At 42.9% G+C, this 144,179-nt stretch overlaps 1 protein-coding gene across 6 annotated transcripts; it reads right to left on the bottom strand.

Moving 5' to 3' along the window:
* Nucleotides 1-8,655: 8,655 nt before the first annotated feature.
* FGFR3 (fibroblast growth factor receptor 3) lies at nt 8,656-102,586 on the bottom strand. Of its 6 annotated transcripts, none has more exons than XM_073649099.1 (18): nt 102,458-102,586; nt 100,593-100,832; nt 67,895-68,158; nt 60,553-60,606; nt 45,367-45,536; nt 37,216-37,339; nt 36,397-36,587; nt 33,091-33,235; nt 31,253-31,440; nt 28,744-28,889; nt 28,534-28,655; nt 28,329-28,439; nt 26,579-26,769; nt 23,567-23,689; nt 16,989-17,059; nt 15,358-15,495; nt 14,141-14,246; nt 8,656-12,609 (listed from the first exon to the last, which is right to left on the bottom strand). In XM_073649099.1, exons 2-18 carry the CDS (start codon nt 100,762-100,764, stop codon nt 12,445-12,447), a joined length of 2,481 nt encoding a protein of 826 aa, XP_073505200.1. In that variant the 5' UTR covers nt 100,765-100,832; nt 102,458-102,586; the 3' UTR covers nt 8,656-12,444. The 6 variants fall into 6 exon arrangements, with proteins under 6 accessions (XP_073505200.1, XP_073505199.1, XP_073505198.1 ...); XM_073649098.1 differs by having other exon boundaries at nt 28,744-28,892; XM_073649097.1 differs by having other exon boundaries at nt 28,744-28,888; nt 31,246-31,440.
* Between the last annotated feature and the right edge of the window lie 41,593 nt (nt 102,587-144,179).

The raw sequence follows: 144,179 nt of genomic DNA on the forward strand, positions 1-144,179 counted from the left end.
ACAAGTTCCTTCAAAAACGGTGTGCAAGTGACGAGTACCGAGAAGAACTAATGAAGGCAAAGGGGGGGGAGGGGGAGGTCACCAAATATTGATGTGATTTAAATTTCTATTTCAATCATTCGCATTGCATTTTTCTAATTGATATACTAACTTCTATTTTGGAAGCATTCTTAGTTTTCGGAATTTTTTTTCCCCACACCTGCCTAAAACTTTCATACAGTACTGTACACTGAATCCTCTGATGGAAATTGCGTCATATTAATGGGGAAAAATTGGACCCCATGTTACGTTAATTTTCTTGTCAACACAATGGACACTGCTCTGGAATAAACCCAATACAATGCCAGATTTACATATCTGTGAAAACATGAACCGTGCTCAGATCAGAATACCTGGCCAGATCGCTCGATCTTCTAAGTTGAGCTGACTGATTTACATATGTCTATGATCTCTGGTCAGAAAACTTGGCTGTCAGGCCAGATATTCTGACCCGAGCATGGTGCTTGTTTCACGTCAGTGTTAAACCAGCCTTAGTCAATGGGGTAAATTATAGTAGCAGTATTGTACACAGGATATCGAAGACTGGACTTTTTTTTTTATAAGAAAAAAGTCCTTACAGAACATGACTATGGCCTTCAAGAAAATGGCAACCTTTCTACAGGAACAGCTTATTTTTCAATTGACTTTGGACTGTGTGGTAAATGTGGTTAGCTTTAAAACGACCTCAAGTCATATTATCAAAGGGTGCACGTACTTATGCAACAAGAAGGTTTTTTTTTTTTCTTTTTTTACTGCTCGAAAACTAATCAGTGGTGGTTGGTCTCCTAAGCAAGGCTCACAATGCTTATTAGCTCTCTCCAATCGAGCTTGCAAGTGTTTTAGCGCTCATTTAGCACCATTGGAGAATGCACAGTTCAGCAGCGTGACGAAGCCGCCGGTCCGACCTGTCAATCGGGAAGTGCACCGCTTCCTCAGTAAGGGTAGGTGCACAAACATCTTTTTCAGGCAGATCCCAGTAGACAAAAGATCAATAAGATGCACAGGGTTCGGAAATTGTAAAGTGGGCAACAGCAGTACCACGTTCATTCTTTGGGTGGGTTTGATTGGAAGCCGCACCGCTTTTTGTAGCGGAAAACACGCGAGCCGATAAGCCGCCTCAAAAGGCAACAGCAAAACCACTAACAAAACCACTTCAGGAAAAAAAGACAGAAGAGACTTAGTAACATAGTAACATAGTTTGTAAAGCCGAATAAAGACTTGCGTCCATCAAGTTCGACTTGTTAATTTTGTAATTCCTAAAGTTGATCCAGAGGAGGGCAAAAAACCCCAAATGATTTAGCCAATCTTCACCTGAGGAAAAATTCCCTCCCGACTCTGAAACCAGCAGTCAGAATAAATCCCTGTATCAACCTACTATTTTATTTTATTTTTAAGTATATGCTGAAATCTGCCTGGTATCTAGAAATGCATCCAGTCCCCGCTTGTACTGGTGGAGTGAATCCGACATTACCGTCTCCTCACTCAGTGAATTCCATATTCTCACTGCTCTTACCGTAAAGAACCCCTTCCTATGCTGGTGCTGAAACCTTTTCTCTTCCAGTCTTAGTGAGTGCCCTCTTGTTACCGTAATATCCCTCCTTTTGAACAAATCCCTGGCAAGATCTCTATACTGTCCCCTAACATATTTGTACACATTTATTATGTCCCCCCTCAACCTTCTCTTTTCCAGGCTGAATAGTCCTAGTTTTGCCAATCTCTCTGGGTATTGCAGTCCCTCCATTCCCTTTATTAATTTTGTTGCCCTCCTTTGTACCTTTTCAAGCTCATTTATATCCTTACTATATATTGGGGCCCATAACTGAGCACAGTATTCCAAGTGTGGTCTGACCAGTGCTTTGTACAGTGGAAGAACAATGTTCTCATCCTTTGCGGCTATACCTCTTCTGATACATCCCATTACCCTGTTTGCCCTTACAGCAGCGGCCTGACTTTGGGCACTCCAATTTAGTTTGCTATCAATCAAGATGCCCAAGTCCTTCTCCATCTCTGAATTCCCCAATGATTTCCCATTCAATGAGTACTGGTGACTTCCATTTTTCCTTCCCATATGTATGACCTTACATTTCTCCTCGTTAAACCTCATTTGCCATTTAATGCTCCACCTACCCAGCTTATCCAAATCCCTCTGTAGGTCTGCACTGTCCTCTTTTGTATTAATTGTTTTACATAACTTTGTGTCATCTGCAAATATTGATATTTTACTCTTTATCCCGTTGACTATGTCGTTAATAAAGATATTAAATAACATTGGGCCTAGTACAGACCCCTGTGGTACCCCACTAGTGACGCTTACCCAATCTGAGAATATTCCATTTATAACCACCCTCTGCCTTCTATCCTTTAGCCAGTTAGCTACCCACTTGCAGACATTTTCCCCCAGCCCCATCATTCTCATTTTGTATACCAACCTATTATGTGGCACGCTATCGAACGCTTTTGAGAAGTCGAGATACACGACATCCACTGGTTCCCCCTGATCTACTCGAGAGCTAACCTCCTCGTAGAAGTCAATCAGGTTTGTTTGGCAGGAGCGATTCCTCATGAATCCATGTTGGTTCGAGATTAAAAGATTATTAGCATCAAGATGCTCCGTAATTGCCTCTTTAATGAAGCTTTCAAAAATTTTGCCCACAACGGACGTCACTCACCGGCCGATAGTTTCCGGCGTCACTTTTCGCTCCCTTTTTGAATATTGGCACTACATTCGCCTGTCGCCAATCAAGTGGTACAGACCCAGTCTCAACAGAGTCCTTAAATATAAGATATAACGGTCTGTCTATCACATTACTTAGTTCCCTTAGTACCCGTGGGTGTATGCCATCAGGTCCTGGTGATTTGTTTATTTTAATGTTACTGAGGCGTTTCTGTACCCCAGCTTGGGTTAGATTTGTCATACTTAGTGGAGGATTAAGCTTGTCACTTCTCATTTCTCCTGTTAGTTCTATTTCCTTTGTGAAAGTTGTCGAAAAAAAATTATTTAATAGATTAGCTTTATCCTCATCTTTCTCTATGATTTTGCCTTCCTCACTTTTTATCGGTCCAATATTATCCGATTTAATCCTTTTACTATTTATATACGTAAAGAACAGTTTGGGATTTGATCTACTTTCCCTAGCAATACGTCTCTCTGTTTCCTCCTTCGCTATTTTTATTTGTTTTTTGCAGGTTCTCGTTTTTTCCTTGTAACATATTAGTGCCTCCTTATTGTTTTCCTGTTTTAATCTCTTGAATGCCTCTTTTTTGCTATTTAACGCCCCTTTTACGTTCTTGTTCAACCATATTGGTTTCCTCTTATTTCTGGCCCTTTTATTCCCATACGGTATATATCTCTCGCACTGAGTATTCAGAATTCTTTTGAAGGTTTCCCATTTACTATTCGTATTCCTTTAAGAACTTTGTCCCAGTCAATAAATTGAAGGTTTTCTATCAGCTGATCAAACTTCGCCCTCCTAAAGTTTAATGTTTTTGTTGTTCCCTTATTGATAACCCTACTGAAGGGCATTTTGAAGTCGATAATATTATGATCGCTATTACCTAGGTGCCCCCCTATCTGTACCTCAGTTATTCTATCAGGCCTATTAGTCAATATTAAGTCCAACACGGCCTTCCCTCTCGTTGGTTCCTGCACTAGTTGGGAGAGATAATTATCCTTAATATTTGTCAAGAACCTTTTTCCTTTCTGAGATCTACAGGTTTCTGTTTCCCAGTCAATATCCGGGTAGTTGAAATCCCCCATTACAATCACTTCATTATGTTTTGCTACTTTGTCTATTTGTCCTAATAGCAGATTCTCATTCTCCTCTGTTATATTTGGTGGCTTATAGCAGACCCCCAGTAATATTTTATTATTATTTTTTGCCCCCTCTATCTCTACCCACATGGACTCGACCCCCTCTTCTTCCTCTCCTATATCTTCCCTTAGTCTGGGTTTTAGACAAGACTTTACATATAAGCAGACTCCTCCGCCTTTCCCATTTCCGGTCCCTTCTAAATAAACTATAATCTAATAAATTTACCGCCCAGTCGTAGCTATCGTCTAGCCAAGTCTCTGTTATACCTACGATGTCATACCTCTCCTCCGATATAAGCGCCCGCAGCTCATCCGCCTTATTGGTCAGGCTTCTTGCGTTGGTCAGCATGCAAGATAAAACTTTGGGGCTATTTAGCATCCTATTCTTCTCTAACGATCTAACTGTACTATCCCCACCCCCCTCTCCACCCTCATTATATTCACTTCTCCCCTTCCCCCTTGCTTGCCTCACATCCCACCTATTTCCTTGGTTTCCCCCCCCCCGTCTATAGTTTAAAAACTCCTCCAACCTATTAGCCATCTTCTTCCCCAGCACCGCTGCACCCTCCCCATTGAGGTGCAGCCCGTCCCTACGGTAGAGCCTGTAGCTGACCGCGAAGTCGGTCCAGTTCTCCATGAACCCAAACCCTTCTGCCTTGCACCAACTCTTTAGCCACTTATTCACCTCCCTAACTTCCCGTTGGCGCTCCTGTGTGGCTCGCGGGATTGGTAGTATTTCTGAGAAAACTACCTTGGAGGTCCTTGCCCTAAGCTTCCTACCTAGGTCCCTGAAATCATTTTTAAGGACCCTCCATCTACCACTCACTTTGTCATTGGTGCCGATGTGGACCATGACCGCTGGGTCTTCGCCAGCCCCACCCAGTAACCTGTCAACTCGATCCACGATGTGCCGGACTCGAGCGCCAGGGATGCAGCACACCATTCGGCGATCCCGGTCTTTGTGACAGATTGCCCTGTCTGTCCCCCTAATAATAGAGTCACGCACTACCAGAACCTGTCTTGCCTGCCCTACACTTCCCCCCTCCCCCTCATTAGTGGAGCATACACTCCCCCAGCGGTCAGAGGATCTGTCGTGCTCCAATAATGCCGGTTCTGAACCAGCCTTCCTATACTTCTTCCCTCTATCCCTCCTAACTGTTATCCAGCTCCCTGCCTGTTCAGCCTGCACTTCCCCTCTATGCTCCACCCCCAGTATTGACCCATTGAGTGTCTGCTCGGTGAGCAGCAAACTCCGTTCCATGTTGTCGATGCTCCTCAGTATCGCTATCTGAGCACTTAGATCCAGAATTTGGGCTTCCAAGTGCACGATATGCTCACATCTCTCGCAGCAGTATGGATCCTCGAGCGGTTGCTCACGGAATGCATACATTGCGCAAGATGTACACTGCACGGCTCCGGCCAACATGGACGTCATTCTAAATATGGGGATACAGTCAGTATATATATACAAGTACAAAACACAATTATTTATATATAGGTGTATGGACGGGGATCAATTAGGGATGTGCACGTGTATCAATTAGATATTGGCGGGGGATCAGTTAAGTATGGACGGGGGATAAATTAAGTATCAAGTATGGACGGGGGAATCAGCTAAATAGGTCAGGTGGATTAATTAAGTAAAAAGTAAAGTAAAGAAAGAATGAAATACAGTCAGCAATTCAGTCCTAAGTCCTCCCTTCCAAACTCCCTGAATCCAAAGTCACTGAAAAACAAGTCACACACTAACTTTCGTTCGCACTTACGCTCCGGACACATGCAGCTCGTTCACACTCGCAAACTAAGAGATTTAAAGAGTTTTTTTTTTGTTTTTTTTTCCTTTTCCAGCAATGTACCCTTCACCTCAATGCACTTCCAAAGGAAAACCTCAGCTGGTCCGCCGGTGTATTAAAGACGTTGTGTGCACCTCAGTAGGAAGCAGAGGAGAGGTTCAATAAGATGTGGCGACTCCTTTACTGATGGGAGAATGAAAGGGTGATGCCATTTACCCATTGTAGTACTTAAAATATAGCCCAGTGGATTCAAACTATTCTGCCTTTTCTGGATTGTCGAAATCAGATCAAGAAGCAGAGATCAGTGGGGGAGGGAATCGATGAAGGTGGGTAACGTTTTTTTGTTTACCAGTCTCGCCCATTTAATAATATATGAAAAGGTATGACCATACTTGCAGTCAATTTTGTTAATTATAAACCAATAAATCATGATTAAAACTATCCTACGGTTTTGTGTATACAGCTCCTATGCAGAAGTATGTATCTCTATGGTAACAGACTACAAACATACTCTAATGTAGCAGTTTTCTAACTTATTCTTTCTCCTTTTCTCACTTCCTTACAGGTGACAAAAAAAAAAAAAAAAAAAAGCGACAGAGTAACTCAGAAACTAAGAGACTCAGAAAGAGAATAGGAGGGATCCAATGGCTGGATGTCCTTAAGGACAAAAATGTCCAGGAAGGATGGGAAATTTTTAAAAATGAGATTCTCAAAGCACAATCGTTAACAATCCCGAAAAGTAGGAAGAATGGGAAGCATTTAAGGAAACCAGGATGGATGAACACAGAACTTAAACACATGCTAAAAAGAAAGAAAGAAATGTTTATTAAATGGAAAGAGGGAGGCATATCTAAAGAAGATTATAATGCAGTCTGCAGATCCTGTAGGGCACGTATCAGGTTAGCTAAAGCTGACAATGAATTAAGGCTTGCAAGAGATGTCAAAAGCAATAAAAAAGGATTTTGGGGGTATGTCAAAAGTAAAAGAAAAGTCAAAGATGCTATAGGATTTTTACAGGATGAAAATGGAGAAATGGTAAGAGAGGATGTTGAGAAGGCCGAACTTTTTAATTCCTATTTTGCATCTGTTTTCTCTCAGAAAGAAAATGTAACATCAACTGATCTTCACTGTCCTTTTAAAGGAATAGAGGAATCCAAGTTATCAGTAAACAGAAAGATTGTGAGGGAATATTTAGCTAACATAAATGAGTTCAAGTCTCCAGGTCCAGATGAATTACACCCCAGAGTACTGAAGGAGATTGTAGAAGAAATTTTAGAACCACTCTCCATAATCTTTGAAAATTCTTGGAGAACAGGAGAAGTCCCAGAAGACTGGAGAAGAGCAAATGTTGTTCCTATCTTCAAAAAGGGGAAGAAGGTGGACCCAGGGAACTATAGGCCGGTGAGTCTGACTTCTATACCAGGAAAGATCTTTGAACAAATTATTAAACAACATGTATGTAAGTACATGGATAAGAATGAAGTGATTAACCAGAGTCAGCATGGGTTTGTAACTAACAAGTCATGTCAGACTAACTTAATTTCCTTCTATGACAGAATCACTGACTGGGTGGATCAGGGAAATGCTGTAGATATAGTATATCTTGACTTCAGCAAAGCATTTGACAAAGTATCTCACATCATCCTTATTGAAAAAATGACCAAGTATGCAATGGACCAGGCAACTGTTAGGTGGATTCATAACTGGCTTAGTGATCGGACTCAAAGGGTGGTTGTAAATGGCTTCACATCCAGCTGGATGAATGTCTCAAGTGGGGTACCACAGGGCTCCGTCCTGGGACCTGTATTGTTCAACATCTTTATCAATGATTTAGATGAAGGAATTGAGGGTAAACTGATTAAATTTGCTGATGACACAAAGCTAGGAGGGATAGCTAATACTAGAGAAGAGAGAGAGAGGATTCAAAAAGACCTAAATAAACTGGAGCAGTGGGCAGCAACCAACAGAATGGTTTTTAACAGGGAAAAATGCAAAGTACTACATCTGGGCAATAAAAATGAAAAAAGCATATACAGAATGGGAGGAATAGAGCTAAGCAACAGTACATGTGAAAAAGACTTAGGTATACTAATAGATCATAGACTGAACATGAGTCAACAGTGTGATGCAGCAGCAAAAAAGGCAAATACAATTCTGGGATGTATTAACAGAAGCATACAGTCTAGATCACGTGAAGTCATTATCGGTCTTTACTCCTCTTTGGTCAGACCTCATCTGGAATACTGTGTACAGTTTTGGGCACCACATTTTAAAAAAGACATCGACAAACTGGAGCAAGTTCAGAGAAGAGCGACCAGAATGGTGACTGGTCTGCAAACCATGTCCTATGAGGAACGGTTGCAGGATTTGGGAATGTTTAGCTTGCAAAAAAGAAGACTGAGAGGAGACTTAATAGCTGTCTACAAATATGTCAAGGGCTGTCACATTGTAGAAGGATCATCTTTATTCTCACTTGCACAAGGAAAGACTAGAAGCAATGGGATGAAACTAAATGGGAGGAGACACAGATTAGATATTAGAAAAAACTTTATGACAGTTAGGGTGATTAATGAGTGGAACAGGCTGCCACGAGAGGTGGTGAGTTCCCCTTCAATGGACGTCTTCAAACAGAGGCTGGACAGACATCTGTCTGAGATGATCTAGTGAATCCTGCTTTGAGCAGGGGGTTGGACCAGATGACCCAGGAGGTCCCTTCCAACTCTACCATTCTATGATTCTATGATTCTATGATTCTATGATTCTCATAACAGCAGAATCTGACTACACTTATGGATTTGTTTGTAGTGTGTAACCATAGAGACACACAGTTCTGCATTGGGAGTTGTATACACAAAACGGGAGAGGACTTTTATTGCTGTACGTAAAACACTTTTACATAAGAACTGCATGGGGCGTGATAACCATTTATAAATGAATCCTAAATAATAAAAAAAAAAAAAAAAATACTAAAGTAAAACATGCATAACGTAAATGTAAGAATGTCCAGGCATCAACAAGTCAGATTTAGCTTTATTGTTTTGGTAAAAGTTATGTTCGCCAGGTTAACAAAAGCAGAATGATAATTGATTTGGTGTCTATCCCACAAATTCTCACACCAGCAGCACAGGTCAAATCAAACCAAACCAAACCATTCCTCTAACATAAATCCAGCTACCCAATGAAAAAGAGAAAAAAATAAAATCCATGGAATGCAAATTCAGCAGTATAAAAATGTAAGAAAAGTCAGCTTCACTTAGATTTCAAAGATAGTTCTCGCTATAAAACTATATATAATGTTCAATAAGAAAATTGTTAATTCAAAGTCTACAACAGATACATGTCATAAAAACCTCAATAAATTATATATATATATTTATAACTCTTAGTGACAGATCGATCCATGCACAGCCTTGCATATTCTTATTAAGTTATCGGGAAGAGGAGAAAAAAGAAAAGAAACAAACAAAAAAAAAGGGTATTTGAAAAGTACACACAGCAGATGGATATAAAAGATTTTCCTTAAAAAATAAAAATAAATAAAATCGGAATCACGTCTCTTATTAGTTGCCTGCTACGAAGGTAGAATCCATAATGAATTCATACAGCTCTTCTGTGCATTATAACTAATTTGGCACCCTGGAAATGTCTATGTGTTGTAGTAAAAAAAAAAATAGATCCTGGAATTATAGACAGACTATGGAAAAGTACACTGCTTTAGTTTTTTTTTTTTTATAAATATGCAAATTGTCTCTTCAGAGAATAAGAGGACTAGAACTCTAGTACCACCTATTAGTAGGTGGTACTAGAGTTCTAGTCCTCTTCCTCTCTGAAGAGGCAATTTGCACATGACGAGCATTGCAAGGCTTAAAAGTCTCCTCACCTTGGCACGCCAGGCTCGGCTTGTCACGCTCCACAAGGAGAAACATTACCCCTTGTTTTTAATAAAGTAATTTCTAGAAAATTAAAGGGGGTTTATCTAATGTTCTATCTTCAGGAGCGCACTCCTCCTCTACCTTCCAGCTTCCTCCTTGCAGGCAGGGCGGGGGTCTCCTGAAAATTGACAGTTCAGGCCAGCGGCATGGTTGTGCTCTTCCATGCTGCAAGCAGAGGCAGCTTTGCTTTTGCAACATCGGGGGACATCGCAAAGCACTGAAGCTGGAAAGATTCAGAGATCAACTTCAAAGCAGCGCTTACAAGCTGTATGTCAGACCTAGGAAACCGGCCACTGCTGAAAAACTGCAAAGGTGGCGGGTAATCTAGGCAACGAGGCGTAAACTTGAACATTAAAAATTCCTACATTCTTAAGAACAGAGAGGATTTTTAATAAGGGGTAATTTACAAAGTTGCTCGTTTTTACAAGCACTTTGCAATTTTACTCATAAGAAATTGAAAGATTTTTTTTAAGTACTTTTGGTTCAACAAGAAAGTTTCTAAAAAAAACAAAGAAAAACTAAAAAAATAACAAATAATTTAAAAAAGCAAAAACAAAAGTATAGATTTTAGGGGAGAATATAATAAAACATTCACATTCAGGGTAGAGAAGGAGGGACGGGCGTCCTTAAGCAGAACACATTTTAAACAGATTATTTTAGTACTTAAATTTATAAAATTAGTTTACTGCAAAATTCATGTTTTGCTTTTTTTTTTTTTTTTGTTTTAAATGCTTTTCAATGCAGTCCAAGAAATAAACAAAAATAAATACTTAATCCACAAGTTTGATGCAAGCAGATCGTGTTCATGACCCGGTGAGGTGTATTCTCAAGGTCAATGATGAACACTCAGATACCAGTTGTAAATCGCATGAATATCCCACGCAATGTGACAATCGCTTCATATTAGAACTTTTTTATTGACCAGCAATCGCTCCCACTTTGCGACAATTAAAAAAAAAAAAAAAAAAAAAAATCATTAAAAATAAACGTGAGCATGGTTCACACATTAACCGAAGACAAAAAAAAAATAAAAAATTAGATAAATATAAATTAGAGTATTTTTTTTTTTCTTGAAAGCCGTTGTAAATAATTTCTCTCTGCTGCGCTGTCTTTTTCTATCAAACAGCAAATATATACATATACATACAATCATATAATGCAGCTAACAGGACTATACATTTTGTACATTTTTTTTCAGATATTTTTGGATAAACAAAAAAAAAAAACAAAACAAAACAATACAAAAAAATAAAAAATTAAAAAAAATAGAAGCTTTTTTTTTCTGGACTGTTAATAAGTTAAATGTAAGATTTATGGAGGCATGGCATTAAGTAAAGCTAGGCCTAAGGGCAAGAATAAAGGATTCATTAGATTAATAATATCTATAAATAACTTTACAAATATACAATGTTAACAAAATAACAATTTTTAGAACAAAACCCAACAGTATAAAAATTAGATTATCGATGAGATCAGTGTCATTCTAGATTGCAATGTTCTTAAACCAGGTCCAATAACACTTTTTCTTTCTTTCTTTTTTTATATATACATTAACTGTGCATGGAAATTTACATTATATTTTGATACAAGACATTTTGAAGTAGACTGAACACTCCCCGCTTTCAGGTATCTGAGGTTTAATTAAAATGCAAAAATCACAAGAAGGGCTCAATAATTAAATAAAAAAAAAAAAAGTGAAACATTTTAAATTTGTAATTTAAAAATTAAACTTTACAGTGAATTACGCGAGTTGTATTTTTTTTTCTTTTCACTATGTTTTGTGTCTTAATCTGAAATGGCAATGACACACTGGTATAAAACCACTTATATAGGTAAGGTTTAAACATGTTTCACTGCATTTACTGCTCATTATCTATGACAACTTCTTACAAGAGCATATTTAATGGATTAACAGGGGGCCTATCACTTACCATAAATATGTATTTTTTAAAAAAAATCTGGTGTAAATGCCGCTGTTCTCCTGAATCCGGCGTTGTTCTTCTTTTCTTCCTGCGCCTCTCCATTCGGAGATATTACCATTTCTTTCCTGTATACAACTCTAGTCTAAACTAGGCAAGTGGGCGTGGTCCTCTAGAATCCTCCCATGAGGAGCCGAGGGCCACGCCCACTTGCTTAAGGAGACTAGATTTGTATAGGGGGAAGAGGAGGCCATATCTCAGGAATGGAGAGGCGCAAGAACAAAAGAAAAACATCGCCGGATTCAGGAAAACAGCGGCATTTACACCAGGTAAAAAAAATATTACATATTTCTAACAAATAATGGAGGTAAGTAAGTTTCATATACTTTTTTTTTTTTTAAACAACCCTCTAAAAAAAAAAAAAACCAGAAGGACAACTGTCCTATAATAAGGGTATGTGACCAAAAAAAAAAAAAATGGAAATAGATGAAAAAAAAGTGTTTAAAAAGAATGTGAGATACCCTATTGCTCAGATACCCAAAAGCAGAACAATGTTCGAGACTTACCCCAAAAAACATTCATCGTACTGCATGTAAAAAATACACAAAAAATAAAACCCTAGGAAGTTTTGTTTGGAACGCGTTTGGATTCTCTACTAGCATAGCAGGCACAGATTGGTTGCTCATCGGCGGTCACTAGAGGTCACAGCACGAGGACCCCCCTAGTGTTAACATTCTCCTTTTTTCAAATATATAAAATTTTAATATATTTCTTTTTCTTCTTCTTTATATCTTGGCACATAAGTTCCTTCAGGCCAAACAGTGCTTTATGACTTTGTATACAGCAAATATTTTATACGACTCAAAATAAAAAAAAAAATCCTTGTAACGACCGGGCAGTCCTGTCCATATGCCTCTAGTCTACATTCCTCCTGGGCGTCCGGTATAAAGTCATGTTCGGATGATACAGTTATATTGCTGGTGCTTAGGAAGACAGACTTCATCCGGAAGAATATCATGTGCAAAGACTGAGTCGTCTCCTGATGAGCAAGTGCTGTGACTGTCCTGGCACGCTGGTGAATACTGTTCAAATGGCACAGAGAGGTCGAGGTACTCCTGAAATGGAAAAAAATAAAAAAAAATAATAAATTTGACATACTAGTTTGACCACTCGGTGGCAATTGCTGACTATTTAAATGAGTAAAAGTGCTTAAAAAAACCAATCACACTCAATCACAGGACAATAAAACTTTCACACTCCTTATCTATGAACTGCTCCAATATTTAGGGTCACAACTCTTTCTCCCCCCTCCCATACTCCTAGTTCTGCTTCACGTCACCTGTCTCATCTATTGCGTTATTTTTGTGCCCTGCTGTGTATAAATATGTGATTCTGCAGATTTTGTGCTATTTTTTGCCTGATGAAGAGACCCGAGTAGTCTCGAAAGCTTGCAATCTGTTACCTTTTAATGGCTAACTGAAAAGATGGTATCAACCCTGAGCTCTTATGATGCTGCAGAGGTAGCTGCCAGCAGCGCGAGAGATCTGAGCTCAGCCATGCCGCTGATCCAAACTATCAATCATTAGGAAGACACTGCCCCTTGCAAAGCAGAGGAGGCGTGAACTGGACACAGCGGTGCTGATGCCATCAGGATTCACCGTTATTGCCAGCGAAAATGTGATTTGAATACTTCTGGCCACATTACGACTAGACGTAGATACAAGTGAATTGTGAAAGGCCGGGCACGTCTAGTTGGCATGTGACCGCATATATGCAAATCGCCAGCAATACCAGTGAAAAAGTTTGCAGTCACACAGAGTGACTGCAGACTTATCAGAAGACAGAACAACCCTCTAATACTATACAAAAAATAATTAAATAAAATGTAAAAAAATACCATAAATAAGTAAAATATGAAATAAAATAGAAATTTATATAAAAATAATATATCTTTAACAATTAAATTTTTAAGTGTTTTTCCCAGTTTATCCTCATGTAGAAAACTAACTCTTTGGTAATTTTCTTAAAAAGCATTTAGATCAGCTAGATCAAAAGGAGCTAATCATTCTGACAGAGTAATGCACAGTGCACATTTCACGTCATTCATTCGTGCAAATTGCTTCAATTACGAGTAAAGAAACAAGTTGTCTCAGTGCATGCACAGAGGGTCTTTGTGTAACGGAGGCTGGGGGAATTCTCTGATGGGGGGCCTGCAGTAAACTGTAGGATTTTTACAGAGTGCAATGAGCTTGTAATGTTATGGTAGTGTAATGCAAGTAGTAGGATCACCGCTAGGTACATATACCCTACAGTGGTGTGTTGTTCTGGACAAGGAGACATTGACGGATGCACTCAGACCACTCAGTCAGGGGGTCTAAACATCAACTTCTGCAATAAAATCAAATGTTTCCCTATTGATACAGATTGTCTAGTTCTGAAATTCAGAATTAAAAAATGGACGCTCTCCGATTTTTAGTCCTAATATCAACTACAAACATGTCTCACTCTGGAGGAAGCGTAAAAGTCTAAGCATTACACGTTTTCAATGACACCTGTGTAATGCTTCATTTTTTCCTCTGGAGGTGCTGTTGGGAAACTCATCAGATCACAGCTGATGGGTGGAAATCCTGGTACGAAATGACTTACATCAGTAGATGTGACAGTAAGAGCACGGTCTAGGTCTTCAACAAGTTGCTTGAATGTTGGTCTTTGTGATGGGACAGCATGCCAGCACTCTCTCATGATCATGTATCTGAGAAAAGAAGAGAACATAGATCATCCATCGACCAACCCATGAAGGTCATGCCGGTAGACTTCATCACCGGTGAAGTAGTCAACTCTTCCATGTAGGCTTGTTTTGGGCATCTGTCTTGGTGTCTGATAATGGTCTAATGTACGACTATGTGAATGTCAACAGAGGACCTGTGGACTCCGGTGGAACCGACCATCTAATGTGTATGGAGGCCTCGCGGCTCTTCCATAAAGAGCTGATGTCGGGGGAGAGAAGGAACCGGTTGTTGGATTTTAATATGCTGAAAGTTGTGTTCTCTTTGGAGCAGCCTACTCCCCCCCACCTGTACTCTTTCAGAAAACGTGCCTGTGTACGGCGATGGTCTGGAAAAGTGCCTAAAGCCATCTGAAGAGTATGGGAAGTAAATATTATGGGGAACTTTGTCTTTGTGGTGGCCGATATTTCACTTTTGTTGAGGATGTAAACCACCACCATCTTCACTGGATTGGTACATCCAGCAAAGCCACCTAAAATGGTCATACCCTGTGCAAAATGTACACCCCAGAAGATAAAATGGCAACAACGATAAAAATGAGGCCCCTTTCAGTAGCAACTCGATACCACCACACCTCCCTGGACAGGAACGGTGTGGTCACCGCTTGTGACTTGATGCTCCCACTTCCTTAAAAGTGGTTGTCCATCATTAGGGGAAAAAAATTTGGGAAAGTTGGAAGAAAAGAAAAAAAAAAATGTATACACTCTCCTGCCAGAGCGAGTTCAATGACAAAGTTTCAGTTAACTCATTCTGTACCCACTAATAAACAAGAGGCTATAGAAGTCAAACAGTGCAAAATTTTTCATGAAACCCAATTGCAAAAATTTTTTTTAGCACAAAATACATGTACTTAAGTAAAATTAAATAAATAAAAGAAATAAAATAATAAAATTGCCTTTGGAGGTGGATATTAAGTACATTTTCACCCCTAACAATGGGGCCCCTCTCGAAAATGGCCCCAAAGCAGCTACATGGGCAGCTTCGAAGCTACATAGGTCCTTAGTCCCACCATACTAAAGCATCACTCATTTCCTAAAAAGTCATACAACGGATGAAGACAGGAGTCCGGCGACTTACAGCTCGTGCGTGCAATTGGCTGGCTTGTCCATTCGATGACCTTCTTTTAAGAGCTTAAACAGTTCCTCTACTGGGATCCCAGGGTATGGAGAGCCCCCCAAAGTAAAGATCTCCCAGAGAAGCACTCCGAATGACCATCTGGGGAAAAAAAAATTAATAGTCACAAGTGTTTCTGCAGCAGAATTCATTGTTGGGAGAAGGGTGCAGGGCATTCATGTGCGGCCATGCACGGCTAACACTGGTAGAACTAATTGCCCGGGCCACTTTATTTGGGAGAGATCTCTGCTCATTTGCAAAAAAATAAAAATAAAAGTCGGGCATCACGTCTAAATCTAAAATGAGCATTTAATCACAGCGATGACAGTTCCTCCATTACCCTCCCCCCCAACCCTATTGTAAAGATTTCCACTGAGGCCGATGAATGGAACAAATCTAATTATTCATGCGCAGACTGGTCACAACGGAATACAGCTCTGCAGGGCATGAACGGAGTAAAGCGATGCCGATCTGTTGCTTATAACTACTGGTATGAGACCAGATGTAGAAAAATTCTGGAGCAGATCATGGTGGACACCTCAGACTACATGGCCATAAGTCATGGAGAGCCCAATATAAGCGCTATACGATATGACGGCCAAGGGAAACTACTATACCTTTGCTTAAGTAGCCGTACTAATAGTGAGTGCAGCTCTGGGGTATAGTACAGGAGGTAACTCAGGATCAGTAATGTAATGTATGAAGACAGTGACTGCACCAGCAGAATAGTGAGTGCAGCTCTGGAGTATAATACAGGATGTAACTCAGGATCAGTAATGTATGTACACAGTGACTGTACCAGCAGAATAGTGAGTGCAGCTCTGGAGTATAATACAGGATGTAACTCAGGATCAGTAATGTATATACACAGTGACTGCACCAGCAGAATAGTGAGTGCAGCTCTGGAGTATAATACAGGATGTAACTCAGGATCAGTAATGTAATGTATGTACACAGTGACTGCACCAGCAGAATAGTGAGTGCAGCTCTGGAGTATAATACAGGATGTAACTCAGGATCAGTAATGTATATACACAGTGACTGCACCAGCAGAATAGTGAGTGCAGCTCTGGAGTATAATACAGGATGTAACTCAGGATCAGTAATGTAATGTATGTACACAGTGACTGCACCAGCAGAATAGTGAGTGCAGCTCTGGAGTATAATACAGGATGTAACTCAGGATCAGTAATGTATATACACAGTGACTGCACCAGCAGAATAGTGAGTGCAGCTCTGGAGTATAATACAGGATGTAACTCAGGATCAGTAATGTAATGTATGTACACAGTGACTGCACCAGCAGAATAGTGAGTGCAGCTCTGGAGTATAATACAGGATGTAACTCAGGATCAGTAATGTATATACACAGTGACTGCACCAGCAGAATAGTGAGTGCAGCTCTGGAGTACATAACTCAGGATCAGTACAGGATAGGTAATGTAATATGTTTATACTGTTGATGTAGATGTTATCTTCTTGTGAATTCGACATTCGCTTTCAGTATTAATAAACCTGACATCAGCTTTGTTTCCCTCGCAATCTGCTTATATGAGGAGACTAGAGCGCTCCATGAGGGGGCTGTTAATCCTTACACATCGCTCTGGTGAGTGTAGACACGGTCAAACAATGCTTCCGGAGCCATCCATTTCACAGGCAGCCGACCCTGTAATTGAAAAGACAAAAAAAAAAAAACAGACTGTACCATCAGCAAATTGGAGCAGCCACCCTGGCACCATCCTATCTTCCCACCTAATCCTCCTCCTAAACCCTCCGCTGGTGACTGCTGACTACAGCTGTGTCCCGGCTAAAAGTGCAGACCTCATCATCCTGTCCAACCATCATCCATAAAGCCTCCGCTCATCCCCCCCCCTGATAAATCCAATAGGACCCCCTTATACCAGGGGTTTTCAATGCAATATTAGATCACCAGCCTCAAGGGGTTAACATTTCCATTGCATCCACCACTGGAAAATGATGGGTCACAACTAGTGTTGAGCCACCCCCGTAGTGTTCGGGTTCGGTTCGGTTCGTCGAACACCGGGATGTTCGAGGAACTGTTCGTCGAACTGTTCGTCGAACACCTTAGAACACCGTCGAACACCGTTAAAACCAATGGCAGGCAAACAAAAACACATAGGAACACATAGAAAACACCTTCAAAGGTGTCCAAAAGCTGACAAACTGCTCAGAAGACGCTTTCTTTAAAAAAGCCGGCCGGCAATTCAGCAGCGGTACCCGACAATTTATAACAGAGAGAATAGAGCTTCACACATAGATTAGATAGATAGAAACATGTCAGTCACATATATATGAAGTACTGTGACAGTGTTGCTTACTGTACTTGTCATTTACTGCAAAGGATTTATTAAAAAAAATAATAGTGTTTTCATGCACCGTCTCTTTAAAAAAGCCGGCCGGCAATTCAGCATCTGTACCCGACAATTTAGAATAGAAGGAATAGAGAATCACACATAGATTAGATAGATAGAAACATGTCAGCCACATATATACGAAGTACAGTGACAGTGTTGCTTACTGTACTTGTCATTTAGTGTAAAGGATTTATTAAAAAATATAATAGTGTTTTCGTGCACTGTCTCTTTAAAAAAGCCGGCCGGCAATTCAGCAGCGGTACCCGACAATTTATAACAGACAGAATAGAGCTTCACACATAGATTAGATAGATAGAAACAGGTCAGTCACATATATATGAAGTACAGTGACAGTGTTGATTACTGTACTTGTCATTTAGTATTAAAATAAAGGATTTATTATTAAAAAAAATTGGCGTGGGGTTCTCCGTAATTTTAGGCTCTAGCGGAGGTTAAGCAGACGGCTGGGGCAGATGTTTGAATCCTGGGAAGGGGGTAATACCCACGGAGCTTCCCAGGCTACTAATATCAGCCCCCAGCTGAATACATAGCCTTTACTAGCTATTAAAATGGAGGACCCCCCCCAAAAAAATGACGTGGGGTCCCCCCTAATTTAATAGCTAGCAAAGGCTAGGCAGACAGCTGGGGGCTGATATTAATAGCCCAGGAAGGGAGCCATGAATATTGGCCCCCTCCCAGGCTAGAAACACCAGCCGTCAGCCGCCCCAGAAATGGCGCATCCATAGGATGCGCCAACTCTGGCACTTAGCCTCGCTCTTCCACGCTGCCCTGGTGCGGTGGCAGTGGGGTAATAGGGTTGGGGTTGATGTCAGCTTATAATGCCAGCTGACATCAAGCCCAGGTTAGTAATGGAGAGGCGTCTATAAGACACCCCCATTACTAACCCCATAGTCAAAGTTAAAAAAAAAACACAAACACCCAGAATAAAGTCCTTTAATTGAAATAAAGACACAATTCTTTATTGTTCTAAATTAAACCATACTTACCGTCACGCCCATTCCAGCTGAAGCCAACGATCTCCTGCAATAAAAGAAAAATAATAAACCAACATCATCCTTACCTTTCCATGGTTCCCAGGACAGCTTCAGCTCTGCTACATCGAGATGACAGGCTGGACCGCAGCAGAAAGCTGCCATCCAGCCTGTCATCCCGCAGACACTGAGAAGCGCAGGCATGCTTGCGCTCCTCAGTGTCAGGCTGTGACGGCATCCAGATGAGCCGACAATGAACTCGGCTCACCTCATGTACGTCACTGACAGCGTGGGAAAATTCTCCTGCACTCAGCGCTTCAGTGTGAGAATTTTCCCACGCTGTCAGTGACGTGCATGAGGTGAGCCGAGTTCATTGGACATGACCTCGGCTCATCTGGATGCCGTCACAGCCAGACACTGAGTAGCGCAAGCAAGCCTGCGCTTCTCAGTGTCTGCGGGATGACAGGCTGGATGGCAGCGTTCTGCTGCGGTCCAGCCTGTCATCTCGATGTAGCAGAGCTGAAGCTGTCGTGGGAGCCATGGAAAGGTAAGGATGATGTTGCTTCATTATTTTACTTTTATTGCAGGAGATCATTGGCTTCAGCTGGAATGGGCGTGATGGTAAGTATAGTTTAATTTAGAACAATAAAGAATTGTGTGTTTATTTCAATTAAAGGACTTTTTTCTGGGTGTTTGTGTTTTTTTTAAATACTTTACTAGAAATTCATGGCGGTCATGTCTAATATTGGCGTGACCCCATGAATTTCGGGCTTAGGGCCAGCTGATAATGCCAAGCTGGCCTTAACCCCTTTATTACCCAGTGAGCCACCGCACCAGGGCCCTGGATGAGTTGGGTACAGCGCCAGAAGATGGCGCTTCTATGAACGCGCCATTTTCCGGGGCGGCTGCGGACTGCAATTTGCAGCGGGTGGGGCCCAGAAAGCTTGGGCCTCCCTGCGCTGCAGATTCCAGCCCCCAGCTGCCTAGTTGTACCTGGCTGGACACAAAAATAGGGCGAAGCCCCACGTATTTTTTTTTTAAATTCATGAAATTCATGGAATAATTAAGAAAAAAAGGGCTTCCCTATATTGTTGTGTCCGGCTAGGTACAAATAGGCAGCTGGTGGTTGGGAGCAGCCCGTTCCTGCCTGCTGTACCTGACTGGACACAAATATAGGGCGAAGCCCCACATCAATTTTTTTTTCATTATTTCATGAATTTCCTGAAATAATTTAAAAAAAATTGACGTGGGGCTTCGCCCTATATTTGTGTCCAGTCAGGTACAGCAGGCAGGAACGGGCTGCCCCCAACCACCAGCTGCCTATTTGTACCTGGCCAGACACAACAATATAGGGAAGCCCTTTTTTAAAAAAATTATTTCATGAAATAATTAAAAAAAAATTGACGTGGGGCTTCGCACTATATTTGTGTCCAGCCAGGTACAGCAGGCAGGGACGGGCTGCCCCCAACCACCAGCTGCCTATTTGTACCTGGTTGGACACAACAATATAGGGACGCCCTTTTTTTCTTAATTATTCCATGAATTTCATGAATTTAAAAAAAAAATACGTGGGGCTTCGCCCTATTTTTGTGTCCAGCCAGGTACAACTAGGCAGCTGGGAGCTGGAATCCGCAGCGCAGGGAGGCCCAAGCTTTCTGGGCCACCCCCGCTGCAAATTGCAGTCCGCAGCCGCCCCAGAAAATGGCGCGTTCATAGAAGCGCCATCTTCTGGCGCTGTACCCAACTCATCCAGGGCCCTGGTGCGGTGGCTCACTGGGTAATAAAGGGGTTAAGGCCAGCTTGGCATTATCAGCTGGCCCTAAGCCCGAAATTCATGGGGTGACGCCAATATTAGACATGACCACCATGAATTTCTAGTAAAGTATTTAAAAAAACACAACACCCAGAAAAAAGTCCTTTAATTGAAATAAACACACAATTCTTTATTGTTCTAAATTAAACCATACTTACCGTCACGCCCATTCCAGCTGAAGCCAATGTCTTCTGCAATAAAAGTAAAATAATTAAGCAACCTCATCCTTACCTTTCCATGGTTCCCACGACAGCTTCAGCTCTGCTACATCGAGATGACAGGCTGGACCGCAGCAGAACGCTGCCATCCAGCCTGTCATCCCGCAGGCACTGAGAAGCGCTGGCATGCTTGCGCTCCTCAGTGTCTCGCTGTGACGGCATAAAGATGAGACAAGCTCATGTCCAATGAACTCGGCGCACCTCATGCACATCACTGACAACGTGGGAGAATTCTCCTGCACTCAGCACTTCAGCGTGAAAATTCTCCCACGCTGTCAGTGACGTACATGAGGTCAGCTGAGTTCATTGGACATGAATGAGCTCACCTCATGCACGTCACTGACAGCGTGGGAAAATTCTCACGCTGAAGCACTGAGTGCAGGAGAATTTTCCCACGCTGTCAGTGACGTGCATGAGGTGAGCTCATTCATGTCCAATGATCTCAGCTCACCTCATGCACGTCACTGACAGCGTGGGAAAATTCTCCTGCACTCAGCGCTACAGCGTGAGAATTCTCCCACGCTGTCAGTGACGTGCATGAGGTGAGCTCATTCATGTCCAATGAACTCAGCTGACCTCATGCACGTCACTGACAGCGTGGGAGAATTCTCACGCTGAAGTGCTGAGTGCAGGAGAATTCTCCCACGCTGTCAGTGACGTGCATGAGGTGCGCCGAGTTCATCGGACATGAACTCGTCTCATCTTTATGCCGTCACAGCCAGACACTGCAGAGCGCAAGCATGCCTGCGCTTCTCAGTGTCTGCGGGATGACAGGCTGGATGGCAGCGTTCTGCTGCGGTCCAGCCTGTCATCTCGATGTAGCAGAGCTGAAGCTGTCCTGGGAACCATGGAAAGGTAAGGATGAGGTTGCTTTATTATTTTTCTTTTATTGCAGGAGATCGTTGGCTTCAGCTGGAATGGGCGTGACGGTAAGTATGGTTTAATTTAGAACAATAAAGGAATGTGTCTTTATTTCAATTAAAGGACTTTATTCTGGGTGTTTGTGTTTTCTTTTAACTTTGACTATGGGGTTAGTAATGGGGGTGTCTTATAGACGCCTCTCCATTACTAACCTGGGCTTGATGTCAGCTGGCATTATAAGCTGACATCAACCCCAACCCTATTACCCCCTGCCACCGCACCAGGGCAGCGTGGAAGAGCGAGGCTAAGTGCCAGAATTGGCGCATCCTATGGATGCGCCATTTCTGGGGCGGCTGACGGCTGGTGTTTCTAGCCTGGGAGGGGGCCAATATTCATGGCTCCCTTCCTGGGCTATTAATATCAGCCCCCAGCTGTCTGCCTAGCCTTTGCTAGCTATTAAATTAGGGGGGACCCCACGTCATTTTTTTTGGGGGGGGTCCTCCATTTTAATAGCTAGTAAAGGCTAGGTATTCAGCTGGGGGCTGATATTAGTAGCCTGGGAAGCTCCGTGGGTATTACCCCCTTCCCAGGCTTCAAACATCTGCCCCAGCTGTCTGCTTAACCTCCGCTAGAGACTAAAATTACGGGGAACCCCACGCCAATTTTTTTTTAAATAAATCCTTTATTTTAACACTAAATGACAAGTACAGTAACCAACACTGTCACTGTACTTATTATATATGTGACTGACATGTTTCTATCTATCTAATCTATGTGTGAAGCTCTATTCTGTCTGTTATAAATTGTCGGGTACAGATGCTGAATTGCCGCCGGCTTTTTTAAAGAGACGGTGCACGAAAACACTATTATATTTTTTAATAAATCCTTTACACTAAATGACAAGTACAGTAAGCAACACTGTCACAGTACTTCATATATATGTGACTGACATGTTTCTATCTATCTAATCTATGTGTGATTCTCTATTCCTTCTATTCTAAATTGTCGGGTACAGATGCTGAATTGCCAGCCGGCTTTTTTAAAGAGACGGTGCACGAAAACACTATTATTTTTTTTGATAAATCCTTTACACTAAATGACAAGTACAGTAAGCAACACTGTCACTGTGCTTCTTATATGTGTGACTGACATGTTTCTATCTATCTAATCTATGTGTGAAGCTCTATTCTTTCGGTTCTAAATTGTCGGGTACCGGTGTATGCCGCTGCTGAATTGCCGGCTTTTCATGTTTCACTGTGAGCACTGTTCCCATCGATTTGGGCAATCACTGTAATGCCACAACCACCATGGCTGTGGCATTACAGTGAGTGGCAGACAATCCCTGCATGATTGGTGCTCTAAATAGCGCCAGACATGCAGGATAAGCTTTTGGTGCACAAACAGTTATCGAACATAACCTCGAACAGCCGAATTTTTTGCAAATCGTTCGGGTTCGTCGAACAACTCGAACACCACCCAAAACAGCTCGAATTTGAGATTGGCGAACAGTTCTAGTCGAACACCGCTCATCTCTAGTCACAACCAATAGATTTGCCCATAAAGTGCGCACAGTGGTTGGCAGACGGTTTTCAGTCTGAGACAAGGGAATACCAATCACTTGAATGGAGCAGTGTTGCACTTTCCTGCCAGCAGGGGGCACAACCATGCAGGCAAAAAGCCAAGGGACCTCAGTTGCTTCATGCTCTGGATTAACCGGGGTCCCAGAGGATGGACCTTCACCGATAATAAAGTTCCTCGTGATCTCTAGTGATGGGAATAATAGTTTTATTTTTTACCTACATAGTTCTATTCATTGTCACTGTCTCTGACCTAAAGAGCTTACGCTCTAACTCCCCCCCCCACCATATATACATAACCCCACTAGAGTAATATCAAGTGACGCCTGCTACTCACATTTGTGGTCTTCTTGTAGTAGTCTATGTTGTGAATGTCTCTGGCCAAGCCAAAATCGGCAATTTTCATCACATTATCGTCGGTAACGAGCACATTCCTGGCTGCCAGGTCTCTGTGAATACACTGCAAAAAAATAAAATTAAATAGAATAAAATACCTATAAAAATAAAATCTGTGCCAAAATAATGATAAACTCAATATAGACCAAAGTGGAGGACTTTGGTTACAGGGTTATGTATACTTTTGCAACAATATTCTGACTATTCCAATGCATCTAAAACATGAAGCAATTTCACAAATACTGTATGTCTCCATAGCAACAGACTACAAAATAATCTCTGTGTAGTCGGATTGTGTAGTTCTGATTTTTTTTTTTTTTTCCATCAGCCCCCTCTCTTAAAAATTAGCAAGAAAAGAGAACCGAAAGGGAGAAGAACCACAAAAATACAGATTCGAACAACGCAGGGTTTGCTTAGAGTATGGAATCATGGAGGCACATAGGTCGGCCTGAGAGCTGTATACATGAAATGGCAGGCTAGGTATAATCAAGACTATTTGGAAGGCATCAAGTTTTATTTTCAAAGCATTTGGGAAATTGCAGAAGTGGTTGCAAAAGTGTATGCACACCTAAAGAATAAAGCCTTGTCGATGCTAATGAAGCCTGGGCAGAAAATATTTTTTTGCAATTTTTCACATTCTTCCTCAACTTGTGGCTGTCTGGAAATGCTGAGAGTTGTAGTCCTTCAGCAGCTTTGGAGTCACAGGTTTGATAAACGCACTTTTAAAACATTAGAAAATGTGGCACCAGAGAAGAAAAGAACCCAAAGAACAACGAACACTGGAACTTTGACTTTTTTTAAGCCTCTAGAGGGCGCCGTTTAGCAACGAAATATTACATATACTGCAGGAATGAATGAGAGCGTTTGTCTATACAGCCATATCCTGAGGCTCTCGTGCATCCATATGGATCCTGTGTACGTGGCCCTATCCATATGGAGGGATTCAAACACAGCAGAGCTGAATTTGTTGGTTTGCATAGGACTGCAGGTTATCAGAGCTTTGCAAGTGGCAGAGACAGGCAGCTTCAGGTTCCAAGGAGAGAGGTGAGCCATGATTGTATGATACATTTGCATAGCCTCCTTAAAGGGGTATTCTAACTGCAGACCTTTATGGCACATAAAGGATGAAGAATGAGGGTCCCTGGGAAGGAACCCAAAGGCAAAAAAATGAAGATGAGTCCATATGGTTGATAAGGGCGCCTTGAATTTTCAATACCCAGATGCAAACGTTACCCCTTAGACTGCAGTCAGAGACCTCTCATACAGCCAACTCAGATCCCTTGCTTTGCACTGAGGAGGAGTAACACCCCGAAACACGTGTCTGCAAATAGAGATTCTGGTTTGACTTTTATCCTAAGTCATATGGCAAGGGTCGATATTGACTTTTATCCTAAGTCATATGGCAAGGGTCGATATTGACTTTTATCCTAAGTCATATGGCAAGGGTCGATATTGACTTTTAGGATTGCTACTTCCAATATGGCACTAGAACTACAGTCCTGAAGAGACAATTTGCATATTTAATTGCCCATAGGAGCATTGCACGGCCTATATGTCTCCTTACACTGGCAATGTCACTCTCCACAAGGAGAATCGGTCCTCCTTAATAGCCAGATGCAACCTATGATAAAGTGTATGAAATAAACTCTGCTCTTCTACATCTGGCTGTTTAAAATTAAACTTTTTTTGTTCTGCAAAGAGTGAAATAACAATAATAAAAAAAAAAGTATATGAACCCCTTTTCTGCTGCAAAATGCAAAAAAAGTTCACAACTCCGTAAGTTACGGTAGAAGTCATCCAGCTCTGAAATCCTGCACAATGAGCTTCGCCTGAAGCATCTGGTGCTGGAGAGTTCTGATATACAAAGCCACAGGCAGAACGTGGAAGCTAAAGAGATGTCGGGGTCTTTCATTCTGTCCCCGCTGTGTGCTCGGGCGGAGGACAAAGAGATAATGGAGCATCCCCCCCTCCTTCCTGCATCCTGTGTCATGATCAGTCCCGGCGAGGGACACTGTGCTGACTATGTGGGACTATTGTGGTGGTCTGTTTATCAGCGGGATCATCAGGGGAGCGTTTTTTGGAGATGAATGGACCGCCGACATCCCACCGTACCATCCGCCTTCATTATGGGAATAATTCAGCTGCACAACATCACGGATTGTTTGTGTATGGAGAGCGCTGGGGTGAGAGTGATCCCTTCATTAACTTACTGGGGGAGTGTGGAGGACGAACTATCAATGTGACATAGATGCTGAAGAGAGACAGAATGATATGAAAAATAAACTGCCAGCTTGCAATGCTTCTCTGGGAAATTATATATGCAAATTGTCTTATCAGAGAGGAAGAGAACTAGAACTCTAGTGCCACCTATAGGAAGTAGCAATCCTAAAAGTTAATATCGACCCTTTAATGAGCCTTGTGCAAGGCTTAAAAGTCTCCTCACCTTGGTATGCCAGGCTTAACATCTCACTCTCCGCAAGGAGAAACATTACCCCTTGGATCCCGGTCAGATGCCTCTCACCCAGCCAAACCAGATCTCAAATTTTGCACTGACGAGGGGCAATACGCCCGAAACAGTGCCGGCAAATTGTGATTCTGGTTTGTGATCAGGACAAAATGACCGATCAAACCAAGGACAGCCACATGGCCAAACAGTTCAGTGCACCTTCCTAACTACTCGTTTCCCCATCTGTGCTATCATATTCCTTGATTGACACCTCGGACATCACAGGAGCCAGAGGAGGACAGAGATATAGATGGCAAACAAGTAGGTGGGAACTTGCAATGAACTGCTCAGCCACGCCATGTGTGCACCAAGCGCCTGTGCTTAGTTTGAACAGTCATTTTCTGCTGACAGAATTCCTTTTAAAACTATTTTTAAATCATCGCTACACCGGCTCTTCAATCTAAAGTTGGACTTGTTGCTAGAAATTATTATTTTAATTAAACATACTTTTTGAGACGCAAGATATTCCATGCCACGGGCGACCTGGTAAGCGCAGGAAACCAAATCCTTAAAAGTGAGTTGTTCAGCTGGAATCTTGCAAGTATCGAAGGAATAGTCCATCCCAGGAGGACGGCGAGCCCTTAAATACTCCCTTAGATTGCCTTTAGATGCATATTCCACCAAGACGTAGAGAGGACCTACCAAACAAAACAAAACAAATCACTCATACAATAAATAATCAATCCTCCACGGATGAGGATATGGTGTCCCATCGGGATCTACTCATCGCAGTGATCAGATGACCATCAGATTCGATATATGAAAAGGTTGTCATGGTCAGCTACTTCTCTAGTGGCCAGGAAATGCCCGACATGTACTTAGTGGCCAATAACGGAGTCATTCTACCTGCTATATAGGAGACTGCTTTCATATATTGCATAGACTTGTTTCCAGAATTCTTCAAATAGGAATCAAGAAATAAGATAAACATGCAGGAACATACATTTAGGAAGGCTTGGAGAAGACAACCAATGTGTAGCAAACGCTGGCCACACAGCACTAGAGGTATATCAAGAAGCCTAAAATCCAGGAACATCTACTAAGTTCATCTACTCAAACTGCTCCTACAGGAAACCAAATAATCAGGAACATCTCAAAGAGGTGATGGTGATACATCAATTTGGAGTTGGGGGTTGGGTGGGGGGGGGCGACGACATATTTTCTGCACATTACTATCGTTTCAACATTACTAGCTCTTTGGCAAGGAAACCCATGTTCTGCCACATCTGTTCTTTAAGCCTGTGCCTCATCACGAAGCGGCTGCTGCTTGGATAAGGTAATTTATTACCGATGTTATTTAGTAGATATATATATAAAATTTATCTAAAAGCAGAGCAGCGTGCCGCTAATAGATCTGGATGCCACCCTGGTCGTACAGGAAGAGGCCTAGGTGAGGGAAAGGTTCAAACTAAATTCCCATTACTTTTTGTATCCTGATTAATAATTTCATTTTTAAGGATGGATACTGTTGGATAGAGCTTGTAAAAAGAAGCAATTTTGCAATTTACTGCTTATTAAAATTTGCGTCCGTTCTTGAGATATGAAGACTTTACTTTGCTATACATTTCCCTGCCTAGGAGACCGACCACCGCTGCTGTCTAGCTTGCAAGCACTGCACTGAAGCTGGCCTGGGATTAGGAGGCAACAGCGCTCTCCAGCAATTCTGGCCAGCTTCAAAACAACTCAATAAAAAAAAGAGCGCATGTTCTGCTGACTAACAGCAGTGGTCGGTCTCCAAGACAACGAGCTGTAAACAAAAGTATTAATATCTGAAGAGCGGATGAAAATTTTAATAAGCAGTAAATTGCAAAATTGCTTCTTTTTACAAGCTCTATCTGACAATATCCATTTATGAAGATGAAAATAATCCCTTTAAGCCTATTGATAGCAGATGCTAGAATAAGTGACGTTATTCCACAGCTGGGTTGATTTGATAACTCTATAGTATTATGCAATGAGACCTTTCTAAAAAGGCCATGGTCTTCTCTTGTTTAGTTGTGGTTTATTCATGCAGATATCAAAGGTAATGCTTCTAAATTTTCCCTGACAGATCATCTAAAAGGTAAAAAAAAAAAAAAAAAAAAAAAAAAAAAAAAAAAAACTACTAGAGCTGAAGAAATTCTAAAAAAAAAAAAAATTGGGTTAACCCATGCTTAGCCTAACATAAAAAACCTAACATATAAACAAGGAAACGTACCATCTTGGGTGCAGGCACCAAGAAGATTGATGATATTTTTATGCTTTCCAATCATCTTCATCATTTCCATTTCAGACACCAGATCCGAGAGGTCTTTATCAGTGGCATCATCTGCAACCAGGGAGGGGATCAAATATTATATCCAAAACGTGGAGTAAAGGGATAAAAAAAAAATCCATTCCAACTAACTTTCAATGTCTTTTACCTTTTAACATCTTCACAGCTACGGTTATGGCTTTGTTGGGTTTGTCCTTATCAATACCGATAGCTTCGGCCATCACTACTTGACCAAAGCATCCTTCACCCAATGGTTTTCCCAAAGTCAACCTATCACAAAAAAAGAAACCTGTAAGAAGTTGGTTTCATAAAGTCCTACTCTTGGTCTTGAAGATCCATTTCCAAAATTTGAGCTCACCTAGATCTCGATAGTTCCCATTTTGGGTCAGCTGGCAATCCAAGCTCCGAAACATTGGCCAACAATGTCCCATCGGTGGAGGACAAGTGGGTAATTCTCACCAATGGGGTGTTGGAATTCATGGAAGAGTTGGACTCCAGAGACACCTGCTTAAATAAAGCAAATAAAGTGTATTATTGCCAACTGTGTTGGGCTTATGGAAAAAACGAGGAAAAAGATAGAGAGGAAGAAAGGAGAATTTTGAAGGCATCTAAAGTGGTCTCTGTTGGGCAGGAATGGGTTTAAGTTTCTCTACTCCTCAAGCATTTCATTGCCATCAAAATGTAAATTGGATAAACTCATCACCATTTTTTTTTCTCTGGCTGGGAATACATTTAAATGTCATTACTATCATTATAATGAGCACCACAGCATGTTCAGGGAATTGAGCACCTTAAGGGTTACTGGGAAGGCAACGAACATATTGCAACATATGCTCTCCAGCTCTGTTCTAGGGAAAGGGGAAGGGTATCCAAGCTTATAAAACATTACATTGATCTTTCATCTCTTTCCCTGTATGGGTAAAAGATCAAAACCCTTTACAAATACATGCAGTTCAGGGTTTTGCATCCTCATGCACCCGTGAAGAGGAGATATAAGACAGATATGTTAAAAATACCACATGAAAGAAAACACGAAAGAATAAACGACTGAAGCAGTCAAAGGAAATGTGATACATAAGAGAAAATATATCATATAAAAGGAGATTCTTTGGTGTAACACGGACATACAATAAAGAAAAAAAAAAGTTAAGAAATCTCAATTATTACAACAAAGCTCTGAGTAATATATTCGGCTGATAGAGCCATCCTGGCATTGATCTGTCACGGTTTAAAAACTTTTGACGGATGTTCTTTAAAAAAAAATGTGGCCATTTCTGACGAAGGCTGGTCATACACTTTAGATGGATATTGGCTGAACGATGCTTTGACCGACAGTCATCCCAGCCGATACTCCCATACACGCGCTCCTGTGTATTACTATTATTATAGCCTTCAGCTCGCTTTCAAGTCATGGCGACTTGATGGATGAATGAGGTGTAGGAAGATCGATCTTGTGCAAGTCTATATAGGTCCACCAGGGTTTTCTCCTCCGTTATCTTGATTGCATCATGCCATCGGGTTGCTGATCTTCCTCTTCGCCTTGTGCCACCGACTGACAAGTCTGCCGGTGGCTTATGTTCAGGAGAACAATGCAATTGGCAGTCCAAAATCAGACATGCGTGATCGAACTATGCAATCGGCAGTCCAAAATCAGACATGCGTGATCGACACCTCTCCCGACCATCAGTTGACCGGCGCCCCCATACACATTAGGTCATCGGCCAAACCAGTCAACATCGGCTGATTCAGCAGACATTAGTCTAAGGTGTATGTGGGCCCTCACAGGCACCTTGGCAAATGTTTGACGGTCAGATCTTTCATCTATTGTGAACACCCACAGAGTTACTTAAAAACGAATATTGGCCAAGTGACCTCCGGTGGTTGAGCATGAGTTTTAGACACACATCTTTTGCAGTACTGTTGGTAGTAAGAGGGGTTTACTTCTGACAAACAATCATCTTTATCCCTGCTCCATTTACATATAGGCTTGTTTTAGGGATTCAGAAGATTGGCCTCAGACCTTGGACATTTAGGAAACCTGCACATGAAAATCTCTTAGGACGAATGCAGGGCTTCTCCATTCTTTGAAGTTAATGGTTCATGGAGAAAAAAGTATGGAAATTAGCTTTCCTATTTCTCTGGTGAAAGGGAAATATAGTGGGGTTCAAGTATGGATAAAATTTGAGTCAAATGTCAGTGAAGTACAAGTTTTGATCATGTGACGCATTTCAAGACTGGAAAACTATAAATAAAGGTGGGCAGTTGTGTTTTGAGAAGGTCCCAAATTTTGCTTCAACAGGTAATGAAAATTACATTCACAATATTAAAGTAGAAGAAACAGGAAAAAGTAGGTAAAGGTTATGCATGCAGAAACCATAGGACCCAAAACGTAGAGTTATATTTATAGACCACCAAGCTTATGAGTACTTGTCAATGCATGGCCCAGAATAGAAGATTGTAGGACCTATTAGTGGACACACAATTACAAAGCAACCAACAGAGGAAGAATAAAAGTGCAACCAGGGCCAAGAGTCCACCTACAGATGGATCTGGGAATCTAGGAAAGACACATGATGTGGGATTATATTTCACGGGTAAGAGTCTACACTCTTCTGAATGGGCAGATAAGCTTTAATTTTTCAGGGGTGATGATGACTATGTTGACATCAAACATAGGTAATGGTTATAATGGATATTTCATACATAGAGGTGAAGAGTTGTGTTGTCACGGGATTTACTAATGTATCACCACTGGTCAGAAGTCAGCCAAAACTAAAGCACCATAAAAGCTATAAATGGGACATGAAATGCGAAAGGATGGAAGAAAGAAGAAGACTGATAGTAATCTTGTATCTACTTTCTGTTACCTGTCGTTTCAGTGGAAATTTGGAAACCTTCTGCACAGTTGGTGTATTCATTGCCTTCTTGGAAATGTTCCTCATCCGGTAGGTGACGATGACGATAATGGCCACCAAGAAGAAGACAATAGTTGAAGTCACCACAATTAGGACGTTGACAGAGTTGGAGGTAGTGGCTTCTACTTTCACAACTGGTTCTATTGGGATGAAAAATAAATGTTATAACCCTTAATTGAGTCATAGAAAGAAGAGTCGACTAACAGAGTCCATAAAAAGGTAAAAAATGCGTTGTGGAAAAACTAATGGGAATTAGATGAAATGGCAGTTACAGAAGAATATTGCTGTACACAGAAAATGGGGGGAACTTTTAGCTTTCGAAATCAGAAATCTGAACTTTTGAGTCTGAGATATGTGAAAGGGATTTTCTGGGTCTTTAATATTAAGAGTATATGCTATCAATTTATCATCAGTGGTGATCTCATTCAGGGCTCTTTCATTCATCAGTTAAATAATTGGTATGTTCAGCCAGCTCCAAGCCCAGCCATGATAAATAATGGGCGCACTGCCAGGCACTGCAGCTCATTACTGAGCTACAGTACCAGGCACAGCTCATTACTGAGCTACAGTACAAGGCACAACCAAAACTGTATGTTGTATTGTGCCGGGGTAACAAAAATTGAAAGGGACATGGCACTTGCAGAAGAATTGCGGTCACTTGACTCAACCAGGGTGCTGGGCATCAGACCACCACTGATAAAATCCAAAAGGGAAAGCCATCAATATTTTGATCCTTGACTGCCCCATCAGGAATGATACTAATTAGATGGGACACAAGACTAATATATTGATCAAACCTACATTTATCTATTTAAACTAATCAAATAGAAACAGAATAAAAAACTATGACATGTAAAATAGTAGTCTGATTCATCAGAAGTAATCCAGAATCAGTGAAAAGAGAGCAGAAGAGCGCTGTAGCATATGTAACATAGAAGAAAAGAATAACGGAACCCAACACCATGATTTACAAACACAACTACTTACATCATCATCATCATCATAAAAGGTCAAACAAATAAGATATATGTACAGAAATGCCAAAGAAAAAGACACAAATAGAGTTGTGTAAAAAACATATTGAATTAATAAAAAAAAAAAATATATATGTACTTTGAAATTTTTTTTGATAAATACTAAGGGGCCAATTCATCAAAGTTTCTGACAATCTGAATCAGCTCCTCCGAAATGGGAAGAACCGGGGAGCAGAGGGGTGAGATAGGGAATGGTCACATCTACCCGTCCAATTAATTAAAAGTGCTGGCGATTTGTACGCCAGAACTGCTACTCTAGTCCAAGACTGGAGTAGCATTTCTGGCACGGTAAACGGAGAAGATGTATCGAATTCATTAAGTGGTGTGGTGTGGTAATAGATTCGGAGCATCCTTCTCCAGCAAGACTGGCTACACCGGTCTTAATCAATCGGCCCCAAAGGGTTTAATTTGGACTACTTTTTACCCATGAACGCAAGGAAATATGCAGTTACTTACTGGTCATATAGCTTTTCCCACATAGGTAATATAAAGGATTGGACTAAGGGCACAGTCAGATAGCTGTGTAAATCTGACTGACATCGGAAAGCACTTAACGGACTGGCCGGTGGCTCTCCCGACCAGAGCTTGACAACTTCATGTATTTTTATGCAGCGGTCACGCTCAGATCGGGAGAACCGCTGGCCAGTCCGATTTAGAAGGCCACATGATTGAGCCTTAATGAAGATTGATCGGACCTCGTTTGGCATTTCTTAGGTACATAGAAAGAATCACCGAAAAAGAAGAAAGAGGGAATACCTGGTAGAACGGTCAGCCAAGCAGTGTGATGTGAATAGCCAATAGAGTTCCCAGCCAGACAGGTATACTCCCCAGCATCCTCAAAAGACACATTGCGCAAAACGAGAACCTCAATATCCTTATCCGAGGAGTATACACCCGTAGGCTAAAAAAAGAATGGAAAGAAATAAAACTAAAAACAGGACAAACAGAGGAAAACAGGAGAGGGGGGGGGGGGGGGGGGGAGAAAAAAAAAAGAATAACACCAATGAAAACTAATGCAAAAAAAGCCAGAATCCCAGCAGGAGGCTAAAAATCAGTAGAGTGTCCTTAGCTTATCACCTGTAAGAGAAACAGAGGCCAGAAAACCCTTCACCAGGTTTTATAAAGATCTGTCCCACCAACAAGGCATGCAAGTGAATGAGATCTGAAAAATGGACCCACAACATGGCTAGAACAGCTTCTATATGGAGCAAATCCTAGAATTCGCAAAAAAATTGAGGCTTATTAGTATTACTTCAGCCACCTAGTTTCAGAATGAAACACTGGATGACTATCAGTCCAAAATGGTTTCTGTATCTTGGAGGTTCATGAGGGAGTGTCATCATAAAGCACATCCAACCTCAGTGATTTTCTTGGATCATAGTAAATTGGTAGGTTTGGCCTTCAAAATCTCTCCCACCTTCATGGCGATGGAGATATCCAGCACAAGTTACACTTTGCACAACTTGATTAGAAGACCAAAAAAAAGTGCTGCTCCTAATTTACTGGGCTGCTAGTTGTGGGTTTCTTTTTCAGTACAATCTCTTGATTTTGAAGGGACAGAAGCACCATCGGTGGTGAAAACACCAAATTATTAAGCAACCAAAGACCCAAGAATATTCAAGACATTTTCTTTTCAGCTTGAAAACTCATTTGAAACCTGGAGTCTATGGTTTTACCTGCTGTTGGATCGTAAATGTTGAGCCAAAATGTAGCTTCGGCTATGCCGATGAAATTGTTGGCTCTACATATATATTCTCCTTCATCTTTTGAGGTCACATTGTAAAGATTTAAGACAACATCAGCTTCTGAATTATTGCTTATCCATGTCTGCAGGAACAGCAAACACTCAAACTTCAGAATATGGCTTCAAACTTGATCAATCATCATGAAAGAAATACGGTAATGCCGGCCTACAACGCTGCCAATAGTTCCATTGCGTCTTGTAAAACCATATTTTACTCATTAGTTACTCTTTGTGTTCGACAAAGCGTAAAGAATGTTTTACAAGATCGCGATGCTTTTCTGAAAGGTTGGACCTTAGGGATTAATCGAAAGTTGCAATACTTTTTGGAAGTCAATCGAAATGTTGACCAAATTGTATTCACTTGTATTCTGGTGCAAATATTGCATAACACACCCCTCTAGAATGTAAGTTACCATCTACCTCTACCTTTACAGGATTCTTCCAGGAATTAAAGGGAATCTATCAGCACAGAATCACTGTTCCAACCAAGTACAGGCGCTCGGTGCACCCTTGGTGTGGCCAAACAGTTCAGTGCACCTTTCCATTTACTTGGCTCTATGAAGCCAGGGCTGTCAATCAGAATAGATGGGAGGCCAGAGATAAAGGGAAAACAAGAAGATGGGAATGTCCCGTGAACTGTTTGGTCATGCCAAGGGTGCACCAAGGTTGGAACAGTCATTCCTTGCGAACAGATTCTCTTTAATACTTATAAAGTTTAGGTCATTGGGTGTTTGCTTGAAACCCAACTAAAATAGAAAAGTAGACACCCTATCCAACACATCCGTGCTGACGAGTTGAGGTAGGGAATGACGCTTCAATGCCCTACAGATGGTATGGTCCATATGGGTGTCCTGGTGGGAAGCAATGAGGAAATGGGTGTACATCCCAGCTATCAAAGAAGCATTACATAATCCTTATTATTATATTTACATTGTTCTTGAAGATGAAAATAAAAATCTCAAATTTTCTTGATCCAAAAAAAAAATAAAAAAAAATAAAATCCTTAAAAATACTGGAAGCTGTAATTTTATTTTTGTAATAGCTACATTTTTTAATTTAAGGGAATTTTTCCCTGTTGCAATAAATCTAATCACCCCTCCCATCCCACTAGATGACCCTACTGCAATTTGATATTTTAATAATAAAAAAAAACAAAAAAAACAAAACAAAAAGTAGTCCCAACATTAAAAAAGAAAAAAAGAAGGATAAAAATACTTTTTTAGACAAGTAATGGCATATTCTTTTTCTTTTTTTAACAGTAGAGTAAGGCAAAAGTCATTATTTCAGAGTGAGTCAAGTAACTGCACAATATTAACATAATGTCACGGCTGAGTGAGATGAGAGCGCTCCATTTATCCTCCCACCCCGTGTGACATGACAGTCAGTGACTCAGTTATTGTGTTTTGAAAAAAAATAGCTAATCTTGAATGATTTTTCAGGTTAGTCACTTTAATCTGGCAGATCCTTCTTAAGGATGACTTATTCACCCCACATAGACCTTAGACCCCAAAATTGCTTTTGACCGAGCCGGGCACAATAAACTAGAAGAATTAAAAATAAGTTCAGTAGACTTTATGGAGTACACATTTTACTTTTTAAAGAGACGCATCATAAAAGTGAAGTGTGGTCAATAGTAACAAAAAAAAAATGTCCCCATGTCCCAATCTAAAATAAAGAACATATTCCTAAAACTGGACCATCACTATAGCAGTAAAATGCTACGACAACAGTTGGTATGGCCATGCACGATAGGTGGGGGTACCACCAATCCAAAGTTCCCTTGATCCTCCTGCAGAGGTGGATGACGGCAACTACATCCAGGTGGAGGTTGATTGAAAAGATGGCCAATTACGACCCTGGCTCTCCAGATTTTAGGCCATAAAAAAAAATTAAAAATAAGTCTGTTTTATGTATCCTAGAACGTATAGCTAACAATTTGTTGCATTATTACACTGTGAGCCATAAAAGACCATAAAAATTAGCAATAAATAAAGGAAACGTATGGCAAATATATAAAAAAACAAAGAATTCTCTGGAACGGCAGGAATGAAATAAGAGCAAAAACTGACCTGATAACGAGTCCTCTTAAAGGCATTTTACAGAAAATCTACTAAATGGTGGACTAGAGTGCTGTGTCCAACAATGAATGTCCCCCACATTGTCCCTTCAAGTATCAACCACAAGGCTCCGAGAAAGTCTTCAATAAGAGCTATAACCAACTTTGAAGCCACTCCGCTTTTCATAGAACCACAAATGGTTAAAGACGTCTACATAATTTGGAGATTATTGATTTTAAGGACCTGGAAACCAAAGCTTACCTTCAGAATTGAGACATAAGGATCTCCGTCCTGTCCATATTTACTTCCATTAATTTCCACATGTTTTAGCCATTGTATATGAGGTTGCGCATCGCTGTAAACCTTGCAGTGAAATTCAACATCACTCCCAACTACAACGGTCTTATTTGCAGGTAACCCTGCCTGGAGTATGGGTCGGTGAGAAGATCGTTCTACAAAAATAAAAATAAAATAATGACCATGAAAATGGTCAATGTATAAAGCACCAATAGAAGACACAAGTACCAGAAATCACAGTTGTGTCACTGAATACTTAAAAAGAAAAAATAATAAAAAAAAAATCCCCACAAGACTTGGCCAAAACTTTTGGCAGGTCTCTTCACCTTTCATTGGACCAACATTAAAGTCTCTCCTCAATGTTGTTATACGTGAGTGTTGGAGACCTTCAAAACCTCGTTCTTCAGAGGACACATTGTGGCTTGTGAAAGTCATATGTAAACATGTCTTAAGAACCTGTGCTTGTCCAACTTAGCTGCCAAGAACTTAGCAATGCCTTGTTGGCCTGGTACTGCTATTGGATATCTATTATATGTTTGCCAAATACCCAATTTCCTTCCCCAGTTACAAAAAGTACATAAACATGACAACAAACAAACTGGGTATTGTATGGTCTGTACACGTATACAGAAGTCCTCCAACAAGAAGGGTTGCACACAAAGACTTCTTAGTAAGGCTCATGCATATGTAAAAAGAGTTCATGCAATTAGAACCTCATTATGAATAATCATATAGAGACTTAAGAGTATTTTTTTTGAAGAAATGTTGAGTCTTTCCAATTACCTAGCACATCCAACTGAAAGGTCTGTCGAATAGTACCGTACTTATTCTCCACCACACATGTATAGTTGCCTTTATCGGATGGGACCACGCTCTCCATGACCAGGCTCCACTGCTGGTGACGAAGCTTTAGAGAAATAAAAAAAAGAAACAGGTCAGCAAAACAGCAGCAAAACTATGGAATGCTAAGCCAATGTGGGTTGTGATGGTCAACGGAGAGAGCTCTATGCCAATGTAGGTTATGAAGATCAATGTAGAGACATCTACGCCAATGAAGGTTTATGATGGTCAATGGAGAAAGCGCTATGCCAATGAAGGTTTATGATGGTCAATGGAGAAAGCACTATGCCAAAGTAGGTTATAATGGTTAATGGAGAGAAGTCTATGCTACTGAGGGGTTATGACGGTCAACGTAGGCAGCTCTATTTTAATGTAGGTTTTAATGGCCAACGTAGAGAAGTCTATGCCAATGAGAAGTTGTGAAGTTATGATAGTCAACGTAGAGAACTCTGTGCCAATGAGGGTTATTATGGTCAATATAGAGAAATCTATGACAATGAGGAGTTATAATGGTCAACGTAGAGAACGCTATGCCAATGTAGGCAGTGATGGTCATCATGGATAAAGCTGGTCATACATTTTAGATTTTTACACGTTCATGGGGGTTTAGTAAGGGCTGATTGCTGTGGTCAGGCAACCACTGGGGAGAAATTTCCTCATTCAGTGGATTTAGTATACAGCTACTGTTGTAGTCTTGACATGTTATTTTTGGTTGTCCAGACCAATTGATGCTCACCTATTTAGGGTGGTCACACAAGAGATTTGTTATGATATATAGCCAATTTTGGTTGGATCTTACCAGGAATTTGGTAAAAATGATTGACCATAGTCCTTATACAGTCCACAAAAATTGATTGGATTTTTAAAAAAAATACCTTCGGCCAACACCAAGTCTGACACTCAAGTGGAGCAACCTCTCACATATGCCTTTGACCATAGATGATAGAGTTTTCAATATTTTTATAATATTTTACTCCCCTACAAACTTGAACGAATGTGTAAGAAAAAAAAAAAAAGTCCATGTTGCTCCGGCTCTTCACGCTGAAAAAAAAAAGTCAAAAGCAGAGATATCTCCAAGCCCTCGCTAACCAGCACAGACATCACAAAACGTTAAATTTTTCCGTGAGTCAGTGTATAGTTGGAATTCTCCAAAGTTTATTTTTCTCATGTCTCTCCAAGGAGACAGTTTTCGGCACAATTCGAATCCCAGGCCGAGTAAATGTTACACACAGGAGTCCGGGAAGAGATAATCCACCACTTTTTTTTTTCAGGGTCATTTAGTGTACGTAGACTTACCAAAATACAGATTCCAGGGAGGATTTAAAATATTAAAGCTCTTTTGAGAAATCTCCAATAAAAAGTCATATGAAATTCTTGTATGAGTTGATCACATGCTCGGGGAGGGGGCAAGGGTTCATTTACTTTAGATTTTTTTTTTTTTAATTCTGAAAGTTGAATTGTAATCGTAATATCATGATTCATTTATATTTATGATGTCATCACATTGTGATAGAAAGGAGGCAAAATTTTGACTTTACCCTATGCTGGCAAGAAGCAATGGTTTCACCATTTGCCTGGGGCATCAAGTTAACAGATTCTAGTTCCAAGGACCATAAAGCCATTCACTACTAACATTGGTATGGGAGGTCACAGAAAGACCTTCAGAAAAATCCAGAGTCCATATGGACAAATACAGTAGTTAGGGTCCCTGAATTCCTTATTATGTCCATCAATTTCAAAAGAAACCTGAAGACCTACCTCTTCCGACAAGCCTACAACCTGCAGTAACCGCCGCTCCACCACATTATTGCATGACCTCCTCTACCCTCACCTACTGTATCCTCACCCATCCCTTGTAGACTGTGAGCCCTCGCGGGCAGGGTCCTCGCTCCTCCTGTACCAGTCGCTGACTCGTTTTGTTAAGATTATGTAAATGTTTTTGTTATGTATATCCCTATCACATGTAAAGCGCCATGGAATAAATGGCGCTATAATAATAATAATAATTTCATTCTGTACCCCATTGTGTACATTTTTGGGCACCTTTTGGACACCTGAGCCATTGGTTTTGAAGTTAAGGTAAATTGTATTGTATGCAACTTCATAATCCCGTACTAAATATTAAGAAAATCAATGGGGGAGTGGGAACAGAATGTGCATTGGGACTTATGTGAAAGGAGAGGAACTCTGATGGGAACCGTGTTTGCCCTCTCATACCCATTAAAAAGGGACCTTTCATGTCTGCATATTTTCCAGATTCTGACATCAGCATGTAATGTTTATATGATTATTATTTACAGATATGTCAAAATGAAAATCTCCATTGGCGGGCATTATAGACATATCGTATACAAGTACGAGCTAGTCAAGAACATTCAAGTCTTTTAACGAGATCTGTTTGATGGAGACAACGTGTTTATGTGTGAAAGGACCAGGCTCCGGCGCTCAGATTTCACACTATTCTCCCCAAAATAAAGATTTTATCAGGCAGGGGGCCTTGTTTCTGGAGCCTGTCACCACGCGCGGCTAGTGAAGCAGTTTGATTGGCGTCCTGAACATTCAGACTGCAGGGTCAGAGGCTGCGTTCTCGCCTGCTAAATGCACATGTGTCTATTACATGGAACATCCTGCAGTTGGAGGAAAAATGCTCTTTTCTATAGCACTTTCCGTGCATTTAAAGGACTAGTCCAGTCATAACTGTGATGAACACTTACTTATTTACAAATTCCTAAAGTCTTAAAAGAGGCAGTTTTTTATTCTAATAGTTTCTTCCTCTGGAAGGAGCACGGCTTTCATACAGGGGGAGCTTTTTCCTGTGCTCATTATCACCTTCGGTTGGGTAAGTTCCTTTCTTCTACTCTTCCTAGCATAAAGGTAAGTCACGTTAGCCATAAACACATTTTCGGCTTCGAAACCAAATAATTGTGTTTTTGTTTTTTTTTTACCTTTTTATGCCAACTAAGTTAGTTTCAGATAAACCAAATAGAATATGTAAACTAAAAATCGCAAAAATCATCACATAAAAGTCGGATGAAAAGAACGATTTTGACTAAAACAAAAGATTATCGCCTGCCTAAGCGAAATAAATAACTGTTTTGGCGAAACCAACGAATGCTTTAAAAGACCGATCTGAAAAGTCAGATTTTTTTGGCAATTGCTGCATCATTGGAAAAAGAAAAACTGAGATTTTTGGGAAGGTTTTGGGGCAAAAACTCTCCAAATCCAACTCCAAAGCTCAAAACTCCTTAACTTTTTTTGGGTTTCTATTCAGTTTCTGCTCTGAATACTCAGCAAAAAGACTATGTGCACATAGCCTGAGATGTTTTTTTTTTTTTTTCCAGCCGATGAATGTCTGTTCATCAGCATATATTTGTATCACGTGTTTGGGGGTCTTAACCCCCTTTTCTCATGAAAAATAAACAACATAGACTCTTCTTATGATGAAAACAGTATTAACTAATTTAGCTGGGATCAAATCTTTGCAAAACATTGGACAACACTTAGCCAATAGTAACACCCATCTCTGTTTGACTGGTTTAAAAAACTCATATTCAGTACTCTGTCATAGATTAATGTATGTGTCTCTGATTTATCAATTTGCCAAAAATGGAGAAAAGACTATGAAAAAAAAGTCCCACGTTCTGGAGGACTCTACGTGTCACAAACAGCCCATTGATTTTTATAGGTACCATGTAATACCTTTTTTCTCCTGTGGTGGTGCTGCAGAATAACGGAACACTTTTTTCCACATGCCTCCAAGAAATTACAAGCTGATCGCTAGCGATCAACACGACAAGACATCCTCTGATTGGATTTAAGAAAAATGGATCGTCCAAAAATAGAGAAACTTCAAAATGAATCAATACTGGAGAAATATTTGAATGGGACACTAAACCTATATTTTCTGTGAAGTTGAATACATTGCGTTACTCCTCATCTACCACAGAAGACCAGTTAGAGGTTGACTTGAGAGGAAGTCCACAAAAATCCATGCCCCCATTATCACTACTTGACCCCCCATATCTCCAGTTTGCACAACCTTCTACAAGATTCTTTTACATATACTGTATTATTAATATTTATAGATTAGTTACAGACCATTTTTTAAAAAAAATGTGGTAAATTTTATTAATTTTGGTAGGAATCAATTAGTCATTTTAATGCCATGTCTGGTGCTTAGTGACCAGGACCAGCAGATAAGACAAAGACGAGGCTGAAGCGCATGCCCTCCCGCTCTCCCTTTCACTCTCTGATGGGCTTTATCACAGGGGGGCTTTGTTTCTACATTCCTTTGACTTTCAAGACTGCAAACAGAAAACATTTCTATAACCACTGTCACTTATTTCCCCGGTCAGGGCACAGGTCACATGCCTGAGGTCAGACCCCTCTGTGGCCAGGATGGCTGCCATGCATATCTCTGTTAAAGCAAGAGCGTGTGTGCATAGCAAGCAGAATATATTGTAGAGGACTGGTCAACTTAAAAAAGTAGCCGGATCAGATGAGTTAAGAAACCAAAATTTTACACGTTTCAAAAAAAATAAAAAAAAAATTCAAAATAATAATTAAAAAACAAAACTATAACTAGTTAAAAAAAAATAATAAAACAGATTACAAGACCCTGGTCAGGCTGCCATGTAAGTAGTCCGTGGCCAGCAGACCAGAGCCATGTGAGCCTCCTACTACCTGCCAAGGTCTGGTTGGGACAGAAGCACACAACAGGGCAATACCACAAGAGAAATGAGAGTGGGCGAGACTGATGGTAGTGCTTACCTGGGGTAGTTGTGTATGGACACAACACTTAAAAGAGCTTCAGAATCCGTGGCTGTGGCCCCGTGGCTGGAGGAAATATTCTTCTAGATAGTACTGTGTTGCGCTTGTGGAAATGAAGAATCCTCCATAAAATGAAGGTTTTTATTACACCAAAGAGTTTCGGCGACCTTTTCAAAAGGTAAAAAAAAAAAGAAAGGGTGTCACCCCGGCGCTGAAATGCGTTGGTGTTATAAAAACCTCCATTTTATACAAAGTTTTGGCTGCGGACTGGGGATTTTTTTTAAGTTAAAAAAAGACAAAAATCCAATGCCGAAACGCGTTGGTGAAATAAACGTTTTCATTTTATATCATGGAGGATTCTTCATTTCCGCAAGCACAGTTCTACTACCTGCCGGCATCCCTGGCGCCTCTTCTGAGTAATAACTCCACCGCAACATGTGCATGATGTCTACTAATCAGAAGAGGCGCAAAGGAAAGCCTGCAGATAGGAAAAAGTCTACAGGGCTATGGTCCGTTGGCCAAGGTCTACCAATGTGGTCATAGAACCAGAGTACTTCAAAACTTTTTGCTCAACTGTAATTATTTAGGTTTATAGCTTGAAAAATATTACTTTTTTTATTTTATTTTTTTTTATTATTAATATATATATTTTTTTCAAGACATTCCTTGCAATAAAAATTAACCTTTTGTCAAAGTGGAGAAAAAAATTGCGCTATAACTGCATCTCACACACAAGCTAAACTTTCCCAATGAGTTTCTGGGGAACACGGAATCTCATTAGAGAGACTTACTTATGAGAAATGCTTTATGGGAAAAAGTATGGAAATGAGCTCTGCTCCTCCAGAAAAAAAAAACAAAAAAAAACACCAAAACGTTTCACATCTGTCAAAGCAGAGACACCACCACCTCTGTCCACAGTTAGTGTTTTGTAGCTCAGCTACACTAAAATATAATAGAGCCAAAATGCAATACCGCACACAGCCTATGTACAGGTGTGGCGCTGTTTTGGAAGCAAGAAGCCATTTTTTTCTATTCCTGCACAACAATTACTTACAGAATTATTTGTTAACTATTCAAGGGTTTAAGAAAGTGACGGCAATTGAAATCACACATTTTTTTTTTTTTTTTTTCATTTGCACGGCCAATTTTAACGGTCCAGTTTTTTAAAATGATTATTATTTCCTGCTCCTTTTGTTGCAATGCATTTTTTAGCTTCACATAATGTGTACACAAGGGATTACGTGGAGTCTACTGGCTCAGGATACAATGTAGCTACTTTCGTTATCACGTGTGTCATGTGGCCAGACTTTGACCTGAACATTCCAGGTTAGACAGTTTTCCCATCTACAGTCACCTAGCGATGGAGCAAGTGAACGGATTTTTGGCATCGCGCAAAGAGTATAGCAGTTTAAATCCGGATAAAATGTGCACTTGATCTGATCCCAATGCAATGCTAAAAAAGGGAAAAAAATAACAAAAAACATACGAGTCAAAAACAAAAACTTACAAGAATATACTCAACCGATAGACATTGGTGGGACTTATATTTAGGAGACTGACCATGCACTGGAATTCTACAATTGGCCACTAGTATTGTGAAAATCAAAAAATTGTATTTCTGGTGCCGGTTGAAATAAAGTGCTTTGGCCCTGCTTGCACCTATACCAATGCCATCTAAGGCCCAAAGTTATTCTAAAATGATACTGTTTAACAGTTACATAAAGCGGCCAAAGAGGGCCCAAAAGTGTTCTATGACCGTTCGGTCCTGTGAAACTTACAAGCAATAGGACCAACTTTAGGAATGGGTCTTCTACCCCAAAATTTGACTATTAAAGCTTTTTTTATGGCATTAAAGGGGTTATCCACTACCTGGACAAACTATTTTTAAAATAAGTAACCCCCTTGTAAAATAAAAATAACAGCTACTGAACTGTTACATTGGGTCTCCCAGGGCTTGCGTGACATTGTGATGCCACATGAGCCCTGCAGCCAATCAGCGTCTGCTATTGAGTTGCTTCAAGGCTGCTGATTGGCTGTCGGTTTCACATGGCATAACAAGGTCACACAAGGCCCAGAAGACTCGGCGCCGACGACATCACTGGAACTGCACCGGTACAGGAGGTGAGTAACTGTTATTTTTATTTTACAAAGGGACAACTTATTTTAATAAATATGGATGCAAAACCTGAATGATAAACAAACAAGATAGAAGAAGAATCGATGACTTCGAAATGTGATGCTGGAGAAGGATGTTATCAATACCATGGATGGTGAGAAGAACAAACAAGTCAATTTTGGAACAAATCAAGCCAGACATATCACTGGGAGCAAGGATCACCAAGCTACAGCTTGCCTACTTTGGACACATCATACGAAGAGAGCAATCACTGGAGAAGGACATCATGGACAAAAGAATAGAAGTAACAAGGCAAAGAGGAAGACCAGCAACTCGTTGGCTTGATACCATCAAAATAACGGCAAAGACACTGGTGGACCTATCTAGGCTTGCACAAAATCGATTTTCCTACAGATCGTTCATCCATCAAGTCGCCATGACTCAGAATTGAGACAAAGGCCGTTGAAGAAGACTTATTTTAAAAAGCGGTTGTCCGGGTACTAGACAACTCCTTTAATAAATGCCTTTCCGGCTCGTTTACAAGTTGTTTTGTGACCGAACTACCAATTCGGACATTGCCTATAAATAAAATAAAGGCTGCGCATATACAACAAATGACCAAATGGAGCAAAGTTGGTGGCCATGGATTGGCAGATCATGACAGTCAACACAATATTGGCCAAGAGACATTGGAAAGATCAGGTACATCAGAGCAGTATCAAACATTTTCTGTCTACAGCCTAAAATGATCATTGGATCAGGTCAAAACCAGCATAATTCCTGACAGTCAGAAGAGGAGTTGGATACTACCCTACTTGACCTTCCCATATATACTGTCCAAAGGGTGGACGGACAACATGTGCAAAAAGCAATGGTTGGGTTTTGGTATAAAAAGGGTAAAATCTACTGGATAAAAAGCATGAATTAGGGTACAGGCGGGAACTATCCAAAAATTAAACATGGCGAAGTTTGGTGAAGTTTTTGAAGGCCCTATTGCTACGTAGGTTTTTGTATAGCGAATTACAAGGCCCCAGCTATGTCATGAGAAAATTGAGAACGCCACCTGGAAGCAGGCATTACTCTGATATCAGTATGAACATGATATTTGCATATTGCAAAATGATGAAATTATTCCATATGCAAATTATGAAAATGAGAAAATTATTGTGGTTAGAAGCAATGAAGCAATCTGTACAGACAAAATTTACCTTGATTCCTCCTATGCGATGTTCCCCTCTGAATTCTTTACCATTTTTTAGCCAGTAGATGGTAGGATGGGGTTTGCCAGCGGCAGCACATCGGAATCGGACAGTGCTAGCAGCTGGTACTGCGAGAAGTTTCTTTTCCATTTTTTCCGGTTGGGTCCAGTAAGGAGGTTCTACATTACAAAACAAACAGATTATTGTTATTTTAAAATATATTATTTTTTTTGGTTTCAAAATAAAATAAAAAAATGGGGGGGAAAAAAAAGTACGGTAATTTTTTTCACATACTTATGGTATATTCTTATACCTTACTTGGAACTAGGTATCTTGACTTCTGGTGGAGAAAGTAGAAATAACCTGTCAATTCTTGTAATTTAAAAGGATTCTGAGGGATACGAAGAACATGGCTGCGTTCTTCAAAAAACAGCCACAGAATGTAAGCATCATGGCGTCCGGTGAATATGCTTAAAGGGACTTAGTCCAGAGGAAAGAGGACAGTGTTGAGGGAAAAAAATATATATATTGCGTTGCCTTGGTTCAGCATCCAGTTCTCCGAGGCAGAAGTCGCTTCTAAACTCAGGATCACTGGCACCTCTTGCATTTATTAGACCCCACTACATCATGACGTCACAGGGCCTAGTAATCGAAAGAGGTGCTCAGGATGCGGGGCACAGAAGCAAAGAAAGCCCTGATCTGGCTGCCTTGGAGGACCGGACTGAACGCCGGATTAGGGCAGAGCAAATTTTTTTGCTCAACTCCCAAGACACACAACTATACTTCACAAGTGACCTATTGGCATAAGGATGTCCACTAAATGGAGATCTTGACATATATGCAGGTGAGCCTCTGTGCCACCACCCCCGAGCTTCCTTTTAAAGGGTGTAGCTAGTGAAGTTTTCATACGGCATTATAAAAAAGACCATCATCTAAATCAGTGGTCCCCAACCTATGGCTCAAGAGACACATGTGGCTCATGGGCCCATGATGTGTGACAAGCAGCTGTCGGGAAATTAGGTGCACTAGCACCCGGTCTAGCAAAGAGCTATGAAGAGCAGGTCTCCAGATGCTGACTTTTCTGAGGAACCCCGCACAGAAAAGCAGATCTGGATGCTAGGGAAGCATTGGTTGTTTTTATACCAGGTATTGGGTGTTACTACTGTGGGTGGAAGGGGCACAGAACGTGTCTCGCGACCATCTCTCAGAGCAAAATGTTTCTCTACCGGTCACGGTAAGAGCTCAGGCGGAAGTCCGTGCAAATCGGTCCGAGCACGAAGAGTAATGCTTGGAATGACCGTGGCTCTCCCGAACTGAGTGTCACAGCCACATAGACATATATGAAGCTGACATTCGAGTCGGGAGAGCCGCAGACAGTCCATGAATTGCGTCCGCGCTTGAATTGATTTGCAAGGATGTCTGCATGAGCCCTAAGAAAGGTTGAGGACCACTGATCTAAATAGTAATGTCTAATGTTGCACTCTCCCACAGCAAAAAAAATAAAAAAATAATTCAGAATAAAGTGTATGAAAAAAGAAATGACAAAGCATTTGTGGAATGAAGCCGAACATATGCAAATGGTACAAATATTGACCTTCCAAGCATAATCTCACCTGCGGTATGTATGCACTTGGACTACAGCGGAGAAGTGACACAACACATTCAGATTATCATTCGTTTTTATTTACAGTGCAGCACTGACAAAGTCAACGCCTAAGGACAATATTGGCACAAGGCAGTTCAATTTTCAGATCGATAGCATGCAAGATGATAAATATTGGAGTTTCGCAAGAACAATACGTAATATTGACTTAAACCTAAGGCACCATCATCCATGAACATCCAAGCATATGGCCAAGAGAGGGGGAGAGAATCCGGGCTCAGTGCACGCCGGTACTCAGAAGTCAAATCTGGCATGGGAGACTGATTCCTTAGACTAGGTCTTCCTAAGACCACAAAAAGAGAAATCTTTCTTAGGGCTGGTCAGAAGCTGTGATTGGCTTTACATCTTCTCCAAATGCTGTTGAAATCTACTAGACCTTTCTCTGTTACTCTAATATGCCAGTCTGACACAGGGTAACGGATTGCAAAAATGATAAGTCTACCAAGAATTCATATACAGTTCTGGGAGCAGGTAATGCAAGACTGCCAATCTACTGCTATGATCTATGTAGCAAAGCCAGGTAGAACTGGGCTAAATTCTAGTATTGCAGGTCTTGATTAGATGCACCTGGCTAGCTTTAACTAAGAACTAGGGTCTGTGTTCACCAGGTGTGTCAGTCTGCTGAGTCGAGTGTGCTACTGGTGAGTGACCAGCCAAAATGTGAGCTGTAGCTGGAAGAGAGACAAGCCAGGGTCGCTCTCTGAATGGACACTGCATGGGTCAGCTAGGAGAGCTGAGCAGTCTGTGTGTTGGAGCTGCAAAGAACCGTGTGGAAGCTGCAGCCTGTTCAGTGTGAACTGTGCTCGGAGTTGAAAATTTCTGTTTGGTACTGGAAGCTACTGGAGCTCAGGCTGAAGGTGATACAGATATTGGTAGGGGGCTGTTTTTGGCTTTGAATCCCTTGGAGTTTTATGAAAACCATAAAACTGCATCTGTTTGGACCAAACCGCATTGTCTGTGTGAATGGTACCTAATGCCTGCCTGAGAGCGTGAATCTTTACACCTTTATAAAACTTAGAGCAACAACCTCTACTGTAAATGTAATGGAGGATAAACTGAATGTTTCTCACTTTCTATGAAACAGAAATAATTAGCATAATGGGCTTTTCCCATTACGTATTTTCAGAAGCAGATCGCTTGCCAGCTACCGCCTTCGTGAGGGGTGGGGTGGTGCGCTCCTGATGATTGACAGTTCAGACCAGCGGCATGGCTGAATTGCTGTTATGTGTGCTTATGCATGCTGCTAACATGGGCAACTATACCTCCGCAGCATCGGAGGAGTGGACGGACATGGAAACTGGCTGGATCCAGTGATTGCATGAGCACACTATCTAGGAGACCGGCCACCTCTCCTAGGCTGCAGAGGTGGCTGGTAACTTTGGCCATGAACTATAAACCACTTTGCAATTTTATCAATTTTAGAAGAGGAGACAACTCCTTTAAATGGAAGAAGAGATCTCAAAAACAAGTTATAATAAATAACCGTATAATCATTGTGTAATATGAAACTTCTGAATAAAAAGGTATTCTCAAGTTTAGAAGTTATCCCCCTATCTTTGGGATAGGGGGTATCTTCCTGATCGTTAGGGGTTCAACCACTGGGACTGCCACCGATCCAGAGAACCAGGGCTGTGAAATGCTCCATGTGAATGGAGTGGTGGTTGATCATGTGCTCTACCGCTCCATTCATAATGGGGTCTGGTCTTCAGCACTCTCAAAAGAATGAACGGAGCGGTATTGCTCATGATTGACCACCTCTCCATAAACCTGGGGATCCTCAGAGCCCTGTTCCTTGGGATCGGTGGAGGTCCCTGTAGTCGGACCCCCAGTGATCGGGAAGTCAATGGATGGAGGATAACTTCTAAACTTGAGAATACTACCAGCAATGTAAAAAAACAAAAAGAAAGAATCCCCCCTGACATTTCCTAGCTAAATAATTTGTTAATCGTTTCCATGATCCCTATCTGTAATAACTTAATACCCGATATAATACTAGCATGGTTCACGGACAGGTAACAACAGATCTGACTATGGGTGTAGTTTAGTTGATAGCAACCGTTTCAATGAATAAGAACCGGGAAAATATTGTCCAAATCCCGTGCATCGTCAAGCTGGGCAAGCTGCCATCTTCCTTATTGCTTTAGAAACCAAGAAGCAGATTGAGAACTCTATGGCAGGAAAGGCCCCAGAGAGCCCTAAATCAAACTGTACGGAAGTATTGTACCATCGTGACATGCAGCCTATGCACTCTACAAGCCCTAGGGGATGTGAATACTTGTTCAATAATTCTTCTGGACAATGTGGTTCTTTTACTAGGACCCCTCGACTACCAAACATTGGTCTGTGACAGTCTTAGATAAAATAGCGCCTACTGACTACCATCTAACATCTGGCTGCAGTGTCTTGTTGCATAAAAACGCTCCAGGAAAACATTGCAAAGGTGTGATAGTAGTCTTAAAAAAAATGTTGTGTGTGAGTGCACTTTAAAAAATAGAGAAGAAAAAAAAATTTAAATTATTTAAAACACAAATTTAAAAAAAATAAAAGCAACATTTATATTAAAAAATATATATTTAAAATAGAAAAAAAAGTAACATTTAAATATATTTTTAAAAATATAAAACAAACAAATAAAAAATGAAATGTAACATTTATATAAAAAAAATATATTTAAAACAAAACAAATGAAAAAAATATATATTTAATCAAATATATAAAAAAGAAAAAGTAACATTTATATAAACAATATATTTAAAACAAATACAGATTTAATATATATATATATATATATATACACATATATACATACACACAGTACAGACCAAAAGTTTGGACACACCTTCTCTTTTAAAGATTTTTCTGTATTTTCATGACTATGAAAATTGTACATTCACACTGAAGGCATCAAAACTATGAATTAACACATGTGGAATTATATACTTAACAAAAAAGTGTGAAACAACTGAAAATATGTCTTATATTCTAGGTTCTTCAAAGTAGCCATCTTTTGCTTTGATGACTGCTTTGCACACTCTTGTATTCTCTTGATGAGCTTCAAGAGGTAGTCACCGGAAATGGTTTTCACTTCACAGGTGTGCTCTGTCAGGTTTAATAAGTGGTATTTCTTGCCTTATAAATGGGGTTGGGACCATCAGTTGTGTTGTGCAGAAGTCTGGTGGATACACAGCTGATAGTCCTACTGAATAGATTGTTAGAATTTGTATTATGGCAAGAAAAAAGCAGCTAAGTAAAGAAAAACGAGTGGCCATCACTTCTTTAAGAAATGAAGGTCGGTCAGTGCGAAAAATTGGGCAAACTTTGAAAGTGTCCCCAAGTGCAGTTGCAAAAACCATCAAGCGCTACAAAGAAACTGGCTCACATGATGACCGCTCCAGGAAAGGAAGACCAAGAGTCACCTCTGCTTCTGAGGATAAGTTTATCCGAGTCACCAGCCACAGAAATTGCAGGTTAACAGCAGCTCAGATTAGAGACCAGGTCAATGCCACACAGAGTTCTAGCAGCAGAGACATCTCTACAACAACTGTTAAGAGGAGACTTTGTGCAGCAGGCCTTCTTGGTAAAATAGCTGTTAGGAAACCACTGCTAAGGACAGGCAACAAGCAGAAGAGACTTGTTTGGGCTAAAGAACACAAGGAATGGACATTAGACCAGTGGAAATCTGTGCTTTGGTCTGATGAGTCCAAATTTGAGATCTTTGGTTCCAACCACCGTGTCTTTGTGCGACACAGAAAAGGTGAACGGATGGACTCTACATGCCTGGTTCCCACCGTAAAGCATGGAGGAGGAGGTGTGATGGTGTGGGGGTGCTTTGTTGGTGACACTGTTGGGGATTTATTCAAAATTGAAGGCATACTGAACCAGCATGGCTACCACAGCATCTTGCAGGGGCATGCTATTTCATCCGGTTTGCGTTTAGTTGGACCATCATTTAATTTTCAACAGAACAATGACCCCAAACACACCTCCAGGCTGTGTAAGGGCTATTTGACCAAGAAGGAGAGTGATGGGGTGCTGCGCCAGATGATCTGGCCTCCACAGTCACCAGACCTGAACCCAATCGAGATGGTTTGGGGTGAGCTGGACCGCAGAGTGAAGGCAAAAGGGCCAACAAGTGCTAATCATCTCTGGGAACTCCTTCAAGATTGTTGGAAGACCATTTCCGGTGACTACCTCTTGAAGCTCATCAAGAGAATGCCAAGAGTGCGCAAAGCAGTCATCAAAGCAAAAGGTGGCTACTTTGAAGAACCTAGAATATAAGACATTTTCACTTGTTTCACACTTTTTTGTTAAGTATATAATTCCACATGTGTTAATTCATAGTTTTGATGCCTTCAGTGTGAATGTACAATTTTCATAGTCATCAAAATACAGAAAAATCTTTAAATGAGAAGGTGTGTCCAAACTTTTGGTCTGTACTGTATGTATATATATATATATATATTATATATTATATATATATATATATATATATATATATATATATATATATATATATATATATATATATATATATATATATATATATATATATATATATATATATATATATAAAATATAAAAAATAAAAAGTAACATTTATATTACAAGGGGAAAAAAAAAAGCTCACTCCAGTAGCTGAAATGATCAGCAGTTTTCTGGCCACCTTAGAGCTTACATCTATCTGAAAATAAACCCCTAATAATGCCAATAGTAATAAGCAGATGCTTTGGCAGAGCAGCTCATTTTCCCCCCCAGTGATCCAGACTAGCAGCGACAGGCCAAAAGTGGGTCCCTGCTGAACCATTGCTAACTTTTTACAATTTGACTGCTACATTTAGAAAGTAATTGTCTGTCAACGCCAAGGAACGCTGCCAACTCTGTCCACGTGAGACAAACACGGCTCCGCAGAATGACAGTAATGGTTTTCTTTGTACTTGAATCACACAGACTCCAGATCCTTAACTTCATCTGTGAAAAAAAACTGAAAATCACAGAGGACGGCGCTGAAAGCAGGCCTGGGATTAGCCTTTGGCTCTTGGACATAGCGGCATTATCTGTGGCACTCAGGGGGTGGAAAATGGATTTTTAGGTCTCGAGAAACGGGCTGTGCTGTGTTATTAGGAATATTAAAAGGGAGTAAAAAATAATAGAAATAATAAAAGAAAAAAAAAAAAAAGAAAAATAAACTCAATAGCAAACAAAAAATTATATACAAAACCTGCCCAGATGTATACACCGAAACATCCCTATTCCTCCACCGCTATACAGTTTGCCGGAATTAGTATTTATAAGCCGGGGATTGCTGTATCTAGGGCTATAAGATAATTGGCCCCAAATGGATAGAATTTAGAATAGAAGAAATAAACGAAATCAAGTGAAATTCAGGGGAGAGAAGGGCTTAATCTTTCCAGAGGGAGGGGTGCTCGTTAATACACTCCAACTTCCAAATAAATACTAAATAAATAAACCAGCCACACAGTGCACAGATTACGCTTTGTTTTTTTTAGAGGCATTAGAATCTGTTTGCCAAGGACTTTGGGAAGCTCACTGTAATTACATGTTAAGCCCATCAGAATTTGGCAGAGACAATAAGAATCCATTATTTTTTTGGGGGGGGGGTTTGACTAGAATCTCGTAATTTTTGCAGTCATCGGTGAACATGTGGCTTTCATTGGTTCTTCAGGTGTATCCTTCTCTTCTAGCCGTAGACTGCAAAATACAATTTCTTCTATACCAGAGATGAACAACCCTTCGATATTTTACAAAAAAAATAAAAATTGATCATATTGTATAACTTTTAGTCCTTTAGGAATTATGGAACGATTTGAGGTTTGTCAAGAGAGGAGATTCAAGGGGTAACGTTTCTCCTTGCAGAGAGAGACATGTTAAGCATGTCAAGGTGAGGAAACTTGTCAGTACCCCGAAACAAAGTGTTTGAAAATTGAGATTTTGGTTTTGGCTATTACCCCAAGTCATGTGACAAAGCTCGTTAAAGGGTTGATATTGATTTTTCGGATTGCTACTTCCTATAGGCGGCACTAGTGTTCTAGTTCTCGTCCTCTCAGAAGAAACAATTTGCATATTTCCCAGAGGAGGATTGCAGCTTAAAAGTCTGCTCACCTTGACATGCTTAACATGTCAGTCTCCGCAAGGGGAAACGTTACCCCTTGGATACCAGTCAGAAACCTCTCACCCAGCCAAACCATATCTCACACTTTGAACTGACAAGGGGCAGTACCCTGAAACACAGTGTCGGCAAACTGAAATTTTGGTTTTGGCCATTATCCCAAGTCATGTGACAAGACTTGTTAAAAGGGTCAATATTGACTTTTAGGGTTGCTACTTCCTATAGGTGGCACTAGAGTTCTAGTTCTCTTGCTCTCTGTAGAGGCAATTTGCATATTTTGAAGTAAGGAAAAATTTTTTTGAAAAGTGAAAACTTTTTTTTGGACCATTTTTTTTTTTTATAGAGAGTCAATGGACAACATAGTCTATTTTCTTTTTCTTATTTTAGAAGTGAACAATGGGTCTTCCACAAACCATCAGATTTTCCTCCAATGTCTGTTACAACTAAAAAAGGTAGAACAAGTTGTTCACGGATTTCCAAAACAAACCACCTTTTGTCAACATGCACACGAGCACTTTATTGATTGGAGACTTGGGAACCTAGTACCTTGGATTTGATGGTGATGGGAGGGGGAAGGTTCTACGAACGTCTCATGGAAATGACTTGATGTGAAGATGATGGAGCTTCACAATCAGACAACTGAGAAGAAAGACATCATCTTTCAGAGTGTACTTGAAAAACCACTCAAGTACATGACGCCAATTAATAATTGATACTTTTAGCTGGTTTTAGATATCTTGTCACCTATCAAATTCTTTAAAAGTCAGGTAGTTCTTAGGCTGCATGCCCACGATGCGAATTTAATGCGTTTCCGCAGCGAAAACGCATTAAAAACGCTTGTTAAGTTGTCTGCCATGTTACCCAATGATAATCTGCATGTGCTGTGCAATTTCCGCTGCGGATTATCATTGCGAAAAAATCCGCAGCACAACCATTAATTGTGCGGAAGGAATCGCGGCGAAATCGCCGCCATTGAGTTGCATTGGACCGCATAACATCCGCATGACTACATGTACACATGCGGATATTATGTAGTTAAAAATAATTAAAATAAAAAAACAAACAAAAAAAACAAACAAACATATACTTACCTTCTGATGGCCCTGTCTGCTCCCGGCGGTGCTGCTGGCTCTTTGGCTGCTCGCGGTGGTGTAAAAGGACCTTCCATGGCGTCATTTAGTCATGTGACAGGTCACACGACCGCTGACGTCAGTGGTCGCGTGACCTGTCACATGACTAAATGACGCCATGGAAGGTCCTTTTTAGAGCACCAGGAGCCGCCGAAGACACCGGATGCACCGTAGAGGAGACCGGGGGCCATCGGAAGGTAAGCATAATGGTTTTTTTTTTACTATTGATGCTGCATTTGCAGCATCATAACTTGGTCACACAACATAAATCCATGCCATTTGCATGGATTTATATAGTGTGACCAAGTTGTCAAGCACTTTCCAAGTGATGCTAAAATTGCTTGGAAAAGAGCTTGACAACCCGCATGCGGAAATGCATGCAAAAACGCTTCACAAACGCTTCTACCTGGCAGAAAAAACACATGTAAAATACTTTACATTAGACTTGGAGTCAGCTAGATTACTCCATGAACCAATTCTCTTTTCTTTACATAGACATTAGAGATGGAGCAAATTGATTTGCAGGATCCTATGCTGGTAGTCCATGGCTGCCGGACTGAACACTTGCGAACCTTCTACAACCTGCCGCAATGCCAGGCGCCACTTCTGATTATGAAGTCCGCAACGCCTGGGATGCCGACAGGTAAGAGGAGGTTCGCAGGGCTGTAGTTGAGCAGTCAAGGACTACTGATGTATTCGCAGTGTACTGCAAATCTTTCTGCTCAACTCCAATAAACATCAATAGAAAAACACCTAAAAAAATAAAAAAAAACTTCTCAGAACATTGGCTCCCTAGATCCAACCATGTAGCGATCTTTCTAGGAAACCGATATCCTTGAGAATTTCTATGACCTTGATGAAAGAGGAAAATGTAGACATATTTGTTTTTCCAGAATTTTAGATGAAATAATTTTGACTTTAAGCAGCCTATAAATAATTTTGAGACAAGACATATGTCTCCCAAAGCAGAATTATCGCACTTTTAAAATGACTTCTCAGACCCTCCAAATAACTTTCCAGCTAGGAAAAATTTCCAGTTAAATCCACATCACAAAGTTTTATAGACTTTTGAAAACGGGAATAAGTTTCAGATTACAGATTAAAATTTATGAAAAGTTCAGTCTATATCAAGAGAAACTGTAACCGATGAGGATTCTGGGCTCCGGTTCAATGTTAAATAAACCGTAAATCATTTGCAATAGGTTTCCAATAAATAGAATTGTATAAAACGGACACGCAATATACCTTTAAGAAAGGATACGACATTACCGCAGAAAAATCTATTATTCACACATTGCTGGAAGAAGCAAGATATTTTTTTTTCCTGCGGTGACACTAAATATAAGTTATCAATCATTCAAACTACTGACCTACAGTCCTCGGTAATGGAAAATTACTTCTGCAATTCAGCTTCGGAATAGATTATAAACAGAATTTTTTTAGAAGTTTGGCTAAAAATAAATAAAAATTACATTTGGGAAAATTACAGACAATAGCTTTTACTTAGAAAGTAAAAAACGTTGTTCTACCTATCAGAAAAATTGCAAAAAAAAAAAAATCTATATTATATTTGCACAAAAAAATGATTTGTGAAGAGGTTATTTAACCAACTTATGGCTGGATAATTTTTGGACTGTAGCAAAATTACACTTTGGATCGCAACACAAGATGGGGACTAGGTTCAAATTAGGGCAACCTGGATTTTAGATATAGATTTTCTTTGGGCTTTCACAGTTCGCCTGGATGCGTTACTTGGTCCAAGTATACGTGAGAGATTGGGCTGTGAGATCCAATGGGCAAAAGGACTAATTTGATAGAAATCCATATTTTTTTTTAATTATTCAGTCCGATTTTTTATTTTGATTGCACAGACAACATCAAAAGGTGAAGAAAACATCTAGATATGCAGAGAAGTTTCTTACGTCATATCGCAGGTTACAAAACGAGAGCATCATCCAGCAAAGACATTAACTGCACCTTAACAGAATGTTCAGAGCATTTGGCCGTAACCAAATCTGGCAGAAGCTTCGAGTTATAAAAGCAGACAATCCCTTTCTCCGTCACGAAGAACAAACCCGGCTTCAAGTGCCTAAGAATTTTCATATACACTTTTGTCATTCCAAAACGGACAGCACCCAAAAAAGGTGGAGTGTAAGACTATAGCTTCCAAGACCGCCGCCTTACTGCAACAAGTGCAACTAGAATACCGCGTCTCCAAAAAAATGGGAGGAAGAGAATTAAAACCTTTCCATAAATGTTATTTTTTAATTTTACTTTAAAAAATATCTAAAATAAAAAATCTGGTTCCAATGGGCAAAAAAATTTCTATTTTAGGCATCCAAAAATAACAAATTAGAAAAACATGTCAGTTTTCTCCCACACCACTCTGGTTCATGGGTGGTGTTTGGTATTTTAGCTTAGCCTTCTTTTAAAAGGGGTTATCCAACCCTAGAAATTTTTTAGATATTTTTTGCAAATAGCGTACAATGATCAAAAATAACAAAAGGCGTAACAATCAACTTGTAGATCGGGTTTGCTTCTGTGCCGACACTTCCCTGATTCGGTAAGTCTTTGTTCACGGGGCTCCAGAGAGGACATGACGTGTAACACTTTCAGGATTCAGCCAACCATTAGCTGTTATGGTGATGCGCTGACAACACTGAGATCACCGCTGTGGCCAGTGATTGGCTGCAGCAGCCACAGGCGGTGTCAAAATCACATCTCCGTAAGGACGAGGATAGGCAATGAGCACAGTGTTGGCACATAGGCGCTAGGGAGTCGGTAAGGTCAGAATTACGTCTTCTGTTATTTTTAGGCCATAGCAAGTGGTTTGTAAAGCAGTAGGGTTCGATAACCTCTTTCAGTTGACAAAAACAATGCCCAATAACAAAAGTGGCGCTTTCAAATACCCCTCTCCCTGCAAATTAAAAAAAAGATTTTTATTATCGCAGTATAAAAAATTCTGGACAACTCCTTCAAGAATCTAGTGACCCAAAGAGCAAATACTCACTTCAGAGGATCAGACTTCCTAACCAAAAAAAAAAGACTGTACTAGACGAAATGTTCCAAAAACACAATTATTTTAAGATATTTAAAAAAAAAAAAAAATTGAATCCCCCCCCCCCAAAAAAAAATGCTGACCCATAACATATGTTTCACCTTACACCAAGTGTCTGCTTTATATTTCAGGTAGAAAAAAATAAATAAAATAAAATAATCTGTCAGTACATTCACCAAGTAAGACAAGGGGGACCAGTGTAAGACGCAGCCCACGGAATTCTTTTGGTTACTGCTGTAGAAAATGTTCAATTGTGTCAGATCAGGAGGTTCTTAGCAAATGAACGGTTCTCCAAAAACCACACGCCATCACTGATGGCAAGGACTGGCACCATCCAAGCCACAATTGCTGGCCGCTTCTCCTCGTAAGAGACGTGCTGGAATAAGAGTTACTACCAGAGATCCGTGCCTGATTTTGTTTTAATAGTAAGTATCCCGTAAGAAAGGCTTTACGAGATAAATGTGCAACTAGAAGTGATTTACAATTCTAAAATATTCAGCATGCCTTGACGGATCACTGCCATACAACCCTTATGCTTAACCCTATATGTTCTGTGGTTTTCCTACTCATTTGCCCTACCTTTTGGTCTGCAAAGAATCCCACAGACGACAGAAATTTTTTTTTACATTTATTTTGTAGTATCCACCAACTTTGATGCAAATTCTAGGAGACTTTAAGACTTTCACAAAATTGTTGGGTTTCTCCTATTCTACATGCAAATAGCCTCTTCAGAGAGCAAGATGACTAGAATGTTAATTCTGCCTATTGGATGTACCAATCCTAAAAGTCAATATCAACCCTTTAACAAGCCTTGAATCAGGACTTAGGATAAGAAGCCAAACCAGAAACTCCATTTGCAGACACGTGTTTTTGGGTGTTACCCCTCCTCAGTACAAAGCAGAAGATCTGATTTAGCTGGGCGAAAGTCCTCTGACTGGAGTCCAATGAGGAACGTGTCTCCTTGTGAAGAGTGCCAAGCTAGCATAAAGAGACTTATAGCCTCTGAAGATGCCATCTACATATTTAAATTCCCAGTAGACTATTGCATGGCATATAAAAAGTTTCCTTACGCCAGCTTGGGACTCTCCACAAGGAGAAATGTTCCCCCTCAGACACCCAGTCAGAGGCCTCTCACCTAACCAAATCATATCTCTTGCTCTGCACTGATGAGGGGCAAACACCCTGAAACATGTGAAGTTTCTGGTTTGGCTTCTAATCCCAAGTCAATTGTTGAAGGGTCGATGTTAACATTAAGGGTTGCTACATCCAATAAATAGTACTAGAGATCAAATCCTCTTCCTCGCTGAAGAAACTATTTGCATAATTAAAATTCTCAGAGGAGCATAGCATGGTCTACAAGTCTCCTTACGCTGGCTTAGCAATCTCCACAAGGAGAGACGTCTCCAACTTAGACCTCCTATCCCGCACAATTCTTTCCTAGGGAATAATTGGCACTAAACACATTTGGTAGCCATTTAATCGACAATTTTTTTTTTTTAAAGGGGGTAGGGGCAAGTATCCTCGAGTGGTGCAAATTGTCCTTAAAGGCTATAACTCGTGTACCTACATTTGCCCTAAAAAGGGTTGGTCTCATGACCTACAGTGGAGAGAGTTCTGAAAAAGTTTCATGCCAGCCTACCAAATGCCATCAACTCAAAAATTTCCAAAAAACAGTCATTTTTTTTGGACATTCAAAAATCATGGAAAATTAAATAAACCTCTGTAGGAGCTATATTTGTAGTCAAAATGGATGAGGCATAACTAAAAAATTAAGAAAAGTTTACAGCAATTTATTTTTGTCTAAATCCCTTTTATGGCTGGTGATGCGTTTTTTGGATACCATGAAAAATATATACATCTATACATCATGTTCACCCATCTATACATTTCCGCTTTTAACAAGGAAACATCTCATAAAGTGCCACAATGCAGTTTTCATCTGCAGAACCCACGAGTTACGTCGAGTTGTGGGAATAACTTAAATTACACACAGATGATATTGTACATGGACCTGTGCCGGTGGATCTCAAGGGCTAACAGAAGAAATATTTTGCTTTAAAAGCCGCATACATTACAACATCTGTGTATGATTTGTACAACATTTCCAGCCAAAACCACCACAAGTCTGCAAATATACAGGTAAGAAAATCCAATGCTTGGACGCGTCAGCGCTGCAAGACGGAATTGTGCCATTGCGAATGTACACAAAAAGGTAGACGGTATAATGTGGATTCAGGATAGTTACACACATTTAGAATTGGTGATTGCGGACGACACAACTTTTTTTTTTTTAGTTTCTGTTCTCAAAGGAGCTTTAGAAGAATTACTTTAATGGTGTATATCCAATAGGTATACCATAAAAATCCAATGGGCGAAAGTCTAATGATCGGGGCGAAAAAAAAGGGGTGATCACTGAAATGGTCACATACATCAACAAGTAAGGCTGAGGAGGACTGATAAGATTCTCTAATAGTTTAGATCTGTAATGGCCCCAATCCACATTAGATGGTTGCCGGCCGAGTGGTGGTTAGGCCGATCTTTTGGCTGCAGCCATCTCGGCCATACACAGGTACACGGGAGCGCTCGTTCGGCCAAGCGCTTCAGTGTTCTCCATGAGAAACCGCCGACTTAACTTCTCTGCCGGCAGATTAACTCCAGGAGAAGAAAGCGATCGGCAGTCCAAAATTGGAAATGCTCGATCAACATCAACAATCAGTTGGCCGACGTCCCCACACTTACCATGGATATTGGAGAATGTGGCCAACATTAGTCTAATGGGGGGGCTTTAGAGACTCTCATAGAAGGAGTCATGAACGTTGGCGCACCTCTGACAGCCATTCGCCCCTTAAAAGCATGTAGACCAAGATTGTCTTCACAAGATAACTAGCTGCAGAGAGTGAAAGGGTTATGGTAGATTAATCTCCTGGACCTTAGCACTACAGTCCCTACTTTAGGCATACAACAAGTACGGTCTCCTTGCAAAAGTAGTAGCTTCCCTTTAATATGGATCTGGCCATAACCGTTTAACCCTAATGTACAAAATGGCAAGGGACAGATAGTTCACTTCCATACTGGTTAGATATGTGGTTCAGCCAGGGTTAGGTGTGTGACAACTTCTGCAGTGGTCATCTTGGCTTTGCCAGAAACAAACATGATAAAACAAAGCTTTGTACAACAATGTGAAGCAGAAAGGTCAAAATAAAAATAAAACACAAACCTCTTTCTTCAGCTTCGTCATCATCATCTTCATCATCACCAGATGACGGCATGTCTGGGAGAAAAAGAGAAAAGTCATTTAAAACATGTCCAGGTCACTGGTTACTTGACATTTAAACTGTTGGTTTGAGGTTTTTCTTTTAATAAACAGACTTTCAGGAAGAAAGTAAAGTTCTGAAAAACTTGATAAAAAGTAAAACAAACTGAGAATGATTAGAAATCATCAGTTGCCTTAATTGTTTCGATCAGTTCACCAATACTTCCTTCATTGGGTCATTTAAGTTAAAAAGAGCATTCTCAAGTTTGGAATATCTCTTACCCATTTGATAGGGGATGACTTCCCGATCGCTTGGGCTCTGACTGCTGGGGCCCGCACCGATCTCAGAGCCCTGTGTAAATGGAGCAGTGGTTGACCATGCGCACTGCCGCTCCATTCATTCTTAATGGGACCACCAGAGATAGACTGGTCTTTGGCAGTCCAATAAAAATGGATTAGAGTGGAGGTCGATCATGCGCACTGCTGCGCCATTCATTCCTACGGAAGTGCCGAAAACTATCACCGGCAGTAACCTTAAAAATGAATGCTTGGCAGTGAGCATGATCGACCTCCGCTCCATTAATACAGAGCTCTTCAGATCCCCAGTTCTCAATATCAGTGGGGGTGTCATCTGTCAGGCCCCCAGCGATCAGGGATAATTTTCAAATTTGAGAATGCCCCTTTAAGTGAGGTTCTATGGTCATTGCTATATAAGACATCACTTTGAATACGAAATCAAAACATTGTTTACACGTCAGTAGTTTTTCGACCACACCACATCTACTGTCTTTTAGGATCACATTCTGTAGGTTCTGCTGACTTTCATTTAGGATGTCTCACTAACTTAATGGGCTAGTCCCAATTCACCAAGTAATTAACAACCTGAAGAATAAGTGCCAACTTGCTGATCACTGGTGGTCCGACTCGCCGAGAGCCCACCACCCAATCCAACTCTCTATGGGACTGCCAGAAATAGGAGCACGCTGTATTCAGCCATCTCCAGCAGTCCTATACATAATGACTGGAGCGGTGGCAATTATGTGTGGTCACCACTCCCCTTCTCAGGATCATGTAGGTCCCAGCACTCAAACCCCAAACGTGATAACCCCTTTGAAGTAGGAGGCTAATGGGCAAAAATGATGCATTTCCATGTCCCTTGGCGAAGGAAGGAAGAGGAAAAAGTGGTTCTGAGTAGAATTCAGGGGTGTAACCAGGGCTGTGGAGTCGGAGCCCATTCTGGTGGAGTCGGTATAAAATGGACCAACTCCGACTCCTAAAATATATAATAAATTGGGTACAATAATTCAATGTAGTTTGTGGGGAATATTTTTTCATAAGAATTTGGGAAAGTTATGAAATGTCCTATAAATGTCTGTCCTATTCCTGATCTAAGGGTCTAGACTTTTAGCTGAGATGAATCTGTGCTACAGTAAATTTATCACTTAAACATGAGCCATGTATGAGGGAGTCGGAGTCGTGGAGTCAGTGTCGTGGAAACTGAGGAGTCGGAGGTTTGGCTTACTGACTCCACAGCCCTGGGTGTAACTATCGCGGTCGCAGAGGGCCCGACTGCAACTGGGCCTCTTCTAGGTGGGGCCAACCCACGTCAATTTCACCTGGATGTGCGTTATTCAGGTGAAATGTAATGCGGCGCAGAGACATGCCGGCTCCCTGTGTTGCAAAACACACCGCCGGCCACCGATGTCGGCTTGCCAGTAACGACCGTTTGAAGTTAGCTGCTGGCTTCTACGCCATCTACAGAAGACGACTCCGCGCGGTGTCGGAGAGGAGGAAGGCGAGTAGATTAGTTTATTTTTAAAATGTTTGGGAGAAGAATGGAAGGTGCCCAGGATGGGGGACATTATACCAGTATGGGGCTCACTATTTGGGAGATTATTACAATTAGGAGTCAGGACTGGGGACATTATTACATGGGGGTCGAACAAATGTCTTTATAGGATCTATAGAGTGGGGAAAAAAAACAAAAACACAAAAGCTACAAGGGCCCATTACATCTGACCAACATGCAGGTGGGCGCCCAGGTCCAAACTTTGCACCGAGGCCCATTAGACTGTAGTTCCGCCATTGCAAGAACTGTTGGATGACATGGCGAAAAAAAAAAAAAGCACAGGGCACGGTAACTAAAAGAAATCTAGCACAATGGTAAACAATATAATACATAAAATACCGTTTTTGAAAGCTAAAAACAAAAACATAGGGAGCTAGTGGTTAAAATATAGAAGTACAAGGATCTCACAGCGAACACAATGCAGCCCGCTAATATATTCTGATATCTCTATAAAAGTAAAAAAAAAAGGCAGAAGCCTCGACAATGCCCGTTAGCAATTCCACAGAGCTTTCTGCCGGAGGGAATACAGTGTGAATATTTCCACTTAAAATAACTTCTCATTCCTATTACATAATGTATGACTGCTGCTGGCATAAAAATGAGAACTATTTTAGACAATATAAAAGAAACAGCAGGTCACATTTTTTTCTGTTAAAGAAGCCCTTGGTCCTTACAATCATCACGTATTTGCATCTATATGATTTATGTGCAAAAAAAAATAAAAATCAAAAACATTCATCAAATCACACGGGGATATGGGGATTTGAGGTGTACAATAAGCCACCGAAAGGTTACAAAACCCAGATAACGGTAGAGAATAGCAGTCTTTTATACAGATAGGTGATAAAAAAAAGAGAAAAGACAAATTGTGAATAAAAACTGTTACAGGTCCGATCACACATTTTTTTTTTTGTTGGAGGGTGAAAAGTGGAAAAGTTAATCCAACATGACTGATTCATTTTCCCTCATGAAAAGTAGATGTTGCCGGACTCTGAAAGAAATTCAATAAACAGCAAAGGAAACCAAAAAAGAAAGAATCTGTCACAAAGATGGAGGCTTTTTAGACTAGGAAACAAACAAAAACATCACCCTGGCTGGCGGTGGGGGTCCGACTGTTGGGAACTGCACCGATCAGCAGAACGGAGAATTTTTATCCCTGATTGGGCAGAAAATGGAGCGGCATGTCGGATGTTTGGCCGCCGTTCCATTCATTTTCTAGAGGGCTGCCATAAACGGAGAATTAACGATGATAAAAGTTCCCCAGCACTTGGACCCTCACCAATCAACAAATTATCACCTATCCTAAAGGGCTTGAGGGGTGACAGCAGGTTAAGTAATGTAAGTTTCCCCTCTAAACTTTTATAAAGTAATGGTTCAACACTTGCTATTTTCGGGCAGTTTTGGCCAGAAGTCTGGTCATGTGAAAAAAGGTCATGTTGATTTTAGGACTGGCCGTTCATAAGGCAGTTTGTTCCTGATCATTGGGTCGGCCCAAGACACTAAACGATCGCCCTATTTCATCCGATGACTTGTTATGAGCAGGAATCTGCTCGTTAAAATCAATCTTATCGAACGATAACATACAGTACAGACCAAAAGTTTGGACACATCTTCTCATTTAAAGATTTTTCTGTATTTTGATGACTATGAAAATTGTACATTCACACTGAAGGCATCAAAACTATGAATTAACACATGTGGAATTATATACTTAACAAAAAAGTGTGAAACAACTGAAAATATGTCTTATATTCTAGGTTCTTCAAAGTAGCCACCTTTAGCTTTGATGACTGCTTTGCACACTCTGGGCATTCTCTTGATGAGCTTCAAGAGGTAGTCACGGGAAATGGTCTTCCAACAATCTTGAAGGAGTTCCCAGAGATGCTTAGCACTTGTTGGCCCTTTTGCCTTCACTCTGCGGTCCAGCTCACCCCAAACCATCTCGATTGGGTTCAGGTCTGGTGACTGTGGAGGCAAGGTCATCTGGCGTAGCACCCCATCACTCTCCTTCTTGGTCAAATAGCCCTTACACAGCGTGAAGGAGTGTTAGGGGTCATTGTCCTGTTGAAAAATAAATGATGGTCCAACTAAACGCAAACCGGATGGAATAGCATGCCGCTGCAAGATGCTGTGGTAGCCAAGCTGGTTCAGTATGCCTTCAATTTTGAATAAATCCCCAACAGTGTCACCAGCCAAACACCCCCACACCATCACACCTCCTCCTCCATGCTTCACGGTGGGAACCAGGCATGTCGAGTCCATCCGTTCACCTTTTCTGCGTCGCACAAAGACACGGTGGTTGGAACCAAAGATCTCAAATTTGGACTCATCAGACCAAAGCACAGATTTCCACTGGTCTAATGTCCATTCCTTGTGTTCTTTAGCCCAAACAAGTCTCTTCTGCTTGTTGCCTGTCCTTAGCAGTGGTTTCCTAGCAGCTATTTTACCATGAAGGCCTGCTGCACAAAGTCTCCTCTTAACAGTTGTTGTAGAGATGTGTCTGCTGCTAGAACTCTGTGTGGCATTGACCTGGTCTCTAATCTGAGCTGCTGTTAACCTGCGATTTCTGAGGCTGGTGACTCGGATAAACTTATCCTCAGAAGCAGAGGTGACTCTTGGTCTTCCTTTCCTGGGGCGGTCCTAATGTGAGACAGTTTCTTTGTAGCACTTGATGGTTTTTGCAACTGCATCTGGGGACACTTTCAAAGTTTTCCCAATTTTTCAGACTGACTGACCTTCATTTCTTAAAGTAATGATGGCCACTCGTTTTTCTTTACTTAGCTGCTTTTTTCTTGCCATAATACAAATTCTAACAGTCTATTCAGTAGGACTAACAGCTGTGTATCCACAGGACTTCTGCACAACACAACTGATGGTCCCAACCCCATTTATAAGGCAAGAAATCCCACTTATTAAACCTGACAGGGCACACCTGTGAAGTGAAAACCATTTCCGGTGACTACCTCTTGAAGCTCATCAAGAGAATGCCAAGAGTGTGCAAAGCAGTCTTCAAAGCAAAAGGTGGCTACTTTGAAGAACCTAGAATATAAGACATATTTTCAGTTGTTTCACACTTTTTTGTTAAGTATATAATTCCACATGTGTTAATTCATAGTTTTGATGCCTTCAGTGTGAATGTACAATTTTCAAAGTCATGAAAATACAGAAAAATCTTTAACTGAGAAGGTGTGTCCAAACTTTTGGTCTGTACTGTATAGTTCGTATAACCTGATCACTCTATGATCAATGATGGTCCAAACCCCAAGATCCTTCACAAAATAAATGCAGCGCCACCTTTTTGAGTTTCATAAAATATAATTAGAATAACCTCTCACTCAACAACTGGTGGTGGTCCAAACCCTAGGACCCTTCCACGTAATAAGTGCAGTGTCATCTTTTTAAAAAAGTTTCCCTAGCAGGGCGGCACTCCTGGTTATCCAGGGAACAGCAACATTTACAAGAGACCTTAACATTTTTCATATCACTGAAAAATAGTTCAGCATTCTTGTAAAGAAGTAGGCACCAAAGAAATAAACTCCCGTTTTAATAGTTTATTTTAGTTCTGACCAGAAATCCAAAAATTCTTAAAAATAATAAAAAGAAAAATTGCTAGGTTTGGGATTGAGAAACTAAAAAAATATAAACATTTTTTTTTCAGCCTGAGCCCACTTACCCACTGAAACCACAATGGAGCCCAGAGAATAGGAGATTTGATCCTTTAAAAAGTCTCCATTATTACTTTCCCCACTATCAAAACATTGGATCACCTCCGTGGACACACAGCTGTTTTCCATTCAAAAACTACCACCAGCTGCCCAATTCCAGCCCCCCCCCCCAACTCGCACCCTTGATCTCTAAAGCATTTTAATGCAATTTTATAGACAAAAACAGATTTTAGGACCTCTGGAGGAGTCCTAGTGACTCTTCTCTTGTTACGGTGATGGGTTTTAGGAGGAGGGTGGGAGGAGAACTAGAAAAAAAAAAAGTCCAAAAAATGCTCTTCTGACTATTTAATTGATGTGACCTCCAAACGTCTGGTGGAATTTCAAATAATAATGATTAAAGGCAGATGTATAAGAAGGTGGCAGGGGAAAAAAAAAAGAAAAAAGGTGCGATTTAAAAAGTGTTTGATTTTTCCTGTTAATCCTGGACAGAGACAGATAATGCCCCCCTGAGATCTGATACACGACTCCTTAGGGTCAGCCGGTAGCTTCCAGTGAAGTAGACGTTCTGCTGTTTATACCCCTCGTAGATGTTAAAAATTCCACTCAGGCAGCGGAGTCACAAAGATCATGGTGATCTATGGCTGAGCCAGCTGGTTTTAATAATTAATTACATGCTCTGGTAATTACTTTCTAATTATGTGTTGATAATTAACTCCTTATGGCCCACTCTTTGGTCTTCAACGGTGGCTCAAGGGTTTACAATTTTTTTATTTTTTTTTGGCCACTGTTGAAGACCAATTTTTTTTTTTCCTTTTAGGAAGTGGAAACTGAAAAATCATTATAAAAAAAACAAAAACAAAAATACATAAAATAATTGTATTTTCTGGCCTCATAAGGCCTTATAATAAGTTCCCCTGACCATCAAAAATCCATAAAGGGGTGGTCCACTACCTTTGATCATGGACCCATTTTGATTTTTTGTTTTTGCAAATCTTTCAAACAAACAAAAAACCCTATACAGTCTCCTTACTTCTTGTTCTGGTGGTGACCCCTGCAGCCAATCACAGGCCCCTTATTTGCTGTAGTCCGAGCCAGAAGACTAGAGACTATTTCTGGCTCAGAATAAGTGGCCGCGTGTTTCCCACTGCAAAAAGATGCAAGAAAACAGGCAGCAGCACCGAGGAACACAGGAGATCCGGAAGGCGAGTACGAGTTTATTTATTGCAGACCCATCATGGGCCAATTTTTTAAAATAATTAAAAGTAGTGGAAAACCCCTTTAAAAAAAAAAAGTCAAGGAATGTTTTTTTTTTTTTTTTTTTAGAATAATTTACTATTTTAAAGGAGTTTTCTCGTTTCAGAAAACTTTTGTCCCCTGGCTGCAACTTTTTCAAAAAGCAAACAAACTTTGCATTGGACCCTGGAAGGGTGAGTAAAGCAGAGTCTCCGCTGGTGCTACTGGTATCGCTTTATTGCCTGATAGCTTGAGCCGCTCAGCTCAGTGATTGGCTGCAGTGGTGTTGACGTGATATCAGCACTGTAGACAATAACAGACACCGGGAGCAGAGGCGGAGACTTATTGCCAGACTTGAGGAGGGCGAATAAAGCAAAGTTTTCTTTTAAACGAACTGCAGTCGGGGGACGGAAGTTTTCCGATACCTGAAAATCCCTTTAAGCTTCTGACTCGCCAAGATTTCGCCGACGTCCTATAAAGTCCACAATTTGTACGCAAGGTTGGCTGCCAAATGTAACCTCCTGAACACAAGACTTTAAACAAAGAGTCAAAAACTTACCAGCTACTCTGATAGTAAAGTTCCGGAGAAACTCAGTAGAACGCAACAAGGTGCAGCTATAAATCCCCGAATCATCGTAGGAGACATTGGTGATCTTCAGAAGGTTCTGTCTCGTGTGCGTTCGGTTGCTTTCCTTAATTGCAATCCCATCTTTTAACCATAGAATAGACATGGAAGGGCTCTCCACGCTGCAGGACAACTCAATGGTCTCTCCAACACCAAACATCAGGTCATCAAGAGTGCCCAATTCTCCGGTAAGGTAATCTAAAAGCAAAAAACAGACGACGCAAACATTAGAATGAAACCACCAATGGCAAAAGTAATTTCATAACATGCAAACCCTATAATAATCCTCAAGGGCTAGCTGGCAAGAAGAATGATTGGGCTGCCAATTATATTGCTTGGAAATGTATAGTAAACCATGTTGTGAGTTGTGGATTCAGATCTTAAAAGGAATTGGAAGAAATTGGTGACAAAAAAAAATTAAAAACAGCGCCACTATTGGCAGTATCTGGTATTGCAGCTCAGTCCCATTCAAATAAAAGTGGCAATGCCGGAACTTACGGTATATAGGGCACACGTGAAAAATTCCTGTAATATGACCTCTATGATAATATTATTCTCGGAAAGCCTTAGTAAAGTCTTGCAGGAGGTTGCGGAGACTCCGAAATGCCTACAGGCAGGGTACCACATGCTTGTCAGCTTAACGGAGAAAAAAAAAAAAAAAAATTGGCAAGCAAGCTGCTTCAGGGGGATCAATCAAAACATGCTCCGTTTTAATTAACTATCTTCATAGTGGGCAAGTCCTTTCAAGTTATTGCAAATGTAAAATTCTTCAATTTACATGGTTAATTTAACTTACCAAGGAAAAAAAGAAAGAAAGAAAAATTTATATTTTTTGAGAAAAAAAAAAAAAATAGGAAAAAAATAATTACAACCATTTTTTCTTGTTATTTGCACTTGGCAGGGGATGCTTATTTTAGTTGAATTGCTGACCTTGCCATTAAAATGGGCTCTAAACCAATTTCGAAAGCTCAAAATAAACACCAAGTTGTAAAATGCTCGACTAGATTTATAGTCCGCTTCTGCTTCCTGTCAAAGGCTTCTGTCAGGACATGATATTTAGACATTTCTTTTGCTCGGCGAATCTAACCATAAGGCCTGTCAGTGTAACACCCCTCAGGATCAGTCTTGTCAGAATAATTACGCAAGTGATAAACAGTTTTTTTGCTGCTAAAATGTCCAATTTTCTTTTCAACTTCACAAAAAAAAACAAAAAACAATAATATAAAAGAAGAGAAAAAAAAAAAAAAAAACCACAAAAGGTCAGGAAAGCTATAGAAGAAAACTCTACTGCGTTTCGCAAACTAAAGGCTTCTTCAGTCATCGGTGCACATCAGTCCAAGATCAGACCACTAATGCATGGACTGGCTGCGGGCCTTCCAACCCGAGCATCACAACTTCATGTATTTCTAGGAGGCTGTCCTGCTCGGGAGAGATGTTGGCAGTCCGTGCATTCTGGACCGATTTGGACGAACGTCTGAAAAAACACGACTTCATTCAGACATCAGTTTTTCAAAGTACGAGAAAAATTTACTTTGATCTTAGTGGCATTTTTTTTTTCTTTCCACTCATGAGAAAAACTAAGTTTTTCCATCTTCTCCTTTCTGACAGTCCATGAAAAACCGGACTGCACTCGGATGTCATCCATGTGCGGTCCAATTTTTTTTTTTTTACAGACCCATAGACATGCATTGTCGATTTTGATCTGACGCTCGGATCAAAATCCGACAATTCTCCGGTATTTTCCCGGAACCACTCGGTTCAAAGATAGAAACAAATAATGGACACATTAATGGCGGTGTAGACTATCACAGGTGCGAGTGCTATCTGTGAAAAAAACACCACTCATACGTGAAAATCGGACATGTGAACCCAGTATCAGACTGAAGAACATTGGACCCACCAGAGGATTCGATTCTGAGGGCCCATCTTTCTACCCACTCAAGAGACCCATAGCAGCTGCAAAGTTTGCACTATGAACTCTCCTGAAGGAGAAGCCAGGGCCCACCGGAGGATTTTCTGGTTCTCCGGTGGGCCAGTCCAACCCTGTGTGAACCTCACTTTGTACTAGAGAATTATTTGAGTTGAGGCGAAACCACAGCACTTTAGTCACAATGTTGGCAAATTGAGCAAATTTTCTGCAGCTAGATTTTTTGTAAAAGTATGTAAACAAAATATATCATGGCTACAGCATACAGCAAAATCAGCCCAATTTACAAAATATTCTATTTTTTAAAAAATTTTTTGCATAGACATCATCGATTACAATTAGTCTGCACAAGGCATCACTAACTGAGCCTAAAGGTCTATGTTATAGTGAAAGGATTTTCACTAATGGCCCCTTCTGTCTACTCATTACCTCTGGCTACTGAGGGTCAAGCACAGGCAGGTGGAGTAACAGCTGGGCGAAAATTTAAGAAAAAAAAAAAAAGCCCCGAGCAGCAAATCCGTCATGTTTTGACAATTTTTTTTTAGACCAGACCACTCTTGTGACAAGGCAGAATAAATATTTAAACTCGCGCCCGAATTTCTTGCCTACAGTTAAATTGTGGATAAACTGGAAAAAAAAATTACTGTCGTAACTAAAATGATTTAAAAAATATTTTTCCTTAAATTTTTTTATTTTTTTCCTTAATTTGAAATAAAAAAAAAAAAAAAAAAGTTTTATACTAATACCAACCCAAAAAAAAAACCCCACAGTGGTTCATATAGCTCAGCCTTAACAAATAGCTAAACAGGTTCTAGATGACTGACCCCTAATGCTTTCTTCTGCCAATTAGCGAGCAGGTCTTCTCTGGGTCAGCTGTGCCCTGGTATAGAGCCAAGCTCAGCATGCATGAAGGCGGGAAGAGGCTCAAGTGGTTTGTTGATAAAACAAGACATGCCTTGGTGAGCATGGGCTCCTTTTTCAAGCCAAGAAGATAAGGACCACTCGTGGCACCGGTCTTCACAAAGAAAGCAGTTACTGGAAGATTGGCTTCTGCCACAAAAGATGCTCAGCAAGAGTTGTACAAACAGACAGCTGTCTACAAGGACACCAGCAGCTCATTCATGAACTGGCTCCTCATAGAAATCAATGCGTGGAAACAGAAAAGGTTTTATTCCGTCAAGGAGTTAAGATTTCTAGACCATTACGTAGACAGTCAACCTAAAAAAATGTGACTACAGACATCACACAGGCAGTATAAACCCAGGATTCTTCCTCCCCCCCCCCCCCATCTTCTGGATTACCATTCTGGATAGAGACAAGTCATTACCTTACAGGAGTCCAATATCAGCTAGCTCTACTCAAGTCTTTGCCTCGATGGACATATAAAGACTAGAGGCTAAAGATTTCTAGCTAGCTTACATCAGGGTTTTGACTAAATAGGTGTAAAAGTTGGCCATGCATATTAGACTGGAGCAGGTTGATGGTTGATCAACCGTTGGCCAAAAGTTGATCTGTTGGACAGTCGTCATGCAGACGCTGCCATATGTGTTCAATGACATCGGGTGAAGAATAAATGATCTTGTTTTTTAGGGAATGTAATTTCACACAAATCTCTTTGGTGGACTAGAGACTATTGGACAAAACAGATTTCCTTCCAAGTGGTCTGTCAGTGGTTGGCTAAAAATGATCAACTTCTTACGTTCCACAAGATCGATGATCGTTTCGACTAAGAGCTCAATCCCACGTCGGTGATTTGCTCATACGAGAAAATTGGTTTGAGTGTTTTTGATCAGAGTGTCCGTTTTTTCTCTGACAATGGAATAAAGAAAAAAGTTTCTCCACCTTCTTCTATCGATCAGTCCATTAAAAAGGACAAGCACTTGGATGGCATTCGAGCGTTGTCCAATATTTTTCATGGACCCATAGACTTTCATTGCGTGGTTTGATCTAACTCTTGGATCATCAGACATGCGTCCGCGATTTTGCATGGACCACTAGGCCAACAAAAAAAAAAAAAAAAAATCATGGACAGGTGAACAGCCACGTAGACTAGCATAGGTTCGATCCGTGAAAAAGTGATGTGTGGACAGGTCAAAACGGAGGATGAGCCATCTAAATCTCCAGTTGCAGGCCGGTGTCCCAACATGACATACCTGCTTTAGTATCCATAATGTAGCTACACCGCAAACAAAAGGTATAGCCAAGGTAGATCCCAACATGCCACTTGCCCCCGGTTCTGAGGTCTGTGGGCAGGGAAGTGTTGGTGTGTCTGCCTTGGCCAGGTGAATTTAGATGCAGATGTAGTCTATCAAAATAAATCTTTGCTCCAGATGAAGGATAGCCTAACGTAGGACCCTGGCCATATTTTTTAATAGTATATCTATTAGGTAAAATTTCACTTTGAGGAAAGCGCCAAGCTGGTGTATGTAGACCTAGATGTCAGGCAATGCTCTCTATCTTTTCCCTACAAATATAAAATATAATTTCCGGCTGATAATACTTCCAATTGTAGTAAAAATCTAAATAATGTAACTACACTGCCACAAGGACATCCGATTGCTCTTCAACTTCACAAACTTACATACTGAAAGTTACCACCTATCCATGGTGATTTCTAAATAATTTGCAACAGAAAATTTTCTAAGCATGGACGACGTCAATCAGTCAAAACCCATGTCAACAAGGGTTCTTCGTGGTGCCCATCGGCCAAGTGATTGGTAGGTCTCTGCCCACCTTTTTACCATGAAACTAAAAGGATTTATTTTTTCATTTTTTAGATCGAAATTGCTGAGAATGGGCCATTTAGTTTAGAAAATGTTCTTTGATCTTTTCTGCAAATTCAAAAAAAAAAAAAAATTGATCAGGGCAAAAGCAGTGAAAGCCATTCGCAACCTCCATTCACTCCAGCTTCTAAAATGAATATACTTGAGTATAGCGGAAAAGCTACAAATGGCTTTCAGAATTATGTATAGGAGCTTGATGTATTCTTCTTTTTCAAAGAACAGAGGGAAAAATGAAGAAAAAAAATGTCCGTCTCAAATCAAGAAAGGAAATAAGGATGTAAAAGCAAGTCTCAATGTCTGGTGGCGACAAAAGGAACCTGTCAGATCTGGATACTAAACCAAGCTTTTAGATTTTGGGATTAGGTCATGTAGAGTGGGGTTAAGATCTTTATCTAAATCAGTGTAAAGAACAGGAATCATTGGCGATCAGCTGATCAGTGTGAGCAAGGGAAGCCGCAAGCGGCTGTGCATTTATTCTACAGTGGCCACTACAGGAAAAATGTGGTATTACACAGACCTCATTCAAATGAATTGACCCAAAGCAGGAGGGTAGTGTGCGAGGGACAACTGTATGGCAGTTGTGAAGATAACAGCACATATCAAAGTAATGCTCAAATGATGCACAATTAATAACAAAAAAAATCATATTTTTTTCCCTTTTTATGCGTGTGAGGACTAGAGGAGGTGAGTGGATCAATTAGCGGGACATCCGGTCCAGGTTCCAAAGTCAGTGACACACGGTAGCTAGACGGGAGGCCCGTGAATCTCTCACTCTCCCACATTCACGGTACGTATTTTGATGAGCCAGGGCTGGTGCAACGCCATCTGTGCACCATGTGACAGCCCTGACAAATCAAACGCAGTGTCGGGGGGACGCCAGAAGGTAAGAGATCGACGGGCCTCCCATCTAGGTGTCAAGTACAATGAATGTCAAAGGTTCCAGCTCACCAGACTTCTTTTTGGAATCTCTGTAGGATGCAAGGACCATAGTCTTGTGTTGGCACAAGTATTAAATCCAATAGAAAAAAAAACAAGGGTGGGGGTCCAGCACCACTTACGTGGGAAAAAAAATTAAGAACGGACAGTTCGAAACGCGTCAGTGAGCATGCTTCTGACCTAGCGCTTCTTTTAATCATGAATTTTTAAATAGTTCTACATTAAACTTTGATGTTTTAATATAAAAAAATTTTTGCCCACGTAAGTGGTGCTGGACCCCCACCCTTGTTTTTTCTATAGGTGTCAAGTACCACTGACCTGGACTAGAGTCCCGCAAATCGATCCACTCATCTATAGTGAGGACCCATTCTCCAATTTGGGGGCTCCGGTAAAAAGATCACATTTTATAAAAATTATAGCCTGAATAATAATAAAAAAAAAAGAAAAAAAAAAGCATCTAATAGGAAGGAACATAAATTGCGCCATTTATCAAGCAGCTAAACAATCAGTATGACACGTCTGAGTGATTTCATTTTATGAGAGAACCTGATATACGTTGTGTAAAGCCGGGCTTTGCAGGAGGAGAAAGAAAAACAGATGTTACTATGAAAAGGCCTATAAATCTGTCTCTGGTCATAGCCGCGCCGCAGACAGTACGAAGCCTAAATGCTGATTTCTATCTGTACCAACAACTCAAAAAATGGAAGTAGTACTCCTGGTCACAACCACAGTACAACTTTTTTTTTTTTTCTCCCAAATATTATTTTACCTAATTAATTTCGCTCATTGGTGATTAGCGGCCTGTTTACACAGTGTGATTATCGGGAAACAAGTGGTCAGGAATGCCCATTCCCAATAATTGCCCAGCGTACATGCACCCTCAGGGTACACATGCACACAACATCTTTTTCCCATGGTTGAACTCATTTAGTTTGTGTTTTTTTTTGTTTTTGTTTTTTTAAAGGGAGACGCGTCAGAAATCGGCAGCTTTTTCCCCCACTGATTTTGGTTTCCTGGCCACTTTGTTGACGCTTCACTGACTGTGGGTTTTCTCTAGTATTTTTTTCGCATCTTTTTTACTGGCATTTTAAGACCGTTTTTTTTTTCTTTTTTTTTTTATTCCATTTAAAAAAATAGTTTTCAAGCAAAAACGATGTAAAAATGCTCATAAAGATACCCAGTTGTCTTAGAAAATACATTGAATTTTCAGAGAGGACAATACCTGAAGAATGATCACTTCTTTTACCCGCGTGGCGCCTTCGGAAGCATGAAGCGGTTAAAAGATGCTCAAAAGGCTGAACATAGGAGCAGCAAGTCATTTTTACATAGAAATACATACGTTCATTCTTTTGTGCGGTTAGTGCTTTTTCAGGAGTTTTTAAAGGAGAATACACTGAAAAAGAGGTCGAGGGCACATACCGTTATATGGGAAGATCAGTAACATTTTTGAACATTTGGACGCTTGAGGGCCCAGTTATAATGTTTTTTTCTGAAAATCTATCAATCACCATTAAGTAGAGTACTGCCTCAAGTTTTTCTTATCTCATGGGTATCCCAAATTCTGCAGGTGCACAATATAGCACCGCATCAAGCCCTTACGGGCCTGAAATTGGAATCTGTATGAGCTCCATGTGCCAACGTACAGGATCTTGGCGGCACTCCATGTCTTTCAATCTTCAAAAATTTATATTCAGGATTTAATGAGGAAGATAAAAACCCAAACTATTTAGACCGCAATCAGACATCCATTTTTTTTGCCAAATTAAAAAAATAAAAAAAAAATAAAAAATGGTCAATTTTTTTCTATCAGTGTGCTGGATCTGATACTCATCCATTTTGGCCATCATTGTGGCATCAATTTTTCTCGTATAGAAAAAAGAAATGATAAACTTTTTGTACCTAATAGAAGGTAGAATAAAAAGCTGAAAACACAGATGGCATCCATGTTCTAATTTGTTTATGGACCCATGTCTCGGATCAAAAACACACATTTTCAGATCATGCACAGAGACTATATTTGATTCGTGCTCCATCAGTGAAAAACAAAGATAACAGATATATGTGAAAAATTAACATCTGAACGAGTCCTTACTATCCCTCTCATGCAAAACACCTGCAAGGAAAAAGGGGAAAATTGTACTTTTGGGGAATTCTAATTCTGGCGGACATTTACTTCTTCAAAAGACTTTTTGGAAAAAAGTTCTTGCTCACGTGACAACAGGAAATGGCCTTGTAACCTTTCTATCCCCCTCAATGCACAGCTACGTAGACCCGGCCTCCATCTGAATACTTGCACTTTTACTATTCGCCACCTAATCTTTACTGGATGCAGGCAGCTGGCTGAAAATACTCCACAATAATAGGCTTAATCCCAAGTATCCTGGAAAAGCCTCGACATCTAAATAAAGAAGGAGTAAGAAAAGAACAGCCTTGTCACAGAAGAAAAAAAAACAAAAAAACGTCAAAATCTTAGATATCGGCCCAGGACAAAAGGCCTACAACTTACACAATGAGCTAAATGATGCAGGGCGGCTAATTAAAAGCGGAAGTGCGGACTCTACACAGTTAATGTTGTGCAGGAGTTTTGAGTCTATTCAAACCGGACCCCCGACTGGGCCCATATTCAGCGAGAATTAATTGTCATTCCAACTACGAGCGTCCTAGTTTCAAACTGAAAATTATTCCCCGGTAGAACCTTCAAAAAAATATATTAAAAAAAAAGGTCAAGGTTCGAAAATTCATGTTTTTTATTTAGAAAAGCAAATAAAATTATATAACGTATAAATCCTCCAGGTCTCCACCCACCATGGGCTAAAATGTCCAATGTGCTCACCACCAGGCACTGGCAAAATCAGAACCTAATCTTTGGCAATACTGTTCTAAAATCTGTTGGAGAACATTATGGAACATAGGTTGAGGAGACTGGTGGGCCATGTAAACCAGAGGTGATGACAGTCTCCAACATTAATAGAAAAAGTGGCAGGTTGTCAGTGTGCTGCCCGACAAAGAGGTACAATACACAGCAAATTGTAAGTTACATTTATTGGAAGTCCAAAGATCACACCAAGTCTCCCGGATTTTTGAGGGTCAGCGAAAGGTCTCCGGATGCTTTCCTAGGCTCAAGCTCTTCTCTCAGGGCAAACCCATTCCAAGGCGCCCTGCCTTTCACAAACAAAAGTCAACTCTTCTCGGTGCTCCTGCCGGTTTCTCTTGGGTAGTTTACATTGCTGCTTTGGGCACCCACACCATCCCTTTGTTGGAAAGCGTCGCAGTTCTTGCGGCATCCGGTGACCTCTCGTTGGTCCTTGAAAATCCAGGTGAGTTGGTGCGATCTATGGACTTCCAATAAAGGTAACTTACGATTCACTGAGTACTGAATTCTTTGCCAGGCAGTGCACCGACACCCCGCCGTTTATTCTGTCTACTGTTAACCCACTCGCTCACCGAACGGGTTTTCTCCTTGTGCTGTCTCCCATCTCTAAGGTGACGTTGGCTCATCACCTAACCACTTTCTATTTCATCCACCACCTGATTGCCACCAGAACTCTATTTCTTCTAGTCTCCAACATTTGGAACACACAAGGAAAACATTGTTGGATTTTGAGAATGACCAGTGAGCGGCGTTCACAATCTCATAATAAACAAGGAACTTGAAAAGATTAGTGGGGAGTACCAAAAAGTTGGTTTATAGATGATGGTCTTTAACTAATTGCACCTTAAGTGAACTTGCCATTAGTTAAAAGACTCCTAGTCCAAGAGTGAACCAAATAAATCCATCAATGCCAATGTTGTCCGGTGATTGTCCATTATAAAATGTGAGAGGACCAGGAATTCAAGGGAAAGGATTTCAACTAACGTACTAGAAAGCAATGGGTGTCAAGACATGGGTTATTGAGAAAACAAATGTAAATTTAAAATCTAAATTTGTTAAAAGAAAAAAAAAAATCTACAGAGATGATGAAAATAAGATTTGTGGTGCCTGGCCCTGACCTCTGGTCCAGTCCTTTGTTGCAGGTAGCCTTCACATCTGTGTAACTTCTTAGGTCCAGTTGTTACACACCTGTCCCGGGTTTCCCGGGCTCTGCTCTCTTCAACTTTGTCCGCTGCCGTGTATTGTGCTCCCCATCGGGTTTTGTAGGTTGCCTTGCATGGCTTAGTGACATTACATCCCTAGGCATTTTAAGGCTCATTGGGACACAAGGTTGTCTCTGGATTGTAATTCGAATCTCTAGTTTGGTGTAATTCGAATTTCTAGTTTGGTGTAGTTCACACCATGCTAACCTGCATCTATCCCTGCAGCCCTGCTAACTTCATTTCATCCGTCCTGCTGCTCCCAAGATTCCCGAATGTGTCATGTCATCGCTCCCCATGTGCCATCTGCACTAATATCCGGGTTCGGTGTACCCACCCAGACCTGGGACTTATTGGGCTCACCTTGTGAAGTGAACCCACTACCAGTGATGTTGACGCGCCCCTGGGCCTGTGTCGCGCTGCGTTGCGCACGCGGGAGCTTACCCGGAGCCGGATCTCTTGAGGGTTGTAGTCTCGTGGCGGCGACCCGGTCCGTGCCCAGGGAGTCAAACGGAGCGGCGATGTACTAGCAGTAGATGGTTGGTGACTACGCCACCCGTTGAATGCAGCTATGGAGCTGCCGCTGCAGGGCAGACCGCTGAGGCCGGTGGAAGGATGGTGCAGCGTGGATGGTATAACCCCCAACGGGAGGGGTATGGCCTCAGGGCAGCCGACGTGGATGATGGGGGTAGCAGGAACCACTCAGAGACGGTGCGGTGTAGTTCAGGGTCTTTACTGGTGACAAAGATAGACCCTCCCGGAGTACTTGCTAGTGATAGGGGCCTGGTCAGTCCTTGAGCAGATGGGATCTCCCCTGGCCAGGCGGAGTTGTAGGCCTTCCCAACTAACTGTACTCTTTTGGCTACCTTGCTAGAGGCGGGAATAAGTAGCCCACGTCCCTGAGTGTACCGTGTGGTGCTCACCCGTATGGCCGGTGACTCGGGGCCTTCTAATGGCTTCCGCTCCACGATGGCGGTGCTGGTCCCACGCGTGTGACCGTGCCTTCGGGCTTCTGGGCCAGAGGACCTGAAATCCTCTGCCGGACGGTTTCTGCTGCTGGGTAGGAGTTAGTCCCCACAGCCTCGGACTCCGGGTCCGGTAAGAAATCCTCTCAGTCAGGGCGAGCTCTGTAGCTGCCAGCCCCTGACTCGTTGTAACACTGCTTCCCACAGAGCTCCTGATGTTTCTTGCTATGCTGCTTCTCTTCTCTACTCTTGTTCTGTCTTCTTTCTCACTAACTCTGCCTCAGCCCCGGGTTTATATAGGGGAAGTCCTTCCCCTCCCAAGACTGGGCAGGAGGTGTGGCATGCACAGGATCCCTGACCAAAGGACCTCCCACCTGCTCTCAGACGTAATATCTCTATCACTGTGGCAACCAGACCCCTGGGGTGTCACAATGTCATGACGTGTGTCATTGTGGGGGGACTATGGAGCTGTTGGGCCAAGGATCAACCACAAAGGTGAAGTACGGAGGCAAAAAATAAGAACCGGACTAGAAGGTCGGAATTGGGTACCACAAGTCTATTTTGCTCATCTCTATTAAACATTCATGCTGTCGGATTTTCTAATTTAAATTGTTTGTTTGTTTTTTTAAGACACAGATTGAACTTCTAGATTTGAATTGAATGTTATTTTCTCATCGAAGAAATTTTGCAAGTAAGAAAATACCATCCATAAGACAAGAACGTAGCAACGAAAGAGATGATACGCAGGGTTGGCGATTTTCCTAAGGGGTGGAATTCCACACATGGCGAAAGACATGTGTGACTCCAGCCACTTTACAGGTCACAGTCAACATTTCTAACACATTGTGGTTGCAATTTGTCTTAATTACAGTGAATTACGGACAAGTGAGATATTATTATTAAGCACACTTAGGCGCGTTAACTCTTGACAGCTCGCCATTTTCTTCTCATTAATTGGCAAGAAAAATTAAGCCTGATATTCGCACAGTTCTAAAACATCAGTTTCTGTCAAGATATTAATGTCCTCACAGACTGCAGAAGAGCGTTCAGTGCCATTCATATGTTGCCGTTTCGTCTTGTGTTGGGTTCCTTGCCATCACCTTTGACTCGGCTTCAAGTCAGATATGATTGCTTATCGCTTTTGGCTATCCTGCGAATTCATAAGGTAAAGAAATGAACAGAACTGGGACTCTCATGACAAACCAGTTCTAAAAGTAGAATGAAATGGGCAGAGGTGAAAGGTTGAAAGTCAAATGCAACTAAATGCTCAAGGGCAGAATCCAAAAATTTGAGTCATATGCATTACAAAAATGCTGGCCAAACCTTCAGATTTGGGCTGGATTGATGTGTTTTGGCATCTTCTATAATCACCGCTCATAGGCAGAAAAAAGGCTACGGTACGTTGACTTCACCAGGTTTGATCCTTTTTGGTCCATAGGGGCTCCCCCCCTTCCCCTGGGTGAGAAAAACATATGGCACAGAGGTTTAAGGTGGAGTCAGGAGAAATAGTGGTTAGACAGCTTTTCCAAAGAAAATCTTTGGAAAATCTCTACTTATTGGTCGGGTTTCCTGACAAGTCAATCACAAAGTGACCCCCATTGATCAGCTGTGATCTGTGGAGAAACCTTGCATTAAGTGAACCAAGAATCTACAGCGTCGCCTTGGTGGAAAATAAGTATTATCTAATACCCATTCTAAATTAATGGGTTGTATGCGTGATGCAGGACAAAATGGGTCCTCCAGACCAAGATGTGATCTAAGAAACGGTGTTCTTGGCTTAGGCCAAGAGATGAAGATCCTGAATCGCTTCCGTGAAGTATATAATGTACGAGAATTATTTTTCTGAACTAGACAGCTTACTCATATATGGTCATTATCAATGTCAGAAATGGTTCCAGAAGTACCGATTTTGGCTTGGGTTTGATGGATTACAGGGTTTTCCGTGATGGCACATGACCAGTGCTGTGTATCAATGGCGCTAGCTTAGTTTTGGAAATGAGCAGTTCAGAGAAGGAAGCTGGCTTGGAAATTAAAATTAGAAGTCAGCCTGCCACCTTCCATACATGGCATCGATGACATGAAATTCTTTCCTAAGTGGAGACCAAGTGTGTATTTCATTTTTAGACCCATCTAAAAAGATGTCCTCTAGCTTGGAGAAGAACGTGCGCTCACGAATATGGTGAGCTAAAAATCTTTTGAGGGTGCTAGTCCCCTTTAAATAGAAAATGTATTTTCGAGGTCTGTTGTAGCCAAGGATAATGCAAATATAATTTCCCCCATTCTTAACAGTGTCATCTATTCCCAGGAAAGTGCATCCTCTCCGCAATATGGAGAGTAAATCAATTGTGAATGAATGAAGAGCAGCATCTGGAGTGGGGATATCATTGATGGGATATGGGACTACTTCTCCGAGCCTTTGGGTAATCCCATGATTAAAGGCCAGTGAATGCAGACACATCCAATACTTCCTGCGATGTAAGGAGCTTCGGCATAAATGGATTTTGTATAGAGCACATTACAGATCTGAAAGGCTGCATTTCAAAGGATTAGCGAGCAGCATGCCCACAGGAGAGACGCTCTTACTCGCCTCATCGTTAAGGTTCTCCGCTCTTCGGTTGTCTCCATTTTCACGTCTCAATGATCTTTATGCAAAATACTGCAATTATTGACTGTCGAGGGCTCATCTTACTTGACGAACCGGAGATAAGTCAATCAGAGGCTCAATCTAGTGTTACCCAACGGACCCGGATGTTATGAGACTAAAATAGGCACGGTGTTCTTGTGCGGCACGCTTTGCGGACCAATATATTCTGCAATGAAATTGGCATTTACTAGTCAATCGTGTCTGCCTGGTTAGGGAGCAGTATGGCTGTGTGGGGGGCATACATACCGCACAGGACGCCAAAACCATATTAAGCCATACCCCTTTTTTAAAACCACACCCAAATGGCACAGAAATGCTTTTTTATTCAAATCTGAATAGGTCCTGCCCATTTCAGTCAAAACTGCAGAATATATCTGTATAAAAAAAAAAAAACTAGGAAAGTCAGCAGGTACAATGCCCAGCCGGACAGGTTTGAGTACCCATATTTTATATTTCCTGCTAAAAAGAATAATAAGCAAATTGCTTCTTCAGAGAGGAAGAGGACTCTATAGCGCCACCTATTGGAAGCAGCAATCCTACAAGTCACAATCGACCCTTTAAGGAGTCGTGCAATATGACTTAGGACAATAGCCAAATCAGAATCTCAATTTGCAGACATGGTGTTTCGGGGGTATGGCCTCTCATCAGTGCAAAGTATGAGGACTGATTTGGCTAGGTGAGAGGCTCTGGACTGAGGTCTAAGGGGTAATGTTTCTCCTTGTGGAGAGTGACATACCGGCTAAAAAGAATTTTTTTTATCTTCAATTTTTAGGTTGATTTTGCCTTCAAAAACAGGATGAAGAAAGTTGTGGATCCAGTGACCATCTGAATGGGATAAACATTCTGAATATATGACCAGGAAATTATTAACTTGTTCCTACAAATAAATACTTTTAAAGAGGACCCATCACTTGCCATAAATATGTAATTTTTTCCCTATTATAAATGCCGCTGTTCTCCTGAATCCGGCGTTATTTTGCTTTTGCTCCTGCGCCTCTCCGTTCCTGAGATGACCCTTTCTTCATTGTTTGTAATCTAGTATTTTTTAGCCAAGAGGGTGTGACCCTCAAGTCATCTATTGGCTCCTTCTAGAGGATCTCGCCCACTTGGCTCAAAAAGTTTAGCTTTACATACAGGGAAGAAGGGGCAATATCTCAGGAACGGAGAGGCGCAGGAGCAAAAGAAAAATATTGACGGATTCAGGAGAACAGCGGCATTTACATCTGGTTTTAAAAAAAATAAAATAAGTTAGATATTTACAGAATCTCTTTAAAACAAAATTTTACATATATTAAATTCTTAAAATTTGGACATTTTTTACATGCGTTTTTGTTGCGGATTCTTTATTATGGGTGAAATCTGCTGCAAAAACTGACATGCTGCAGAGTTGAAAAAATAAAATGTGCAACGTGACTTCAGGAATCTCAATCACTTTGCTGGTATTAGGAAATCTTTTAGTTTTTATGACAAAACTATGCAGAAAAAAAAAAAAAAGCTGCAAAAACGCAACGTATGAACATAGTCTAAAAAAGCAGAATTATCAAACGCCTTTGTTGACAGTTCTGATAAATGAGGCCCACTGGTCGTACTGCATTTTATATGTTAAATTACTCTTCAAAAAGCCTCTTAAAAAAAAAAAAAATCATCATAAAAACTGTCTTCAATGAACTTTATTTTTTTTCTAGAAAACGCAGCAATAAACAGAGCCATTCTGGACCCTTGTGAAACACAATCTGGGGAGAGCGGAGGAACAGCGCCGGGCTTTCATCATATAATGACTGTAAATCAAGGCAAACATTTTCACTTTCATGAGCTGAAAGCCAATCGTGCATGACAAAGGGAACATTTCATTAAATGGAAATCAATTAACTTTGCAGCACAGATCACTTGGCAAAGAATACAACTGTACTCCTGATTTATAGATAACCAAAGGGGGGGAAAAGCCAAACAAAACCCTTAAAATTAAAGAATATGTTTCAGAAAGAAGGTACAGAATCAGGTATATCAGCTATAGCTGATCATTCTGCACCAGGAATACAATTCCAGAGCGTCAGTAAAGACTGACATAAGAAAGAGCAAATGATAATGTAACCTCTTGATTTATATACTATTGAATTAGGATATGCCATCAATGTCGACGCACCTTTTAAATTGACAGCACATTTTTTTCTACTTTTAGCCTTTTATTTTTTTTTTAGAAACGGAATATTAAAAGGAAAAATGTTGTTTTTACGTCAATTATATGTTCCAATTACCTCGTTCAGGAGTGAAAGATCAATTAAGAGATGAAAGGTGGGCATGGAGCGTCAGTCTGTAGAGATAGCTTTAGGTGGGGGTTGGTTTGGAGTCTATTTTAATCAGGTTTATAGATTTTCTTTGTGCATGGAAAATCTGCATTTGTGGAAATGCACTCATGACGTATTTGCTGCAGATTTTCCACGGCAAAAATACAGTGGCATAAGGTTAAGAACATTACGGTTTGAAACGCGTGGGTCAGTCCTGGGATTCACTGCCTTTTTACCAGGTTTTTAATCAAGTGAAATAAAGAAGAAAGTTTTTCATCCATATCTTTTTGTTTCAGTAATTTCATAGACAAATCTGCCCCAATATATCAGTTTTTCCCAGAAAATTCTTTTTCCAAATGTATATTGCCCCTACTGGCTTGTTGCAGGAAATGCAAGAGAAAAGAAGACTTGTCCCCAAGTCAAAAGGTGGCCGATGTTTGCTTTTATTTTATTCCTACTGTTCCGATCTTTACAAGGGAATGATCCTCGGGGGCGTGTCTTTAGGCTGCTTTGAATTATTACCCAGTGAGCACCGCCCACTTGGCAAAGACCATAAAAATTTGCACTAAATAAAAAAAATCCATATCTCGTGAACCATGTGACGGATTTAATAAAAAATAAAATAAATAAATAAAAAGGGAAAAATCAGGGTAGCAGTGGGAAAAGTAAAACTGCCCACTTTCGACCTTGTGACGGATCCTTGTTAAATATGGAGGATAAGCAAAGGTGGCCCTACAAATTAGGTAGCGGCTTATCTGCCCACCGAACAGGTGATTGAATTCTAACCGCCCGATCCTTGTCAGGAAGCCCGCATACACAGTAGGTGATCAGCCGATCCTGCCAAAATTGGCAGGTTCAGCTGACTTATTTAGGGTATGTTCACACATCGCGGGGAAAAAAAAAAAAAGCAGTGTTTTATAGTATCAGCAAAGTGAATGAGATTTGCTAAATCTCATGCATGCGCTGCTCCCCCCCCCCCCTTTACGGATTTGAACCAAAGCATTTTTAAAAATCTGAGGCACATCAATTCTTTTGTCACGATACTGTAGCAGGATTTCCCCACGGTAATTGGTTCCTTCCCTGTCCCTTACACTAGGAGGACCCTAGGCTATCCCTGTACCCCAGAATATCCCTGATGGTGGAAATGCTGGGGTCTCGTACCTTGCTATGCTCCTATATGCACGCTGATCTGTCGTCCCCTCCACCCAGTGGAGGTATGTAACAGAAGTGTATAGGAAAACACAAACAAGACAGACAGGGAAAAAAAAAGAAAACTACAATCATACAAATGCACTCACAAAACAAAAGAGTGAAAATCAAGGGAACAGGTAAACCAAATGGGAGAGGAATATGATAAATACACCAAATCCATGCAGATATCTCTTGTAAACTATACCAACCGACTGCTACTAAATCAGAACTCTCTTTCACCACAAAACCAGGAAGTTGTAACTATCACTGGCAACTCCCAAGTGCAAGAGGTGAGCAGCACGATGGCTCAGTGGTTAGCACTGCAACCTCACAGCACTGGGTTCCTGGGTTCAAATCCCACCAAGCACAACATCTGCAAGGAGTTTGTATGTTCTCCCAGTGTGGGTTTCCTCAGTATTCTCCGGTCTCCTCCCACACTCCAAAGACATACTGATAGGGAATTTAGATTGTGAGCCCCAATGGGGACAGGTGCCAATAATGTCTGTAAATTGTCTGAATTGTAAAGCGTTGCAGAATATGTTGGCGCTATAGATATATTATATATATCTATATATATCTCCCTGAGAGGAGTGGCCAACACAGAACAGCCGAGGCAATTCAGGATGGAGAGCTCCAGGATATAGACAGAACTGATTTAAGCCTTGCAATAACAGAACAAGGAAAACCTGCACTGCTCATAGGAAGGTAAAGCAGATCTAATACGTGCAGGGATTTGTGTAACCAGATGCCGTGATCTTCTGGCCCCTCTGTCATGGTATCCCGGTTACATCTTTTCTGTGTTTTTTGCAGCATTTTTTTTTTTATTCATTCACATAAAATAGGAAAAAAAATGAAGTAAAAATGCGCACATTTACGCAGCCTATTTCCTCCTGTTTTTGCAGCAGAAAAAAAAATGTGCACATATCCTATGGATGCTTTTCACTGACGCCTTTTGCAGTACGGGTGACATCCAGACCGGTTCTACTAATGACTGACTGTATATTTACGTCGCTTTATCTTCCGGTGTGAACAATATGATGTTGAGCTGCACCGGCAACTTCAGCGAGATTATCAGAGAAAGAAGTGTCACTTGAGTTCTTATCAGCTGGAGATACAACATCGGGTCCCTGGTGCTCCTCAAGTCTAGACTTTCACATGGACACTTCAAGAATTCATGGTCCTTCTGACTTTTACCCGGTATACTTCAGGACCCCCAGATAATAAGGTACCAATTAATCTTCCAGATAACCAGCCAAGAGACACTCTTTGTAATGACAGCTAAGAATAGAAGAAGTTGCTCTCACAGAACAGATACCTAATCAATACTTTAAAGGGTTGGTCTGGATTAGAAAAAAAACTTTTTAAATATTCCATTAGGATATTCAGTGCTGATTGAGGTGGTCCTCCCAATGACCCTTACATGTAGAGTTGAGTAAAAATGATTCACGCTCCAGGCAGAGGCCAGCGGCCCCCTCGACGCTCCAGGCAGAGGCCAGCGGCCCCCCTCGACGCTCCAGGCAGAGGCCAGCGGCCCCCCTCGACGCTCCAGGCAGAGGCCAGCGGCCCCCCTCGACGCTCCAGGCAGAGGCCAGCGGCCCCCCTCGACGCTCCAGGCAGAGGCCAGCGGCCTCCCTCGACGCTCCAGGCAGAGGCCAGCGGCCTCCCTCGACGCTCCAGGCAGAGGCCAGCGGCCCCCCTCGACGCTCCAGGCAGAGGCCAGCGGCCCCCCTCGACGCTGCAGGCAGAGGCCAGCGGCCCCCCTCGACGCTGCAGGCAGAGGCCAGCTCCTGCCTCTGCAGCACCTGAGAAGCGCATGGACACTGAAGCTGGCCAGATCCAAAGATCTAGGTAGCTTCAGAGTAAGACTTGCAAACTCCTTACCTAGCTAACCAGCCAATCAGACTGCAGAGGTGGCTGGTAACCTTGGTAATTAGCAAAATAAAAATAAAAAAAAAGAAGTGAAAATCCCTCAATTCTTGAGGTAAATTGCAAAGTTGCTTCTTCTTACAATCACTTTGCAATTTTAATCATTTAAGAAAATAAAAACTTTTCAACTAAGTTTAACCCCCCCACCCCCACCCCCCCCTAAAAAAACCCTGGAATTTTAGAACAGTAAAAAAAATTGTTTAAACATTTGTTAAAAAGCTAATGTGGAGGAGAGTAGCCACAAAACACTGGAAAACTTAAATTGTGGCATTTCTATTTCATAATACAGAATTAAAAAAAAATGATTCACAAGTTAAAAATGGAAAAATTTAACTAAAGTCAAACTTAAAAAAAACACATGTTGATTTTTAGAGCATGGTGCACAGCATTGCAAAAATTATTTGCCCCCCCTTATGTGAACCAAATGCAGCATCTCTGACTGGCAGAAGAATAGGAAGTGTATCAACAAAGTTCCACGAATCACCGGGTCACAGATAAACCGCACAAGATTTTCCATGCATTTTACCCAGAGAAGAAAAGGTTTAAAGACAATTATCTTCTTAGAGGCAATTACTGGCTCAAAACAGAAGATAACGCTCAAGGACATATCACAACAAAATGGACAAAAAGTAAAAACTTTGTAATTCTTTTTAAAACATGCCCGTGAGAAACTTTCCCTAGGTATTTCACAAGACGCTTACTGAAGGTTTCTTACCTCAGGGATAAATATCTTACTAGCTATTTTACCTAAGAATGATGAATACATAGCAAAGGATTTCAGAAATTGTGGATGAAGAAAAAAAATATATAATAAAAGAAAACAAACTAATAACATCTGAAATAAATCCACATAAATGTTATTTCAATAGGGTGATAAGTAACAAACATATTTGATGCAGCTCGTCTCCAGGCAAGAAGAAAATAAGTACAAAGAAGAGAAAGGTCCCCAAAGCAAAGATGGAGATGGAGCACCAAAAATACGGTGGTGGACTGAGGGACTGATGTTTGTTGCTTCCTCTATAAATTTTGGGCCAAAAATGCAATTGGCATGAATGGCCGACTTTACCGTGGAGAAAAGGAAGACTACCCAGACTCCCAAAAGAGTTGGCAAATCTAGGAGATACTAAAAATCACCCAAAAAGAATTTCTCTATAAGTTAATATGAGTGACAATGGAATATCATCAAGACATTCCCCCCCGGGATCCACATGGTGGAAAATGATGCAGGAATGACACTGGTAACGTGGTAAAATTGGGAATGAAAAACAAAAAAAAGTCTTCAAATCTTTCTGATCCAGGTAACTATGAAGTACGGAAGCTAGAGAGAAGTCCTCTATAGACCCAACAAAGGGGATAGGTTCCACCATGGTTAGATACCATAAAGTGGCTTTTTAGAGAGAGTACCCAACCCTGGTTAAAACTATCCACTCTGCTGGAAAATGGAGAAAATCCAGCACTCTTTAAGGGAAAAAAAACTTGGATGTATAAGGAAAAAACACCTTTATTAGTAGAACAAATCCATTAAAAGAAGTCAACACATGGAGAGGAGAACAAAACTGACTCGTTTCGAACACAATAAGTTTTCTTAGTGGTAGTTGGGTGGTTCCCAGTCCGTGATACGTTCCCTCTCTCCAAAGCCACTTTATGGTATGCATCATGGACTGGGGACCACCCAACTACAAATAAAAACACTTAGTGTTCGAAATGCATCAGTTTTGTTCTCCTTTACATGTGTTGACTTCTTTTAATGGATTTGTTCTACTAATAAAAGGCATTTTTAATTTTTACACATCCAAGTTTTGTTTCCACTAAAGAGTGCTGTATTTTCTCCTCCTGTTTCCAAAAAAGGGGATAGGTTCAACCAGGGTTAGGTACCCTCTCTCCAAAGCCACTTTATGTTATGTATCATGGACTGGGAACCACCCTTTAAAAAATAATAATGTCAATAAGACACAATTCAGTCCATTAAAGGGTTATTCCCATCTTCATAGATGGATATTGTTAGATAGAGCTTGTAAAATCAAGCACTTTTTGCCATTTACTACTTCTTATAATTTTCAGACGTTTTTGAGATACTAACACTTCTCGTTTCGCCTAGGAGACAGACCACCACTGTGGTGTAGCTTGTAAGCACGGCGCTGAAGCTAGCATAGGAGATAACAGAGCGCCCCAGACCAGCTTCAAAATCAATACAAAAGAGCTTGTAAGCACTGTGCATGTTCTGCTGTCTAGCAGGGGTGGTCGGGTCTCCTAGCCAACGCGCTGTAAACAAAAGAAACATGTTAATATCTCAAGAACAAATGAAAATATTGATAAGCAGTCAATTGCAAAACTGTTTGTATTTATAAGAACTTTCCGACAATACTCATTTATGAAGACGGGAATAACACCATTAATATATTTACAATTCTTCCTCTCATATTCTAAAAGATGTCACATAGCAATTTATTTTTAAGAGAAGTTGCCCGTGAAACCAGGACACTTTTCCCATAAAGTGTTGTTGCTTCCCATAAAAATTAGTCATAGCCTAGAGAAGTGGACAGAGGAGCTCTTCTTTCCCAGGAGTCAGTGATTACTGGCATTAACAGGGATTTACAGGGCAATATGACATCACTGACATATGACATAGGGCCCTCAGGTGGAGGGTCTACAGTTGGCAATAAGCGGTGGGGCCCTCATCATACACCCAGGCTAAACTCTCCAGCACACCGACGTCAGAGAGCCACACCGTTAGAGATGAACACTACCTGCATATTACGCCCTGGTGATTTACGACGTAGTGGAACTTGCTGGATCTAACATGTAATAGGTTTTTTTGGCTTTCAGGAGCCAATTAAGCTGCTGTAGGAGCAGTAGACAGGTGCAGAGAGGAACGAGATGTGGACATGAAGGGCCAAGACGTCATTTGCCCAAAATAGCTCTTGGAAGGTGCGGGATTTTCTTACGGAGATCCAACCGGTGTAGAGCGTCCTATAGGCAATGCTCCTTGGGATAAAGGTATGAAATAAATTGGAAAAAAAAAACAACTAAAGCCTCATTTACTGATTAACTTTATTTTGGGATTTCTTAACTGGTTTAGAAATTAGGGAATTCAGAGTTTATAGAGTGAGAACACCAGATCGGGACCTCTTACTCTGGACGACCCGACATGTCCATCCGTTATATGGACAGCCCATTGGTTCCAACGTGACCGTTGTAATGCATCAATTTCCCAGTGATGGCGCTGCAGGGATATTGAGGTTCCGCCACTGCAGCAGGACACCACCACTGTTTTATTATCACGTGACTTCTCAAAAAAATTGATTGTCCAAAGAGGACCTCTTTCAATCCAATCAGCCGGGTTCTTGTTCCAACCATCGCTCTTTAGTCAGATTATGATCCTTGCAGTGGTCTCCCCTTTACCTTTTTTTTTTTTTTTTATTTAAAGGGGTATTCTTTTAAGTCAAAGTTATCACGTATCCACGGGATAGGTGACCACTTTTAGTTTGGTGGTACCCACACCGACCATCAGGCTGGTGCACTTTTAGCCCTGTTAAAGTCAAACCAATAGTGCACATGTGCAAACACATTTCCATTCCTTATGGGGCGGCCAAAAAAAAAGTCAAAGTACAGAGCCCAGCAGCCCAACAGAAAAAGAATGAAATGGCGGGTGAGCACGTGCACCGCTGCTCCATTCTACTGGGAATAAAAGTGTCCCGTTCTGTCACTTGCGGTCCCAGCAGTAGGACTCTCACTGATCTAGAAGTGATCATCTTTCCTGCGGGCGCGCAACATAGTAGTTTTAATATGTTTGTTTTTTCCAATAACACGAGAAACTATCAAACTTCTCCGCAGGGACCGGAGCTCCAGTAATCCGTCTGATGCAGCTTGAACTAAATGTTCTCTAGGTATTTACTTTCCAATAACACAAGATTATGGGATAATATTAAGACCATAAAACGATGGAAAATAAAAAACAGCCATGGAAAGGTACATAGCACGTATTGGTTTTATCATTGTCCAAAGCTAAAGCACTTCAGAAAAACAGGACCGGGTACAGTTCCTTTTTAAAAGGAGACCTCCTGATCCCAGGGAAAAAAAACGCCAATAGAAGCAAAAAGTGGATTGATTGTGGGCATTTTTTTTTTACAAAATTTATCTTTCTGACAAAATGTTCAGAACAGGCAAAAAAAAAAATTCTACCAAAAATAAGTATGCCTCCCGCCACGTTTTACTTCCAATGATGTCTCAACACAGACGTGTAACTGCTGTAGCCAAAGTCTGCCATTATTATGTCCCTGTAAAGTTGACATCATCAATGTGGCAAAAAGTAGAGACCGATGGGGGGCAAAAAGTAGAGACCGATGGGGGGCAGCAAGGAAATGGGAGTGGAGGTGGATTGGTGAGGCAAGTATTGCATTTATCATTTTTTTTAATCTCAAAGAAGTAATACTAACCTCGTTGATCCGGTACAGTCTTCGTTGCAATGCTGCCCCCCGTTACCCCACTGGTCTCTACTTCTTGTTAAAATGATGAAGACCCCGTCACAACAAAATGAGACTGCTACAGTCAATGGCCGGCCTCTGCGCTTGACTGGAACAGCCGTTGATTGGCTGCAGTTGTTACCCCGCACATCTGTGTGTTGGGACATCATTAGAGGTAGAGCCCAGCGAGGAACCAGGCAGCACTGAACAAGAGCAGGAGGGATCAGCGAGATGATTTGTTTTTTCACTCAGTTTGGCTGGCATTATTCTTGACAGCATGAGACATTGCGCTGCTGAAAATTATGGGGTTTCTTTGTGCAGTGCAAAAGATCATTTCACCCGACGAACAAGAGTTTTGCTCCTTCATCAGGCATTAGCAGCCTGTTTAAACAAAAAGTTTCCAATTTTAGCTCCAGTTACACTGATTTTTAGGCCAATAATTAGTTATTAACCCCCCACCCAAAAAAAAAAAATATGGAGGATTTGACGCACATGGGCAACAACTCTATACTGATCCCTGCTTTTTTTTTTTACTACCATTCACATCCAGTTATGTGAATACCAATGAAAATTCGCACATGGGTCCGCAATACGCTGCCCCCCCTCCACAATTATTCCATCCTGAAGAGAGTGACCGCCATCTCAAGGAAGTAGAAAGGGTCCCCTGACCCTACTAATCATCTCCATCATAGCTAAATAGCGGATTACTCATTCAAATACCCTCCTGCAACTTGGATTCATTCATAAAAAATGGGAGGAAGAAAAAAAAAATATTTAACATTGTTCCAAGAAAAAAAAAATCCCGATGAGGCCCCCCGTGTTTTGGCTTGGATTGTATTCAATAATAACCCCACCATCTGCCTTCCTCTCGCTAGGAGCAGAACACTTCCCTGCGGGGATGTGAAAGTGTACACCGCTTCTATATAGCCTAATGGGCATCATTCATATTAGCAAACATGCACATACCTCCAGAATGCCTGCCCTTCAATGAGTGTTTTATGCAGCCCGATGCTAGCACAAAGCAGTAGCTGTTACCTCGCCTGCCGCCCTGTGTGGAGAATTAGCTCACTAGGGGAAAAAATAAAAAATAAAAAATCCTTCCAAGCCGCTTTTATGGAAAATAAGGACTTGGGCTGTTAACATAAAATCTACTGAACAACAAGCGCCACTAATGAGCTAATAACACACGGACCATTTCACTAAGAGAGCTTTCCTTTCATAGTGTACAAGTTACATGGAGTAGGGCGGGGGTAGAAGGTGTCTTTGTGTTACGTAGCAAAGCTCTGCTCTGTACCTACAAAACCAGCGTCCCTTTACTGTAATCTACAGGTTTACTCTGCCCGTATTCTCCACCAAATGTAAAGGAAAAGATGAAGATGCTGCTGATGTCCAGATAAAACACCATAAGAATAGTATATGTAGTCAACCCTCATACTACTTGTGTGGTCTAACAGATGGGCACGTATTATATGAATATCATTTTTATTGCCCTGTAAGTCATGGAAAGGGGGAGGATCCCATAAAAAAAAAATGATATTTATTATGGTCGATGGATAATCCCCCATCGAGGTTAGATTTTCACTTATCCTGTCTGAGATAAGTGGAACAAAATCTATAAAAAGAGCATTAACACTTTCTCAAAAACACTCATCAAAAGGGAGGAAATGACCTATTGTCATTGTATTGAGTTGTAGACACCCTTACTTTTTAAAAGGTACATGGGGAAACTGCTAAAAGAATACGCCTGCCAAAAGGGATACGCTGTTTTGGCTAGTAAAGATCCTCGGGGGAGGAGCATCAAAATAAGTTTATGTGCCGCCCCCGAAGAACTACACAGAGTTTCAATTTTGCCTATGGCGTTCGTTTAACCTCAAGATATGAACTAGGCTAACTATAAGGTGAATCTAAAAGTTAGTAGGACTACGGGCTGTCTAAAAGAGAAGGAGGCATCAAATGTCTATGAGTAGAGTTAGCTCCATTTCATAGGGATTGGTGATGACCCTGACCTATCAACACACACAGTGTCAGACTGAAGAACATTGGACCCACCAGAGGATTTGATTCTGAGGGCCAACCTCTCTCCCCCATTCAAGAGCCCCATAGTAGCGGCGAGGTTTGCACTATGAACTCTCCTGAAGGAGAAGCCAGGGCCCACCGGAGGATTCTCCAGTTCTCTGGTTGGCCAGTCCAACCCTGGACACACACATACATACATATCTCTCATCACCTATGCTGACCGAGTAACCAATAGTCCCAACCTTTGTTGGACCGTTCGGCGAATCTGGCTTTGAAAAGGTGCTATGCCAATATGTTCAAAAGGGGGCGTTCTGGGTCATGGATAGGATACCTTCCCTTCGATAACAACTCCAAACCGATGTCTGACTAAACGAGTAATTTTCCCGATATGAACAAATGAGAGAGCCAAAATTCAGGAAATGTGCAAAAAAAAAAAAAAATTGTAACGAATACGATTTTGACCAAATTGATTTGTCCAATAAGCTAACGTTACATAGACCGTGAATTATGCATCTCCACAATTTGTTATAAATCCATGAAAATTAAGAATTAAAAAAGCCAGACTAGACGGCAGCTTTAAATTTCACAGCGAGATCTCATCTCGTTCACGATAAGTTTCACCATCTAATCTATAAAAAAAAACACCGTGCACGCTCCAGCACCTGCGCTGGGACAGATATAAACACAATCTGTGCAGTTCGCAGCAGCAACAACACCAATTTCTTACAGGAGGAAAAAAAAAAAAAGCCTAAATCCATCTTGCAGCACTTAAAAAAAAAATAAAAAAAATCACAATTTCTACTGTAGCGCTTGAGTTAACCCTTCATTGACTTCTGGTAAAAGTCACGTAGAGGCGCTTGGAAAAATAAGCGAGGCCCAGAAGCATTGCCACGTGGTGCATGTATACAAGGATGTCATGTCTCCCCGGATCAATGAACGCTCTAATGTCTATAGAATGTTCCGGGAGTGAAGCAGGGAGGGTACAAGCAATTAAAGTAAAGATCTTAGTGGAAAATGAAGGTAGAATTTGCATCAAGTTTCAATACTTCATCATTTTTTACATCTCTGCTTGCTGTCAATGAATAGGAGCATACTTGAGATTTCAAATCTGTCAAATTTGGCACATAATCGGCTAGAAAATATACAGATTTTGCTGCAGATTTCACTCTGCTACATAGGAAGGTATGAAAATACACAGCAGGAACAAAGCACAAGTCAAATTACCATGGGGCCAAATTCCACAGAAAGTGGATTAAGTTTGTGAAAATCTCTCCCCCCCCCCCGGCAAGTGCTGTAAATCCACTGTGGATATTACATGTGCAAATCCATAGGCAAAATCTGACTGTGTGGCCTTCCTATCATTACCCCAGCTGGTTACAAATGGGGGCCCTGAGGGCGTATTTTCATATGTAAACAAGAAATAGTCAAAACCACAACATTTTATAGATTTTCAGTTTTTTGCTCCATAGTCAAATGTTTAAAAAGAGTAACCATAGTTTTATTTATTTTTTTTTCCATAACTCAGTAGTAAACATGAACATACAAAACTATAATATATCTTACTGGAGAAATCTGCTTTTTTCTTCTCTTAGGATGATCATTTATTCTCAAAATTCTCAGGTCATGGGTAAAAAGTGTCCTCAGTGAATTCAGATGTTCCCATTACTGAGACAGAAGAGGACGGTTGGTGCTCATAAAGTTCTATGGAGAACTGTAACTGATTCAGGAGAACTTGCAGCAGAATATATGTGTCGCCTCTAGCTCCTCCCCTCTCCATAGAATTTTTAAAGCACCAACTGCCATCTCCTATTTCGGTAATGGGAAAATCTGTCTTCATCGAGTACAGATTTTATCCATGAATTGAAAGTCGTAGATCAATCCAGGTGAAGAAGAAGCAGATTTCTCTGATACAAAGAAGCAACTTTGTAATATATCGTATGTGTACTACTGGAAAAAAAACAAGCAATTAAAGCGACAGTTACTGTTTAAAAAAAAAAACTTTTTTTCATCCTTTGAGTGAACGTAAATTTAAACTTGCAAATAAAGATGAGCAAACCCCAACCTGAAAGTTCCGAACTTCTCCAGAAAGTCCGTTGGAATATTCAGAGTTCCGGGAGAAGTCCGTTGCAGACAGAGACACAGAGACAGACAGACAGAGACAGACAGACAGAGACAGACAGACAGAGACAGACAGACAGAGACAGACAGACACACACAGACAGAGACAGACAGACACACAGACAGACAGACACACAGACAGACAGAGACAGACAGACACACAGACAGACAGACACACAGACAGACACACAGACAGACACACAGACAGACACACAGACAGACACACAGACAGACACACAGACAGACACACAGACAGACACACAGACAGACACACAGACAGACACACAGACACACACAGACACACACACAGACACACACACAGACACACACACAGACACACACACAGACACACCAGCATGGTGTAGGGGAAGAGATCCAGATTTCAGCGATGTTAGGACTAGTAAAGCTGCTGCCATCTAGTTTTCCATATTCATGAGCTCAGTGTAACTCTGCTGAATGTCAGCTTTCTGTGTATACTGTGCATAGGCAGAAACCTGCCAATCAAGTGATGTGGGGGGAGGAGGGATAATAGAGCGCTCAGCATTCAGAGAATTGCTGCATATAAAACGTTTATCAAAACTGCAGCAAGCAGCCCAGTAAGGGACACGTTAATGTAAAAATGTTGAGGTTTTTCTGCACCAAAAAAAGGACGAAGAAACACAGATAAACGCTGTATGTCAGCAAACCCTAAAGACCTGCAGATATAGGTGATCCAAAATCACAACTCCTAGGATGCCATGTCAGAGCACGCTGGGGGTTATAGTTCCACAGAAGAACCATAAGTTGGAGATGGCGATAATTTCTCCACAGTGAAATTAATAAGATCATGCTTCCTCCACCAAGTGCACTACAGCAGTATATGGCAAGTAATGATGGGAGTTGTAGTCCTGATTTGTTTGGCAAAAAAAAGACCATGAACTCTTGTGAAGAGAACCTGCGGGAGTCATAACAAGAGTTTCTATGGAGTTTTTGAAGGGTAATTGAACTATATGGAGAGCAGGCACAAGAATACAATAAAGAAGCCGACGGAGGAATCTTAGCGCTCATACTGAAGAAAAATTAAGAATATTAAAAATGGGGGTGGGGGAGGGGAATATGCTACACATTAAGTGTTCATATCGCTAGACAGTAATTACTCTTTTTATCACGTTGATTCTGGCAGGATTACTTTCCCGCGCAGACAATGGAGCGAGGTTATTTCATGACAGCGCTGCCTGTCATGGTTTCCATCATTACAGATATTAGGCCTCATCTATAAAAACTGTCTCAAAAGAAAGAAACTTTTCTTTGTTTCCCATAGCAACCAATCAGAATTCAGCTTTCATTTCCAAAATAGCTCTTGTAAAATAAAAGCTGCTCCGTGATTGGTTGCTAAGGACAGTGGGTCAGATTGATCAAAACTGATATTTATTGCCCCATAGCAACCAATCAGAAAGCAACTTTCATGTTACCAGAGCTGTTTTACAAATGAAAGCGGAGCTCCGATTGGTTGCCAGCAGCAACGAGAGCTTAGCATATAATTTGTTAAACATCTCTGGTAAAATGAAGTCTGTTCGGAGATTGGTTGCTATGGGCAACAGACAGGTTTTTGTTTAATTTTGAGACGTTTGGGGAGTGTGTAGGCCTACCTTTGTCAGATGCAGTAGAGCATTAGGCCTCCTTACACAGTAAAACTTTTTTTTTTTCCACGAAATTAGTTTCTTATGTTAAATTTAGCGCCATTTTTTTAAATGCCATTTTATGCTTGTATTTTTCAAGTGTTATGGGAAAAAAAAAAACACCATAGTTTGAGGCTGTTGCACCAAAAAAGCACCAGAAACTGAACCGCTTTTTACGCAGTGTTTTATATTTCACTGTCGGATCGAAAAAGTGTGAAATGCTGCCAAAAATACCATGAAAAATACAAAAAAAAAGCCACGAAATACTGAAGCTACAATAGAGAATGATTTTTTTAACATACGGACACATTATGAGCCCTATTAGGGGTGGGGTGAGAGTACGACTACTAGTGGGGTCCTGCTAAAGAAGTACTGAGGACCCATCATGTACAAAATGGGAGCAAAGGTTACTGATAATAGTCAGGTTGTAACTATGATGGGTGCAGGGAATGCAATAGCACCCAGGAGGCCATGCAGCTTAGGGGGTTCCAAAAAAAGGTCCCGTTGGCCCATGTAAGAAGATCAATACTATTAAAGATCCGTGATAGTTGGGGGCCCGATTGGAGATTTTGCATTGTTACGCCATATGAATGGTCTGACTGATATATCGGACAATAATGGTGAATCGAGGTCTATTAATAGGGACTATGATAATTGCATATTAGAATGTCTTGGAGACATTTTTCTTACTTAAATTCATGTATTTGGGGCCAATAATCACTTTTGCAATTGAGTTGCATTAAAAATGTTGCACAGATGGCCTTCTCCATCCTCTGTGTGGGTCTATTGCTGCCTGTAGAACGAGGTAACTGAGTATCCATCAGTGAGCCTGCTAGGATGGTCTGACAGATTGTAACTAAGGTTAGGGCTACACGGTTGCAACAACTGTCATGCGGCCAAAATTTGGGGTCCACTGCGCCCTCGATGGTACCGCAACTGCGACAAGCATTGCGCAAAAAGTCCAACCGAGTTTTATATTTTTGCGTCTTGATTATTGCAATCGCACTGCCCCCGAAATAACAATGCAGCCCGATTCACTTGTATGACGAATAATGCAAACTTTAGCAGCGCAACAAGCGTCATGGCCATGATCAGTCTTTTCTGGGCTCTTCTCAGCTGATTTATGAGCACATAAAAGATGAATGAGCAAAGAAGCAAAGACATTGTAAAAGCAAAATGGTGAAACATTTTTAATGAAACCAAATTTCAAATATATATTATACATACATATGAAAAATAATAATAATAATAATAATTAATATTATTATTATGTACCCAAATGTGGACAATGTGCGACCCTCAAGCTGCTCAGTCCACCAGAAAGCAGTCAACAGCTCATCTGCATTTTGCAACAAGTAGATCCCATCTATGAGATCATTAATAATTACATATAAACTGTGTATAACATAAAACAGCACCACATAGCAAATTCACCATCGCTGCACAGCCAGGACCACACATGAACCTTCAGTAGGACCAGATCAAGTTCAGCCACCAATGAGACCATCACGATATGAAGCATCGGGTCTCTGTAACTGACAGTATAGCGGAATATATATATATATATATATAGAATACAGATGTAGCAGAGCAGAGTTTGTGATATAGCACAAATGTAATGTGAAAGTAGCAGAGCTACTAACCATACCGCATAATCCATATTACATGCATCATTTACAAAACGTATTACATGGGACAGCAGGTAAAGAATTCTGTCTCTATACTAACAGACATTATGATTAGTCTTTCATAGGACTGCATGTAAACATACTACCTTCTATTTACTTAAGAGACTTCTGACCCAGTCTGATTTGTAGTTTTACATAGGACTGCATCTGAACCCTACAACATTCTGATTATTTAGAAATTAATGATCATGTCTCATTTGTGGTTTTACATAGGGCTGCGTGTGAATATACAAAATTAGGACTATAAAAAAAAGGTACGATCATCCTTACTTGTAGTTTTACATAGGTCTGCACACGAAGCTACTACAATCAGAATGCTCAGAAGTTTATCATCATATCTTGTTGTAGTTTCACATAGGACTGCAAGAAAATCTAATACCTTTTTTTACATGTACTTCTCGAAATCCACAAGAAAACCCACACCAAAATGAGGAGTCAAATTTATCTCTGGTACATCTAGGGCATTATTTATAGCCTTACATAGGACTTCATATAATCATGCGGTTTGTTTACTCAGAAAGTAGTGAACTTGTCTAATTTGTAGTTTTACATGGGACTGAAGTCACCCCTACAATATTCTGACTGCTCAAGCATGTCTTCGTGTTTTTACATATGACTGCATGTGAACAGAACACTGAATATTTAGAAATGTATGATCAAAGCTTATTTGTGGTTTACATAGGACTGTGTGTGTAAACCTACAGCTTTCTGAATGCTTGGAAATCTTATTTAGGGTCTTACACAGGACTGTGTGTAAATATACATCATTCTGAATATTTAGAAATACTACACAAAATACACAAGCAGACTCCGAGATAAATAATAGACAAATTACTTTCTGCAGACATTAGTCATTTTATGGTTTGACATGGGACTTCACTTCATGTTCGCAAGCTACCTTCTGCTTACTCAGAAAGTTACGACTCTTATTTGTGGTTTTTACACAGGGCTGCAGGTGCACCTACATTTTTCTGGACAGTCACAAATATAAGATTAGATGATATTTGTGGTTCTACATAGGACTGCAGGTAAACCTATATTTAGAATTGTACGATCACATTTCATTTATGGTTTTGCATAGGGCTACAGGTAAACCTACAAAATCCTGAATATTTAGAATTGTACGATCACATCTCATTTATGGTTTTGCATAAGACTAAGCAAAACCTACAAAATTCTTATATTTCAAATTGCACAATCAAATTTCATCTGTGGTTTTGCACAGGACTGCGGGTAAACCTACAATATTCCTACTTATCAAGATGCACTCTGTTGTAGCAGAGCCAAATTTGTCTCTTCGCATTTTACATCTTCATGGATCCAACTATATATTTATACCCCTTTTATCCTATGACACAAGAGTGACAAACTGAGCTCTGCTACAATTAGATATAGGGAGCTGTCTATCCAAGAAGACTTTAGCAACACAGTCAGCTCTGCTACATAGTGAAAGCTGGTCCGCCCCATGATGCACAATCCAAGGTGTCACCGTGTCCATATAAACACATTTATAGCCACTTCTACAAGAACTCTCTGATTGCTGCCATAATACAATCAGGACCTGCAATTATTGCCCCTGTGGTGTGCTATGGTCCCCTGCCAGCTGGGAGGGTAATGTACAGTACTGTACACACATTAGGGCCTCTCAATACACAAACAACCCAGCATGGGGTGCAAGATAGCTCTGCAGCACCAAAGGGGTTAATCTGCAAGTCAACTTGACCAGTGATTAATTAGTGTCCTCAAACAATGCCCCCCTCCTACTGCCAACCTCCTATAGTACAAGTCAGGGGCAACATGCAAATTCTGCATTTCTTATGAGAAGCTCAAGGTTCGGTTTAATCTATAGGATGGATGAATGGGAAGATGGGAACCCCTCTATTCCCTCCTTATTCAAAAGCCGTCCTAGACGAACAAACACGTTCATGTTTGCGAAACCAAGAGTGGATCCGTATCCTTACCTGCTGGTTTTCTCTCTGGCTTGTCCTCTTCTGGCTGGGCAATGGGAAGCCTGGCAGCTGGCACTCCACTCACTGTCACCAGGAAAAAGCAGAGTGTGCACCACACGGTGATCATTCCCACTAATATCCCTTGGCACGGGGATAACCTGCAGCCCCCTCCAGCCTCAGGCATCCTCTGGTCGCATACTTTGCTCCCTTGGGCTCAGCACTGTAATCCCGGCACTGGTCTCCTTGGCCGACCTAGAGAATGCAGAAGAGTAAAGTTATTAGCCTGGTAAAGAAAACCACCAAACCTATAGAGAACCATGTGCCCCACATCCTGGTTTACAGCCTGGGTGAGGTCAATAGTTGGACGGGTTATCCTTTAAACCACACAGGGTTTGCCATTAATGAACCTCAGCAGGGCGGGCAGAGGACTGGCGGAGCAGCACATTTCTGGAATGCCTCATTGCCCAGCGATTGGTATTTCTTTTCTACATTGATACATTGTATCCACAGGAAAATAAACAATAAGCAACATATTGATACAAAGATGAATGATGTGCAGACAGAATAAACCCAATGGGTCTGTGCCCACAGATCGTGGCACGGTGGTATGATACAAGTATGGGGTCTTAGAACAAAAAGTCAGATTGATTTATTTCACCAGTGTCCAGCTAGCCAATAGTTAGATCATGGGATCTTGGTTCCTGGAATGATCTAAGGCCATGTTCACACGTTCAGTATTTGTAAGCCAAAATCAGGAGAAGGTGAAAAATGAGTAAGTGGTGACGTGTTTCTATTATACTTTTCCTCTGATTGTTTCACTCCTGATTTTAGCTTATAAATACTGAAGGTGTGAATGTGACCTAAAAGAGAGGATAGGACTACATGGAGATTATGATGTCATACTCTGACATCACATCTTCTGAATGTTAAAGGGCGTCCTAATGTGCTCTACGCCTGTAAGTCGCAGGTCGCATGTGACTTCGCCCTTCCCTCTTATAGATTTCAATGCAAGTCGTGTGCGCAACAGCAAGATGCAGAAATGTTCCTGGACAAGTAACTGGTTAGCGAATTGCTGGATCTTCTCCCTAGACTTATTGTAGCTGTTGTAAGACTACAAATCCCAGCATGCTTAATTGCACTTTTGCAGCGGCGACAATAGTCTGGCAGGATTAGTGCTTTTTTTATCCAAATAAATAAAAAAAATACATAAAAATATACTAAAAATAAATAAATAAAAATAGTCTAAATATAAAAATATACTAAAAATAAATAAATAAAAATATACTAAAAACAACCAAATAAAAATATACTAAAAAAAAAAAGTAAAATAATATTATTAATAATTATTATATATTTTTGGTTATGGCTGAAAAAATATGAAAAAAAGTTGCAGTGCTCCAGAGGAAGCGATCAGGCTGTAGATTTGGAGAATGGCACCTCCAGCCCTCAGGTGACAGCTCACTCTCTACAGGTACTGCAGCCCTCTCCTCACTGATCGCTCACAGTTCACACTGGCGCTTTATTCCAGGCAGGTAACAGTTTCTGCACTTAGCTTATGCACTCTCCCAGCAGTGGGGTCCTCCTTACACAGGAGACCCCCAGAGACATCAGGGTCATGTGAGCCCTGATAGTCCATCAGTGCCACCTCCATCCTCAGCAGAAGCCTCTGCTCCCCTGCTTTTAATTCATTGCACCTTTTTCCATTACAAGTTCTCTGCACATCCAGGTTGATGAAATCTGCAAAAAAAAAAAAAAAACTTCATCGCAACCCAAAAATGTCCAGGATCTGCATCGCTATGGGGTCCTGAGGGTCGCAGCACAGTCCAGCAGTGGGGTCAGCCTCCGTGCATTGTATCCAGTGGGGTCCAGCACCTTACCTGCTGCTCTTCTAGCTCCAGAGCCCGGGGGAGCTCAGCTCCGGGTGCCCAGCTCCTGTCCTCCCGCCGTACACGAGCAAAGTGCCGGCCACTCCGCTCCTCCAACCCCCTGACAGCGAGCTCCAATGTGCTGGGCGTGGCTACAGCACACAACCACGCCTCTATCGGCTGCAGAACACGCCCTCTCCGACCTGCTATCAGACACGCCCCCTGCTAGGGGTGACGTCACTGCAAAACGTGTGTCTCCTCCGGAGGGAGTCGTACTCCTTCCTTACCCCCTTGCATACCCTTTCCTTAACTCATTCCTTAACCCCTTCCTTAACCCTTTCCTTAACCCCTTCCTTAACCCTTTCCTGAACTCCTTCCTGAACCCCTTCCTTAACCCTTTCCTTAACCCCTTCCTTAACCCTTTCCTTAACCCCTTAACCCTTTCCTGAACTCCTTCCTGAACTCCTTCCTTAACCCTTTCCTTAACCCCTTCCTTAACCCTTTCCTTAACCCCTTCCTTAACCCTTTCCTGAACTCCTTCCTTAACCCTTTCCTTAACCCTTTCCTTAACTCCTTCCTTAACTCCTTCCTTAACCCTTTCCTTAACTCTTTCCTTAACCCTTTCCTTAACCCTTTCCTTAACTCCTTCCTTAACCCCTTCCTTGCCTGTGCAGATGTCTGAGCTGCGAAAAATCTTATTCTGAGGTTGGTTTATTTCAGAAAGTCGCGTGTAAAAATAAGAAGTAAAAAAAAAAAAATCCTGAAAATGTATTAATTGCAAAATAAAAGAATATCCTGCAGGTGATAGGAAATAATGCTGGTAAAGTGCATGCTGGGAGTTGTAGTTTTTACACTTTTTTTGACATCTTGCACAGCTGACTATACTACTTTGCTCCCCTCCAGAAGATCTGGCGACCTCAGCATGGCTTCTGTTCTTCTTTTTTTTTTTTATTGAAAATAAAGCCGTTATTCACATTTACGTTTTTTTTTAATTTATTTTTTATACTTTTTTTTATTATTTTTTTCTTTAATTCCCAGTGGTGTTTTTAGCAAAAAAAAAAAAAAATTAACAATAGCAAAAAAAAAGTGAATCCATTGAAAAAAAATAATTAGGTATGAAAAAAAAACAAAGTAATTGGGTTACGTTCACATGGATGTGTTTTTTTTTTTGCCTGTATAAACAATGGAGCGATTTCCTACTCGGATCAATAGTCTGGGTGGAAACAAATCACAGCCTATGTGTTGTGTGTAGATTTACGGGCCGGAGCGGCTGAGCCTAAGGGTCTGTTCACATAGCATCTTTTTTTATGTGTTTTTCTTTTGAAGGCTTTTTTAGGTTTTGCTCTTTTTCTTTGGACTTTTATAAGCTTGAAGCATTTAGTGCAGCGTTTTTTTACATCAGCTTTTTTCGGGAATCTTTGCAGCCTTTTTTTTTTTTTCCAGAGTTTTTTTTCTTTTTATCTCCACAAAGAAATTAAGAAAAGGTCATTTATTTTTGAGGTGGAAATACGGAAAAAAATGGCCTGGTGTCTTCTGGGCGCCTTTGTAGTCTTCCCCCTCACTTGGTGTTGAGCGATTTCTGGAGGATTTATTGTACTCGCTGCTTTTTTTTTTACACTTTTGGCGTCTTTTAACCCCTTCATGACCTTGGGATTTTCCATTTTTTTTGCGTTTTCATTTTTTCCTCCCCTTCTTCCCAGAGCCATAACTTTTTTATTTTTCCGGCAATATGGCCGTGTGAGGGCTTATATTTTGCGGGACGAGTTGTACTTTTGAACGACAGCATTGATTTAACCATATAGTCTACTGGAAAAGTGCAGTGAAATTGCAAAATAAGTGCAATTCCACAGTTGTTTTTTTTTTGTTTTGTTTTTTTTACCATGTTCACTAAATGCTAAAACTGACCTGCCATTATTATTCTCCAGGTCATTACGAGTTCGTAGACACCAAACATGTATAGGTTCTTTTTTTTACGTGGTGAAAAAAAATTCCAAAATTTGGGAAAAATAAAGAAATGGCGGCATTTTTCAAGACCCGTAGCGTCTCCAATTTTTGGGATCAGGGGCTGAGTGAGGGCTTATTTTTTGTGCGCCGAGCTGACGTTTTTATTGTTACCATTTTGGGGTAGATACGATGTTTTGATCCCCTCTTATTGCATTTTATTGCAATGTTGCGGCAACCAAAAAAACCACCAAATTCTGTCGTTTTGATTTTTTTTTACCATTACGCCGTTAATAGATCGGATTAATTCTTTTTATATCTTGATCGGGCGATTCTAAATGCAGTGATACCAAATATGTGTATTTTTTTTTCTTTTATTGTTTTAATTTGAATTGGGCAAAAGAGGGGTGATTTGAACTTTTAGATTTTTTTAAATTTTTTTATATTTTTAAAAACATTTTTTTTCTAATTTTTACTTACTTAAATAGTCTCCATGGGAGACTTGAAGCTGCGATCGTCTGATCACCTGTGCTACACATAGCAGGGCATAGCCACGGGCCGGCATTCATAGCTGATCAGCAATGACAAGTGCGGGAGTCTTCTGTCATACCAACCCATTGGCGCCCCGTGATCATATGACAGGGGCGCTGATGGGCGGAGTTTGTGACGCGCTTCCGGCGCGATCATGTTAAATGAGATTGACAGCGGCATTTAACATGTTAACAGCCACGGGTGGATCGCGATTCCACCCGCCGGCTGTTACGGGCACATGTCAGCTGATCAGATCAGCTGTCATGTGCCTAAAAAGATGCGGGCTCAGCGCCGGAGCCCGCATCAAAGGAGGCGTAGACAACCTTGGATGTATCTATAAGTCATAGGTCGTGAAGGGGTTAAAAAACATTTAAAAGAATCTTAAAAGACTGAACATCTTGCAGAATATGAGCGGCAGGTCGTTTTTAGATAGAAAGGCATATGTTCATTCTTTTTGGATTCTGCCTGGAATCCACTCGATAAAAAAAGTGTCAAAAACTAACATAGCGCGCAGCAATGTTAAAATGACTTTCAGTGCATATGTTCCATCTACTTTTTTTTAACCAGTTTGGGGTTTGAAATCCGTGTAGTCAGGGACGTTCATAGAAATCATGGGGCCCCATAGCAGAAGTTCTAATTGGCTCCCCAACAAAAAAATATATATATACAGTACAGACCAAAAGTTTGGACACACCTTCTCATTTAAAGATTTTTCTGTATTTTCATGACTTTGAAAATTGTACATTCACACTGAAGGCATCAAAACTATGAATTAACACATGTGGAATTATATACTTAACAAAAAAGTGTGAAACAACTGAAAATATGTATTATATTCTAGGTTCTTCAAAGTAGCCACCTTTTGCTTTGATGACTGCTTCACACACTCTTGGCATTCTCTTGATGAGCTTCAAGAGGTAGTCACCGGAAATGGTTTTCACTTCACAGGGGTGCCCTGTCAGGTTTAATAAGTGGGATTTCTTGCCTTATAAATGGGGCTGGGACCATCAGTTGTGTTGTGCAGAAGTCAGGTGGATACACAGATGATAGTCCTACTGAATAGACTGTTAGAATTTGTATTATGGCAAGAAAAAAGCAGCTAAGTAAAGAAAAATGAGTGGCCATCATTACTTTAAGAAATGAAGGTCAGTCAGTCCGAAAAATTGGGCAAACTTTGAATGTGTCCCCAAGTGCAGTTGCAAAAACTATCAAGCGCTACAAAGAAACTGGCTCACATGAGGACCGACCCAGGAAAGGAAGACCAAGAGTCACCTCTCCTTCTGAGGATAAATTTATCCGAGTCACCAGTCACAGAAATTGCAGGTTAACAGCAGCTCAGATTAGAGACCAGGTCAATGCCACACAGAGTTCTAGCAGCAGACACATCTCTACAACAACTGTTAAGAGGAGACTTTGTGCAGCAGGCCTTCATGGTAAAATAGCTGCTAGGAAACCACTGCTAAGGACAGGCAAGAAGCAGAAGAGACTTGTTTGGGCTAAAGAACACAAGGAATGGACATTAGACCAGTGGAAATCTGTGCTTTGGTCTGATGAGTCCAAATTTGAGATCTTTCGTTCCAACCACCGTGTCTTTGTGCGACGCCGAAAAGCTGAACGGATGGACTCTACATGTCTGGTTCCCACCGTGAAGCATGGAGGAGGAGGTGTGATGGTGTGGGGGTGCTTTGCTGGTGACACTGTTGGGGATTTATTCAAAATTGAAGGCATACTGAACCAGCATGGCTACCACAGCATCTTGCAGCGGCATGCTATTCCATTTGCGTTTAGTTGGACCATCATTTATTTTTCGACAGGACAATGACCCCAAACACACCTCCAGGCTGTGTAAGGGCTATTTGACCAAGAGGGAGAGTGATGGGGTGCTACACCAGATGACCTGGCCTCCACAGTCACCAGACATGAACCCAATGGAGTTGGTTTGGGGTGAGCTGGACCGCAGAGTGAAGGCAAAAGGGCCAAAAAGTGCTAAGCATCTCTGGGAACTCCTTCAAGATTGTTGGAAGACCATTTCCGGTGACTACCTCTTGAAGCTCATCATGAGAATGCCAAGAGTGTGCAAAGCAGTTATCAAAGCAAAAGGTGGCTACTTTGAAGAACCTAGAATATAAGACATATTTTCAGTTGTTTCACACTTTTTTGTTAAGTATATAATTCCACATGTGTTTATTCATAGTTTTGATGCCTTCAGTGTGAATGTACAATTTTCATAGTCATGAAAATACAGAAAAATCTTTAAATGAGAAGGTGTGTCCAAACTTTTGGTCTGTACTGTATATATCCAGCGGGGTCACAGTAGAGCATTTATCACAACTTTTCAGCCTTTACAAAGTAATATTCCTTCTACTGAAGCCCTAGATTGCCCTTTCCTCGCACCATTAAAGTATGATGGCAACAAAAGTGCCCCCCAAACACTGTAGGATACCTCCACAGTGATTTCCTCCACAGTACCCTCCACTTGTACAGTATGATGTCTCTACTGTGCCCCACCTCAACTTGCCCGGCAAAGTATGGTGACCCCAACACAGTATGATCCCCCAACTGTGATCTCTACACAAACCTCCACTGCATTACTGTATAACTGGCCTTCATACAGTATAATGGCCCTACACCTCACCACACTTTATAATGGCTGCCACTAGCCCTCCAAACAGTATAATAGCTCCTACATAGCCCTCCACATAGTATGATGGATCCCAGACAACCCTTCACACTGTATAATTGCTTACATACAGAATAATGGCCCTCCATAAAGTATAAAGGCTCGCACATAGCCCTCCAAAAATTCGAATGGCCCCCGCATAGCCCTCCATATAGTATAATGCACTCCCCATAATCCTCGATATAGTATAATGCACTCCCCATAGTCCTCCATATAGTATAATGCACTTCCCATAGTCCTCCACACAGTATAATGCACTCCCCATAGTCCTCCATACAGTGTAATGCACTCCCCATAGTCCTCCATACAGTATAATGCACTCCCCATAGTTCTCCATACAGTATAATGCACCCCTCATAGTCCTCCATATAGTATAATGCACTCCACATAGTCCTCCATACAGTATAATGTGATCCCCATAGCCATACAGTATAATGCACCCCCCATAGTCCTCTATACAGTATAATGCACTCCCCATAATCCTCCATACAGTATAATGCGCCCCCCATAGTCCTCCATACAGTATAATGCACCCCCTATAGTCCTCCATACAGTAGAATGCACACCCCATAGTCCTCCATATAGTATAATGCACTCCCCATAGTCATCCATGTAGTATAATGCACTCCCCATAGACCTCCATATAGTATAATGAACTCCCCATAGTCCTCAATACAGGAAAATGCACTTCCCATAGTCCTCCACACAGTATCATGCACTCCCCATAGTCCTCCATACAGTAGAATGCACACCCCATAGTCCTCCATACAGTATAATGCACAGATCAGAGAATAGAAATGATCGCACTCACCACGGGATGTCTTGTGAATGATCCTTTATTTCAGATCTGGCGTGTAATCATAGGCGCAGGTACATGGGTGCGGGGGTGAGAAGGCAGGAAGACGGCCGTTTCACACGTATGTAGCGCTTCCACGGGTCCAGTAGAATGCACACCCCATAGTCATCCATATAGTATAATGCACTCCCCATAGTCCTCCATACAGTATAATGCACCCCCTATAGTCCTCCATACAGTATAATGCACACCCCATAGTCATCCATACAGTATAATGCTCTCCCCTTAGTCCTCCATACAGTATATGCTCTCTTCATAGTCCTCCATATAGTATAATGCACTCCCCATAGTCCTTCATACAGTAAAATACACTTCCCATAGTCCTCCATACAGTAAAATGCACTCCCCATAGTCCTCCATACAGTATTATGGCCACCACAATTTAGAAAAAATATATATAATACTCACCTCTCCTCGTTCCCCCACTGCTCTGGTCTCAGCAGCAAGCGCTTTGAAATGCTGCACATCTCAGCACAGCAGGCGCCATCTAGTGACATCATCGTGCCTGCTGCGCTGAGACATCAGACAGCGAGGAAGAATGATGGAGGAGGAAGAGTCATCTGATGATCCCTCTTTCATCATTATTTTAACTTTATTGGCATCCAGGAAGCCGATACAGTTGAACGTGCAATGACGTGCGAGGGGTCCGGCACCTGCACTGGGACCGGGCCCCCTCAGCTCAGGGGCTCTATAGCAGCTGCATGGCCTGCCGCTATTGGTGGTACGCCACTGCGTGTTGAATTTCAGACTTAAGTGTTCCCTACATAGAAACTATTGAGCACCAAAGCAAAGATTCTGATTACCCCCCCCCAAAAAAAAAAATCTCATATACAGTATGATGGACCCACAGCCTTCCTATTTACAGTATGATGGACCCATATCTCCATATACACAGTATGATATCCCCATAGGCTTTCTATACACAGTATGAAAACCAAAAGGCCCCTAATACACAATTTGATATCCCCATAGGCCCCATATACACAGTATGACATCCCCATATGCCCCCTATACGCAGTATGATAACCGCAGGTCCATAGGCCCCCCTTACATGGCATGATGGTCCCATAGCTCTCTATACAGTATGACATCGGTTTGTACTGCCATTTTCGAGTCCCATTTTTATTTTTCCGTCGATGGAAATGAGTGAGGGCTTAAAAAGGGATTTATAATATCTCCCTACAAAGAGCTCGGGGTATAACGGGACCTGCAGTGGCAGTGTAATCTCCGGCACAAAAGATGTCTGACTTTCCCATTTAAGGAGCTCGTTTGTCGAAGTGGGTTTACGAAATATTGTAGTTTGTAGAGACCCGTCCCCAGATTTTATAATCATCAGGTCAAGGAAGGCTAGATACTCTTCATGAATTTCACATGTGAATCTGAGTCGTATCGGACTGCAGCTCCCGTTATACCCCGAGCTCTTTGTAGGGAGATTTTATAGATCCCTTCTATCTTCCCCTCTTGCAATTACACTCCCCTGATGAGACCCCGGGATTGCGGCAGAAACGCGTTGGGTGGGGGGGAGTTAGGGGTATCTTTCATTCAGCTATAGGCTTTACACTTGGGTACTGCCCTTGTAGGGCAGGAGCTATGCTGGGCACGACAGGACCTATAGGCTTATGAATCCTTTTGGCCTTTTTCTCCTGGTCCAACATAATAAGACGGTGCACAACGAGAAGGAATCAGGTAGGAGCAAACCTTTTTTTTCAGCCCGTAGTCATCCATGTAGTATAATGCACAGCCCATAGTAATCCATGTAGTATAATGCACAGCCTGTAGTCATCCATGTAGTATAATGCACAGCCCGTAGTCATCCATGTAGTATAATGCACAGCCCGTAGTCATCCATGTAGTATAATGCACAGCCCGTAGCCATCCATGTAGTATAATGCACAGCCCGTAGCCATCCATGTAGTGTAATCACAGCCCGTAGCCATCCATGTAGTATAATGCACAGTCCATGGTCATCCATGTAGTATAATGCACAGCCCATGGTCATCCATGTAGTATAATGCACAGCCCGTAGCCATCCATGTAGTATAATGCATAGCCCGTAGCCATCCATGTAGTATAATCACAGCCCGTAGCCATCCATGTAGTATAATGCACAGCCCGTAGCCATCCATGTAGTATAATGCACAGCCCGTAGCCATCCATGTAGTATAATGCACAGCCCGTAGCCATCCATGTAGTATAATGCACAGCCCGTAGCCATCCATGTAGTATAATGCACAGCCCATGGTCATACATGTAGTATAATGCACAGCCCGTAGTCATCCATGTAGTATAATGCACAGCCCGTAGCCATCCATGTAGTATAATGCACAGCCCATAGTCATCCATGTAGTATAATGCACAGCCCATAGTCATCCATGTAGTATAATGCACAGCCCATGGTCATCCATGTAGTATAATGCACAGCCCGTAGTCATCCATGTAGTATAATGCACAGCCCGTAGCCATCCATGTAGTATAATGCACAGCCCGTAGCCATTCATGTAGTATAATGCACAGCCCGTAGTCATCCATGTAGTATAATGCACAGCTCGTAGCCATCCATGTAGTATAATGCACAGCCCATGGTCATCCATGTAGTATAATGCACAGCCCGTAGTCATCCATGTAGTATAATGCACAGCCCGTAGCCATCCATGTAGTATAATGCACAGCCCATAGTCATCCATGTAGTATAATGCACAGCCCATAGTCATCCATGTAGTATAATGCACAGCCCATGGTCATCCATGTAGTATAATGCACAGCCCGTAGTCATCCATGTAGTATAATGCACAGCCCGTAGCCATCCATGTAGTATAATGCACAGCCCGTAGCCATCCATGTAGTATAATGTACAGCCCGTAGTCATCCATGTAGTATAATGCACAACCCGTAGCCATCCATGTAGTATAATGCACAGCCCGTAGTCATCCATGTAGTATAATGCACAGCCCATAGTCATCCATGTAGTATAATGCACAACCCGTAGCCATCCATGTAGTATAATGCACAGCCCGTAGTCATCCATGTAGTATAATGCACAGCCCGTAGCCATCCATGTAGTATAATGCACAGCCCGTAGTCATCCATGTAGTATAATGCACAGCCCATAGTCATCCATGTAGTATAATGCACAGTCCGTAGTCATCCATGTAGTTTTATGCACAACTTGTAGTCATCCATATAGTTTAATGCACATAGAGGACGTACATCCAGCTGAAGTATTTGCTGGCATCGGCAGGCCCCATCGCATCGGGGACCACTGAGACTGCGGTCGCTACGTCCCTGCTACTCACCTGATGAGGTTTTGATCACACAACCCTTTCTGAGCAATGAATTCAGCTGCTGTAAGCCAAGGGTTCAAAAACCAGAAACGCATTTTGAGGAATATGAGGCTGGTTTTCTGCGCTGCTGGTGGAGTTACTCGGATGAATCAGGACACCAAAGATGGATCAATATGCGGTTTTATTTTCTACGCATTTCGATGTTATCCAGCTTCTTCTTCAGGAATTAACCACAGTAAAAACCACAATGCCGAGAAGCTTAAAAATAATCTCACCTGAGCATTGAGCATTTTGCTCGTTCATTGGGTTATTGGCCGCTCGCTCCGACAGGTGGCTAATTAGAAATTGAGGGTACCTAGGAAAGCTGTCACGGGTGTGTTGCCACGAAGATCGTCACGAGTACACAGCCTGACTTCTCGCAGCTGACTTGTTGGTGCTTTGTGTTTTCTCGGCAGTGAAGGAGTTAATTCTCTCTCTCTCTGGGCTAGCTGAGGTCCAGCCTCGCCCAGCTGCTATCAATGCTTCGTTAGTGAGACTCCTTTATATTCCTGCAGGTCTGTTTGTGAGGTGTCGGTGAAAGCTTTTCATTCAGACTTGCAGAGCGGATCGTGGTGTTTGGAGTTGCTGAGATAAGTGTATTTGGAAGTGTTTTTTCCCTTTCCTCGCTTTATCATTTATCTCCTTTCCCGTTGGTGTTCCCTCTGTTGTAGTTTTGTTGAAGTTGTATGCAAGGTGGTTTTGGTTTTTCCCTTGTACTGTCTCGTTCGTCTAAATACTGTGTGTGGGCATATTATCGCTGGTTCCCAATTGTTGTGATCGGGGTCCTTCTCAGGACTAGATTACTGTGGTGCAGGGATCCTCAGGAGGTAGGGGTTACGCTGGCGGCCTGGACCTCTGTACCTTTAACAGTACCTCCAGGATGAGGGATTAGTCAGGGCCCCAGCTTAGGGTCAGCTTAGGCCCCCTACCTCCAGTATTCTGTGACAGTGTGACAAAAGCTCAAACCTGATAATCAGCCAGGGTAAATAGGCCATAAGTCTATGTTCACACATAGTCACTTGACAGATTAAAAAAAAGTATTTTCAAGTGGAAACTGCTTCAGGAAACACTCTATATTGTTTTTTTTTGGAGAGGTATTTCTTTTCTTGAAGCAGTTTTGAAGAGTTTTTAAAGAGTTTTTTTCCTGAAGCATTCATTACAACCTTTTGATTGGACCATTCTTAGTTTGGAGAAGTTTCCTTCAGGATCCGCTTCAAATACAGTTATGGCCGAAAGTGTTGGCACCCTTGAAATTGTAGAAACTCTCTAGCAATGAGAAAGTAAAATATCCAAAATTTTATTAAATCCAATAAAATAAATTGGACACTTGGTGGTAGCTGGTTTCCAAACCAATGTTTTTATAGGATTTAATAAAATTTTGGATAGTTTACTTCCTCATCGCTGGAGAATTTCTTCTATTTTTTGCAATGTTTCTCGACCCGGACCAGGGCGATGGCTCTTACTGAAGCAAGGTGCATCTAAATATTGGTGAGATGACTTCTAACTTCCCCACTCTCCCATGTTACACCCTTGAAATTGTTCCCAGAAAATGAAGTATTTCTCCCAATGACCCCAAAAATAATTCAAGAAGCCCCCAGAAATGGATGGAAACAAAGCGCTGGAGAGTTCTGAAGTGGGCAGCCATGAGTCCAGATCTAAATCCCATTGATCACCTGTGGAGAGATCTTAAAATTACAGTTGGGAGAAGGCGCCCTTCACATTTGAGACTTGGAGAAGTTTATAGAAGAAGAGTCCAAGATTCCAGTTGAGAGGTGTAAGACGCTTGTTGATGGTTATAGGAAGCGATTGATTGCAGTTATTTATTCTAAAGGGTGTGCAACCAAATTTTAAGTTGAGGGTGCCAACAATTTTGTTCGGCCATTTTTGAATTTTGCGTCCTATTATTGACCTCCCCGTCACTGATGGAAGGGAAAGGACAAAGGCTCAGTTCAGGATCAGAGTCGCGGTTGTCTCTCTTCCTAGTGTTCCTCGGTGTAAATCATTATATAAAACACGACTATTGATAATGTTAATGGTGACATCACCGTTCCGTACAAACACCAGAGTGATGGTTCCCTCACCAGCAATGATTTTGTCACCATGATGTCAAGTTTTGTAGTGAAATCTTCCAGACGGCCATCTATAAACCTCAGGCATTAATGGTAGTGCGGGGTCTGTTCACTATGAAGGATTAAGGAAAGTTAAACATTTAAGAAGTGACTAAATCCTACAAATAATGACACAGAAGTAGAGCGGAGGTCTCATCGTCCACTCCTTCCCAGCTTTATTATAATAGACTGCTGGATACAGGGGCACAACAATCACTGTCACAAAGGGTGTGATCGCGACCAGGCCTGTGCGGGAGGAGGACCGGCTGACGCCTATTTCAGCATTACAGGAGGAAGGAGCCAGGAGATGGACATTATTACTGGAAGGGGCTCAGGATGGGGGACATTATACCAGGAAGGGGCCCAGGATGAATGACTTTGCACAAAGAAGGAGCCCGGGACGGCAACTTTAATTCAGAAAGGGGCCACAATGAAGACATTTTTATAGGAAGGAGACAGGACAGGGGACATTATTAAATGAAGGGTCAAACACCTCTATATACAGTAGATAACACAGGATCCACCATTCACAATAGGTGATGTATCAGCTCACCTCCTCCTCCTCCTGTACAATGAGTGATAACACCTCTATATACAGTAGATAACACAGGATCCACCATTCACAATAGGTAATGTCACAGCTCACCTCCTCCTTCTCCTGTACAATGAGTGATAACACCTCTATATACAGTAGATAACACAGGATCCACTATTCACAATAGGAAATGTCACAGCTCACCTCCTCCTACTCCTGTACAATGACTGATAACACAGGATTCACCATACACAATAGGTGATGTCACAGCTCACCTCCTCCTCCTGTACAATGACTGATAACACCTCTATATATAGTAGATAATGCAGGATCCATCATTCACAATAGGTGATGTCACAGCTCACCTCCTCCTCCTGTACAATGACTGATAACACCTCTATATAGAGTAGATAACACGGGATCCACCATTCACAATAGGTGATGTCACAGCTCACCTCCTCCTCCTGTACAATGACTGATAACACCTCTATATAGAGTAGATAACACAGGATCCACCATTCACAATAGGTGATGTCACAGCTCACCTCCTCCTCCTGCAGAATCACTTTTGCCCAGATGAAACATGCCTTTAAAGTCTTCTGAAGAAGTCAATGAGTCAGTGCCAGTCTATTGCTAATGCTATGTATGTTCATGTGGCTGCTGAACAGAACATATAGTATGAGCTTAGTATTAGGCTTATCAACCAGTATAAATATTGCATGATGTCAGTTGTTTTTTTAAAGTACTTAATTTGGGTATTAAGAGGTAGATCAGGGGTGCAAGCTCAAAGTGCTCAGGTCACAAGGATAGTGATATGGAAAATAAAAATAATACTGTCAAAAATTAATAAAAAAAAATGATTACATCAACGCTGATTTAAAGAAGAGGTAATTTCCTGATCTGATGACACATTACTTTTAAAGATTAACCTACTAGAGTGATATCAATAGAACCTGCCATAAATGACTACTCTGTGGGGTCCCCACTACTGAAACCCCCAATTTCTCTGAAAATGGGTCTGCCCAGTGAAATGTTTGGTATTATGGGATTAGTGGTCATTCCATTCTTCGATTGTCGGTTATTAGACGTCATTAGGACAAATACTTCATGTGACGCCAAACCTACAAACTCCCCGTAATCATAGCTTGTAATATCAGATAATCCCTTTCTTTTCTACACACGCTGTCATGTATTCTTAGTTTGGAGGCGTCTGTGAATTGTGGTGAATCTTACTCAGCGGTTCTCTCTCTATATAGTAATATCTAATACGGTACCCGCCATGTGACCATACGTAGTGCCAGGCTCGGCCAACGCTGGTCCTACAGAATACACCAGATTGGTTGTGCCATAGCGAAATTACAACGGGAGCGTTTCCAATTAACGAGAGCCTGTAGCCTTTCATGTTTTTCTCACTCTTTCATGTAAATCAGGAACATTAATGAGTCTGTGAGATTCAGAATTTGAAGGTTGATATATTTAAAAGATTTTCATAATTAATTTTTTTCTGGTGAGACAACAATGTACTATGTAGGAAAGAATATAAGAAGTAAAGATGAAGTCACACTGAGTTGCTTAGATTTCTAACGGAGTCCTAATGCGTTTTATACTCTGCTCAATAACAAAGGACATGGTCAGTGAGTGACAATGGTGGATCTCCATACTTTTTAATAGTTGGAGTATATTTATAAGTGCCCCTATGGCACTAAACCGAGCCCGCCATGCACATGAGATCTACTGTCCAGCAGCCATCTCGGTCGTCTCTCCCATCCACAAGAGCGCTCATTTGGCCAAACGCTCCATGTTCTCTAAAACTAATCTAACTGCAGATGTAGCACCCTGAGGATTCGGCTGCTACAGGAGTATTGCACCTCAACCTAGAGGTGTGATATTCCACTCCCGGGTAAGGAAGGATTGTGGAACTGAGCTCAGATAGACTGCATGCACTACATACATCCCATTCCAGAGGAGCAGGCCGACGGCACTCCCACTTAGAAATGTGCAGGTGCGACCGAGCCTGTTCCTGGCTGGAGTGGGAGGGGGGAGGAACATCCCATGTAGTGTAGGGGCAGATAGGGGGAGCAGTCTGGGTAGTGTTAGGAGCTCATTGGGTGCTGGTCACCTGAGCTCACACATAGAGGGCTATATAAGGTGGGCACCATCAAAGATCAGGGTCAGACGCAGAGGAGCCTGTCAGACGCTGAGCACAAGTCAGTCAGTGCAGAGAACAAGTCTGCTGCAGAGGAAGTCAGCCTGCAGCAAGGGAGCAGAACAGACCTGAGCCTGAAGAGTGAGAGAGTGGAGTACAGAAAGACCCAGAGGGGGACAAAGAAGGGACCCAAGAACCCAAATCAGATCACCGGGTGAGGAGTCAGCACAAGGGTACCGGAACCCAAACTGGTGGGGGCAGAAAACACATCCCTAGCCAGAGACCGGAGGCTGTGGGCAGCATCTGCCACGGCCACCCACTACATCCACCCTGAAGGCTTACCACATGAAGGGTCAGGGAACCTGAGGCCAAAGGTTGCCCCACAGAAGGCCCGAGGGAGCTGGACCTAGGCGGATCACTGGTGGGGACGGCTGAAGGAAGGACAGAGGGAGAGCTCAGGGCCACGCTCCGGACTTGTTTGGGGGTTGGCCGGATCCAGGACCTGGTGGACGCAGCACGGCTCGGGAGGTCACTTGGAGCTAGAGTGACCAGGAACATCTGCAGTAAGTAAAGACCCTTAACTGCACTACCCGAGTCTGTCATCATTACCGGCTGCACCGCACCACCACAACCCCCATCCTCTGCGCCTGTCCCCTCTGAGGCTATACCCCTCCCGTTGGGGGTTATCCCACCAAGCTGCGCATCCACCATCAGCCTCAGCGGACCCTGCTGCAGCGGCGGCCACAGTGACCGCATCACAACGGGTGGCGTAGTCGACACAACGAACTTTAATAACATCAGTAAAGACTGCCACATAACACTTAGCTTGACGCCCTGGGCACGGGACCGGGTCACAGCCGCTCGGAGACTACAACCCCCCATCTGATCCGGTGCCGGGTATTCCCCTCAAAAAGGAATATGTCCCAGGGGGCGCGTCAACTTTGGCGTAGTCGGCAGGATTACGTGCCCGCAACACCCGGGTACTGCGTGCCTGAAGAAAAGTGCAAGTTTACCTCAGAAAGAAGTCTCCCGCCGGTTCCGGAGGGTCCACGCCATCGGACTCCATCACCAGTCGTTTCCCGCCGATTGTCCGCCATTTCCAGCTTGTTCCCGCCATCTGCAGAGTTTCCCGCCACTGGGAAGCGATTCCCGCCAAAACCGCAGATTTCCCGCCTTGGAAGAGCAGCGGACGCCATTATGGGCGTGCCAAAGGAGGGCAAGAGGCCACCTCCCATCGTGGGCCAGGACAGAAAATGGCGCCAAAAGTGGAAACCGCCCCCACCAACAGAGACTGTGATGCTGGAGGTGTCTGTCAGCGTGAAAGAACTCCCCCTGGAGCTGACAGTCACCGAGTTGCCCCGGGACCGCCCTCGAAGTGGGAGGAGACGAAAGAAAGGAGAGAAGATGGGTGTCGCCTGGAGCAGTGTAGAACGAGCGCACCCGGAGGCAAGAGGTCTAATGAGGAGTAGCGGAGAAGCTCACCCGGAGTCGAGGAGAGAAAGAGTGGACCCGGGAATGGAGCGGCAGCAGAGCAGCACCGGCCCGCTGGCCAGGAGCCTGCTGGAGGAAGAAGGAGGAGAGCAGAGCAGCACCGGCCCGCTGGCCAGGAGCCTGCCGGAAGCAGAGCAGAGCAGCACCGACCCGATGGTCAGGAGCCTGCTGGAGTCAACAACCCCGCTAGGCTTAGCGGAGATCCTGGCGCAGCTTCCCCGAGATCGGGAGTGCGCGCGGAGTGCCCTGGAGGGCCTCGCGGGAAGGATGGCCCGAGTGCAGAGGGAGATCCTGGCGGAGTGGGGCCGGGAGATGGCCCAGCAAGCTGGAACCCGTCCACTTAACCCGCTCCCTTGGAAGAAGACATCGACTGCCTCTGCGGATGACGCGGGAGGACCCAAGGCCGGAGACGGCGCAGAAGAGGGAGCGAGACGCATGGCAGCAGGTAAGGGGGATGCCTATACCCCATACCGGAAGACCGCTTACCTGCCCCAGCTCCCCGTCGCAGAGCCCGAAGGTCCCCCGGCCGTACCCGAGACCGCCATGACATCGCCACCGACTAGGCCCCGACCGGAAGCCGCCGTCGCGACCCCGATGACGTCACGCATCGTGACCCGGAGCGTGGCGCCGGAAGAGGAGCCTCCGGCCTGGTCACAGGGCCTAGCATTTCCGGGCGCCGCATCCAAAGCAGAGCCATCTACCTCCGCGGAGCCTCCGGCCTGGTCGCAAGGCCAGGTAACCCAGGGCGCCGCCGTCCTAACGGTGCCCTTCACCTTCCAGGTGCCCCAGGCCTGGCCGCAAGGCCTGGGCAACCCGGGCGCCACCACCACCGCGCCCGCGCCCGTAATACCTAGGGTGCCACATCTGGGAGAGGACCCCTTCAGCCAGCTAACGTGGCCGGACGGTCGGCCTTTCATCTGGCCCGAAGGATTCTTGGAGCTGGAGCGGCAGAAGCAACTAGGTCCCCTGTGTGAGCCCCTGATCCCGGCTCCAAAGCCCGTGACTCGGGTCTCGCCTCCCCTAGAAGAGGCTCAATTTGCGTGGGACCCCAAGGGAGAAGATCTGATGGGGTTCACCGGAGAGACTCGGGCAGCTGCAGCAGCGCGCACAGAGTGTTGCCGTCAACAGCTGGCAGAGTTCAAGAGAGAGCGGGAGGAGAGGCAGGCCAAAGAGCAATGGGCCCAGACCCGCAGCGCGGAGCAAAAGAGTCGGACCAGAAGGGACCCCCGTGCAGCAGATCGTCCCCGTACCATCGGGACGGTAATAAAGTTTAATGCGCAGCATGGGTGGGGCTTCATAAGGGACCGGAACACCATGGGTGACGTCTTCGTTACACGACGGGACGTCGAGTCCCACCTGCCAGAGGGTCACAAAGGCCGTGACCTCTACGTCGGTGATGAGGTAACGTTCACCCGGCACAAGTGTGCCAAGGGACCTTACGCCCTCCACGTGCATCGCTTGACGGAGGAGGAGTTGCGGTGCGAGGAGGAGGAGCAAGAGGACCCGGACGGGTCTGAAGAAACCACCAGCCGTAAGATAAGAGCAGGAGGCAGACGCCGTTGAGTGCGGCAGAGCAGGAGACTGTATATAGTTGCCTGTCGGGGCACAGTGAATCGGAACTGAAACTGAAACTGGAACTGTTGTTGCTGCTAAAATAGTCCCCGTTGGGACCAGCGAACTGTTACCTGTAACCCTTTCCATACCAGGCTGAGGACTGTGAGCAGCCATCCCTTTCCCTTTACCTGGCCGGGGACTGAGAACGGCCAAAATTTCCCTGTACATAGTTGCGCTTGCTAAAGCGCCCCCTACCGGTTTTATAGGAAAAACCATTTTTCTAAAAGACTGTCGCACTCTACCTGGTCACGAGTTGCACGGTGACCAGAGGAACAGAAGAGAGAAAGAGACGACGAGAATGTTGTTTACCTGAAAAAGTTTATATATATATTTATATAGTATTTCGTATAATATTTAATATGTTTTACATGTTTATAAAAATGTTGTATGTTTTGGTGTTTTTTGTCTTTGCAGCCCGAGGACGTGCTGTGATTTACCAGGGGGGAATGTAGCACCCTGAGGATTCGGCTGCTACAGGAGTATTGCACCTCAACCTAGAGGTGTGATATTCCACTCCCGGGTAAGGAAGGAGTGTGGAACTGAGCTCAGATAGACTGCATGCACTACATACATCCCATTCCAGAGGAGCAGGCCGACGGCACTCCCACTTAGAAATGTGCAGGTGCGACCGAGCCTGTTCCTGGCTGGAGTGGGAGGGGGGAGGAACATCCCATGTAGTGTAGGGGCAGATAGGGGGAGCAGTCTGGGTAGTGTTAGGAGCTCATTGGGTGCTGGTCACCTGAGCTCACACATAGAGGGCTATATAAGGTGGGCACCATCAAAGATCAGGGTCAGACGCAGAGGAGCCTGTCAGACGCTGAGCACAAGTCAGTCAGTGCAGAGAACAAGTCTGCTGCAGAGGAAGTCAGCCTGCAGCAAGGGAGCAGAACAGACCTGAGCCTGAAGAGTGAGAGAGTGGAGTACAGAAAGACCCAGAGGGGGACAAAGAAGGGACCCAAGAACCCAAATCAGATCACCGGGTGAGGAGTCAGCACAAGGGTACCGGAACCCAAACTGGTGGGGGCAGAAAACACATCCCTAGCCAGAGACCGGAGGCTGTGGGCAGCATCTGCCACGGCCACCCACTACATCCACCCTGAAGGCTTACCACATGAAGGGTCAGGGAACCTGAGGCCAAAGGTTGCCCCACAGAAGGCCCGAGGGAGCTGGACCTAGGCGGATCACTGGTGGGGACGGCTGAAGGAAGGACAGAGGGAGAGCTCAGGGCCACGCTCCGGACTTGTTTGGGGGTTGGCCGGATCCAGGACCTGGTGGACGCAGCACGGCTCGGGAGGTCACTTGGAGCTAGAGTGACCAGGAACATCTGCAGTAAGTAAAGACCCTTAACTGCACTACCCGAGTCTGTCATCATTACCGGCTGCACCGCACCACCACAACCCCCATCCTCTGCGCCTGTCCCCTCTGAGGCTATACCCCTCCCGTTGGGGGTTATCCCACCAAGCTGCGCATCCACCATCAGCCTCAGCGGACCCTGCTGCAGCGGCGGCCACAGTGACCGCATCACAACGGGTGGCGTAGTCGACACAACGAACTTTAATAACATCAGTAAAGACTGCCACATAACACTTAGCTTGACGCCCTGGGCACGGGACCGGGTCACAGCCGCTCGGAGACTACAACCCCCCATCTGATCCGGTGCCGGGTATTCCCCTCAAAAAGGAATATGTCCCAGGGGGCGCGTCACAGACATCTCGGTCATCTCTCCCATCGAGAGGAGCATTCGTTTGGCGGAGAGCTCCTGTGTTCTCTATAAGACAGCCACCTGCAGACATCTTTGTCATCTCTCCCATCCACAGGAGCGCTTGGTTGAAGGACAGCTTCTGTGTTCTCTATAAGAGAGCTACCTGCAGACATCTCGGTCTTCTCTTCCATCCACATGAGCGCTAGTTTGGCCAAGAGCTCATGTGTGCTCTATAAGAGAGCTACCTGCAGACACCTCGGTCGTCTTTCCCATCCATATGAACGCTTGTTTGGCCAAATGCTCCATGTTCACTATAAGAGAGCCACCTGCAGACATCTTGGTTGTCTCTCCCATCCACAGGAGCGCTCGTTTGGTCAAGAGCTCCTGTGTGCTCTATAAGAGAGTCACCTACAGACATCTCGGTCGTCTCTCCCATCCACAAGAGCGCTCGTTTGGCCAAACCCTCTATGTTCTCTATAACTGTGTCAACTGCAGACATCTCGGTCATCTCTCCCATCCACACGAGTGCTTGTTTGTGTCACGCAAGGTGTGAGTGCAACACAGAGTCATGCCTGGTGTGAGTGCAACACAGAGGGGAAAGGGAGCCCAGACACTAGGGAAAGGGGGAAGAGGTGACCTCCTAATCTGAACTAGCGTCACCCTGTCTCCCCCTAACGTCCCTATACAGCCTCCGCAGCTGTCGCCGATCACGTGCCTCGCCCTACTATCCCTGGCGTAAGGTTATAGCTGGGGGTGGAAGGAGATGAGCATTAGTCAACCTCCGATAGCACTCTAAAGACAAAAGGGGAAGACAACACAAGGGAATAACAACTTAGCTTAGAAGCAACTCCAACAGGGCACACCGCCTCAAGACTCCAGAGAGAACCTGATGCTGCTTCAGCCAAGTTCCAAGTAGAAATTAGTATAACTGGCAATGCCCACCTAGACACACCAGGTATATATACACCCAGACTAAAGAGAGGTAGTCGCTGGGTCCCAAACACAGCCTCCTATCTAGGAAGCTGTCTGCATTGCCAAACACCTGGAGATCTCCTGCAAACCACTGCAGGGCGACTGTCTGTCACCTCTGACACACCCTTGACAGTTTGGCCGAATTTTCCTGTGTTCTCGATAAGAGTCACCTGCAGGCATTTCAGTCATCTCTCCCATCCTCAGGAGCGCTCGTTTGGCCAAACCCTCCATGTTCTCTACAACTGTGCCAACTGCAGACATTTCAGTCATCTCTCCCATCCTCAGGAGCGCTCGTTTGGCCAAACCCTCCATGTTCTCTACAACTGTGCCAACTGCAGACATTTCAGTCATCTCTCCCATCCTCAGGAGCGCTCATTTGGCCAAACGCTCCATGTTCTCTATAACTTTGCCAACTGCAGACATTTCGGTTGTCTCTCCCATCCACAAGAGCGCTCATTTGGCCAAACGCTACATGTTCTCTATAACTGTGCCAACTGCAGACATTTCGGTTGTCTCTCCCATCCACAAGAGCGCTCATTTGGCCAAACACTCCATGTTCTCTATAACTTTGCCAACTGCAGACATTTCGGTCATCTCTCCCATCCTCAGGAGCGCTCTCTTGATGTGAACAGGATCAGGCATAATCTGACTCTACTTTCAATCCTTACGCATTTGCATTTCTGAAAAGACATCACCATGCAAAATAAACATATAAAGCCCCTGGTGCTTAGAGATTGTTTCGCAACTTGTTTCATTCGGAGAAGCCTTCTTAACAGCGGCATTATTTATCTTCTCTTCCTAGTCGACCAAGCACATGGATTTTCAGAAGTCTTCATTTTAGCAACTGTCATAACATACCTGCTCTGTGTATTCTGTGTTTAAAGTTTTCACTAGAAAATGTTAGCGGTATTATGGAGCAGTAGAGGCGGATGAAGGATGTCTGGTGAGCGCGAGAAGGTGGGGGGGGGGAGTAAAATTTGCAGAACCCCCTATAAACATCTTATAATCACCACTTTATATGTATTTAAAGTCATCTCTCGCCTATTTACAGCTGTACACGGATCGTATGTGAGCATTAGTAACCACAACTTGCAGAACACTCTCATCCAAGTTAAAAACTTATGGATAAATCCTTCTTTCTAAAAGAGTCCACTGACAATAATCTGATCCCAAAGTCCATCACCTGCAATCTGTAGGAAAGCCTGGCAGTGTGTTTTAAATTCCCCTATAGCACCACCACAGGTGAAATGAAGTATTACACTGTGCAAATTCACGTTAATGGTAACAAATCAGTTTGCTTAAAATTTTCCCATTTTTTTCGCATTGGCCGTTATCTGAATTTTTTTGTGATTTGCCTTTGTGCAAAACCAGAAAAATTTTGCTGGACTGTAGAGGGCTGGGAAAAAATATTACGCTCACCTGTCCCCCCTGGCCGCAGCTTCCCACCAAGTACTGCACTGGCTCCCTCCGACTCCAGTCTCTTCTGGTATTCATGGTCAGCAGCATCCTCTTCCACATCTTCTATCACTCTGCGGCAGCAGTTCCTGCAGCTTTGGGTGAAGCATAATGTGACATCAGGACATTAAGACCCATCATTACCCAAGGTCTAGTCATCGTCTTGGGAAAGACAAGAGAGGGAGAGAGAGAGGTGTAAAGAGAGAGATGGAGAGAGAGTGAGAAAAGGTAGTGAGAGAAGAGATGCTATTTGTAACAGCTCTGTAGAGCATAAGGGACAGCAATTTTTTTGTGTAACGTGGCGCGGGGTGATAGCCGTGGGCAAGGCAGTTGTCTTCAACGGCCTGGCACGTTACATGAAGGTGGGGGTCCCGGCTGGGTGTGTGGACTTGTTCTGTGAGGGCCTTACGCAGGCCGCATGAAGCCAGTGTTGTGGGTTGGCCGGGACCATAGTTTCCACAGTTCAAAGAGAGAGACTTCCATTCCAAAATAAACTCTTTACTGAACGGTAACTTGGTAAGGGTTCTGTACAAAGGATAGCAGGTACAAAGTCTTACGGACATTTCCTTTACAGTGTGAAGCATTTTCACACAGTCTCCTTCCTCTGTAGTTTACTCCATAGCTATTTATGTCCACTGTTTCTCCCTACTTCGCCACAACCCGGCTTTAACACTACAGTCCTGAGTCACAAGTCTCCTTTACTTGCTCAGCGATTCTGCGTCCTATTTCTTCCATTACTGTCGCCCTGGATCTACCCTCGGGACCTTGTGCCCCCAGGACCCTCTCAGTCCTGCTAAGACCTGTTACCTTCTGTGTTACAAGCTCAAGGTCTCACGGCTAGGCGTTTTCTTCTATGACCCGTTTCCGGAAGGCCACTCTGTCTCATCGGTTACTTTTTCTTTAAGATCGCACTATCCCTTCTTCTTAGTCTCCTCTCACTCAGGGTCACCCTTTATGCAGCTCTGCTCATTACGCACTCCAAACCCTATCTAACCAACTAACAGGAAAACAGTCCCTTTGCCTAACACTAACCTCTCCCACTGTGGGCTAGTCTCAAACTTTAACTTTGTTTTACCCTATCGTCCACTACCTACATTAAACATTACACTACCTATCTTACATTATCACATCCTACATTATACATTACTATCATTACCTATAACACTGCTACATACTATGCATAAACATATCATAATACATTACATGACACGATATATACTGTATATATTGTGGTAAAGCGATAACCTCGGCTGTATATGGAGGTAGACAAGGTATACCTTCTCTTTTAAATATCGGGTTGATTTATTAAACGTCATGAATGATCCTGGAGTCCATAAAGTAAACACGGCCCATTTGGCATAACGGCAAAACAAAATATGAAGATGTAGCCCAGTCCGTAAATCGGCCGGGGTCCGGCCACTCAGGATTAGGCACACATGGTTCAGCACAGTATATGCGAGCTCCTCTCTGGAGCAGGTTTCTCCAGACACTGAACACACCTGAGTGTAAAGGCTGGCTATTTAAAGCCCAGACTACTCCCTGGATTGGAGATAGGGTGGATGACGTCCCACCCTGCACTTCGCCATCCACTCAAAACATGCCCTTGTAAACCTGGTTTGTTAACCCTCTATACACCTAATATGCAGGAGAAACTTCCATGTTTCACATCACTGAGGCTAACAGCCTCAGTGAAACATATCTTCCTTCCGACACACTGCCACTGCCAAAAAGATGAATGACATAATACACACACACAGACAAAATGATTTCTGTCTTCAGGGGTAGGAACTGTCGACCACCCTTACACTTGCAACATCTCAAAGCTGAAAACATTACATTTTCTGATAAATTTGCTTTGTGAGATCTTTCTTGTTTCGGTTTACTTTTTTTTTTTTAGGGGGAGGTTGGGGGATGTATTATTATATATATTTTTTTGAACAATTTTGTAAATATTTGTATTCTATTTTAAATGGAATGCACAAAATCTTGAAAATTCCCAAATTTTTAATTTAGTGTTTCTTTTTTTTTTGTGGCAGTGTATTTTTTTTTATTCAATTGTTTCTTAACCCCTTAAAAGCCCAAGACGTACTAATACGTACCTGCGCCCTGGGCTTTAAGAGCCAGGTATGTATTAGTACGCCCTGTTGATTTCGCTCGCACACAGGCTGTGCGGGCGCGATCGCCGCTGGGTGTCAGCTGATTGTCACAGCTGACACCCAGTGCTATGTGCTGGGAGCGGTCCCGCACATTAACCCCCGGAGTGCTGCGGTCGAAGTTGATCGCAGCATTGCGGGGGCAAGGGGAGATGATCGCAATACTCACCTCTCCTGCCGGCCTCCAACGCTGTCTGCCATGGCTTCCCGAATGTTGCCATGATGACCCGATTTCGTCATAACAACATCCAGGTCACCAGACAGCAGGAAGATACTTAGGTCATGCTCAGTGCATGACCAAAGTATCTTCTGCATCTGCAGCGCTGACAGCCTGTATAGCACAGGGATGGTGCTCCATAACTATGCTATACAGGCGATCAGAGTAAAAAAAGTGAGAGTCCCATAGTGGGACAAAGTATAAAAGTAAAAATAGTGTTAAACAATAAAAAAAAGAAAAAAATTGTAAAAAAAAAAAAAAAAAAGAAAAAAAAAAATCCACCAAAATAAAAATAGAATGTACCCATCAATAAATATTATTATGAAAAAAACAAAACAATAAAAGTACACATATTTGGTATCGCCGCGTCCGTAACGACCTAACCTATAAAACTGTCCCACTAGTTAACTCCTTTAGTGAACATGGTAAAAAAAATAAATAAAAAACGAAGCAAAAAACAATGCTTTATCATCATACTGCCAAACAAAAAATGGAATAACACGCAATCAAAAAGATGAATATAAATAAAAATGCTACCCCTGAAAACGTCATCTTGTCCCGCAAAAAACAAGCTGCCATACAGCTCCAACAGCTGAAAAATAAAAAAAAGTTACAGCTCTCAGAATAAAGCGATGCAAAAAAATATTTTTTTCTATAAAATAGCTTTTATTGAGTAAAAGCGCCAAAACATAGAAAAACGATATAAATGTGGTACCGCTGTAAACGTACTGACACGAAGAATAAAGCTGCCTTATCAATTTTACCACACGCGGAACAGCATAAAATTTTTTAGAAAAAACAATTCCTGAATGTTTGGTTTTTGTTTATTCTGCCTCCCAAAAATCGGAATAGAAAGCGATCAAAAAATGTCACGTGCCTGAAAATGGTACCAATAAAAACGTCAACTCATCCCACAAAAAACAAGTCATCACATGACTCTGTCGGCCAAAATATGGAAAAATTATAGCTTTCAAAATATGGCGATGCAAAAACTAGATTTTACAAAAAAATGCGTCTTTTAGTGTGCACACAGCTGTCAATCATAAAAACCCAATTTGATTCTGGTATTGCTGTAATCGCACCGACCTGAAGAATAAAGTCGTCTAATCACTTTTACTGCACGAGGAACGGCGTAAAAAATAAACGTTAGGGTTAGGGTTGGGGTTGGGCTAGGGTTAGGGTTGGGCTAGGGTTGGGGTTAGGGTTGGGATTTTTTTCAAAAGTAAAAAAAAGATGACGATATGGCGACTAGTGTTGAGCGCAAGTGCTCGCTACTTGAGTTTGCATCGGGTGCTCTGGTATGCACTGAGTATCGCGGGTGCTCAAGTCTCCGCTCCATATGCTTCACGGCCAAAAAAAACCTCGCGGGGATTGCCTGCCATGCACGAGCGATCCCCGCATGTTTTTTTTTGGGTGTCTAATAACCGTGAAACATGCAGGGCGGGGACTTGAGCATGTCACTCGAGTACCCGCGATACATAGTGCATACCTGAGTACCCGATGCAAACTCCAGTAGCGAGCACTTGCGCTCAAGACTAATGACAACTTATTCAATATGATGACCTAATGTTATCAAATTCTGTGTCGTACCTCTGGGTTCAAAATGTTCACTATACCCCTTGATAAAATCCTTGAGGGGTGTAGTTTCCAAAAAAGGGTCACTTGTGGGGGGTTTCCACTATTTAGGCACATCAGGGTCTCTCCAAACGCGGCATGGCATCCGCTCTCAATTCCAGCCAATTTTGCGTTCAAAAAGTCAAAAAGTGCTCCTTCCCTTCTGAACTCTGCCGTGCGCCCAAACACTGTATTTTCCCCACATATGGGGTATTTGCGCACTCAGGAGAAATTGCGCAAAAGTTTTTGGGGTCCATTTTCTCCTCTTACCCTTGTGAAAATAAAAAAATTGTGGCTAAAACATCATTTTTGTGGAAAAAGTTTGATTCTTTTATTTTCACAGCTCCATGTTATAAACTTCTGTAAAGCATTTGGGGGTTCAAGGTGCTCACCACACATCTAGATAAGTTCCGTGAGGGGTCTAGTTTCCAAAATGGTGTCACTTGTACGGGGTTTCCACTGTTTAGGCACATCAGGGGCTCCCCAAACGCAACATGGTGTCCGCTAATTCTTCAAGCAAATTTTACATTCAAAAAGTCAAATGGCGCTCCTTCCCTTCCAAACCCTGCCGTGCAGCAAAACAGTGGTTTTCCCCCACATATAGGGTATGGACTTACTCAGGAGAAATTGCACAACACATTGCATGGTGCAATTTCTCCTGTTACCCTTATGAAAATGCAAAATTGGGGGCTGAAAAACATTTTTGTTGAAAAAAATGTCAAAATTGTATTTTTCCAAACCCTGCCGTGCGCCAAAACAGTGTTTTTTCCCCACATATGGGGTATCTGCGTGCTCAGGGGAAATTGCACAACAAATTTTGGGGGTCCATTTTTTCCTGTTACCCCTGTGAAAATAAAAAAAATTGGGTCTAAAGTAACATTTTTGTGAAAAAAGTTAAATGTTCATTTTTTTCTTCCACATTCCAAAAATTCCTGTGAAGCACCTGAAGGGTTAATAAAGTTCTTGAATGTGGTTTTGAGCACCCTGAGGGGTGCAGTTTTTAGAATGGTGTCACTTTTGAGTATTTTCTGTCATAAAGACCCCTCAAAGTCACTTCAAATGTGATGTGGTCCCTAAAAAAAATGGTTTTGTAAATTTTGTTGGAAAAATGAGAAATCGCTGGTCAACTTTTAACCCTTATAGCTTCCTAACAAAAAAAAAATTTTTTCCAAAATGTTTCCAAAATTGTGCTGATGTAAAGTAGACATGTGGGAAATGTTATTTATTAACTCTTTTGTGTGACATATCTCTCTGATTTAAGGGCATAAAAATAAAAATTTTGAAAATTGCAAAATTTTCAACATTTTCGCCAAATTTCCATTCTTTTTAACAAATAAACGCAAGTGATATCGAAGAAATTTTACCACAATCATGAAGTACAATATGTCACGAAAAAACATTCTCAGAATCAGGGGGATCCGTTGAAGCGTTCCAGAGTAATTACCTCATAAAGTGACAGTGGTCAGAATTGTAAAAATTGGCCCGGTCATTAACGTGCAAACCACCCTCGGGGGTAAAGGGGTTAAACATCACAAATTATGTCTTACATTTATTTTACAGGTTCTAACAATTAGCAGATGTAAATGTTTTTTTTTTTTATGACTGTAATAAAATAGGTTTAATAAAAAAAAACAAAATAATAATAATATTACTAAAATAAGTGCTTTAAAGTGAACTGGTTTCATCCATGGTACAAGTTGTGCTTTAAGGGGGTATTTCTTGTTATTAGTCATAATTTTGTGTTATGTCTGAGGCTGGCAAGACATTAAAGGGGGTAGCGGACTTAATACCGAGGATAGAGGGGGAGAGACACAAACTGGATGGTGCTAAATTCCATATTTCTGTCTAGGCTGTCCAAGGACAGACAGCATTGATAACAGGAAGCTGACAAGCCGTACAGAAACTCGTCTGGACCGTGAGCCTCCTGATACCTTGTAAGGGCACACGCCGTCTTATATACAGGAGATATGAAAAAAAAAAGAAAGATATTTATTGTATTATTATAAAGAGTACAGGTCGGAAATTGGGAGTCCCAGGCAAGGTTCAGGAGCAGTGATCTCAGGTCAGCTCAAGGCTAATCGAGCACAACACTAGAAATGTCTGTCGTCTGATAATTAAATTCTTCTTTTTCTCTAGACCAGTATTTTTATTCATAGTTGGTAGTATTCTAGCAGACTAAATTTTAGTGTTTTAAGGGGTTACAATTTGTTTCTAAATGGGCTCATAGCTGTTGTGACTTCCCAGTAATTAGTAGAACTAATAAGCTCTGGAGTATTATCCTCTTTCTATGTTAAAACCTGTCACTTTCCATAAATAAGTAACCTTTTTACCTGGTGTAAATGCCGCTGTTCTCCTGAATCCGGCGATGTTTTTCTTTCGTTCCTGCGCCTCTCCGTTCCGGAGATATGGCCTCCTCTTCCATGTATATAAATCTAGTCCTTCATAGCCAAGTGGGTGTGGTTCTCAATAAAACCATTCCCACTTGCCTAACAAGACTAGATGAATATGTAGCGAAGAGGAGGTCATATCTCGGGAACGGAGAGGCGCAGGAACGAAAGAAAAACATCGCCGGATTCAGGAGAACAGCGGCATTTACACCAGGTAAAAAAAATATATAGATGTGTGGAAAGTGACAACGTCCTCATTAAAGGGGGCGTTTAGGTAATAAAAAGCTTTATCAAATGAAAAGTTCTACAACTTTCTAAAATACTTGTTTAGAATCAAAGGCAGTAAAGTGTTAATCTCTGTACAGGTCCAGCAGCAATCCGCTGACAAAAACGTTGTGCAGAAACAACTTTTTTATCTGGCCAAAAAAAAAGTACTGATTTCAACTGAAAGAAAACGGACGACTATTTAACGTATTTATTTTCCATAGAGTTTGATGTTAAAAAAAAAACATCTGGACAAAAGTTTTTTTATCAACTGCTGTTGGATCAGTTCTCATGGATGATTACTGGACATGTGAACATAGCCTTACATAACTAGTCCTGCTCTCAGCTGAGAAGTAGATACAATTGTACACTGCTCAAAAAAATAAAGGGAACACTCAAATAACACATCCTAGATCTGAATGAATGAAATATTTGACTAGCCCAGGGGGATGGGGATTACTCGGTTACCCGGGCCTTTAGCCTTAAGGATGTCGCGGTGGTCGGCTCCCGGGCCCGTACCCTGGGGGCACTCTTTAAAAGCGTTGATAGATGTTTATTTTTATAAAAAGTTCATGACGCCACCTGTGGTTTCTGGTGAGAATCACCAGCGCTGCGCAGTCCACTGAGGCCGGTGATAAGGCAGCTCGATGGTATAGCTCCCCACAGGTGGAGCTAGGCCTCAGGGCAGCGTACGGAGAGGGGGATGCAGGACAGGCGAGACCCAGCCGGGTCAGAGCAAGAACAGGGACAGACACGATAGTCACTTCAGTACCTATTACTGATGGAAATTCAGGCACATCCCGGAGCACTGTAGGGTGAAGGGTGCATATCAGGATCCTCCCCAATGAGCGGGTGCAGGGCCTCCTGTTACTTGCCTCTGCGTAGTAAGTTTCTGACCTGCCTGGAGCTAGGCCTAACTTCGTCTCTGTCCTGCGCTGGCTGACGTTGTGGTTGGGCCTTCTCTTGGAGTGCACGCTCCCGGCTTACGGGGCCTATGTGTCTCCTGGCTCTGTTACGTATCAGCACTTTAGCGATCCTGGGACTTGTAGTTCTCCAGGTATTCCGGTTATGCCTTACTGGGTCATAGAGATCCCGGTAAGCTTCGGACCCGGTGTCCGGTAACTGCTTCGGGGTGAGGTGGTTAAGCTCCTCTGCCCCCTATGTACTAACTCTCCACTCGCCTTCGGCCTACTCGGGCCCTCATTAGGCTATACACACTAACGGCAGCTTGCCGCGCTTCACCGATCTTATGGCGCCGGCACACCTTAAGCTCTAACTGAGCTCCCTTAATCTAGCTAGCAGGAGCCTCGTGCTCCACTACTGAACTATTGGGTGAGTTCTCTAAACTAGACTGAGCTCCACTGCAGACTAACCTCTCTCAGGCTTCTCTACTGCAGGAACTCTTCAGAGGAACTGAACTGCCTGGCTCCACCTTCCCTATTTATATCCCTAACGGGCTCCCTCTGCTGGTCTAAGGTGGAAGGTGGAGATGTGTGAATGTTTATGGGGGCCTCTTGTGGAGGAATCCATCAATGCACTCTTCCAGGATCTGTGATACCAAGCGCAGCTGGGCGTCACATATTGTCATTGAATACTTTGTTCTGTACAGAGTTGAATGTACTGACAACTAAATCACACAAAAATCATCAATGGACATCAAATTTATTAACCAATGGAGGCCTGGATTTGGAGTCACCCCCAAAATTAAAGTGCAAAAACACACTACAGGCTGATCCAACTTTGATGTAATGTCCTTAAAACAAGTCAAAATGAGGCTCAGTATTGTGTGTGGCCTCCACGTGCCTGTATGACCTCCCTGCAACGCCTGGGCATGCTCCTGATGAGGTTGCGGATGGTCTCCTGTGAGATCTCCTCCCAGACCTGGACTAAAGCATCCGCCAACTCCTGGACAGTCTGTGGTGCAACGTGACGTTGGTGGATGGAGCGAGACATGATGTCCCAGATGTGCTCAATTGGATTCAGGTCCGGGGAACAGGCGGGCCAGTCCATAGCTTCAATGCCTTCATCTTGCAGGAACTGCTGACACACTCCAGCCACATGAGGTCTGGCATTGTCCTGCATTAGGAGGAACCCAGGGCCAACCGTACCAGCATATGGTCTCACAAGGGGTCTGAGGATCTCACCTCGGTACCTAATGGCAGTCAGGCTACCTCTGGTGTGTGGCCCTCCAAAGAAATGCCACCCCATACCATTACTGACCCACTGCCAAATCGGTCATGCTGAAGAATGCTGTAGGCAGCAGATCGCTCTCCACAGCGTCTCCAGACTCTGTCACGTCTGTCACATGTGTTCAGTATGAACCAGCTGTCATCTGTAAAGAGCACAGGGCGCCAGTGGCGACTTTGCCAATCCTGGTGTTCTGTGACAAATGCCAAGCGTCCTGCACGGTGTTGGGCTGTGAGCACAACCCCCATCTGTGGACGTCGGGCCCTCATACCACCCTCATGGCGTCGGTTTCTAACCGTTTGTGCAGACACATGCACATTTGTGGCCTGCTGGAGGTCATTTTGCAGGGCTCTGGCAGTGCCCCTCCTGTTCCTCCTTGCAGAGGCAGAGGTAGCGGTCCTGCTGCTGGGTTGTTGCTCTCCTACGGCCCCCTCCACGTCTCCTGGTGTACTGGCCTGTCTTCTGGTAGCGCCTCCAGCCTCTGGACACTATTCTGACAGACACAGCAAACCTTCTTGCCACAGCTCGCATTGATGTGCCATCCTGGATGAGCTGCACTACCTGAGCAACTTCTGTGGGTTGTAGAGTCCGTCTCATGCTACCACGAGTGTGAAAGCACAACCAACATTCAAAAGTGACCAAAACATCAGCCAGAAAGCATTGGTACTGAGATGTGGTCTGTGGTCCCCACCTGCAGAACCACTGCTTTATTGAGGGTGTCTTGATAATTGCCAATAATTTCCATCTATTGTCTATTCCATTTGCACAACAGCATGTGAAATTGATTGTCAATCAGTGTTGCTTCCTAAGTGGACAGTTTGATTTCACAGAAGTTTGATTTACTTGGAGTTATATTATGTTGTTTAAGTGTTCCCTTTATTTTTTTGAGCAATGTATTTAGCCTTGGCAATTCTGCAAGCTAAATAGCCTGGACTCCAGACCATTAGGCTATGTTCACACTAGACATTTTTTTCAGCGTTTTTTTTTTTTTTCTGCAGCAAACCTGCTCCTTTGGCAGTAAAGTTTCTGCATCCAAAAAGCAGGTTTTGCTTGTTTTCTTGCTGTGTTTTTGCAGTGTTTTTATCACTGTCCATATGTCTCTTTATGCATTAGGATAAAATGTAGTTACAAAAAAAATTGCCTATTTAACTTCATCAGGTTTTGACACAAAAAATCCAGCAAAACCTCTGATAACTGCTGCGTTTTTTCAGCATTTTTGGCATTGCCCATTTCTTTCAATGGGTGAAAAACGCTGCAAAAACTCCTGAAAGAAGTGACATGCTCTATTGTGCAAAAAAAACATGCAAATCACAAAATACCGATGACAAAAAAAGCAATGTGTGTGCATGAGATTTGTAAAATCTCATAGACTTTGCTGGAACTGTAAAACGCAGCTGAAAAAACTCATAGTGTGAACATAGCCTAACACGTGGCAGGGAGATTTGTGTGGCTGCGGCTAATGCTTGTAACTTGCAGAGCATTGTCTGGACTGGATATAATTGTATCCACGGTTCGCAGTTTTCTCATTCATTGACAGCAAAAACAAACCTAGAAAATGAAAAAGAATGAAATACAAAGTCATGAGATATTAAATAAAAAAAAAAAATATTTGGCAAGTATACAAATGTTTAATTGACACCAGTCCCAAACCCCTTAACCCCTTCACCCCCGGGCCATTTTCCGTTTTTGCGCTTTCGTTTTTTTCTCCTCTTCTTCCCAGAGCCATAACTTTTTTCTTCTTTTTGGTCAATATGGTGTGTTGGTGTGAGGGCTTATTTTTTGCGCGCCGAGCTGACGTTTTTATTGATACCATTTTGGGGTAGATCCGATGTTTTGATCGCCCGTTATTGCATTTTGTTGCAATGTTGTGGCGACCCAAAAAATTTAATTCTGGCGTTTTGATTATTTTTCTCGTTACGCCGTTTACCGATCGGATTAATTATTTTTATATCTTGATAGATCGGGCGATTCTGAATGCGGTGATACAAAATATGTGTATATTTGATTTTTTTTATTGTTTTATTTTGAATGGGGCGAAAGGGGGGTGATCTAAACTTTTTAAATGATATTAATATTTTTAAAAACATTTTTTTTACTTTTTACATGCTTCCATTGTCTCCATTAGAGACTAGAAGCTGCGATCATCAGATCGCCTGTGTGTAGCAGAAATGCTCACTTGCTATGAGTGCCGAATATGTGAGTGCTGAGGGGGGAGGATGTGAGGGTAATCATACTGTGTGGGGGTTTGGGGGTCATCTTACTGTGTGAGGGTATGTAAGGGTCATCTTACTGTGTGGCAGGCTATGGGGGTATTATACTGTGTGTGAGGATTTGGGGGTCATTATACTGTGTGGGGGATGTGAGGGTCATCATATTGTGTGGGAGGATGTCGGTGCATCATACTGTGTGTGGGGGACATCATACTGTGTAGGAGGATGCGGGGGCATCATACTGTATGTGGAGTACTGTAGGGGCATTAGACTGTTGGGCTGTTGTGGGGGAATTAAACTATGTTGGGTGGCTGTGGGGTAAATTATATTGTTTGCTGGGCACTGGATGTGGCATTGAACTGTGTGGGGGGCACTGTAGACTCATTATACTGTGTTGGCGGTTTCGGGGGGAATTATACTGTGTTGGGGAGCACTGTGCAAAATCATACTGTGTGAGCATTATATTGTGCGGGGGGGTCACTGTGGAGGCATCATAATGTGTATGGGACATCACATTGTGAGGGCATTATAATGTGTACGGGGTACTTCAAGGGGTTTATACTGTTAGTGGGGCACTGTAGGGGCATTGTACTGTGTAGGGGCACTGTGGAGCATCATACTTTGCTATAGGCACTGTGGGTCATCATTCTGTGCCTGTGGAGGGTGCTGTGTTTGCAAATTGTGTGGTGAATTCACTGTATTTGGGGGAGTATTTTGTACTTGTGACCCTGCCTACTCCAACAAATAATATTATATTTTTGGAGGACGCAATTACGTCTTTTTCAGGGGCCCCATGATTTCTATGTAAACTCCTCCTGCATCAGAGCTTTCTAGTATTAAAAAATAATTGTATCTTTGGGTGTGAATGGAGAATAAGACATCATATAATTATAAATCAGTACAAGAAATGTGAAGCACAATGTTCACTAGCTTGGTAGTTTATACCCTGGAGCACGGATCCCCGAGAAGCTTGTGAAGGGTTAACAAAGATTTCATGGCTGCCAGCGAAATAGTGACATGACTGCGACCGGAGCCGGCGTCTATATATATGAGCAAACAGGGATCTGCCGTTGGGCAGGTGACTGCTGTCTATTCTTATAATCGCTGATGAGAAATGCTGATAAAGAGCTCATGTACATGAAAATAAACACAGGAGGAAACGCGTTATGCCGGCACAAGGAAACGCACGGTAGAAAATGTATATAACAGCGCTGCCACCAGTCACCGACCTCATCTACATCTCTGCTGGATGTACAAAAAGGATCTACAGCAGCAGAAGGCAGAATTGGAATGGAGCCTCTTGTGCTATGTGCACTGCAGTCTGCTATATACACTGCCTGCCTATACACCCTGCCTGCCTGATATCTCTGCAGATAGATTAGTCCTCAGAAGGACTGTTTGTTAAGATGGATATGTGTAATGTATGTTTTTTCTCCCTACACTACCTAATACACGATCAAATCTCTCCCTGACGCAGCAGCACCTCTCCCTACACTGTCTGATCCGGAGTGACTGTGACGAGCATGGTGGCGCCAGGTCTGATATAGACCTGATGACGCTGTGCAGCCAGCCAATTACTGTAATGCCCACAACCAACATGGCTACGGCATTACAGTGCATGGCTGGCAATCCCTGCATGTTCATTGGCTCTCTAAAGAGCGCCAAACATGCAGGGAGGGGACCCGAGTTCCCACCCGAGCAACCCGGAAATACTCGGCGAGAGCCGAGCATCTCGAGCAGTGAGATGCTCGGGCGAGCACCGAGCAGTAGCGAGCATGCTCGCTCATCACTAATGGTGTTCCCTCGCCGCCTGCACTGGGGACTGCAGGTAATCGAGTGCTGGGGCTCGAAGGTAGAATCAACAATTCTTCTTCATCCACATCGTGACTTGGGGCAACTGTGACAGGACCCTCTCTAGAAGCAGGTGATCCTTCTTCATCTTCGTCATCTTTAGACAGACAGGGCCGCAGCATACTACGGTGAACCACTCTGGTAGGGGCTCCTTCAGCCCCCTCGGGTTGAACTTCATACACAGGTCCTTCAGAGCCAACCCTGCGCTTCACTCGGTGCGGGGTCCATTCCCACCGCCTACTCAATTTGGCTCGGGGCTGCCTGTCTCGAACCAACACCCGCTCCCCGGGGCCTCAGAGCTGTCCCTCGAAGAGGCAATGTCTCATGATGTTTGAGCTCCCAAAACTTTTGGTGTACCAACCATCGGAGGGTCTGCAGTCGATGCCGGTGTTCCCGGGCCCAGGAAGACATCCCCGTCCGTGGGTAGTCCTCCTCGGGGTCCAGCTCTAACTCGGTAATCTCTCGCCCCTTTCGCCCGAACAGCAAGGTATAAGGAGTGAACCCCGTTGTACTATTCACTCGATTGTTGTAGACCCACACCAGCTCGGCCACAAACTCAGGCCACCGTACCTTCCGATCTTCCTCCAACGTGTGAAGCATTTGGATCAGTGTCCGATTAAAGCGTTCACAGGCCCCATTTCCTTGAGGGTGGTAAGGAGTAGTCCGTGACTTCTCAATCCTGTACAACCGGTGCAGCTCTTCCATCACCCGGCCCTGGAAGCAGGCGCCTTGATCGGAATGGATCCTCTTTGGGCAGCGGTACACTCGAATGAAGTCTCGGCAGATGGCCTGTGCAGCAGATTCGGCGGTCTGGTCTCTGGTCGGGGTCACCACCGCAAACTTTGTGAAGTGGTCTGTCATCACTAGGCAATGTTCATACCCGAGATGCGCCGGTCCAACAGTCAAATAGTCGATCATCAGTACCTCCAAGGGGGCAGAAGTCACAATGGTTTCTATGGAGACCCCCTGCTCCGGGGGCTTAACCAGCTCACAGCTCCGACATCTTCGACAAGTGTCTTCTATTGTTGCTCGCAGTCGGGGGTGATACACCAGCCTCTGCAACCACTGAAATGTCTTCTCTGGTCCAAAGTGAGCCCCTCGTTCATGAGCCTCCTTAGCCACTACTCTGACCAACTTCTCTGGGATCACCACTTGCCAAGTGATCCCGAACTCTCGCAGTAGCTGTACCCATCGGTACAGCAGCCCGTCTCGCAAACAAAGTCTCTCCCATTGTCCCAGCAATTTCAGGGCCCCCGGGGACAGGGTACTCCTCTCCTTTCGACTGGGGACCTGTCTCAAAGCCACCCATTAACGTAATTGGGTGACTTCTTTGTCAGTCTGTTGAAGTCGGACCCAGTCGAGTCTTGGCTGCCCTAGCACTTGTTCTTCTGACGTCTCTCCAATCTGTCCCTGCGCCGCGACCAGCAGTCCCACGAAACTTTGAAAGCTAGGGACCTCATCCGCCTCCAAATCTTCATCGTGGTCATGATCAGGCCATTCATATGTCACTCTGGAGAGGGCGTCGGCGTGAGTATTCTCTGCCTTAGACCGGTAGGCGATCTTATACCGGTACCTGGCCATACGGGCCACCCATCGCTGCTCCAGGGCCCCCAATTTCGCATTCTCCAGGTGAGCCAGCGGGCTGTTATCTGTTCTCACCAGTACTTCGGACCCGGACAAATACTCTGCAAACTTTTCGGTCATTGCCCAAACCAGAGCCAGCAACTCTAATTTGAAAGAGCTATAATTATCTGGGTTCCTCTCAGAGTCGTGAAGGGAGCGACTGGCGTACGCAATCACGCGCTCTTTCTCCTCCTGTACTTGGGATAACACGGTTCCCAGACCATGTAGGCTCCCATCAGTGTAGAAGTATGAATGGTTGGGAGAAATCCGCATAGGCAAGTATTTTGGCCTTGGTCAGGGCCATTTTTAGGGCATGGAAGGCCTCTTCCTGGCTACTTCCCCACCGAATTGCCTGATTCTTGGAGCCCGCCGGCACTCCCTTAAGTAGCTCCAGCAATGGGTTGGCTATGCGGGTGAAGTTCTTCACAAATCTTCGGTAGTACCCGGCAAGTCCCAGGGAGGCCCCAGCGTCCTTCACTGTCTTCGGGGTAGGCCACTCCTGTACAGCGGCCACCTTTTCCCGGGTGGGCCTGACTCCTTCACTGGACACAGTATGACCGAGATATTCAATCTGTCTGCGGAACAGGTGGCACTTCTGGGGCTTTGACGCGCCCCCAGGGCCGTGGGGTACTCGGCAGCCGGGCCTCTATGGATGCCGGTGGGGGATATCACGGTGGCTGGCCCGGTTTGTGGCCCAGGGCGGTCAACAAAAAGGGGAATTATTTATAGGGGATTTGGAAAGTGTTCATGACGCCACCTGTGGAATGCGGCTAAAGGGAGCAGATGGTAGGGTAGCTTGTGATGGAACAGCTCCCCACAGGTGGAGCGGGCCTCAGGGCAGCGTGGGGTAATGGATGGTGGTACAGGGGAGAGACGGCCATGGCGGTTCAGGAAGAAATGACGGACACTCACACGGGGGTTCGCTTCGGTACCTTTACTGGTGTAGTTGCAGGTATGGTCCAGGGTACTCGGTAGGCAGGGTGCACTTCTGGACTCTCCCCAGTGAGCGGGTATAGGACCTCCTGATCCGTTGCTTCCACTTGCTAAGCTTCTGACCTGCCTGGAGCTAGGCCTGGCTTAATTACTGTCTCTCTCTCTTGCACCTGCTGACCTGGTGGTAGGGCCTTCTCTTGGAGATCACTCTCCCTGGACGCTGGGGCCTCCGTGACTCCTAGCCCTGGTACAGTAGTCAGCGTTGGTCGACCTGGGATTTGTAGTCCTCCAGGTATCCGGTGGTCCCTACTGGGTGTAAAGGGTCCCTGTAGGCGCGGACCCGGTGTCCGGTGTATATTTCGGGATGAGCCTGGTACGCTCCTCTGCCCCCTCAACTTCTCTCTCCTTTCCTCCTTGCCGTCGGCCACACTCAGGGCCCTCACTACAGCAGCAGCAGACGAGCTGCGTCTTCGCTGGTCTAAGTGCCAGCACACTCTCTCACAACTAACTTCTCACTTCTGACTGAGCTGCCTGGCTCCTTCATCTCTATATATATCCCTAACGGGCTCCCTCTGGTGGTCTGAGGTGGTAGGGTGGAGGTGTGTGAATGTGTGATGGCCTCTTGTGGAGAAGTCCATCCATGCACCCTACTGGGTTCTGTGGCACCTGTGCGCAGCAGGGCGCCACAGCTTCACCTTTAGGCCATGACTCTGTAGGCGACTCAGTACTTGCTTCAGTCACTGGAGGTGCTTCTCGAAGGTGGCGGCATAGACAATTATGTCGTCAAGATAAATCAGTGTCGCCTCGAAGTTCAAATCACCCAGGCACCTCTCCATCAGACACTGGAATGTCCCGGGGGCATTAGTCAGGCCGAAGGGCATCCGATTGAACTCGAACAGTCCCATGGGTAATATGAACGCCATCTTCGCATGGTCATGTTCGGCCACGGGCACTTGCCAATACCTGCTGGCCAGATCCAAGGAGGAGAAGTATCTTGCCTTCCCCAAGGCCGACAGGGACTCTTCGATTCGGGGTAGTGGGTAAGAGTCTCGTACTGTACAGGCATTCAGTCGTCTATAGTCCTCACAGAACCGCAGGGTCACATCTTTCTTCCTGACCAGGACAATCGGGGCTGCCCACGGACTCTCACTCTCCCGTATCACACCATTCTGTAACATATAGGCTAGCATTTCCTTGACCTCTTTATACATCTGGGGAGGTATCTGCCAGTATCTCTCCCGCACTGGGGCAGCGCTCCCCATAGGAATCTCGTGGGTAATGGCTTCGGTGCAACCAAAATCATCCTCATGGCAAGCAAAGACTTCCTGGTACCGCTTCAGTACCTCCTCAACCTGCTGCACCTGTCGAGGTGTAAGTCCCGTCAATTCAGCCCACATTTTTCCTAGGATTCTTCATCCCCCCTTCGCACTAGAACAGTGGGATTCCGGCGGAATGGTGACCGCCAGAGTCCAGGGGTCTCCTCGTACAGCGGACAGCTGTACCACTTCAGGTCGCACAAACTTCTCTGGCATTCCCAGAATCTGGGCTATTTCCGCCCTGGGAGGGAGTGTGAGATCACCTTCGCCCAGATTAACGCACCGCACCATAACATTGCCACCCTGGATGGTGGCCAGTGTCCGAGCCACCAGGAGTCCGGGGGGTACTTTGTCCATCGATGTTGGTTCTATCTGAACTTCGACCCCCTCAAGAGGTGTGCAGGTCCGTGCGGGTAACGTGAGTACAGTTTGTCCTGGCGGTAAGGTGAGCGCCATAACTGATGGTACTATTATTTTCCCCAGGACCTTCCCTTCACTCGACGTCTCCTGAGCTTGGGTGGCTCGGATTAATTGTTGAAAAACCCTCCTTTGGGGGGTTTGTGGGTCCCACCGGTCTAGAGGAATCTCCTTTGGCTCACTAATCAGGATTTGCCCAATCTCTTTCAGCACATTCATTCGGAGGGTCACCGGGGGTCCACTTCTGGTTTCCCCTGCGACCAAGACGACCCCTTTTTTTCCCACATCTTTTCCATACACTCGGATCTTCATTCATACCACCCCTGCGACCGGGATGGGTAATTGATTAGCTGCCGTGAGTCTAATTACTGGTCCCCATTCAGGCCACGGTATCTCTGGAAATTGCTGTTGAAAGTAGGCTTCTGTCATCATAGTCACCTGGGATCCTGTGTCAATCAGGCAGTGAACAGCCCGACCGCTTTTTTCGGCCCAGACAGTCGGGCTGGTGGAAACTAGGTCTGTGGGACTTCCTCTTTTTCTTTCCCCTTCCTTAGGCTCCGGGCTGTGTCCCCCAAACACGGAGCCCGTTAGTTTAATGGCTGCCGCGACAGGGTCCGCCCTCAGCTTGCACAGCCCCTGGCGTAATGTCCTGCGCCTCCGCACTTCCAGCAGGTCGTGTCTCTGTCTGTGTAGGGCTGCCTCACTTCTCTATGGAACTCTCCTGCGGGGCGGGGCCTGAATTCAATTCTTTCCCTAACTGGGGCAATCGATCCGGGTATCTCTGGTGTCGGTACAGGGGTCTTCTTGAGACAGGACCATTCACCCCGCATTTCCTGTATCTCCTTTCGCATCTCTCGAGCCCATTCCGGTTCGGCTGCAGGCAGGGTGGGTACCTCATTACTCCGGACCATCCCTGCCAGGGCCGTCACCCCCATCTCCTGCTCTCTCACACATGCCTCCACCCCCACTTCTAGAAAAGTCATACGTGGGTTAGAACCCAGGCGCTCTCGCAAGGCCTGCTTCAGCTGCACATCCCTGAGGCCTGCCACAAATTGGTCCCTTAAGATCACGTCAGGGGGGCCCAGTCCCAAATTCCCCATGTCGTCTTTTCTAGTGATATAGGTGACTCGCCTCCTGGGCCGTGGGGCACCCGGAACCGGGCTTCTATGCGATGCTGGGGGAAGTAGTGGCAACCCGATCCCGTGGCTCAGGGTGGTCAGACCAAATTGTGGCAGTCTATTTATAGATTTGGGAATGTCCGACTACGCCACCCGTGGATTGCGGTCAGAGATAACCGCCGCTGCGCGGCAGACCACTGAGGCTGATGTTGGTGTGCAGCACAGGGATAGGATAACTCCCCACGGGAAGACTGTAGCCTCAGGGCAATGTAGGTGGATGCTGGGGGTGATGGTGCAGGCGCCGCTGAAATCACACAGAGTCCAATGGTGCAGTTCAGGCCTTTTACTCACAGTTGATATCCAAGTCACTTCTGTCAGCAATGACTGCCCAAGCCATGCTGCGTCCACCAGGTGAGGGGCTCAGTCAACCCCCAGGCAACTCAGGAGTGTGGCACAGGACCCCCTGCTATCCTTTCTCTGGCCTCTCGTGCCCCACCAGTGACCACGCTTCTGTCCGGCTGCCTCGGGCTTTCTCTGGTAAAACTTGGCGCCAGTTTCCCTGACCCTATGTGGTGCCTTCCTAGTGGGTGTAGCAAGGGGTCGCACCAATAAATGATCACGACCTCCGGTTCTTGGCTGAGGGATGATTTACCTCCACCAACTTGGGAATCCGGTACCCTTCCGCGGCCTGACCCTTCACCCGATATAACGCGGGCTTGCAACGGTTGCTGTCCGTTCTGCTCTCTTAGGGTCCCTTCTGCCTTCTTGTTTCTGGAGCCTTTCTACTCCTCTGTCTCTCCTCTTTCCTTCCTTCTCCTTCTCCTCTTCTCCACTCTGGCCCCGGCCTTCTCTCCAGGCCTGCCTCGTGGAGCTGAGCTCAGGCTGAGCCACAGCTCCCTGACAGCTCTGACTGAGCTGCTACTCTCTTTCTCTCAGAACTCAGAACTCTCTCTAAAGATGGCTCCCACCTTTTATCTGCTTCTCTGTGTTGAGCTCAGGTGACCTGCACCCAATGAGCTCCTTCCTATGCTCCAGAAACCGTCCCCTACTGCTCCTACATCACTGGGTTCTCTCCCCCCTCCCCACTCCAGCCAGGGACATGGTCAGTTGTGCCTGCATAAATGGGAGCACCGTCGAGCCTAGTCAGTCGTGCCTGCATAAATGGGAGCACAGTTGAGCTGTCCCCTGAAAATGGGGTGAGTGTGTGTATGCAGCTAACTGAGCCCTGGTCCACACTCCATCCTTACCTGGGAGTGGAATATCACACCTCTGGTTGAGGTGCAATACCCCTGTGGCAACCGAACCTTCGGGGCGCCACATAGGCATGCACCCTCTGTAATGCATTAACATACTGCGTCACAGTCTCCCCCTCCTGCTGTACTTGGTGAAACAGCCGTATCCTCAGCTCTCCTACATTGGTGGGATCCCCATGCATCTCCTCCAATGTCCACACCACTTTTTCTACAGTATCCCGGTCATGAGGAGGGCGGTACATCACGGACTGCCGGGCCTTGCCATCTAGGGCCAGTAGGGCTATTTCGGCTTGCATAGCTGGGGTCATCGGATGCATACGTACCATACTCCTAACTCTCTCAACCCAGTCCCACAGCATCATGTTGTCGCCGGTGAACTTTGGGAGATTGCTGAGCATGGCCCCCAGCGGCAAACTAGATCCAGGGGCTCCCAGGAGGGACTGATCTGCAGTGCCTGTGTCTAAAGACTGCATCCTGCCGACTACGCCAAATGTAACACAGGTACTTTAGATGCAGTGACACAGAAACACAGAGCAGGCAGTACAGGGTTAATAAACAAGGGGGATTTACTGTAACAGGGACAATCTCCACGCAGGGAGTAACAGGAGAAATATAGGGACAACAAGGGGAGTAGCAGGTAACAGACTATAAATAACAATTCACAGTTTGGCTAGATGTAGCAGAGTCGACACGGCTGTAATGGGCAGTTTTACACTTAGCTGACTCTTGTTCCCAACAAGGCAGATGCCGGCTGATGCCGGTGTTTTTTTCTTCTGGCTTCCCCGCCTAAACAATGCTCCGTCTTCTGGCGGTAGCGGGCGGTCTCCGGTTTGACCCGCT

The sequence above is a fragment of the Phyllobates terribilis genome, unplaced genomic scaffold, assembly GCF_046119375.1.
Source record: "Phyllobates terribilis strain yellow unplaced genomic scaffold, ASM4611937v1 Scaffold_1__5_contigs__length_1240528914, whole genome shotgun sequence".
In the NCBI taxonomy this organism is placed as follows: domain Eukaryota; kingdom Metazoa; phylum Chordata; class Amphibia; order Anura; family Dendrobatidae; genus Phyllobates; species Phyllobates terribilis.

Coding starts and splice junctions, on each gene's coding strand:
- FGFR3 (XM_073649094.1), bottom strand. CDS start 100,764: ATGCCTGAGGCTGGAGGGGGCTGCAGGTTATCCCCGTGCCAAGGGATA. Junction 37,340..45,366: donor ATCGCATAGGAGGAATCAAG/GTAAATTTTGTC, acceptor ATTTCTCTAAAG/CTTCGTCACCAGCAGTGGAG. Junction 15,496..16,988: donor TACACTCACCAGAGCGATGT/GTAAGGATTAAC, acceptor TTTTTTCCCCAG/ATGGTCATTCGGAGTGCTTC.